We start from the raw sequence: 144,179 nt of genomic DNA, 5'->3' as shown, positions 1-144,179 counted from the left end.
CGACTTTGGTGGTTTGGGATTGGTGAGCTGGTGTGGCGGCCCGCTCCCACACCACTAAAGTCGTAATCAGGTCCTAAGTTATAAAAAACAAGAATCAGTTGTCTTTTGTCTTTTCTTCACTTCTCACGTTGAGACAGCAACAATTGCAAACTATCCTACACAGGACATGGGGACGATATTATCTTCTCACACACAGGCCTTTCAATTAACGATCTGGCTCTCCATGTTCTTTTGTCAAGGTCTTCTTCTCACTAGCACAGTAATGTATCTATTCTTCAACTAACAATGCATGTGAGTACCTGCAAGAAATGTCATGTTAGCAGAAAATCAAAAACAGTATTTATATAGCATGTAGAATTATAGGCCTAAAATGTCATCTTATAGTATTAGCAAGAGTGCGCATTTACTATGCATGTGCACATTTAAACACAAATGAATATGAATGATCACTACATCAGGCTCATTTTACATAGAGCATACAGTAAAATCTTAAATGTATATGTGTCAATATGTCTAAGAACTAGAATTGAATGCAATATACGAAACATTAGTGCACACGTGACATAAATATTGATCGTTTCAAGAGTAATCACATTCTACTTATATAAGGATGGATCTTATCCAGTTATCTAAACAGTAAATGTTATTCAATGTATGAAGGCACACATTATGAAAGTCGAATTTCATTTTATAGTTAGTACATGTCTACTAAGTAAGGATGGTTTATTCATTTTTTGTTTAATATGGCGAAACACATAGGGCCTTATTATGACTTTGGCGGTGTGGGAGCGGGGTCGCCATGCTGCCGCCCCGCTCCTACTCTGCCAAAGCCAAAACAGACCGCCTGCCAAATTATGACATTTAAAGTCACTAGCGGGCAGTTATTTGGTGTTCCCACAGCGGTGCCTTTGAAATAGGCACCGCACTGGGAACATCAAAGCATGTTCCTGCTCGGACCGAAATGCACAATTTTGTGTATTTTGTTTTGTGCAGGAACATGAGGGTGCATGCAGACAGGGGGAGGGCACACCATGTGCCCCCCTGCATTCACCACATGGCGCAGAGGCTTTGGGGCACATGCATCCAACTATTTTGCGATTACAAATAGTGTGAATTGCAAAATGTGGCCATTTGTGATCACAAAATAACCTTTTGAGATGCATGTACCTTTTTTGCAATTCGCAATTAAGGAAATCGCAAATTTTTGCAATTTTCTTAATTGTGAATGCAATTGAGGAATCGCAAATTGCGATACCCTAAATGCGATGCATTATGCAATCGCAAATTGCGTTTTCTCAATTTAGAATCGCAAATTACCATCAACTTCAAGTTGATGGTGATTTGCAATTCCTTTGAAAAATGCAAGTAAATGCATTTTTTAAAGTGCATTGTGGGGCACACACCTGCCTTTGGGCATGTGTGTGCACCACAAGTGCATACCTACCTTTTTTTGGGGGTGCATCAGGGTGGCCTTTTGGTACTCGCAAATTGCGCATGCAATCCCATTCATTCCTATGGGCCCCTAGGCCCATAGGAATGAATGGAAAGCCATTCCTTAATTGCAAATCGTAATTTGCGAGTCGCAACTAAGGAATATGTAGGAATCACAATTTTTTTTTGCCATTCCTACATGCATAAGGAATTGATATTCCTAAATTGCGATTCCTTAAAAATCACAGTTTAGAAATCGCAAATTACTTACTTTGATGCATGTAGCCCTTTGTTTCCTCCATTTGACCGCCGAACTCGTAATAAGACCCGTAGTTTGAGGAAATTCACTAATCATACAGTAAATGCACTTTTGTTATAATGTCAGGTGCAGCACTTAATTTAATATCGTTAGACCATAGCAGGATCAAGTCTAATACTGCACCAGGATACCCGTTAGGTGGCAGTGCACTTTACAAGTAGTTAAATAAATAAATAAATAAGTGCATGTCATGTATCTGTTATGGAGTTGTGACGTATTTGTGGCATGTAAACGGTGGGCAAAGTTGCGCCACACCACAGCCCTGACTAAATTGCCCTAAAATTCTTCAAAAGTACCAGCCTAAACAGTGAAAAATGTCATTGAATTATTTGCTTAGGTAAAAACTAGCAGTACTTTCTTATCTATTTTTACTGTATAGTAAGAAGAGGACCTCTGTACAGAGGGCTAATGCAAAAAAAAATCATGCAGTATCTCTAATCCCAGAAAGGGAGAAAATCATAATTTGGACAGACAATTTTTTTTATTTTTTTTTAACAACTTAGTTCCAGTATCTTTGTAAAAATGTGATTACCTATTATACAAACATTTAATAATGAAGTAAAAGGATGGTTAATATACCGGGTTCAGCACGATTCAGTGGTCCCAACATCAAGACCTACATATTCCATATCATATCAGTACATTTATCTTATTTATGTGAATTACAGAAACCAATGCCACATATCAATGGTCCCTTCCCAGATCTCATCTGGATATCTCTTCGAAATGACAATGACAGGATGAAAAGCATTCAGTAACTTAAAAACGTAGGTCAACAAAATGAACAGCATGTGCTCTGTTGTTAGAGAACTTTGGCCATACGTACAAAGCATTTTTGCGGCGGGAAATGGTTCAACAACAAAAATGCTCTTTTATATTTTCAAAGCATAAATTGCAATTTGGTAACATGTTACCAAATGGCAGTTTGTGTTAAGCAATTTGGTATTTGGAAGGGGCATGTTTAGGGCGGCCCTTCTGAATACAAAATCACAGTGGTATGTATGAATAATTTGTGACAGAATTACGAGTGCAAAACATTATTTTTTTACCAAAACCTCAAAAGAAGGGGTAACAATTCACAAATGGTAAGGAGTCTCCAAAGGACCAGTTCCCCTTTGTGAATGTTGAAATTAATATTTTTTCATAGCAGGCAGGAATTCCATGGACCACTGCCTACTCTTAAAAATTGAAACTTAAAAGTTTTAATTTAATTTTTTTAAACACATTCTGTTTTTCTTTAAGGAAAACAGGCTGGTTTAAAGAAAAAAATGATTGCTTTATTAAAAAGCAATCACGTACATGGTGGTCTGCTGACCCCAGCAGGCCACCATCCCTGTGAATGCTTCAATTCCTAATGGGTCGCAAACTGCTACCTACCTCATTAATATTCAGAAGGTAGGTCGAATGCAACCCACTAGGACTTGCTATTTAAAACTTTTACTTTTTGTACATTAGGAATTGCAATTTCCTAATTGCGATTTGGTAAGAATCACAATTAGGAAATCGCAATTCCTACATATTGGGCCAGATGTACAAACATTAGGAATACCAGTTGCATATAATTGAGATTCTCTTTGATCGCAATTAGAAGTTATTTCTAATGTATGAAACTCATTGAGCTTCATCTAGCGATTCCCTGTGGGTCGCAAATCGACCTACCTCATTAATAATAATTAGGTAGGTCTCAGTTTCCGACCAATTGGGAAACACAGCCATCACAGGGATAGTGGCCTGCTGTGGTCAGCAGACCATCATGCAGACCATCATGTCTGTGATCGCGTTTTAATAAAACAGTCATATTTTTTTTTATACGCTTAAAAAGAAGAAAATGAAACCTTGTAGTTTTATTTTTTAAGAGTAGGCAGTGATCCAGGGGACTACTGTTTGCTCATAAAAATATTTTTTGATACATACCATAATGATTTGGTATTTGGAAGGGATGCCCTAAACACGTCCTCCCAAATACCAGTTCTGAAATGCAATTCTGAAATGCAAAATGCGATTCGGTAACAAGTTACCGAATCACATTTTGCATTTTGTACATTTGAAAAAACATTTTTCAGGTCCATATGGTCCCTCATATACAAAGAATCCATTTAAGGAATTGTAAATTGTGGCAAATAATGATTTAAAATGTGCAATTCCTTAAATGGAATATACAAAATGGATTGGTTAGAAGTGGTTGCAATTTGAACACTGTCTTCTGATTAATACATAGGTATTCTGAGAACCAACATATATTAATAGGTTGGTTCTCGATATACCAATTCGTAGGCAGTTGTAATTCGACCTACCTCATTAATATGCATGAGTTAGGTCGTAGGGTGTTAGCCGACCACCATGTCTGTGATTACTTTCCAATAAAGTAATCTGGGTCGTGGCCAGGATGGTTGTGGGGTAGGGCGCAACTCCTTTCTCTCCGCCCCCATATCCTGTTGAATCTGCGCCCTGAGGGGCTTCAGGCTGGCATCGCCAACGCATCTAAGGTGCCAATGCCGCGCTGATAGCGCACCTATATTCTGAGAGAGGCACGGCTCCTGGCGGCGATCCCCAATCCAGCTGGGCCCCTCCAGGCTTAAAATGGCAGCTGTATAGTCCTCTGTATCCAGCCTTGCTTCCCTGGCTTTGTGGATCCCAGCCCGGGGTTGAGGCCTTGCGGCAGGGGGCACCCATCTTCACTGCCCGGTGGTCATGATTGAGAGGCGGTTGGGGCCCAGTTGGTGCCGAGGCTGGCTTGACCGCTATGGGCCTAGTACACGGGGCCTGCGGCCGAGCATCTGCTGGTGCAGCCTGAGGGGCTCCTTTGTCAGTCGCCTCCGCATTCTGGCTGGGAACTGCTGCGCGCATGGCCCTGAGCGACACCGGCTTGGCCCCCTCCTGTAGTGGCCCGGAGTTGGCTCATCCTTGCAGCGGCTCTACCCGCCGCACTGCTGACCATGGTTCTGGTCCTAAGGCTGGTAGCCGCGCAACGCAGGTGGTGGCCGGAGGTCACATTGGGGGTCCCTGAGGGCTATGGGCCCTGCCTCCGACAGCTGCCGCTTGGTGGACTTGTGTTGCTGGTTTGAGAGTGGAGGCAGAGGCCTGCTGCCGCCCACCTGAGATGACGTGGAATTTCTGTATTGACCAATCATGAGAAAGACTAACTCCTCCTGACTTTGCAGCGCAGCTCCACTCTGACCCAGCCTGATAGGCTACCTCCACCATTGATGCTCCTCACAAGCAATTTGCCCTTGATTGTCCCTTCTTGCTCTGCACTGTCTCCAGTAGCCCACTGTGAGGTTCTTTTGGGCTCCCCCTTGGCGTGGGTGACATCTGCATTGAGCTCCAACTGAGCTCTTCCCTGCATGGTGACCGCAAGCTTGTTGCAGCGCTGGCCCTTGGAGCAGCCCATGTAGGTGAGAGCAGTGGGGCGGGGTAAGGGGAAGTCGCAGATGACGATGAGGGAAAATTAAATAAATAACTAATTTTCTCTCGCCGTCTGTCGACTCCCCCATCCGCCCCACTGCTCTTACCTGCACAGGCTGCTCCTGGCTGGCCTGCGTTTGGATTCTGTCGATAGGGGGGTCCTGGTTCACCCCCCTTGGTGCTATCTTCACCCCATCTCAGTACTGTACCCTTCTGCCAACGTCATTCCAAGCAGCTAGTGATTCTATCAACTCGGAGAACACCTCCTTGGCCCCACTGTTGGGCCTCACCCTAAGAGGGCCTACTTTCCTGGCCATCTACAGGCGCCGATAGCTTCAACATTTCTCCATTATACTCGCCCTTCCATCGAAATGGCATCTTCTAAGAACAAGAAGGACCAGTCAGTTAGAGACATGCTCACTCGCTCTATCCCGGCTCAGGGCAGGGACAGGGCACCAGGCTACCAACCTCTCACCCGCAATGGATCAGAGAAGGGGCGGATGACGAGCAAGCCCCAGTAACTAGCGGATTTCTAGCATCACTCTTTGACTCTCTGAAGGTGGATCTCTAAACCCCAAAGAAGGACCTCTCAGTAGACCTTCAAGACATATGCCAGGATTTGTCTTCCCTTGGAGATTAAGTCTCCACACTTGACGATGCTGCTACCTCACGGGAGGAAGAAGTGGAAATGCTCCGACAGGATATTATACGTCTCAGGGAGCAGTGAAATGACCGAAAGGCAAAAGCAGAGGACCTTGAAAACAGATCCTGCTGCAACAACATCCACGTCAGGGGGTCCCATCGGGTGTAGAGGGCTCTAACATTAGACAACAAACAGAGGGACTTTTTAGACTAGGATACTGATGCTGAACTTGGACAGAGTCCATAGGGTTGTCCGACACCGAAGCCCAGCAGTCAAGCCAGTGACCATCATAGCCTGTGTCCATCTCTTCCAAATAAAAGAAGAAATTTTGAGAGCGGCTAGATCCAAGCAACCCATCAGCTTTAGAGGCCACGATAGGTCTATTAAAAGATGTATCCCTTACCACCATACAGCGCTGCAGCGATTTCAAGCCAGTGACTGATTTTCTGCGCTCTAAGGACGTGTCCTATGGCTGGGGACATCCCTTTCGGTTGAACTTGTGTGGGATGTTCAACTCCATCAACCTCGATACTTGAAGGAAGCTCACTGAATACTGGATTTGCCTGCAGTCTCCCACGTCGAATACCTTTGGCTCCCCTGCCGGATCCCTGACATGGACATCGAAGTGGCGGAGGAGAGGGCGAAGCTCCGGCGGCAGCCCCGCCCTGGCCCGGCGGAACAGGCATCAGAATGCTAGGCTGTCCTGGATAGACTGGCATTGGGCATGGGCAGCATGAACACATGACAACGCCTCTAGGGATGGTTGACTACTTACCTGCCTTTGCTAATCAGGCCCAAATTTCAACCTATGGGTGGCTTTTGGCAGTAGAGATTTATTTAATTTATAAAGCACTGGAATTACCCCCAGAGGGGTATATCTGCGCTGAGAAGTGGTATGTGCAGAGCTAGGTGGGTTGATTACTAAACAATTCTGTCTTTAGGAGTTTCCTGAAGTGGAGAAGATTGGTGTACTTCTGTAATTGGATGGACAATTGGTTCCAGTACACAGGGGCAAGATATGTGAAAGCTTTGCCCCCTGCCCTAAGTTTTCTGTAACAGGGGAGATCTAGCAGAGCTCGTATCACCAAAGAAGTGCCTCTCCCACCTCTCCACCCTTGGCCTAGTCAACTATGCAGACTCCCATTGTTTATAGACTCTTGCTAATAATAATATTGTTGGTTCTATTATTGTTGATTGTGATCAGTTGGGGGTTATGATTCCTTCACTTCACACGGTCTGACCGGAGGACCTTTACTCTTGCTATGCCAAGAGACTATCCTGTCTAGTCTGGTTACAACATCTACCCTTCTTGCATCTTCTGCTTATTCTGGCTTATCACTCTCTTAATTGACTGCCTTGGAATTTAAAATAACAAGCCTCAATATCAGAGGCCTTAATAATCCTACAAAGCAGACGGCAATACTGTCCCTATTGGAGCGCTAAGGCAGTAACATTTTCCTCCTAAAGGAAACTTACTCATTTTTTAAGGACATTCATTGTATGCAATCCTGCTTGTTTCCTCACCAGTTATGGTCTTATAGCTCCTCTAAACATCAATTCTTTTTTCCAGGCATTTAAAAAAAAAAAGACATAGTGACTAAAGTGACAGAATGTAAAGGTTGATTGCTCGCCTACAGAATAAGACTTGGGACCTTCCATTTTACCCTGGCAAACATCTACGCACCATATGAATGCCAGGAACCCTTCCTCACTGATGCACTCTCCCCTGTCCTTCAGAACCCAGATATTGCCTTATTGGTTGGGGTGACCTAAATATGGTAGTGGACAATAACGTCAACAGCTCCGGCCAGTGCTCGGACCAAATGGGGGCAGTTTCGGCGCAGGGTATAGACTGGCTGATGGATTGTGTGTTGGGTGACATCTTACATAGCTCCCAGATCAATAACAGACCATGCTCCCTTGACCCTCACTGTGCGTATTGACAAAAGGTAGTCAAATCCCTCACTCTGGCGCTTCAGAAATACACTAATTTAGTATTCTGTGACAGTTACAGCTATTTTGAAGGTGATCCTAGATTACCTCCAGCCTAATTATAACAACCAGGTTCCTTTGGCTTCCTTTTGGGAATCTCTAAGTTGGTACTCTGTGGGGAAGTTATTGCCATCTCAGCATCCGAGAATTGCTTCCGCAAGGAGAAACAAAAGACCCATGAGCAAATATTTCTCGAACTCGAAGCCATCCACAAAGACATCAGAGCCCCTTGGGTCTGGAGAGAGTTGGAAAAAACATGACTTTCTTTATTTATTATCAAGCCTCCCAACTGAGGTTCTTAATAGAATAGAGCAGGCCACTCTCTCAGAACAATTGGTGCTTCATGGACCAAGCGGTGACAGGTCCCTATATCTGGAAGGAATTTGGCTTCCTCATAACACATAGGGCTTGAGGACTTTATTCTTCTCCAGTCACGGGCTCTGTGTCTCTGTGTCTCGTGTCCGGGATGCAGTGGCGACCAACCCAGGTTTAACGTCTTTCCCCTCCCCAATGACACCAATTTGGCCAATCCGAATTTCACCCCAGTAATGCGGCCAGAAAGGTTCTGAAGATTGCAAGAGGGTGTATGTAAGCTGATCGGTTCTCTATGTGATCCTCATGGGATTATCCATTTGAACAATTAAAAACTGACTATGACCTGGAAGTGACAGATTGCATTCACTACCTCCAGGTTCGTCACTGGGTGCTGCAGCCCTCGATTCTGCCATATGCAGAAAGACCCCTGACATCTTTTAAAAAATGATTACTTATCAAGAGAAATGACAAGCACCTCATAACCGAACTATGTGCTCTCTTAAGTCACAGGGATAACTCTACCCACTCTCTTGGACAGAAAAGGTGGCAAGGCAAACTTGGCAGGGTGCTTACTGACGACGAATGGTGTGACAACTTTCATAGAGCTCGCCATACCTGACACATCATGTTCAGTACTGAAACAGTGTATAAAATCTTATTGGTATTTGACCCCTATAAGACTCGACTCCTGAAACTCAGAGAGTTCTAAGGAATGTTGGAGGGGCTGTGGGGGGACAGGGACACTGATTCACCTTCTATGGCGCTGTCCAAAGTTACTTGCTTTTGGACTCAAGTCCTTGACAACATTGATCATGCATTTGATACCTCAATTCCTTCCATCCTGGCTTACACATTACTTGGTCTTATCAACCCGCAGACATTCCCACTCCGTTCCAGATGAGGGAAAACATGTCACTCACACTGAGTGAGGCACACCAAGTGATCCTCACTCTCTGGGGGACTGACAAGAGCCCTTATTATATTAATTGGTTACATAAACTCTGGTTCATATTGGGGATGGAGAAGTTATCCTTGTTAGTTAACCAGAGGACTGATGCTTATGTCACAGACTGGGCCCCCTTCCTGTGTCTTCTTTTATCGAAGTTCAAAGAACTGACGCCTCCGACCTATCTGAAAATACTTCAGTTATTACCTACTACCGCACCACATGCGGCGACCTCCCCTACTGCATTATCCCAGGTTGTCAGCTCCATTTAATATGGACTTTAGACTTGACTGAATCTTCAGACTGACTACTTAGCTGAGTTATATGAAGGAATGGGGTGGAGGGGTTTATTGAGGGTTTTGTTCTGTATTTCTATAGTTAATATGCCCAAGTACTGCTGCCGGCGCTCAGTGGTTGTTGGCGGTCTGCTGTCATTTATGCTTTACCGGGGCTTCAATAAAAAACAATTGATCGCTAAATACAGCAATCTTTTTTTTTTTTTTAATGCATCCTGTTTTCCTTAAAGGAAGCGTTTACAACAAATTGCGCAACCGTTTTTGATGAGCAGGCAGTGGCCTCATGGACCACTCCCTGCTCATAAAAAAACGTTGCTGTGAGCATTCTGAAAGGGAAAGGAGTCCTTTGAGGGCCCCTTCCCATCTGGGAATGGCTTACCACCTCCTTGAGGAGATGGTAACATATTAATCTTTTGGGAACAGGTTTCAGTCCCAATGAACAGTAATACACCCTAAAGGAATTGGTGTTTGGAAGCAGCCAGTGCAGTTAAGAACGGTGGGGCTGGGCAGGGGGAAGTTGACAGATGACAGCGAGGGAAAATAAAATAAAACCACTTTCCTTGCGCTGGACACATAGGTAAGTGGTTTTCTTTTTTTTAAATGTTATTTTCCCTCATCGTTGTCTATCAAAGTCCACCCCGCCCCCGCCCGCCTCACCGCTCTTACCTGCACCTACCAAGACTGTTGGAAGGGACACCCTTAACTCTACCCTCCCAAATACTGGTTCTGTTTCTATCTCCAAACCCAGTTAGTGATTCTCTATTATTTGGTAACATATTACTGAATTGCTACTTGGGTTTGGTGAATTTAATAATGCCGCTTCGCGGTCGGAAACGCTCTGATTTTACTACTTGGAGCCATATGACCATAATATGGCATTATGCATGAAGGCCATGGAATTGGTTTTGTGATGAAGCAGCCTCACAATGTGTCTGCTGCCTGTGAATTTTTAGTGATCATCGCCAGATTTAGTGGGGTACTATGGCAACTTGAGTAGGACTTTTGCATGTCAATGCAGGGAAACGTAACGCCAGTGCAAAGCACTCTTGATTCTTGTCAGATTTTTGTAATTATGACTGCCATATTATTATTTCACAATTTCATGTTTTTCTCTGATTTTATTGGGCATTCCCATTCTCGGTTTTTGCATTCATATTTTCCGTAGTATTTACAACTGTGACGTTTTTGCTGTATTGTGTGATATTATGGTTTCTTCATTTTTTGTAACCAGAAACTTATAACTGCATGTGACTCATTGGGTATAGTATTTGCTAAAGGTAAATGCTACAATTAAATAAAACCTCAATGACAGCAGGCCTGTATTGCTCCAGTTAAGAGATAAGCCTAAAAAACTTCTGCATTAGGAACAAATAAAACCCGGTAAGCTAGCGAGGCAGGACTCATTTTGATCAACAGGTGCTATCGGAGGCAAAATTCCTACAGTATTAAGGCCTATCAGTAAACATAAATAAAAATGAAAGAGACTTGATGTAAACAGAGTAGATACACAGGAGAATACATTAATTAGCGATAATTTGGCTCTGCCGTCATTGAAAAAGATGTAACCGGCTACAAAATGCTGCTTCACCAGATGCACTCATGCAGATGGCAAAGGAACACTTAAAGGTTAAATAACGTGTACATGTACAAAGCATTTTTGTGGTCACAAACGGCGAATGCAAAAAGATATTTACAAAGCACTAATTGCGATTCGGTAATCTATTACTGAATCTCAATTTGGGTTTGTGAGTCGGTATTTGGAAGGGGTGTGTTTGGAGCGCATCTTCTAATAACTGATTCGCATTGATATGTACGAATGTTTTGGGACTGAAATGCAGTCGCAAAACATTTGCACTTTACCACTAACTCAAGTGTGTAGGAAGCCATTTGCAAATGGGAAGGGACCCCCCAAAGACCCCTTCTCCTTTGAGAATGAAACAATGTATATTTTTTAAGAGCAGGCAGTAAATGAAACATAAACATTTCATCTTTTTCTTTTTAAACGCATCCCGTTTTACTCTAAGGAAAACGGGCTGTGTTTTAAAAAAATGATTGCTTTATTTTAAAGCAAGCACAGACACCAGCAGGCCACCATCCCTGTGATTTTTGCGATTCCCAATGGGTCACTAACTAAAACCTCATTAACCTCTTCAGTGCCCATGACGAGATAGTCTCGTCATGGAGCACAGTTGCGCTGTGCCCATGACGAGACTATCTCGTCATGAACCCCACCCACTAGTGCAACGCCCGGCACAGGAGGGGGAAAGGGCGTGGCACTGAAGGGGTTAATATTCATTAGATAGGTCTATTTGCAACCCACTTGGAATCGCTTGAAGTGTAAAATTCACTTTCGTACATTAGTGCTTTTCATTGCCAAATAGCGAATCACAAAAATTTGCTATTTGGTAATCGCATACACCTAGGGCCAGATGTATCAAGCGTTTTTTTGGTTCGCAAACGGGCTGATTCGCAGAATCGGCCCGTTTGCGAATGGGAAAAAGCCTTTGGAGATATAACATCCCAAAAGGCAATGGTAAAATAGGTAATCACAATTTTGCGATTACCTATTTTGCGAATGCATTTAGGGAATCGCAATTTGTGATTCCTTAAATGCAATGCTGGTAAACAAAAAAATTGTGACCCTTGAAATTGCATGTACAATTTGCGAGTACCTATTTGGTACTTGCAAATTGCGAATCCTATTCATTCCTAAGGGCCTCTAGGCCCATAGGAATGAATGGGAAGGTATTCCTTAATAGCAAATCACAATTTGTGATTCGCTATTAAGGAATATGTAGGATTCACTATATTTTTACCAAATCCTACATACGTTGCATTTTGCGATTATTAAACAGCGAATCGATATTTAAGAATCGCAAAAGCAATTCTTGATACATCTGCCCCTCTGCCTCGTACATGTAGCCCAATATTATAATTGTCTCTCGAGTAAATAGGATCTATTTATGCAATAAAAACTCTTCTTGCTAAATTTGATTCAACTAATGCAGCTGTGTCTGAGTGCAATGTGTTTTTGCCACACTGCTGCTTCAGTACATGTCTCATTAACAAGACCAACTGGTTATTAAGTAAGTCTCTATCATTGAAATGTTGTCTTCCTTTTGCTTTTAAAATCAGTGTGTGTGTGTCTGTGTAGGTGTGTGTGTGTGTGCACCCGCATGATCCAATTATCTAATAGTTACATTTTCAAGCAATGCGTTTCCAATCTGTCGCTTGCAGCTCATTTTTAGACCCTTCAGATGAAGCTTGGCTTTTGAAGCCCAGATGTGTCAGCGTCCTATTGTGAGCGCTCTCTAGGGGGAGATTAGAATCTCGTTTCGAGAATAAGGAGATAATTATACATTCAAATGTCCTAATATAGCTCCAAGCCTCTATGAGATTAAATGAAAAATTTGTAAGACATCATTAATAATGTTTTTTTAACGAAATAATCAGGAATGCTTCATGAAATGAATAATTTAAGGAAAAACTATCTCGTATACTCCCCAATTTACATAGAAATGAGAAACTAATTAGTTGCTATCAATCAACAATAGAGTTAAATATAGAATGCAAAACATAATATTGATGAGCCTCGTCAATTCAAAACATGATGCATAATTTTCATCAAAAGGAAAAATCTGTACATTGGTGTAAGTATCGTTTTGATGCTCGCCAAGACTTTTTTGTGAATAGAACCCGGGCTGTCCAACACTTTCTTTCTCTTGAAAAAATGGCACCAATGATCAACATATGATAAGAGGCAGCAAGCGCACGCCATGACAGCCAAGAGAAATGCTTAGTACAGAGCACTGTTGACAGGAAGTAGCAAAAGCATCTATTTCGACACTTTGAAGCAATCACTGGCAAAACCAATAGTTCTAACTTGTATTTTCAGTTAATAGTCCAAACCTATTGGCTTAGCTAAAGCCACTTGGCATGATGAATTTGTATTTCAATCAGAAACCCTGCAGCAGGAGCAGGGGAGCTGCCTGGCATACTAAATCTAAGCCGCATTCTAGTGGTTGAATGTGGCTTGTAGGAAAAACAAAAGATTGCTCCTCTAACAGTAACCACTACAGGAACATTCCTTTGGGAAGGCGTAGGGAGGCGCAATGAGGAGAAATGTTTTCATTTCTTGTTTTTTCTTCTTTTAATGCGTGCTGCATTTTACAGCACACATTCAAGGAGGAAAACGCCTGTAGTGAATGTTTTTGTGCAGGAAGGTATTCCACCCTGCACAAAAACACTCTCCCCACAATGCAGGCATCCTTGCACCATGGTGCAAGGGTACCTGCGCCGGCGCATAACTGCCGTTTGTGCGCCAGCGCAGGGGGAAGCACAGAGATGCGATATATCATTGTAAATATCTCGCATCCCTGTGCTTTGAAAGTGACTCAGTGCGGCGCAGTCAAATGGCTTGCGGAATGCACTGAGTCACTTTCATTGTAAATCTGCCCCTTGGTTTCTAGGGCTCCTTCAGTAAGAGTGCTACAGTGTGAATCGTACTGGGAGTACTATTTGATCTGAATTTATCATGTATTTATAGATCGCAACAGATGACTCAACAAGGTTCTTGGGGGGGAGGCTGACTTATTAGTGCTAAGGTACACAAGCCAACCAAAGAGCCAGGGCCTGTATGGAGCACTAGCAAAAGAGAGATGTCTCCAGAACGTTCCTGAAAAAAAGGCATGAGGCAATCTTTGTGGTATAAATATGGGCACATTCATTCTAGATCCAAAACCATAGATCACTATAGAGCCCTCAAGAGTTTTTTAATAACCACCAACCAGGGGAATACTATCTAAACTTGGACAGAGCTGTGGGGAAGGAGGTGGCGCCACTCTTCATGTAGATTATTTCTCTGGTGCTAGATTAAAAGTATGTGACAAAGAAGAAAAACCCTCAAATTGTATCTGTTATTTTGGGAAAGCTACGCATGTGTCACATGGAAGAAATATCTGCACCTTATTTGCATGCAAAGCTGAAGTGATACAGGATAAGAGTTTTCTGTGTTTGCTATATGTCCAAACTTCAAATGGTAGAGTCAAAATGTTTGTCGTTCTAACACTGATCATGTAGCAGTATGTACATGGAACGGGTGCAGCAGTTCCCTCAACATGTGAAATGGTAAAGCATAGCATGGAATTCATCGTAAGTTGTCAATCAAGGTCATGTGTCTTAAGAACCTCTAGAGCCATCCGTCCAAGGTGATTAATGAGCGAAAGAACAGCAATAGGGAGAAAGATTTTGCGGTGGGGCTGGGAATGGGGTAAGGGGGATTCTCTGAGTTGCCAAGCTTCAAAAATAAAACCCCTTTCTTATTAACTGCAGCCTATGGAGGATTCCATGGGCAACATCATAACTATGGGTTTGTAAGACGAATGTCACTATATGCAAAGTTTTCAGCAGTAGGAATCACATTGTGGTGCTGAATCATCCAGCAAACCTGATCTAATCGAGCGGAACACAAGCACCTACACATGTGATAAATCTGACACATTCTAAAACTTTTTAGGACTCTGAAAAATAGCTTATTCTGCATTGGTAAAACCAGCAGATACACTGGCCCAAAAGTCAAACAAAATCCACTGATGTATATCACATCACCAGAAAGAGCACTGATGACTCTTTCTTCTGTATATTTACAGAAGCTGCTGGCAAATCTCTGTGTAGGGAGGAGAGGGAGAGTACATATGTATTATTTAGTCTGCAAGCATGTATGGCTTAGTCGCCATCCTGGAAAGAATTTTTTTTTTTTTTTTTTTATAGGCACCTCAAGATCAAGCTATGCCAGAAGCATTTGGAAAGGTTACGCATGCTTGAAGAGTTACATATGTTGCCAACACACAGGCCCATATAGTTGCAGTCAGCACTGGTGCTCGTAGCCAGGGGTAAAATGTTTGGTGGGACGACGCTCCGAAGAACAACTGCGACATAAACGTGGGCTTCGGAGTTGGTTGGGTTGTGCTTTCCTCCTACAACAATTTTTTTTTACATTGCAAAACATGGTGAAGTTTTAAAGAATGCAACATATTTTCTGCATTTTTAAAATTATTAGTATTATTCTACTCTTGTGATAATTAGTTGGAGATTGTGTTTTTTATAGCATGAGCGCCAGGAACATCAGGAAGTTTCAGGAAATGTGTGCCAAATTGAATTTTAAATGTACTTCTGCCAGTAAAATTGATAAACCTGATTATGATATAAATGCTCTTTTACATAGGCCAGTATTTGAACAAAATATTGAGTTTTTAATATTGAGGGACAGAAATATCAGTTAAAAAAATAAATGATACAAAAATATCGTTCTCAAGAATATCGTTATTTTAGGTAAGTAATATTGTTGTTAAGAATATCATTGTTTTAAACATCGTTTTCAATACTATAGCTGTTGAAAATACCGTTTTATGATTATTTTCATGTGCTTTAGTGCATATATTAATTTTATATGTTATTGTTGTTTGTATAATTGTATATATATATATATTGTATTTCTAAATATAGTATGTCATTTTAAGTGATTTAGATGTTTTAATGTAATTGCTAATAGTAATTTATAGTGTAGTTGTTAGGTTTGTAGAGGGATAGGGTGGGAAGTTAATTGAGTAATTATTAATAATTTCTAAGTAAGTATGTCATTGATATTAATTTTGTATATTATGTCATATTGATTTATTTTAGTTTTATTTTAGGCATCGGTTCCTAGGCTTGTTGGGGTATAGTGTGGGAAGTTAGCTAAGTGATAATTAAATATAATTTATTAATTTTATTATTAATAATTTAATTGATTAATAATTATGGATGTTGTGTAATAATTATATATTTTAGTTATATTTTAGGTGTGGGCTACTGGGTTTGTAGGGGTAAAGGGTGGGAGGTTTGTTAAGTAATAATTAATAATGAATTATTAATTGGTAGTTAATTATTGGAATTGACTATTAATTATGTAAATTGTGTTATACTTATTTGTTTTAGTTATATTTTAGGTATAGGCTACTAGGTTTGTAGGGGTATAAGGTAGTAAGTTAATTAAGTAAAAAGAAATAATTCTTTTTTAATTAATTATTAACTTGTTTATTAATTATGTAAATGTTTTAATTGTTTTTAATTTTAATATATTTATGTAAATGAATATTGTTTCTAATAAGCATTTTATATTTATTTTTTTATAAATTATTAGGGCAATTCAAATATGAAATGTGGTTGAAGTGAAGTGCTTTCCATACTGCTGTTGCACAGACAGGAGTGGGAATGGTAAATTCAACCCTTCCATAGTCCAAAACGTTCCCTACTGTTGCACAGACTGAAGTGGGAATAGTAAATTCTACCCCTCTGGTGTACAAGGATTTCCCTAATGTTGTACAGACTGAAGTAGGAATAATAAATGTAACCCCTCTGAAGTCCAACACTTTCCCATCTGTTGCATAGACTGAAGTGGTAATAGCAAATCTTCCCCCCACTGAAGTCCAACGCTTTCCCTATTGTTGCACAGACTGTAGTGGGAATAGTAAATCTTACCTCTCCAAAGTCCAAAGCCTTTCTTACTTTGCATAGACTGGAGTGGGAATAGCAACTTTAATCCTTCCAAAGTCCAACACCTTCCCGGTGTCGCACAGACTGGAGTGGGAATAATAAATCTTGCCTCTCCGAAGTCCAACTCTTCCCCTACTGTTGTACAGGCTAGAGGGGGGATAGCAAATGTAACCCCTCTAAAGTCCAGCTCTTTCCATACTGTTGTATAGAATGGAGTGCGAATAGTAAATCTTCCCAGCTCCGAAGTCTAACACTTCCCTACTGTAGCACAGACTGGAATGGGAATAGTAATTCTAACGCCTCTGAAATCCAACGCTTTCCCTACTGTGCCACAGACTGGAGTAGAAATAGTAAATCTTACCCGTCTGAAGTCCAACACTTTCCCTAATGTTATATAGACTGGGGTGGGAAAAGAAAATTTACCCCCCCTGAAGTTCAACGCTTGTCCTACTGTTGTACAAACTGGAGTTGAAATAGTAAATTTAAACCACTCTGAAGTCCAACTCTTTCGCTACTGTTGTATAGAATGGAGTGGGAATAGTAAATCTCCCCCTTCCTAAGTCTAACACTTTCCCTAATGTAGCACAGACTGGAATTGGAATAGTAAATCTTACCCCTCTGCAATCCGAAGCTTTCCCTACTGTTCCACAGGCAGGAGTGGAAATAGTAAATACTACACCTCTGAAGTCCAACGCTTTCCCTAATGTTATATAAACTGGAGTGGCAATAGTAAATTTAAACCCCCTGAAGTCCAACGCTTTCCCTGCACGTTATAGTATTTTTAGTAAAAGTGTTTTTTTAGCTATTAACTTTGTAACATTTAATTTATTGTCAAAATTAATGAGTATATTTTTGTTATTGAATTGTTAATATTTTTATGCTTTTTTGTATATATATATGTATGTGTTTTATTTTCATAGTAATACATTTTAAATATTAAAATATTTGTATTTATTATGTTACACTATATATATTTATATACAGACAAACACCTATATATATATATATATATATATATATGTATGTTTGTGTGTTGGAGTGTGTGTGTATTAATTAATTAACTAATTCAATGCTTTATTCGAATTTGTAATAAAATCATAAAAGTACAATAAATGAAAGTGCTAATCGAGGACAGTATAACATTTTATTTCTAACATAAAAAATGGCCCACAAAAACTTGACATACCACCACAAATCTCCATGGTAGGCTATAATTGTCAGTAAAATTAAGCTATCTTATAAGAAGGTAAGATGTAGCATTTTCTCAAATTACATGCAATTTACAGAAAAGGACCACATGCACAGTGCTCTGTGACATTAAGCAGTTGCAAGGACAGTTTATTAGATTTGTAGACCAATCACTCATTTCAGGAAAACTAATCAGGCGGTGGAAAGTATCCAGTCTTAGGAGGTCAAAATAAATCTATGCCTGGAATCTAATACAGCTTTGAGGTAAGGTTGCATTTCATGCGTGGTTAAAGTGAGTTGAGTTTTTAAAACACTAGGCTTTGAAATTTAAGTGATCAATCTAAGGTTCTCAAGGTACATTATACATTTTTTTCAATACGTTTCTACTAATAGATTCTAAAGATTCAGCTTCTCAAAATAGTCAGGGTGCCCTAGTATGCAGAAAAAACAATCGATGCATGTCAGTCATGGTATACGCGTAGACAAACTCGACTTGAGGCAATCCCCAATGATGGCAAGGTTTAAGCCAGTGTAACTTTATGCCATAATAATTTAGGCTGCAACATTATTAAGTCTGTGAGAAACGGGACCCCTAATTCAGCATGACAGACATATACAGAAGCACTTTTAGGGGTGGCAAGCAGGTACCTTAAAAAATAATTCTCTACCATCTGCAATACTGTGCATTTATGATGCCCCCAGACTCCCGCCCCGTATAGGCCTATACTGAGACATTTAACTTTATAAATCTTTATCATCTCATCAGCGGGCATTCATGCCAAACTGTCTGGCAAAATTTCATAGGGTCATACATACTTTTTAAAGTTGTAACTTCCTAGTGGGAACAGCATTCTTCCATGAACCTACTTTATCAAATACTTAAATATGAAAAACTATTTGTGAAGGCAATATTAGTGTCCTTGACTTTTATATCTCAACAAATAGCTGTTCTCCTCCCACATTTCATAATATTTTTTTTCGATTGGTTGACTAACAGTCCTAGATCTTGCATATACTCAACAACATTTGTGAGTAAGGTCTGTAGGCCAAGGGGAGTAAGAGCCGTAAGAACGGCATCAGCAGCGTAGAGGAGACAGGTCAATGCCCCACCTGTGGAAGATCTTTAGAATGTGTAGCTAACACAGCACCAGCACTGTGTATATTTAGTGAGAAAAGAAAGTATGCCAGGACACAGCCCTGTCTTCCACCACTCTCCACGCTGAAAGAATGAGTACATTCTCCCCGGGTTCCGAATCTAGCCCTGGGTCTACATCCCGAGTGCAGGTCTCTTAAAAATCGGATAATTGATGCCTCCACCCCCAGAACTCTCATGGTTGTCCATAACTTGGCATGGATAACACAATGAAAAGCAGAAGATAAATGGACACATGCCAAATAAATATTCCTTTCCTTAATCTTAATGTACTTTCAATTAGCATGCTTAGCTTAAGGCCCTGCTCCATTGTCCCAATCCCGGGGGAGGAACCCGTATTGCAGGTCTGACAGGATATTGTACATTTCCACCCTGTCTTGTAACCTATTCAAAATAATGTGACCCACTATCTTTGCTAGAGAATAAAGGAGGGAGATCGGTCTATAACAAGCAGGGTTGTTTCTATCTCCCTTCTTATAGATCAGGACAATAGTTGATTCTGCCCATGAGGGTAGAAAACTTATCTTACAGCATGCCCTCAATACCAGGGTCAGGAGAGGCCCCCATAGAGCAATGTTGGCCTTATACAAGCCCACTGGGATAGTGTCGGGCTGGGAGCTCAGCCACCTTTACTTGCATTTATGGCCCATTTGCTTCCTCCAAACTAAAAGGAGTAATTGTTGAGGTTTGGGGGGTGGCTTCAATTTCGATATGGTTATTTTGCTGCTCTTGTTCTAATATGGCAGTGGTAAAGGACTATATGCCAGAAACATACTTTATCCAATCTTCTTCCAGGATTGCTACCTCAATATTGGGGCCTTCATCTGCTCTCAAAGGTGTGTAATTAATTGCCCACCAGAATGCATTATTTTCGTTAATAGTACTTGCCACATGTTAGGCTTCCCATACTTTCTCCCTCATCCATAATTTCCTTTGCTTCACCACCCATTTGTAATCTATTCTGCATGCCTGTGCCTCAAATTTGCATCTGGGAGTTTTATGTAATGCCTCCTTTATCCCCTTATGGGCCCTGTTACATAATGAGTCAAACCACCCTTTTCTCTGTTGTCTATGTTTTTCTCTGGCAACAAAGATGCTCTCTCTTACCCCCTGTGTAATCGACAAGAAACCCTTAATAATTGCACTTGGGTTACTTGTTTCATCAAGGCAAATCTCGAAGGCTTCCCTTTTGCTTTTGAATAATTGTTTAGGGAACCCCTCAGACCTGACCTATGACCAACGCAGAGTGTATCCATTAAGAGTTACCAGCTCATTTTCTTCAGTCTGGGTGGTGATCTGACTATGCTGCTGTTTAAAAATCAAACAGGAGAAAGTTGGATACTCAGGGGGGAATGATCACTTAGTAAAATAGAATGTTTTAAAGTTAAATATGCGGACAGCACATTTTTTAGACAATAAAACATAATCAATAATACTGTGGGCATTTCTCCCATTAAAAGTACTCTTGAATGGTGCATGTGGGGAGAAGATTTCATTAGAAAACACCAGGTCAAATTTGAATATTAATTTTTTCATCTTATCCCCATATTGGTTATGGTTAAATTGTGATTGGCCGACGTTTTCTAGATTAGTCAGTCCGCATATTTGTTCAGAGGCCGTATTACACAGTTGTGTATTAAAATCACCCTCCTATAAAATTGTCAAATTCTTAATACTACTTGGGTCCAGGTCATCATCCAGTTTTTGCAGAATATCTGTTATTTCTCGTGTGGTAGCATTGTTGTAAAAATTAATTACTGTTAGCCCAAGGCTTCACATACGATGATTTGATAATAAGAATTGAATTACGCCATAGCTATTCTGGTAAATTGTAAGCTATCAGAGACATTAGTATATAACCCACCATTTGGTCTAGTGTGATTTGTAGGGGTAGCTGGAACGTGATATGATCTGTACCAATTTATATGTTTGGGTTCCATGAGCCAAGTCTCTTGTGAGCCGATAAAGTGAAAACCCGCTACGAACTCTAACCATTATGCCTTGTTTATTTTATTCTGGAGGCCTGTTACATTTCAAAACATAAATCATATAAGTTCAGGGGGGGCTTCAGAAAGACTATCTATGTGGTTATTGACTGGGACAGCGGGAATAGTGTTGTTAGTTTATTGCAATGTGATTTCGAGTAGCGATGTACTTGCCTCAATCAGTAACTGTGTGAATTTCCCATCATTTCCCATCATTTGTCTCTCTGGAAAAAGGTACAATTGTTACCTGTCCCTCAGTATCTGCGCAATTCTCCCCGTTGAGTCAGTCTGGCCCATCCAAGTTTTATAGGCTCTGAAAGCGGTTATAAATTGGTATAGTATGATTTAAGGTAGTCAGCTGTCTCAAAATAAAGGTTTTCTGAGGTCTGGTAATATCAGATGTGTTAGTAGGTTGATAAAAATAACAGAAGGGAGGAATGATCACTTAGTAAAATAGAATGTTTTAAAGTTAAATATGTGGACAGCACATTTTTTAGACAATAAAACATAATCAATAATACTGTGGGCATTTCTCCCATTAAAAGTACTCTTGAATGGTGCATGTGGGGAGAAGATTTCATTAGAAAACACCAGGTCAAATTTGAATATTAATTTTTTCATCTTATCCCCATATTGGTTATGGTTAAATTGTGATTGGCCGACGTTTTCTAGATTAGTCAGTCCGCATATTTGTTCAGAGGCCGTATTACACAGTTGTGTATTAAAATCACCCTCCTATAAAATTGTCAAATTCTTAATACTACTTGGGTCCAGGTCATCATCCAGTTTTTGCAGAATATCTGTTATTTCTCGTGTGGTAGCATTGTTGTAAAAATTAATTACTGTTAGCCCAAGGCTTCACATACGATGATTTGATAATAAGAATTGAATTACGCCATAGCTATTCTGGTAAATTGTAAGCTATCAGAGACATTAGTATATAACCCACCATTTGGTCTAGTGTGATTTGTAGGGGTAGCTGGAACGTGATATGATCTGTACCAATTTATATGTTTGGGTTCCATGAGCCAAGTCTCTTGTGAGCCGATAAAGTGAAAACCCGCTACGAACTCTAACCATTATGCCTTGTTTATTTTATTCTGGAGGCCTGTTACATTTCAAAACATAAATCATATAAGTTCAGGGGGGGCTTCAGAAAGACTATCTATGTGGTTATTGACTGGGACAGCGGGAATAGTGTTGTTAGTTTATTGCAATGTGATTTCGAGTAGCGATGTACTTGCCTCAATCAGTAACTGTGTGAATTTCCCATCATTTCCCATCATTTGTCTCTCTGGAAAAAGGTACAATTGTTACCTGTCCCTCAGTATCTGCGCAATTCTCCCCGTTGAGTCAGTCTGGCCCATCCAAGTTTTATAGGCTCTGAAAGCGGTTATAAATTGGTATAGTATGATTTAAGGTAGTCAGCTGTCTCAAAATAAAGGTTTTCTGAGGTCTGGTAATATCAGATGTGTTAGTAGGTTGATAAAAATAACAGAAGGGAGGAAATGGTGCTTATGGACACATATGTGGTCCTAGTTCTGCTCAAGAGAGCCTTCACCAGCCATGGAGTTTTGGATGATTAAACAACACAATCACCTGGCAAAGTCTTCCGAGCATCGCCCACCCATTTAACTCTCCTTACCATTTTTATTTCTTCAAAGAGATGTTCAGTTAGGCCTGATCTAACTGCTAGCCAGTTTAAGGACTTATTTCTTAGCAAAACCCATGTTTCTTTACAATGTGAGGGTAAGGTACCAGAGCAATTACATATGGACTGGCGGTCAGGGGAAGATTCAGGAAGTCAGTTATCTGGGCCGAGGTCTCTCCAAAATGGTTGTCAATGAGCGGGGTAGCCATGGCGTGGCAGGATTTTTTTTCTCCATTAGTTCATCATATCATGGGAAGTTGTCTCTCTAAGATTTTGGGTATGCATGCAGTTAGGTGGGCCCTGTGTACTTCATGTGTGTATGTTATTGTTAGGTGCAACCTTGGTCGAAGGCTCATGTGAGGGTGGGAAAGTCAATGTATGTGGTGTATTTAAAGTTCATCCCATTGCTAAAGTGTTCAGCAAATCCAAGCAAGTGGTGGATTTAGTTTCTACTTGCTTTAAGTGGGTATATATAGACTCCAATGTGTTTTTTACAAAATTGTTCTGAAGCTTTAACTGCCTCACATAGTGAGTTGAGTTTTTGGTTGTTTCTATAGCAGGGATCCTGGTTAATTTCAGTGTTGACTAGTGCTAGTCTATTAGAACACAATGAGATTAGAAGATTTATCCGCTTATTTCGAGTGACCTCCTTATTTAGATCAGTAATTATAGGGTGCTGTCGGGGCTTTCCAATGTGTTTGAGTGGAAGTGAGAAATTGGTTTTAGATGAAGAAATAGTTTCAGATATATGTTTAATACACCCGTTATCCCCCTTATCATTCGTAAGGGCTACAGCATCACTGCTACTTATAAGGTTTTCTGGGTCTTTAGAAGAGAGATAATGTGGTGGCATAGGAGCTGCTATACTGTCTCCACAACTTAGCAAAGTTTATTCAACAGAGGAGATGTGTTTGTCAATAGCCCCATAGCTGTACTTTAATAAGGATGACTGAGTTTTGGCTGGGGACTGGGGCTTGCCAGCAACAGCAGGATGGTTCTTCTTGCCCATACTCAAAGATATAAAAAGCTAAGAGCTGAAGACCAAAAAATCGGGGCAATCAAAAGCAAGGTGACACAACAAAGCAAAATGCTTACCCCGCCTCCATTTAAAACCACATCTCAATATCTCAATCCTCTGGTAAATCAGTATCAGCAGATCTTTCAACCCCTAAATCTTCGAAGGGTTTCCTCACCCACCTCTTATGTCACAGAAGTTCATAAAAATGGTGATACTTCTGGGTGAATAATCAAATATCTTACTTTCACAGTCCTTCTGTTGATCAAGTTAATGTTAGCAGCTCAGTGATTTTAAATCCAGCTAAGTCTGCTGCTTTTAACTATTAGTCGATCAGTCCCAGGCAAATGGTCCCAAGAGCAGTGGGGGGAAAGTCGCATATAATATGAGGAAGGTAGAGTACCTTTCTCTTGAGACAGGATAGACATCAGGGGGGTGTCCCTGCCTAGCCTCTTCCAGGTTCTGATGGGCACAGCTGGGACTACTCCGACGCCTTTGTGTGCACTGGGCCTCTCCTGGCCCTCCTTCCTACCCTCTGGAACGCTGGGGGTCCGAGTCCCATCCCAGCTACAGGGCACAACAACTGCAGAGACGGTAGGAATGAAAGGGCAAGCCCCCGCTGCTGGGCTGCTCCAAAGCCTTTGTATCCGCTGGTCCTCTCCAGGCCCCTCCTTCCTGCCCTCTGGAATGCTGGGGTCCTGAGTCCCAACCCAGCTACAGGGCACAACAGTTGCAGAGATGGTAGGAGATGGTAGGAATGAAAGGGCAGCCCACGCTGAGGGACTGCTCAGACGCCTTTCTGAGTGCTGGGCCTCATCTGCCCCCTCCTTCCTGCTCTCTGGAATGATGGGGGGCCGGGTCCCACCCCAGCTACAGGGCCCAACAGTTGCAGGGATAGTAGGAGATGGTAGGAATTAAAGGGCAGCAAGCACAATGTATATTTACATATATGTGTTTGTGTGTTTATTTAAATATATATTTATATACATTATTAAATATAAGTGGAATTTATTTAATTTACATATTAAGTATATGTACAATACAATATTTAGCATCTATGACTTTAAATTCTATTTATGTTAAAAAAATCTATATTTTTGGACCATTTTAGACAATATTAGTGGCAATGATATTTTGGAAAACCATATTTTTGACATGATATTTGTGTCAAACAATATTGTTTACCTCGTTATTGTGTCAATGATCCAAATGGGCCTTTGTGCTCTCCTCTAGGCACCTTTGGGGAAAATTTCTTATAGAGACCTTAGCTGGTCCCTATGTCTACCACTTGGAGACTAAGAAAATCCTGCACCGAACAACCCATTCATCAACCACATAAGAAATTGGAAACGCTACATCGACGATGTGCGGGTCATATGGGAAGGAGACATTGAGTCAACTGAAGCTTTTATGGACTGGCTGAATCAACAAAACACCTACGTAAAATTTACCAGCACAGTCTCACGAACCAACTTGGTTTTCCTTGACCTCAATATCTACCCTGAGGACGGTACACTGAAGACCACCACTCACTTTAAAGTTACAGCAAAGAACTGCCTGCTGTTATACAACAGCTTCCATCCTCAGCACCTCCGGGACAATCTCCCTTACGGACAGTTCGTCCGCTTGCGGAGGAATTGTACCGAGGTCAGGGACTTCAAGAGACAGGCAACGGATCTTCAAGAGAAGTTAAAAAAACGAAAATACCTGCACAAATCATAGATAAAGCTATGAAGAGGGCACGCAATAACAATAGGGAAGCCCTACTGGAACCAAGAATCCCGAAAGAACAGGAGCAGAGACCCTTATGTGTCACCACCTATAAAACAAACTCGAATCGGGTGACAAAAATCGTGAACAAGCATTGGAGGTTATTGAACTGTGGCAACCTTGACCTCCCAAAACCAATGTTTGCACACAAAAGAGGAAGGAGTCTGAGAGACATGTTGGTCCACGGCATATCTCACCCAGGAAAACAGACAACGTGCTTCTGCCCCCAGTGAAGGGCCAATACCCATGTGGAAATTGCAGCACTTGTCACTTAACAAAAAGGACCAAACACATTAAATTCAACAATGGTACTGAATGGGAGCAACGACGATTCATGAACTGCAACAGCAAAAATGTGGTATACATCATTACCTGCCCATGTGGTATGGAATATGTTGGAATGACAACAAGACCAGTCAAAACCCGGATAGGAGAACACAGGAGCAACGTACTTTGCAAGAAAAGTACTACAAAAATGGCCACATACTACTTAAAGACCCAACGCACTATGGAAGACCTACAGTGGACTGTCATTGAACAATTGAATAATGAAAATGGACTGTTTGAGAAAGAACAGCGGTGGGTGTTCTGCCTGGGTACTCACCACACGGGACTGAATGATGACATACCCTGGGGGCAATTTGGCTAAGGGTTATTAACTATATGACAATACATGCCAGCAGCAACAACCTCTCTTGGTAGGAAACACACACCCTTTGCTTGCTCACACCATGGTGTTGATCACCCACTATGGGTGATACATAAATCCAGGACTACCAATTAGAATATACAAGGTGCCATTTATTTTAGCACGCATGGCGGAGACTAGACCTTGCAATAAGGATAGGATTTATATCCATAGCAGACTTGCTATGGAGACAACCATGTGCCTAGTCTCCTTAAGGTTAGAAATTCCACTATGCTTTCATCCTAGACATCTGGGGATTTTTATCTTATTCTTTTCAGGGGTTGTAACCGATTGCATCGAACCTGCATCACCCGAAAAAGAAAGCAACCACGCAGAGGGCCCCCTTTTTTTACAGCTCCACACTTACAACATTGCCTATATGAGGAATGCTTTTCTTTTTTTAAAAAACCTTATTTTGATAACAATGCTAAAATAAGAGGCCTCTCTCAAGCCTCACACGTACAACAATGCACACGTGAGAAACAGGAGGGCATGGTTTATGACATCTTTTCTCCACTTATATGAAGGTAGGAAGGCGAACAGCACTCGGTACTAGGCCCGACATAGAAGCGATACACTGTCTGCTCTGTGCAAGCCCTACGGACTCGCACAGAACAGACAGCGATTGGACAGCAGGGAACGGCTGCCATTTCGCCGGTCTGGGTTTTTCATACATTGGATGCCTTACCGTGGTCTTTTAAGCTGGATAAACTTTTGTAGGATTTTTAATAATGTTCATACCGATATACAACACCCTTCCTCCAATATGACTCCCATGGTGTTAGACCTGGCGCCATTAGCGTGGGTCTCCCTTCCATTTTTCGCTGTTGACTCCTCTGTTTTTGCTGGTATTAGATGCTCTGGGCGCTGTGCCACTATCATTCAGTGCCACAGCCCGAATGCTCCCTGTGTGAATATGACATGTGAATTGATATATCCATGATTGGCTTATTTGGTTTACCTGTTAGTCCCTAGTAGCGTGGCCCGTGTGTGCCCAGGGTTGGTAAACCAAATTCTGCTGGTGGGCCTGCAGCGCTGGTTTGCACCACCCACAGAAGCAGCTTGTAAAGTGTGTCTCAGACCTGCCACCGCAAAGTCTGTGTGCAGTCCAGAACTGCCATCTTGGCTGTGAGGTGCACCCACCTCCCAGCCCCTGAACCTTCCCTTGGCATCATGTGAGTCACCCCTATGGTAGGGTGCATTGTATGTGTAAGCCAGAACATGCCCTGATGTGTGTAGCATGTCCTGGTAGTGAATTACACCCAATTTCGTTTTTCACTACTGTAAGGCTACCTGTTCTCCATAGGCCAGAATGGGTGGTTTGACTATTACATTCTATAGTCCTAACTGACCCAAAGAACATGGTAGAAAAACAAATTTAGTATGCCTGAGCTCAGAATATCAAAATACATCTTTTAGTGAAGTTTATTTTTATATTCTGTGTTTGAAAATACCACTTTTAGAAAGTAGGTATTTTCTTGCCTAAGCCTTCCAGTGTGCTCTGCTGTTATGTGTATTGGCTGTCTGGTTTTGGAGGGACAGGGCAGGCTGAGTCAGACCTGGGTTGAATAGAGAGATCTGCATTGGAGTATGGGGAGGGGTAGCTCCTTGACCTGAATAGGGCTGTGCCTGGCAAGGTGAATGCTGACTCCACCTCCTACTGTGCCTCTGATGGCAGACCCCCTCTTTCTGAAAGGAAGGATTCAGCCTGGTAAACAAAGTGCTCCAGGACTGGGCAGAACTGGTTCTGACTGGGTTCAGTGAATTGTAGCTTCTGAGAACAAAGACTTTTGGGGTATAAATATCTGTGCTGAAACCCCTACAATTTGTATTGCTCCTGGACAACAAGACAAACCTCTGTCCATGTAACTGAAGGAATCTGCAGGAGGTGACTATCCTTGTGCTTGTGTGCTGTTTCTTGGATTGGCCTGCAGTGGTTACCATTAGACTTGGAAGAAGAGGGAAAAGGACTTTGAAGGAACTTTTATTTATCTTGCTACAGCAATCACCCAAGGGCTAGAAGAGAGCTAGCCTCCTGTTAAAGTCTCAGGCACATCAGACTTCACCACCAGCCTCCTGTTTCCTCCCAGCGAGGATTTCTATCTGCAGGTGGGCCTCTAGTTCTACTACAGAGAAGAGAGTGCTGAAATCATCGCTAACGCCCGTTTGTGAGCCGCCGCAGCTGAAAGCGCACGGAAAATCATCACGCTGCTGCTGCTGAGGTCTTGCTACCGGAGATCATCGCATCGCACGTTTGTGTGCTGCCAAATGCTCGCTAACCCAAAGATTATCGCATCGCACATTTGCGGGCTGACAAATGCTCGCTAACCAAAGATTATCGCATCGAGTTCATCGCTTCACGACATCGCAGCGTGGACGCCTGGCGTCTGCCATTTTCATCGCATCGCATCAGGATTGTCGCTCCCTCGCGGAGCGCCATTTTCTCTCATCACAACCTGATCGCACAGTTGACTTCCTGAGGCGGAAGCCGGGAGAGACGCATCGCTGTTTTTTAAAATATTACTTTGATTGTATTGCTGTGTGTTTTAATCTTACCTGCACTCTCCCCTGGGCATTACCGCGCTGCAGCTGAGAAAGCTGCCGCGGGCTACCTGATTGTGTTGCCGCCACCCCCGGGACACAGAGGCCACGCCCACCAACATCAGGCCACGCCCCTTCCGATTCAGGGTTTTTAAGCGCGTTGATTTGTCAGCGCGGCCCAGAACAGTTGACCTCCTGAGGCGGAAGCCGGGAGAGACGCATCGCTGTTTTTAAAATATTACTTTGATTGTATTGCTGTGTGTTTTAATCTTACCTGCACTCTACCCTGGGCATTACCGCGCTGCAGCTGAGAAAGCTGCCGCGGGCTACCTGATTGTGTTGCCGCCACCCCCGGGACACAGAGGCCACGCCCACCAACATCAGGCCACGCCCCCTCCTATCACTCACTTCCTATTTCACATGTGCATCTTCCGGTCGCGCAGCGGACGAGCGCAGCGGGCGCGCCGTCTGCGCGCCGAAGGCGCGCCTAGGGCAAGCCCGTCTGCGCCCGTCCGCGACCAGACCGCGGCCGGGGCCGGACATGCTGGTGGTGAGGCTGTACATCAGGGTAGAATCGTACGGTCGCGGGAAAACCTATGGTCTCTAAATTTCATGGCTGATACCTGTGCTTACAGGATCGACCTTGGGACTACTACACTCCCTCAGGTTTGTGGGACTTGTGGGATACCTTTTGGCAGGCCGGATGGTTGGAAGGTGGAGGGGCCGAGAAAACCCAAGCCACCATTCAACAGAGACCTCAGCGCAGGCCTTCTGAATTGCAGATCCCTGGCTAAGCACGCAGACGACATCTGGCTGCTATTGGAAGGGTATCAGTGGGATGCGCTGTTTTTAACAGAAACTTGGCTTAACGAGGACAATATGACTGCCATTGCACTGGCTGTACCCTCTGGGTATAAGATATGCCTCTCCAATCGGCTAGGCGAAAAAAGGGGTGGGGGTGTGGCAGTCATATATAAAGAGCGATTTGGGAAAAAGGGGGTGGTGATGGACAGAGTTTCTGAATGATGCAGAATACTCTTACCAAGTCAAGAGATCATGGTTTTAATCCATCACCGTTTTTTAGCTCACTGCACCATCCCAGCTCAGAACCTGGCTACATGCAAATTAGTCTGTACCTGTCCCAGTGCATGATGGGAACAGGGCAAACCAAACTACCAAGCCAATTCTTATACTGGGAAGGAAACAAGCTTCCGGGGACCGGTTTCTGGCATCACAGCCTTCGTCGGCCCGGCTTGCCTGAATCCTGATGGTGCAATGAGCAAGGGACTCACGTCTGAGCATACCCTCCCACACTGAGTGTGGATAAAATCCATTTGGGAAAAAGGGGGTGGTGATGGACAGAGTTTCTGAATGATGCAGAATACTCTTACCAAGTCAAGAGATCATGGTTTTAATCCATCACCGTTTTTTAGCTCACTGCACCATCCCAGCTCAGAACCTGGCTACATGCAAATTAGTCTGTACCTGTCCCAGTGCATGATGGGAACAGGGCAAACCAAACTACCAAGCCAATTCTTATACTGGGAAGGAAACAAGCTTCCGGGGACCGGTTTCTGGCATCACAGCCCCCTTTTGTATCGCTTTGTTTGCCATAAGTTGGCAGGGTATGCTCAGACTTGAGTCCCTTGCTCACTTTGCCACTGGATTCAAGCAAGCCTGGCTGAAGACGGCTGAAATGCCAGAAACCGGTCCTAGGAAGCTTGTTTCCGGTCCAGGGAAGGCATGGCTTGGCAGTTCGGGATGGACTGTTCCCATGAGGCACAGGGTCAGGCTGATTTGCATATGGCCATGTCTGAACTGGGGTGGCAGAGTGGGCTAAAGAACGGTGATGGATCAAACCCAGATCTGTTGACTGGGTGTGAGTGTTTGATTGGTTCTGATGCTCTGTCCATCACCACCCCCTTTTGTATCGCTTTGTTCGCCATAAGTTGGCAGGGTATGCTCAGACGTGAGTCCCTTGCTCACTTTGCCACTGGATTCAAGCAAGCCTGGCTGAAGACGGCTGAAATGCCAGAAACCGGTCCTAGGAAGCTTGTTTCCGGTCCAGGGAAGGCATGGCTTGGCAGTTCGGGCTGGACTGTTCCCATGAGGCACAGGGTCAGGCTGATTTGCATATGGCCATGTCTGAACTGGGGTGGCAGAGTGGGCTAAAGAACGGTGATGGATCAAACCCAGATCTGTTGACTGGGTGTGAGTGTTTGATTGGTTCTGATGCTCTGTCCATCACCACCCCATTTTGTATCGCTTTGTTCGCCATAAGTTGGCAGGGTATGCTCAGACGTGAGTCCCTTGCTCACTTTGCCACTGGATTCAAGCAAGCCTGGCTGAAGACGGCTGAAATGCCAGAAACCGGTCCTAGGAAGCTTGTTTCCGGTCCAGGGAAGGCATGGCTTGGCAGTTCGGGCTGGACTGTTCCCATGAGGCACAGGGTCAGGCTGATTTGCATATGGTCATGTCTGAACTGGGGTGGCAGAGTGGGCTAAAGAACGGTGATGGATCAAACCCAGATCTGTTGACTGGGTGTGAGTGTTTGATTGGTTCTGATGCTCTGTCCATCACCACCCCCTTTTGTATCGCTTTGTTCGCCATAAGTTGGCAGGGTATGCTCAGACGTGAGTCCCTTGCTCACTTTGCCACTGGATTCAAGCAAGCCTGGCTGAAGACGGCTGAAATGCCAGAAACCGGTCCTAGGAAGCTTGTTTCCGGTCCAGGGAAGGCATGGCTTGGCAGTTCGGGCTGGACTGTTCCCATGAGGCACAGGGTCAGGCTGATTTGCATATGGCCATGTCTGAACTGGGGTGGCAGAGTGGGCTAAAGAACGGTGATGGATCAAACCCAGATCTGTTGACTGGGTGTGAGTGTTTGATTGGTTCTGATGCTCTGTCCATCACCACCCCCTTTTGTATCGCTTTGTTCGCCATAGTTGGCAGGGTATGCTCAGACGTGAGTCCCTTGCTCACTTTGCCACTGGATTCAAGCAAGCCTGGCTGAAGACGGCTGAAATGCCAGAAACCGGTCCTAGGAAGCTTGTTTCCGGTCCAGGGAAGGCATGGCTTGGCAGTTCGGGCTGGACTGTTCCCATGAGGCACAGGGTCAGGCTGATTTGCATATGGCCATGTCTGAACTGGGGTGGCAGAGTGGGCTAAAGAACGGTGATGGATCAAACCCAGATCTGTTGACTGGGTGTGAGTGTTTGATTGGTTCTGATGCTCTGTCCATCACCACCCCCTTTTGTATCGCTTTGTTCGCCATAAGTTGGCAGGGTATGCTCAGACGTGAGTCCCTTGCTCACTTTGCCACTGGATTCAAGCAAGCCTGGCTGAAGACGGCTGAAATGCCAGAAACCGGTCCTAGGAAGCTTGTTTCCGGTCCAGGGAAGGCATGGCTTGGCAGTTCGGGCTGGACTGTTCCCATGAGGCACAGGGTCAGGCTGATTTGCATATGGCCATGTCTGAACTGGGGTGGCAGAGTGGGCTAAAGAACGGTGATGGATCACACCCAGATCTGTTGACTGGGTGTGAGTGTTTGATTGGTTCTGATGCTCTGTCCATCACCACCCCCTTTTGTATCGCTTTGTTCGCCATAAGTTGGCAGGGTATGCTCAGACGTGAGTCCCTTGCTCACTTTGCCACTGGATTCAAGCAAGCCTGGCTGAAGACGGCTGAAATGCCAGAAACCGGTCCTAGGAAGCTTGTTTCCGGTCCAGGGAAGGCATGGCTTGGCAGTTCGGGCTGGACTGTTCCCATGAGGCACAGGGTCAGGCTGATTTGCATATGGCCATGTCTGAACTGGGGTGGCAGAGTGGGCTAAAGAACAGTGATGGATCAAACCCAGATCTGTTGACTGGGTGTGAGTGTTTGATTGGTTCTGATGCTCTGTCCATCACCACCCCCTTTTGTATCGCTTTGTTCGCCATAAGTTGGCAGGGTATGCTCAGACGTGAGTCCCTTGCTCACTTTGCCACTGGATTCAAGCAAGCCTGGCTGAAGACGGCTGAAATGCCAGAAACCGGTCCTAGGAAGCTTGTTTCCGGTCCAGGGAAGGCATGGCTTGGCAGTTCGGGCTGGACTGTTCCCATGAGGCACAGGGTCAGGCTGATTTGCATATGGCCATGTCTGAACTGGGGTGGCAGAGTGGGCTAAAGAACGGTGATGGATCAAACCCAGATCTGTTGACTGGGTGTGAGTGTTTGATTGGTTCTGATGCTCTGTCCATCACCACCCCCTTTTGTATCGCTATATATAAAGAGCAGCTCACACTCACATCCTCAACCCCTACTCTTATTCAGGTTTACATTTCTGCTTTCAGGTGGGACCTCAACTATCCTTAGCGGGACTAGTTATCTATCGCCCCCCTGGAGGGGAGGAGCCCCTTTTGATCACTCTGATGGATATTATCATCCAGAGCTCCCTCCTTCACCCTTAATTTCTCGTAGTTGGCGACTTTAATATTCATATGGATAGGGAAGAATGTGTCCCTGCAGCATTATTGAGGTCCACACTAGACACAGCCAACCTACGACTTATCAATAAGGGCCCCACGCATAGAGCGGGCCACACGCTGGACTTAATATTCCCCAATATTGACAACGTGATGGCGGAGACACCGCTGCCGCTGGTATGGTCAGACCACTCGCTGGTTCCATTTAAACTAAAGTTAGCAGTGGACAAACCTGTGACAAGCAAGTGCTCTTTTAGGAAGAGACAATGGAAGAAGTTAGTGCCTGCTGCAATGGGGCCAGTCCTTGCCCAGAACTTACCTACCCTCACCTCAAATGTCGAGATTGACGCACTGCTACTTAATGACTGGGTTGGAAATATGGTGTCATCTATTGCACCAGCATCACACGCGATATCCAAGCGAGATTCCCCGTCTGCCCCCTGGTTCTCTCAGGACCTTAGATTACTAAAGTCGGACTGTAAACGGCTGGAGAGGCTTTGGAGGCTAAATTACGGTCTCCCAGATAAAATCAGATATAAGGAAGCATCCAAAAAATTGCATAAAGCCATTAGAAAGGCAAAGAAACAGTTCTACACGAACTCTATTCAACAAGCTGAACATTCGAGCAGAGAAACTTTTAAAATAGTACAGTCCTTCTTCAAACCTAGGTGTGTTGAGCGGGAGGTTCCCCCGTCGGCCAAGCTGTGCAACAGCATCTCTGACTTCTTTGACTCAAAAATTAAACGAGTCTATGAATCTTTCGGGCCAGAGAAGTTTACGGTAAAAACGGACCTGGTTGAAAAAATGCCGGATTGCACTACCCTGACACAATTTGAGCCAATAGCTCTAAACTTGGTTATGCAAGAACTTAGCCGATGTAAGTCAGGATCTCCTGACGACCCCTGCCCTCCAAAACTCTGGAACACCATAGCTGATTTTGTAGCCCCCACTATGCAGCAAATTTGGAATGTGTCCATCTCCTCTGGGGTGTTCCCGAATATCTGGAAACACGCCACTCTCCTCCCGTTAAAAAAAAAACTTAACGGGGACCCCAAGGATCTTAGCAATCTCCGCCGGATCTCTAGGCTGGCGGCACCGGGCAAAATGCTTGAGAAACTAATTCAGCGCCAACTGAATAAATTTATTGAAGAGAATAATATTTTACACGAGACGCAATCAGGCTTTAGACCCGGCTTCAGCACTGAGACAGCACTAATTGAGGTGGCAGAGGCAGTGAGGTGGTCGATGGATTCAGGGGCCTCTGCGATGCTGGTGCTCCTGGATCTGTCGGCCGCTTTTGACACGGTTGACCACGCTAAACTACTGTCACGATTAGCGGAGGCAGGCATTAGGGACCAGGCACTTGGGTGGATACAGTCTTACCTGACCCATAGAACACAGAAGGTGGCGCTAGGGTCTGTCTCTTCAACACCAAAGGCCCTCAGCTGTGGCGTCCCTCAGGGATCGGCTCTTAGCCCACTTTTATTCAATATTTACCTAGCTCCACTCTTCACGCTGATTGCCAACTGGGGGGTCAAGGCTGTTTCTTATGCCGACGACACCCAGCTGGTGTTTCCGTACTCAGAAGTGTCAGAGGCGTCCTTTGCAAGCTTCAAGGGCTGTCTCCAGGATGTGGCTTGCTGGATGAACACAAATAAACTAAAACTCAACGCTAACAAGACGGAAGTGATCTTTTTCGGTAAACGCCCCCCTCCTCCATCTGATCTCTGGTGGCCGGCAGAGATGGGACAACCCCCCTCGCCCAGCCACTCGGCAAAAAATCTGGGAGTGCGGTGGGATGACAGTCTGTCTTTTATATCGCACATCCAGCAAAAAGTTGGCTGCTGTCTGTGCAAGTTGAGGAATCTCCGCAAGATCCTGCGACTCTTGCCAGTAAGCTGCCGAAAAACAGTAATCCATGCCACGGTGACAGCTAGACTGGATTACGCTAACAGCCTGTATTTAGGCCTACCAAAATACCTTATACATCGACTGCAACTGGTCCAAAATGCGGCTGCGAGACTGCTAATGCGGATTCCTTTCAAGCACTCGGTCTCTCCACATCTTCTCTCACTCCACTGGCTACCAGTAGCTAATAGAATAAAATTGAAGGCACTTACATTAGCTTTCAGATCATTGTATGGCACCTGCCCAAACTATTTGAAAGCCCGATTGCCAAGATACGCTCAAGCCCGCTCTCTCCGATCCAACATCCGTGTTCAGATTGCAGTCCCTAGAGCAAAAAAAGCACGGCTGGGAGGACGGACATTTTCGGCCAACGTAGCGACACTCTGGAACAGCTTGCCCCCCGCTCTTCAACAGGCCCCTTCTGAAGCATGCTTTAAGCGCTTGCTGAAAACCTGGCTTTTCGCTCAACCGCGCTAGGCGTTACCACCTCTTAGCTTTTTTTTCTGTTATGGTCAACAACACATCCTGTTCTGGTAGCGCCGGGACACCTCCCTGTGAGGTAGCTGTACGCGCTTTATAAAATTCTATATTATTATTATTATTATTATCGCACACACAACAGGATCGTTGCTTCGTCTCCACCCTCACGGCAAGGAGTCATCGCATTAACGGCCTAGCGTGCAGAAGTTTGTCGCCTTGTCCCCGCACGCTTCCGCAGATCGGCGCATCATCCTCCCTCGCGGCAAGGATTCAATGCATCGCTGGCCTCGTGTGTGGAAAATCATCGCTACAGCTCCTTTGCGACATTTTGGTTGTTTTGCTACGAAATCCAGGTACTTTGTAAGTAAAAGGGTTGCAGAGACCACTGCTTTGAACTGAACTCCTCTTTGCACACTTTGAACTATTTTTGCAGCATTTCAAGAATAATCCTATTTGATAGTATTGTGGCTTTTTACCGTTATTGGTCTTGTGTTAAGTCTATATATAAAGATACTTATTTTTTATAACTCGGTGTGTGGTGTCCCATTGTAGTGTTCTTCACTGTGTTACTGTGTATGGTCATAAATGCTTCACACACTGCCTCTGAGATAAGCCTAGCTGCTCGTGCTACATTACCACAAGGTTGAGCAGAGGTTATCAAAGGGCGTAGCCCTCTTACTCTGACTTAGGAAGAAGGGTCCCTACTTGGACAGTGGCCAGCCATTGCCAACTAGAGACCACCATTTCTAACACTTGGATATCAGTGAACTCACATATATCACAGGAGACGAGGAAGTAGACCCTTCCCCCACCGGGGACGATCCATTTCAAGTGGCCATTGGGTAATACGCTCACCAGACTTTACACAATAGATGGGTCATAACAGGAAGTGAGGATAGAGATCTTCCTCACTACGGTTCCGTTTCAGGGAACCATTTTTGAATTAGTAGCGGACTAGTGTTGTCAACCAATTAGTGTGTGTTACACGCGAAAACCGCCAATTGAACTGAGCATAAAACGGGACTCCTCACACAGGCTCAGTGTTCCACTGAGCCGCGGTGAGGTAGTAACCAGGCGAGGTAGCAACCTTGATGACGTGAGTACGGCATAGCCGCATACGAGCAGTGAAGTGCTGCTGATATAGGATCGTACAGTTCAAAACCAATGGCGTTTTTTGTCATTCCATTATTTTTCAGTGTCTGACTACAGGTGTTCCTTCCCTCCTGTTTTTGCAGGCTCATGGAGCAGTAGATGGGCTAATTATAAGTACCTAGATAGCCTTCTGAACAGATGTCTTTCCCTGGCATATGGCACCTATTTTTGATGCATGGATACATACAAAATGGACTTACAAATTATGAAGTCCTCTATTATAGAGTGTGTGGTTTATGGTCATTGTTTGTCCTTGTCTTGTACTGTTCTATTTTGCCAACATAACACAGCACCGGTTACAACACATAATGTATGGGAATAAGAAAAATATATCACACAAAAATATATCACTTCTCCTTACAGGTCACCACCACAAATGGTGCATGTTGTATGTGTTGTGTAATTTTTAATCATGTTCTTGTTCTTCCAGACCCATACCAGCATAATACCTATTCGGGTACAGTATACAGTGCATGTAGATTGTAATATGCACCACATAGTGTTTATTTTAATTAGAAATCACGTTTTATCTTTAATAATTTGAGTGTAGAAAGGATCTTTCTAGGTCCTGATGAGAAGCCAGGGGAGGGCTTTGAAACATGTTGACACAGGAAGTACTGCCCATTGAAGTATAGTACTTCCGTCTCATTCCCCATTTTAACAATACCAGCCCAAAGGAACATTAAAATTTATTTTTCCACTGAGCCAGGTATTTTTTAATTATACACCACTTTCAATCACTTCTGACCCATTCACTCACACTTCTACACCACACATAGCATTGTTTCATAACCAGTGCTCCCGCGCAGGCTGTATCACGCCCCGTCCCGCAGCGGGCGGGAAGACCCCAATGATGAAGCATGCCACCAAGAGTTCTTTTGGTGGGTAAGGGGTATTTTAACAAAGCTGTGTGCTTTCTATCAGTGTAGGAGACACACGAAGTCTGGAGGAACACTTCTTTTCATTTCTATAAGGGTGGATCCCTTTGTTTGATACATATCTATCCACTGTTCCAGAACCTTGAAAAGAACACTTTATTTGGAGCGTGTGGAGGCCAAGGACCCTCAATTCCTGGAACCTGGAATTATTTTTCATCATCAGACTTTAAAATGAGGAAAGGGTAGAAAAAGGTGAATGCAGGAGAAGGAGGATGATAGGGAAACATTGAAAAGGGGGAAAGCAGGTCTGAAATGAACCAGCAAGAGTTAGAAAAATAGACAGGATCTGTAGGGTGGTTGAAGAAAGAGGGATGAGGTGGAGTCAAAGTTTGACAGTCTTGGTATTCCAGAACCCCAGCATTCAGTATTGGCAGCAGTGGGTCAAAAGAAAAACTTTGAGACCTTGAACTTATTATTTTTTATATCTGAAGCACCACTGGGATCCTAAGCCACTGACTATGAGTGGCAGTGATACATTGTTTTGACCAGACTCTTACTTTGTTCTGATCTTTTTTTCTCTCTTTGCCTGTCTGCACAGTGTTTGAAAATTGACTGGGAAGACCCCCCCTCTTCTCCACATGCAGCCCTATTGAAGCCTCTGTTTTCTGCACTGTGACAGCTGAGAGTATGTGTGCCTTCTCCCAGTGCAGGCAGCCAAAAAGGTGTATTCTGGGAACTCACTTTGGCTGAGGCAGGAGTTGGTATTATTTTAGGCAGGGAAGACTGCCTTTTAATCCCAAGAATAAAGGTTAGGAAGTATTGCTTATTATAAGCTTTTTCCAATGGTATACCCTCTTGGTGTTGAGGGCTGTTTAAGCACATTTACACCATAGACTTGATGTTCTTAGGTCAATAGTCCAAGAACATGTTGACCTGATATTGCTATTAAGAGGTAATAAGAGATATATTGGCCGCTGTATTTGTCTTGATCGGGTCTATCGGCTATTTGCATATTTGTAGACGTCCGGGCTGCATTTAATACAGTAGATTGTCCCTGTTTATGGAGACAATTGAGGTCTAAGTTATTTCTAAATGATTTGATGGTCACTCAGGCATTGCGCACAGAAGGTTGGACTAAGAATCAAATAATCGAAAGAGGGCAATTTACTGACACGATCAATATCTCTAATGGATTGATGCAAGCCTATGTCCTGGCCCCGCAGTTGTTCGCCCTGTATACATCATGTCTCCTCAAGACCGTTGTTATAACTGAGTGATTTCCACCGAATGTAAGAGACCAGCACATGAATGTATTTTTAATGCTGACAACTGAGTTATCTTAGATGGCGCTCCAGTTGGCAGGCACCAGCTTGATGCCGTGGGTCTATATTGCGAAAAAAAAAAATTCATTATTATTACTTTGGGTGACCTTTGGCACACACAAACTGAATTATAGTTGAGGGCTGAAGGAAATTAAATTAATCAGGGAAAAGTATATAAATATTTAGGGGCTACGTTTATGGACAGAATGTCCTGAAAATCCTACTTAGGAAATGCATATGCCCTTGCTGCAATGGCTAGCCTTGTCCGATTCAAGAACTTGTATAGGGACATGTCTTTTAGACCTTTGCTGAAAGCCTTGCAAGATTGAACCTTGATTACTGCACGGATGGCCAGCCGCTGTCATGGAAAAGCCAATAGATTTTAAAATGATAGAAGGTAAGTGCTGAAAAGGGTCTTCCAATGCCCCAGCCTGTAGGTATCAATTAATTTAAGAGCTGATGTCTTAAAAGTTAAATTTTAACAGGTTTGACCAGGGAAGGAGTGGATTCTATTTCAGGTTTGTGGTTAAAAGAATGAATGTATTTGAACTATGGCAAAGATGACTTAAGAAATAAGGTTAAAGAGTTGTTCCTGTGATATGGTCTGGATTTGCTATTATAGGCTGAAAGGCAAGAGGAGAAGGGGGTACACATGCAAAAAACGCACATTACAAATCATTGTCAACCTTTATAATAGAAGTGATTTAGAGAACATTTGTAGAAAACACTCATCAGTACTAATTTAAAATCTTAAATTATGGCTAGGCATTGCTGACTATATGCTAACATTTCATCACTGACCACGAGACGCTTTCTGTTGCAGATGAGGGTGGGGCGGATTCCATTCTGTTATAATGCCAGGGCAAAACATCGGATGCCTAGGTTGGGCCAATGTAAGTGACTTAGAAGTTTTCCGAATGACCTTTCACACCTTTTGGTAACCTGACCTAAATCTACAGTACCTCGGAAATTATTTCTAAAGCCTGTTTTAAAACAAAACATTGAGGTCAGTTAGCAAAGCATTCCAGAATATTTTCATAATGAAATCCGATCGAGTATATGTGGCTTTTCGGTGCTTTTAAAATGTTCAAATGGAGTGACTGGATTTTAAATGTTATGTAATTTTATGGTGTTTATTGGACTTTTAATGTTATTACATTGGATCTGTGATTAACTTTGTTTTTAATGTCTGTGCTTGAGGGCGAAATCAACAGTGTTTCATCTTTTTATAATAATTAGATTGTCCTTTTTTGTGCAATGATTTTAAATACTTACATCATAAATGACTGAATTGGATTCGTTCCTGTATCCTGTTGTTACAGTGTCAGTGACCTTGTGTAAGTTTCAGTGCCTATGTTTGTTACCCTCAGCCCCAATGCCTCAGTATCAGTGTTGCCACATCAGTCTCCCAAAGTCAGTGTCAGTAGCAATGTCCATCTGTGAACGTCCCAATATCAATTTCCAAATGTCAATTCCCCCACATGTGTTGGAGTCTCCTTTGTCCACATATGTACCTTTGTCAGTTTCAGTGTCCATGTGCCAGTGTCCAAGTTCTAATATATCCGTACATATCTCGGTGCCTCTGCCCTTGTCCCAGTGCCACCCTTCCAATATCAGCATCCCCGTGTCCCCATCCCAGTGTCACAGTCTCTTTATATCGGTAGCTCTGTCCCTGTGGCATTGATGGTCTTTCCAATGCCCATGCATGTGTTCCAATGACAGTATCAATATCCCTGAGTTCCTGTGTCAATGTATTTAAATCAGTGCTCTTGTGTCAGTGTCCCAGTGTCAGGATTCCAGTGTCCTCCTACCAGTATTCACTTGCAAGTGCTGGTGACCCGGTGTCTGTGTGCCCACGGGCAGGGTTCCTGTGTCAGTCAGTATTGGTGTTCTAGTGCCAGTGACCTAGTGTCAATACCTCCATTGCTGGTGCCCCTGTACTGTGTCATTTCCTAGTATTACGTAAATATCCATGTGTTGTAGCATCCCTGTGTCACTGTCCCTATATTGGTGCTTTTCTGTACCACATGCCAAATTTGTTTTATGATTTCTGGTCTTCTGTGCCAGTGTCCAAGTGTCTGTATTGGTGCCCCTGTGTTAATTCCCTAGAGTCAATGCTTGTGACCCATGTCAACTTTCCAGTGACACTGTCCTCATGTCAACATTCCAATGTAAGCGTTGGTGCCCAGTGTTAGTATTCTAATATGTGTCAGGGTGGCAGTGCCAGTGTCAGTGCCCCCACTTTCAGCATTCCACCTGTACGTACACTAGTGTTGCGTCTTCGCAGACATTGTCCCTTTGTTATAGTCCCAATGTCATGTCACTGGACTGGTATTGTGTCCTAATGTCACTATGTTCGTGTGATTATCCTTGAGTAATAGAATCACAGTGTTATTGTCCAAACGAAACTGCCCTGTGCCAGTGTTCCCACACTAGTGCTTGTGCCCAGTGTCAGTGTTCCAGTGTAACTCTTGACATATCACAATTGTTACACTTGTTTCAGTTTCCTCTGTCCCAGTATCCTAATGTCAATGTTATGTTTCCCTTGTCAGTTTCCTAGTGACCATGTTCATTTGTTGGTTCCCTGTGTCAGTTTCTGCTTGTTAGTGTCCTAGTGTCTTTCTCCATTTTGTCACTGAATTAATTCAATTAAATCAAGCTTTATTCAGTGTGCACAAACAACCATAAAACAATTACAATAATAAAAATACATTACAGTAAAAAAACAAGAATCATATTAAAAGGAATTTGCTGTTGAAATACAGAATACCAAATCCTTATCAGTTGTGGCATGCATGTTACCCTTTAAAAGTTAATGCCTTTCCATATATTTGTTGACATGAAAATGAATATGGCGACATTAAACTAGACCCCAATATCATTAACATCAGCCAAAGGTTCATAGCTGCTTTATGCGTTCTCACATTGTTTTAAAAACAGTGGTTTTAAATAATGATGCCTAAAATTAGAGTACAAATCACAAAAGTGCATAACATGGATTGTGCTTTGTTTGGACTGTCCATCACAGGGTATAACACAGGGTATAATACCGGCAGCACGATCTTGATTTTTTTTTAATTATGCTCCCCCTGAAAAACTTTCTGCGGACGCCTATACTTGCAGACTGTTGCAAACAATCTTAAACGATTATATTGTATAACATAACCTAATTTTCTTGAACTATTGTACTGCAGGATATATTGCTAATGTTTATGAGACGGGATATACAATATTCTGCAATAGTGCAGCTAAAACACAGAATTAATTTTAGCGAAATATATGTAATACCCGATATACAGGAATTCGAAATTAATAGAGGGATGTACTGCTTTAACTTTTAGTAATTGGTGGTGGTTGAGGCCTTTTAGCCCAGATATCCCAGGCCCAGCCTGCTAAGCCAAGTATCCCTTCAGCACTTGACTCTGAGTGGAAGCGCAGGTTGTAAAGTTTAAGGGGGCATATCAGCAAAAGACGACGATAAATATCGCAAACGCGTTTAGCGCTATAATAGTTCTCGCTGCCTATCGCTGGAATTTATCGCCTGGATAACGGGTTATCAACAACGCGTTTCTCGAGAGCGATAAATAATCCATCAAAAGCGGAGTTATGCGGGAATATCGCTGGAAATCCAGCGATATTCCCGCGGCGTTAGGGAGATTCTTGTCGATAGGGAGATGTGGATTCAGCCACTGAATCCACCTCCCATGTCAAAGATAGGGTAGTCATAAAAAAAGCAGACGTACAAAACCGGCGATAACAGCGGTTAGCGCTGTTTTCAATATCGCTATGGGTGTCCTGGGCCGTATTGTAAATACAGAGAAGGAGAGTTAGCAACCATTTCCCATTAGTTTTTGCAGGGAACGCCTACTTTGCATCTCATTAGAGATGCAAAGCGAGGAGTGAACAAAACGGGAGCTGAATCAAGGAAACACGCGTTAGCGTGTCCTTGTAAATAATGCGATATAATTATCGCCGCTTTTCGCCCAAGAATGGGCGCTAAAGCGGCGATAATTATATCGCCAACCCTTGTTGATATGCCCCCAGGTTTCTCGGGGAGGAGGTAGGTGTAAGTCAGGCAAAGGCTCACAATTCAAACTATATGCAGTAACCCCAATAAATGATTGTCCAGTAAAAAACCTGCTTTTATATAATGAGTACGTATCTACTAATACAAGAAACATTATAACACAAGACAAATAATGTACATAGCTTTCTTGAGGCAAGCCAACTACCATTCCCGGGCCAGCTTTAGGTTCCTACTTCTCTGCTTATCACTGATGGTTATCTGGGAATGCAGCCTTTTGTGACTTAGGGATCACAGACCAGCTCACCCAGGCAACCAGCCAGCCCTGTTTCCACTCAAGGCACAAGCCCTACCGAAAAGGCCCTTCTGTGTGTGCAGAGAAAGCTACACACACACACAAATGCCCGTTGTGAATAGGCCACATGTATTTTGCACTCCTTTTTGGTCATTTCTCCTTAAAATACTCGTACTTTTGTGGATCAGTCCCTCCCTCACATTATTTGTTGGAAATGAACTTTACAGACAAACAGCTAGAGGCTGGCTAGGGTTAGTTTAATGCTTTAATAACTTGTTTTTTTGTATGATATTTTGGGGTTAGTTTAATTGACTCCCCTTGTTTCCTTTCTCCCGTATGACTGATGTCCCACGTACTCTGCCCCTCTCTTGCACATACAGAGGGAATCGACCTTCACCAGGGATGCTTTCAGGCAAATGTCTGGTGCGAAACAGCAATGCATTTTTAGTCTACCATTTTTTTTTCTTGATTCTCTTTTTTCATCACGCAATCAGATGCACTAATACATGTACCCCCGACTCACAAAAAACGGAAAAGAAATTGTTTATTAATCACCCCTAAAAGATAGATTGTTTCTTCCAATGAAACATATAAATGCCCGGCTTGTAATTTCCCGTTCCTCCTTCATTGGATCATGATGCACTGGTCGACATTTGTTCAATAACAGGATTGATTAAGTGAATTTGCTTTGTCTTCAGTTACTCGGTTATCAAAACAGCAATTTAAAGCTGGCCAAGTGGTTACCATGTAGGCTGGTAAAAAGCTTGGAATGTTTCTGCCTATCGTCACCAATCACACCAACATCAAAACTCAAATTATTGCCCATAAGCATATGCTTTCAATGGCATCTAGCTATTTAGGCAGTGCTTACATTTCTGTTTCTGGGTCTCGGCACCGGCACTTAATCGTCAACACCGACACTTACACTGTAAACTCGACCCAAAGGTCTTGGAGTGCTTTTCATGAGCACCAGTTAAGGACACATTTTTTATAGACATGAAAGATTAAGTGATTTGCCTAGAATCAGAGGATGTTGAGCCTAGCCGAGACTCGAAACCTGGTTTCCCAGGCTAAAGTCAGCAGCTCTGGCCTTTATGCGACATCCTCTCCCCGCTTGTAGGGTTTCATGGTTCGTAGTTAGTGTAATGGGCTGGTGCCCTAGGCCCCCATGCAGCAGGAATAACAACAGAGACACAAGAATATAGTTAGTAGAACTGGCCCAGGGCACTTTCGCCTGGCCCCTTTTATTACCAGGGTCACATGTCCTGTGATGCCTGTATTGGATGGGTGTGGGGGTGGAGTGTAAGCCAGCCCTCGGGGAGTAGCTGGCACCACAAACACTAGCATAGTGACCAGCTGGTCACTACATCCCTTCCAAACTTTATTAAAACTGGAACAAGTCCAACCTGTGGGAGAGAATAAAACAACAATAGAAAACTTCCACTGAGTCTAGTCAGCTGAAGTCAGAGTAGGACGATGGTACAACTGCAGCTAGGATCACCAGTTCTAGTTGGCACAGTTCAGTGGTGCACTGCGGATCTGGTCCTCCCTGGACTCAAGGCATGGAAGCTTACAACCAAAGTTGATATCCACAGTTTATGGGGACAATGCATGTGGAGCGATAGTGATTATGGAGGATGTTACGTTTTCACAAATATGTCCTGTTTTCATGAACCTAAAGCCACTGATGATGGATGACATCCTGGTTGTTGTTGAGTCTTTCGCAGAAGCAGCAGCATTCCAGCTGCAGGGTGGTGTAGTAATTACAAACATCCTTCTCTCACCATGATGCCTCTGTCATGGGTATTCCCCTCTCACGGGATGTCCCTGAGGTCCTCTTCACTAGGCTTCCACTGGACTGGGTGGACTTCGCCATGTCACTCCAATGCAATACTCTAGATCTGTGGAGGAAGCACTACGAGTCCCACCTTCAAGTCCCTCGATCCACCTGGAGGGTAGTTGTTTCCGGATTGGACTACTCCTGCCATCCGCACTCTGGTGCACCGGCATTTAAAGGATGGTCTTTGGAGGAACCAGCTTACTACATGAGATCTTCGTCTTCATGGGACCTGTGTGGGAGTTGCTGTAGACTCATCTCATGTTTTGGGACCCCGCACTCACCGGACGTCCTTGAGGCCCTTGCCCCTGGATCACCATGGTCGGGTGTGGAGTAGTGGGATCCTCTTCTAGACCCCATGTCCGAGGTCACTCAGGACGTCTGAGCATGACCACAGTTCAGTCGCCCCTGCGACCCCAAAGGTGGATGTCACAAATGGTCCAGCTTGCTCACATCTGCAGACTCTACGTTTGTTTGGTGTAACCGAACACTTCTGGACAGCCAGCCTTTCATAGTGCCACAGATATTACCTAGGTACCTTGCTTCACTCCCGGTGTCCAACACTCCTATGATGTTCTTGCACTCAGTCGTCTTCTGTACCTTGCGGTGTACCTGATGTCTAATCACCCACTCCTCTCTTTCTTTCTTTTCTCTTTTTCCTTCTTGTCTCTTCTTCTTTCTTTGGACTCCATATGCGGTGGCCTCATGCCACAGGATTTCCATTTCCTTGTTCTTTCACTTCGCAATGCGGTCTGGTCCCATCTTGTCTTACTCTTCTTCTCTGACTGGGCCTCTCCATGTGACATGCACTTCACACAAGTCTCCCTGGCCATGTCCTACCCCTAGGACAATGCTTTCTCCTCATCCAGTGACCAGACCACTCGTTGTGACCTTCTCCCTTTCATAACCGCTCCTAGGTCTTCATCCTTCGACTTCAGGTCAATCTTCTCTGACCTCTCACAGGCCATCTCATTTTACCTGGTCTTTGGCGCGCTTTTTTCCTGGACACGGTGACTGTGTACGACTGCAGGGGTCCTATTGTCCCGACACTGCCGGGGACCATCTCTCCTCTGCCCATGACAATCCTCACCTTATGCTACCCTTCACAGATACACATCTTGTATGATTTATTGCCTCAGTCACCTTGTCAGGTCATGGCCCCCCTTAGTTCTGATGCAACTGCTGTTCAGGGCCACGTCCCCTTCCTGGCTGGGTGCCTTTACTTTGCAATTGGGTCATATTGAACAGGTACAGTACCTACCCATGGCCACTAGGTGGCACAGCAGCACTGTTGATTGGCCCAGCAGCTCTCCTGATGCTGCAGGCCTCATCTCAACGGCAATTCATGCTCAGAGGTGGCTGGACCTCCATAGCTGGACTCCCTCCAAGCAGGATGCTTTATTCTGGACCTCATGCGTCCCTCCCAATGAATCCACTGGCCTGTGCCTCTTTTCCCCAACTAAGGTGAGCCCATTTATGGACGCTTCAGACAGGCAGTGCTCTGCTCCTCACCTATGGTGTCACTCCCTCCCGGCACTTGGATGGCAGCTGGGAAGGGAAGGCCAGCCTCCATGTTCAGTTGGCTGCAGCAGCAGGGACGTTTCCCAGTTGGTGCTTACTTCCAGCTGCAGCACCAATGCTTCAAACGTCCCTTTAAAAAATATATTTTATTTCACAGCAGGCTGCGGTGACTCCGGCGACCTCTAGGTGGCACTGCCACTGTTTCTTCTTCTGGCCTCCAGGCCACAGCCTCTGCCTGGCTGGGCTGCCATCTGAATCCCTTTGTCTCCTGGCGGCAGTAGCTTTACTTTCACGGTGGCCATTGGAGCGTCTCCTCATGCTGGCACAGCGCCGCCTGAAACACGGCTTCTTTTCCCTGCGGGAAGAACAAACAGTGGCAGCAGGCTCACCACTCGTAACGTCCACCTTCAGCCCTCCCCTCTGCTCGCTCCAGTGACTCTATGGGCGGTAGAAGCAGAACTCACGGGAATATCTTCCGCCCTCCGGTAAGTGCAGGGCTATTTCCTACACAGGCTTTTTGGGTGTGGGAGGGGCCTCACCTCGTGTCACTAAGCTTCTGGCTGTGCCGTTGCCTATTACATCACACAATGCCGAACGCTCTTTCTCCTCCGTTGCATTTGTCACCATCAGTGCCTTATTGACTCCGGTAAAAGGCAGACCAGTCTCATTTACTTTTTGATGGGGGTAGCAGGAATGCCTCCTGGGTGTACTTTTCTTCTGAGGCACCGTCACTTCTCCTGGATGCACGACGTGCAGCACCCCTAATGCCCGGAGCATGGGCCTGTTGAGTCGCGCCCTATCTGGATTGCGCTATCCTTCTTCCTCACTGAAACTGCTGATGAAGCAGCTTGCTGCCCACTCTGCAAGCGGGAACCGGAACATGCACCGACCCTCCCCACATAGAGGGGACCCGGTGTGTATTTTCTTCTCTGCACCATCTCTCATATGGGTTGGGTGGGGTCCGCTTCACTGTGGGCATCTGCGGCAGTCTCCTTACCCCACGCTGGCTCTTCACACAGCTTGGCCCACTTCTATTCACCCCCTTGGGCTCAACTCGTGCCCGACGACTCCGCAGGCACTTCAGATGTGGGGTGGGCTCCCGCTCAGCTCTATCTTCAGGGTCCGTTTTCCGGACTTTCCACTTCACCCCTCTGTAGCACCTTCTTCTCCACATGGGCTCACCACATGACTGACGGGCTAACCAGGCACTTCCTAGGGCCACATTCAGAGGGTGCCCTTAGTACGGGCTACACTCTCCCCCTTTTCCACCCGCTCGTCGCCAATGTAATGGGCTGGGGCCCAAGGCCCCCATGCAGCAAGAATAACTCCACAGACACAAGAATATAGTTAGTAGAACTGGCCCAGGGCACATGCGCTCGGCCCCTTTATTACCATGGGCACATGTCCTGTGACACCTGTGTTGGATGGGTGTGGGTGTGGAGTACAAGCCAGCCCTCGGGGAGTAGCTGGTTCCACAAACACGAGAACAGTGTCCAGCCGGTCACTACAGTTAGTTTTGTTATAGGTGGCGCTAATAGGAGTAATGGGCTGGTGCAACCTGCCTCCTGACGAGAGACCCGGCACATATTGTTTTTACAAATTAACCAATGTATTTAGGTACCATATCGCTCTAGTGTTTCAGAAATAACTCTTCTGTCAGAGAACATTCACGTCTCAAACATTCGATGAGCAGGGATTGATTTTACTGGTGGGTAGTGGTTCTCTGTTTGAACTCATCTGGAACTCTTTTTGATTTGGCATGGAAATCGGAAGTATGTCATATCTAGTGCAGAATCCCCATGAAGTCCAACCTATTCCCAAACAGCAACAATTGGAATCAGCTATCCGTTAAACTACTCCTCGATTATTATCTTAGTGACCGGAAACAATTGTAAACTTTGGTATCAGTGCATAGATGCCGACATCTTTAATGGAACTGGGCCAGCACTATTTATTTCTGTAAGATAAAGAAAGCACAAACATAAAGATATAATTGATATGCCCTGTTATGATTTGAATTATGCTAGCAAATGTTTGCAGTACTTGTCTTTTTTAAGTCTCAATAATACATTTTACAAAAAATATTTAGCAACCCCTGTTTAGTTCAGGAATAGGAGAAGATCATTTTTCTTTCTGGTGGAATTTTCGATATAAATCTGCAACACATTTAGATTTTCCTATTATATGTATCCAAGGATATTATTTTATGACTATAAAAATACAAGTATAAACCATTTCTAATGCAAAATGCACAAAATGATGGAAATGGTTTTTGCATCTAATTTAAAGTCTGAGTTGACAGTGCAGCTGTCTTCAAGACCTGTTGCTTGCAATATGCAAAGAGTCTGATTTAGGCCAATTATATTCAACCAGTGGCCTATTTGGATCAGCCTTTTTCATCCATTGGCCTGAGAGATTGTCAATCACATCTTAGATCTGCCCAGAGGAATAGTGCTCTCGCACTGTCCTGCTATTGGTCGTTTGGTGTATCATTTAGCCTCCAAGAGAGAGTTTGCTTTGCAAAGCTTGAGGGTATATTTCACAGCTAAATATAAACTCAGCCATAGCACTTTTTGTCACATTCAATTATTTATCTCACGTATATAGAAAGCAATGTTCCAATACTTTATTTTTATATTGCAGGATTCATTTTTTGAATGCTTTTGTCATGGTTCACGTATAAACCTGAAATAACATGGTTTGCTTTTTGTTATCACCAACAACACACCAACACCACTGCCACCACCAACAGCACTATAGATATCCCCATCACCAATACCATGAGCAGTACCCCCATCAACAATACCACCACCAGCAATACCATCAACATCACCAGAAATATCACAACTTGAACATCAACTAATACAACCACCAATACCATCACCACCATCAATATGACCCAACCACCACCGATCCTACCAATAATACCACTGCCACAACACTATCACCATTGTCAATAACATAGCACCATCAATACCACACACCACAAGTACCACACAAACATTATACTGTCATCTAATGCCACCACCTCAATACCATCAATACCAATACCACCACTATCAATACCACCAAAATCACTACTACTAATACCACCACAACTTCCACCTCCAATACCACCACCAATGGCAGCAACAGAGCACCAGTAACACCACCAACAATACTACTGGCACCAGTATCATCATCTACCAGTACTATAAAAAATTCAATACTGCTAATGCCAATACAGAAAAACAAATGCCACCACCAAACCCATCAACAATGGCAACATCAGTACTACCACCTCTAGCAGTCCTACCAGCAAAAAGATAAATACCACCATCAATGCCAATTCCACCACAAGTACCATAACCAGCAGTATCACCACGAATACCATTAATAACAACCATAAATGCCACCAATACCACCACCACCAAAATCAACATCACCAATGCCACCATATCCAGTACAATCACCAATAACCCCAGACAGCTACCAGAAATGTCACCACTAATAACACCACCACCAATACTGTCCCTACATCTACCACCACCGCCTTTACCAATATCACCACAAATACTATCACCGCCATCACCACCAACAATTACACAACGAATGCCCCCCCGACCAATAATACAACCAATAGCAGAACCACCACCAATACCACACCACTATTACTGCCACCACCACTGCCAAGAATTGGCAAAACCAATAGGTTAGGTCTGACTGTGTGGGGTTTCTGTATGGAAACATTTCTTCATGCCTATTTCGACATGCTCTTATCACATTAAATCTGGATCTTTTGGATTTTCCAGTGTTTGTTGCACTTGTCGCCTGTGGTGTGTAGGGGTGGGTGTAATGCACATAACTTAGTTTAGTGTAATCATGCAGAATTACCTAAAAATTCAATGAGAAAAAGCTTGAATTACGAGAGAGGAGTAATTCTACATTTAGCTTCCAAAATAGACAAGAGGATGCATTTTTTGCTAAGAAATAGCACCAAGTGCAACAGACCACACATAGCGAGCGTGAGCTGCCACTCTCGCTATTAAGTATGCAAGCAGGAGTAATAGTTTAATTATTGGTAATTCCACATCAAAGAGTAACATGAAATTACCAAAATTACTCTGCCGTAATTGAAATTCCACTCAGGCCTAGTTTTGAGCTGACTGGAGTTCGCCTGCAGGGTTCTAACTGTTTACTGCACCACCAGATATCCACTTGCGATAAAACAGTGAATAGGTATCGTTTTTTTTTTTTTCAAATTATTTATAATTCTGAAAATTCCCATTTTTAGTACAAAATGCTAAATCTGGAGTTGAATCTCCTGGCTTAATTGAAATGAGCATCCGGGGGTTTACCCTTCTGATTTGTTATGGAAGCTAAATAGGGCCTTAATATTCAGACATAAGAATTGCAGCTTTCTGTTTTTAAAGATTTTTCCAAAGTATTCACAGATAGAAAACGTGTTTTCCTGCGATTGTTTTGTTATATTTAAAAAGGGAATGTAGGTTTTATTTTGATTGGCTCTGCATGCTGCCAGTCATGAGTAATGACATGGGGAGTTTTACAAACTAGCATTATGTGTGCACAGGCCTTCACTCAACAAAAGCATGTTTGTAGAAGAGCGCACTGCATTATGAGTGGAACGGCAAGGCCCCACCAGCATCCAAGTGTGTCTTTTTTTTAGTTAAATAAATATTGAAATTTATTAGCTACAGCTTCATTTTGTCACAGGACACAAAATACATTTTAAAAAACCCAGAAAAGATTAGCAAAAACAAATATAGATAAATAAATGCAGGGAGAAATGTTAAAACGAGTACCATAAAGCTGTCATTCATGAATTACTAGAGCCTCCCAAACAATTGTTTTGTTTGCGGGGAGGCAGTTTTCAATTGATCTTATTCCCTGCATATTATGTACCCCAGAACATCCCACTTCTGCGAGGTTGCCATCAGATGAAGAACCTATTTGTTCTCCCTGGATTTACTCTTCCCCTGCGGTCTCGCATATTTTCACAGCATCCCTGTTGCCCTTATAAAGAGTAAGAAGACAACGCAGCTGATATGTGTGTGGTCAGGATCGATGGCCGCATACCGACGGCTTTTTTAATTGGGTGAATTATCTGTGAACTGTAACGTGTTTTACATAATTCCAGCTTGTTTTCATGGGCGTTCAAATATAAAATTATGTGAGCATGTATTTGTACAGCACGGAAGGATTATCTGTAACGCTGGAGCGTCAGCTCTGACAAGCTTTTAATGGTTATATAACAATTAACGCGGCTAAGAACTCAGAATCGCACCAGCTGGAAACCCTCTCCGGCAGCAGAGGAGAGAATGTGCCGTGCACGGCCTTGATTTATTCACAAACAAGCGTCAGTCTTTGCTTCTTGAAATAAAGTGCTTTGTTTTTAGAATGTGCGATTTTAAAATGTACTTCATCCACAGCACAACAGCACTGTCTGTTGTGCTGCCTCGGAGCTTGAATATCCGCCAAGAAAGTGTGCGGTGTGCTTGCCGAGAATGCTAATGAGGAACGAAATGCCGCCGAGAGTGAATTCATTTTTTTCTGGCAGGATATGCCATTAGGTCGCAGTGCATTCATTCTTCAAGAACCGAGAGCGATTCCACAGATGTAGGCAGCCTTTCACGCCTGTGCTGGGGGGTTCGTGTGTGGCCACTTTAATCACTGCCTAATATCAACCAAAGGCCTAGCTATGATTAGTGCAGCAGGTGCAGTAGCACAGGGGTGTGAGAGGCCATCTGAACCCTAACTATAGCTATACTTCACGATCTAACTGGGGACAAAGGAGCCACTCCTGGCTTGCACTTTGCTACTCCTGGTGCTACCCACGCGACCTGTGGGCGCAGTGGGAATGAAGGCCCAGACATGAGTGAAAAGTGCAGAGGGGCCTAAGAACTCTGCATACTTTCGGTAGTTTCCACTCCTTACTGTTTCCTTAATCTCTCATAGGAGGCAGCTGAGGGACTCAGGATGGGACAAGTGGCCAATCCTGTTATGTCACTCTTGAGGGAGAAGGCTCTGTGATGTTACTTCTCCAACCTAGCTGGGGAATCGGGTTCAAGTCGTGACAGGGTCGCACAACATCCTGTGATTCTGTTCAAATCACTTAATCTCCCCATGCCTAACAAAAAAAAGAATCTCCATCTGTAACACAACTGTTGCTCATGTAAAGCGCTCGGATATCTTCGGATCTAGTTCACGCTATATAAAGCTCCTCCCCCCAAAAAGCCTGATATCTTAGTGAAATAATATCCGTGGTGGGATGATCAGTATGTGAGTAACTCTTACAACAATTAATGAAAGAGGATGGCTGACCCTCTGTCCCTGTCATTATGGACAGTTTTATGTTGTGCGAGATGCCTACAGCTGCCTCTGCCAGGACTAAGGAGGGGATTCCTACAGCTGCCTCTGCCAGGTCTAAGGAGGGGATGTCTACAGCTGTCTCTGTCAGGTCAAAGGAGGGGATGCCTACAGCTGTCTCTGCCAGGTCTGAGGAGGGGATTCCTACAGCTGCCTCTGCCAGGTCTAAGGAGGGGATTCCTACAGCTGTCTCTGCCAGGTCTGAGGAGGGGATTCCTACAGCTGCCTCTGCCAGGTCTAAGGAGGGGATTCCTACAGCTGCCTCTGCCAGGTCTGAGGAGGGGATGCCTACAGCTGCCTCTGCCAGGTCTGAGGAGGGGATGCCTACAGCTGCCTCTGCCAGGTCTAAGGAGGGGATTCCTACAGCTGCCTCTGCCAGGTCTGAGGAGGGGATGCCTACAGCTGCCTCTGCCAGGTCTGAGGAGGGGATGCCTACAGCTGCCTCTGCCAGGTCTGAGGAGGGGATGCCTACAGCTGTCTCTGCCAGGTCTAAGGAGGGGATTCCTACAGCTGCCTCTGCCAGGTCTGAGGAGGGGATTCCTACAGCTGCCTCTGCCAGGTCTGAGGAGGGGATTCCTACAGCTGCCTCTGCCAGGTCTGAGGAGGGGATGCCTACAGCTGCCTCTGCCAGGTCTGAGGAGGGGATGCCTACAGCTGCCTCTGCCAGGTCTAAGGAGGGGATTCCTACAGCTGCCTCTGCCAGGTCTGAGGAGGGGATGCCTACAGCTGCCTCTGCCAGGTCTGAGGAGGGGATGCCTACAGCTGCCTCTGCCAGGTCTGAGGAGGGGATGCCTACAGCTGTCTCTGCCAGGTCTAAGGAGGGGATTCCTACAGCTGCCTCTGCCAGGTCTGAGGAGGGGATGCCTACAGCTGCCTCTGCCAGGTCTGAGGAGGGGATGCCTACAGCTGCCTCTGCCAGGTCTGAGGAGGGGATGCCTACAGCTGCCTCTGCCAGGTCTAAGGAGGGGATTCCTACAGCTGCCTCTGCCAGGTCTGAGGAGGGGATGCCTACAGCTGCCTCTGCCAGGTCTGAGGAGGGGATGCCTACAGCTGCCTCTGCCAGGTCTGAGGAGGGGATGCCTACAGCTATCTCTGCCAGGTCTAAGGAGGGGATTCCTACAGCTGCCTCTGCCAGGTCTGAGGAGGGGATGCCTACAGCTGCCTCTGCCAGGTCTGAGGAGGGGATGCCTACAGCTGCCTCTGCCAGGTCTGAGGAGGGGATGCCTACAGCTGTCTCTGCCAGGTCTAAGGAGGGGATTCCTACAGCTGCCTCTGCCAGGTCTGAGGAGGGGATTCCTACAGCTGCCTCTGCCAGGTCTAAGGAGGGGATTCCTACAGCTGCCTCTGCCAGGTCTAAGGAGGGGATGCCTACAGCTGTCTCTGCCAGGTCTAAGGAGGGGATGGTGATAGTGATTTAAGATCACTATCTCTAACAATGAGACCTGGAGAGGGGTTCTGATTTATCGCCCATCGGGGCCCAAGAAATAATTTTCTTAGTCCCTAATTGACCTCCTAGCCACCTTTATCATAGCTACTGGCAAATTTTTACTTTTGAGCGACTTCAATTACCATGGTGAAGATAACAGCAAACAAGAGGTAGCGCAACTACTAGCTGAGATGGAGACTGTTGGGCTAACTCAAATAGTGACAGGCCCTACACATACATCTGGACATACCCTCGACCTTAATTTTACAAAGATGGCAGCTATACTTTTGAACCTCCCTTGCCGACCACCAAGTCAGATCACTATCTGATCAAGTTTTCTATTTCTAGTATGACTGCCTCGGGTAAACCCAAGATGGTGGCCTTCAAACCTCCTCACCCTTGGAGGTCGATCTCCCCTGCCACCTTTTTTCAGAGGCATTTAAGACCCCTTCTCTGTCTCCTAACATGGATGTCCATTCTGCTCTTGCTGCCTACGAGTCAATAATTAACACTTTTCATCTTATAGCACCCCATAAGAATATAAATCAGTCCCCTCCAGGTGTTAGACCCCATGGTTTTCAGACGTGTTACGCCAAGAAAAATCCAAGTGTAAACAGCTAGAGCAAAGTTGGAGCTCATCTAAATCCCCCATGGATAAGTACATATACTGGGCAGCATTAAAGATCTACCACAATAAGGTCAAAGCAGCATTGAAAACGCACATATCCATGACCATTTCTCATGCAAGTAACTCCTCCAGAGAGTTATATAAAGCATTAAATAACTTTCTGAAACCCCAGGCCTGCGCAACCTCTGTCTCAGCCACTCAAAGTCTCTGTGACTCTCTTGCAGACTTCTTTGAAGAGAAAGTCAATTCCATCTATAGCCAGCGCAGAGATAGAATTTGACTTCTCTGTTGGAAGCCTGGGGGAGTTTGATCTCAGGTCCTGAGATGGTTAACTTGTTTCAAATCGGGCTCCCCTTGCGATTCCTGTCCAGTTTAGTACATCATCTAGCCCCTTTCATCTCGATGCTGTTCAATCTTTCTATCAGCTCTGCGAAGGTACTGCAGGAGTAGAAACACGCAATAGTGACCCCTCACTTGAAAAAAATCACAAAGTTCTTGCAAACTATAGCCCAATCTTGTTATTACCCTTGCTAGCAGAAATCCTTAAAAGTTTCATTTACAGACAACTCGTAGCTTTTTAAAGACCCACAAAATTCAGAACTCCTCTCAGTTGGGTTTCCACGCACATCATAGCATGGAGACGGCGCTGCTGACAGTAACAGATAACATCCGCATCTCTCTGGATGCCGGATCTCCTGTAAAGTTGGCGCTGTTGGACTTATCTGCTGCATTTGACATGGTCTCCCATTCCACTCTCATCCGCAGACTGCAGCAGCTGAAATTCATGGAAGTGCATTACTTTGGCCGAGGGACTTCTAAGGATAACCAAACCCAGAATGTGCGTTTGGGCCTTTCGAATCAGGAACAATGAACATCAACAAAGGATTCCCTCAGCACTTATGTCTGAGCCAGATGCTTTTTAACATCTATGTAGCACCCCTGGCTCAAATTGTAAAATTATGTGGTGTGGCGATCGTGTCACATTCAGATGACACACAACTTCTTTTCTTTCAGCCAAAGTAAAACTGCAATTTTCTAATTGTGTGATAGAAATTTCCAACTGGATGGCATCGAACTGCTTGCAACTTAACAGTGCAAAATCTGAAATTATGCTTTTTGGCAGGGACCAAGAGCTTTGGTCAGCAGATTGGTGGCTTCCAGACCTTGGGCTGCCCCTCTGCCCAAACAGTGGTGAGTAACCATGAGTAAAAATTGATCACAGTCTATCAATGATTGATCAAGTTAACTGCATCTGTGCTATGTGTCTCTCGACCATGAGGTTCCTAAAGAAAGTCTTCCGCCTGGCTGGCTTCCACCTCTTGGAAAAGCCTGGTTCAAGAGCTCGTAGTCCGCTGGCTGGATTATTGGGAAGCTTTACTTGTAGCTGTACTGCCTCTCTCTTGGCTAAACTACAAGTGGGACAGAACACCACCGCCCACCTCATCTGTAATATCCCTCTGCGGTCTCCCACAGAGTCTACATTGGAAAAATTACAGTGGCTGCCCATCAGGAAACGTACTGTTTTTAAACTCTGGTGCTTGACACATAAGGCCTTTTATACAGCTCAGATGGCCCTTGTGCATTCCAAGCTTAGATACTCCTAGCGTCCCAGGCAGCTAAGGTCATATAATAAGGCTCTTCTTCAATCCCCGTGTATCCAGACTGTCAGATACAGTGGCAGGTCTTTTTCCTACCTCGTCCCTTTCCATTGGAGTAAACTCCCTCTCCAAATTTGCTCCTGTTCTGACTTCCAGGTCTTTAAGAAGAGGCTGAAAACGTGCCTTGCACTACAAGCGCACTTGGGGAGTGAGTCGTGTGATATACTAAGTACCAAATAAATAAATATATGACTGCATGTGATACAAGCCCAGCCAGCTTGTTGCTTTCGTCTCTAAAAGGGTCCTTTAAAAACTGAGCGTGTTACCTTCCCTTTCAAGTATTACTTGTCCATCGCTATAGATTTATACACACAATGGAACCGATGAACATACCCCATTGACGTCCATGAAACTATTTTCAGTGCCATTGATTGAGTCTAACAGTGTGAACTTTCACTCTCTGAGCAGGGGGCGAACTGGAGGCTAAATACAAGAGTGTTTAGAGGGATTCATAATGTAAAAGACAACAACGCGTGTTCACCTTAATGGCTTGCCAAAATGGCAAATGATTGGACAATTGTGGAGTAATAATGAACTTTTACTGCAGGTTGTGACATGCACACAATTGTATGTGCAGGGCGCACATCAATTTAGATAAAGGTTTTGTCAACCATACACCCTCCGGCAGGTTTAAGTTTATTTTTCAAATTCAGATGTACACCTCGTAAAGTAACAGAGGTTGTGGGAGAGTGAAATCATGCAGCAATGTCTTGGTGTAATAATATTAAGAAAGTGGAAATACTAACACATGTGGTGATGGAATGTTCGCAAGTATGAAGTAACTTTTGACATTTCTTTCACTTTGCTAGACATTTTTTACCGCTTACCTGCTGAAGAAGATTCAAAATGGATCCATTGAGGCTGGTCGAGCAATGATTGTTTTAAAATTAATCTGTTTCTGTGGCATGTAATGAAATGACAAGTCCTGAGGCTTGGGCTGGCACCGAGAAGCATGGCAACGATTTCCTGGAGCTCACGGGTGTTCACAGACCCACTGCCCAGTCGCAGCTGAATGAAGCTGTTCGTTTCACCTTAAAGGGAGTTGGATTGTAGAAGTGGCCCCCCTGAGCGAGTCAGACAGGTCAGCAGCAACACTGGAGACACCTTCGAGCCCCTGTGATCAGCTGCCCACTCGTAGAGAACAGGCATGTGCAAAGTAATCGGTCTCGCCTTTAGTTCCTTGTCAGTATTTAGATACGCAACATGGCAGCCGCCCGCCGTTGTTTCATATGTACTTTTGTAGCATTTGCAGCATGCTGCGCTTCAACTTCATATGTTTAAAGTTAAAGGGCGGTGTGCCACGAATGCAACAAAAGCATTGGTGCCCGAATGGATCTGGGATGGCGGGGCGGGGGGGGGGTGTAAAAAAAGAACAAGCATTGACATAGCCAATAGGTCTTGCCTTTGGGACCTTATAAGTGTTTAGCCATGCAACACTTGCATAACTAAATACTTATAAGGTCCCACAAGCAAGACCTATTCGCTATGCCAAGCGGCCGCGAAAGTGAAAGTAATCGCGGTAAAGCGCAGCGCGCGCGCCCGCGCACATGCACTGTAGCTCTAGGCTGGCCTGGTAGCACTTTTTGGAGCCCTCTCAATAAGTCTCGCCAGACCAGCGCATGCGCTGGGTCAGGCGAGACCTAAAAAGGCACTTACCTCCTTGCCGCTCTCTCCCAGTTGTCCTTCCTCTGCGCCAGCCAAACAGAAAGCAACCAGACTCCCCTGAACCAATCACAACGCTGCAGTGCAACGTTGTGATTGGCTCCTCTAAGCCAATCACAATGCTGCAATGCAGCATTGTGATTACGGCGCTCAGACGGGGACTGCAGCCTGTGCATGTTCTCCACCGAGGCTGCAATACTTAACTTCAACGGTAACATGACCAAAGTGATGTTGTGGGAAACAACGCAAGCAGAAGGATAGAAGTAAATTGACCAAAATGTCTGGGCGCTCAAAACCGGAGGTGAAGTGTCTGGGATTTTGGCGTGATGATAAGCTCTCCTTGACTACCCAAGCATAAAAAGTAGCAGCAGCGTGCTTTGGCCTACTCAGAACATTGTGAAAGCTCCTGAAATGGCTACTCGAATCACTGTGTAGAATTGTGGTTCAAGGGCTATTTATATTGCACCTGGACTATGGAAATTTCCTTTATTTGGGAAGCTTCAAGACGGTCATCAAAAGATTAGAGGTAGTCCAAAATGCTGCTGCACACATGCTATTCAAAATTCATAAAATTTCACTCTGCCACAGCAGCTCTGGCTAGACTTTATTGGTTGCCAGTGACCAAAAGAATTCAGTTTAAGGCCCTATGCATAGCACATTGCGCTATGTATAAAAAGGGCCCTATGCTACTTCAAAAACGTCTCACTCCTTACAACACCGCAAGAACACTACGCTTCAACAATCAGCAGCTATTCGCTGTGCCCAGAGTGAAAAAAAGACAGAAGTAGAGGAAGTTCCTTTGCTTTTTTAGCTCCCAAAATTTGGAACGCGTTCCCCCAACACACCAGGAAAACAGAGTCTGAACTCAAATTTAGTATACTGCTAAAAAGCCACCTCTTCAACTAACTCTATTCATTCAGGCTTATCTGTTGCTAACCTAGCGCTGGGAAGCCCTTATTGGGTAGAAACGCTCTTCATAAAACTTTATGAATAGAATAGAATAGAATATGGAAGGCCAGCAATATAACAGGAATAGAAATAGCTGGAGAGAAATATAAACCCTTTCTGCACAACAATGGCATCTTACTGACCTTTACCCATCCACAAGCATCACTACCAGAAGGAAAGTCACTGATGCAAGACGTTTCCCACTTCTTAGGCACAGAATGAATCAATTGGGGTAAATGTGAAGCCCTTCCCGTAGCCAGATCAACCATGCCTGATGGGATTGGATATCTGGGTATCATTCTAAATTGGGGGCAGGAAAATATAATTAGTAATACGGTAGTATCACTAATACAATGCACACTTTGCAAATGGCCACAAATTAGCCTATCTTTATGGGGGAGGACCCAAGTGACTAAAATTATGGTTGATATGATAGCATTATTATATTAGGCTTGCTACCCCATCTCCTACCAAGACAGCCCTGAACAGAATTGACTGGGACAGCTAATCATTGATTTGGGTGGGTTGTAAGCTCTGAATTGAAGCCAGCTAGATTACATTTCCAGAGAGATCTGGGGGAACTATGATTCCTCCACATGAGTTATTATTTAGCAAATCAACTCTCACAGTGAATGAAGTTTTTGCTGACAACGGTGGATCAGTGGGAGAGGACTGGAGTAGTAAGTAATAAGTGACTGTTTTTTATGCAAAGATTCAACAGAATCCCACTGCACCTTTCAAGCTACTGTTTGAAGTGTAATCATGACAGGGGAACAGCTTGCCAGCCATCTTTTCAGGAACACCCTCATAGCTCCATACCCAAGACCTTTGTCCAATGTGTGGGAGTAATAGATGTCACACCACGGGAGAGTCATTAACAGTCAGATGACCCTGGACAGTAGCAGAAGAGCACCTTTGGGTTAGACAGGAAAATGCCAACTTTCTAAAAGTTGCATTTTCAAAGTAGTAATTTAAAATCCAACTTCACTATTAGCTTGGGTTTTAATTTCCTTTTTTAATGAGTCCATGAATCATTCTTCTAGATGGTCCCAAACTGAAATTTTGCGTTATACAGAGTTATAATGTAACCCAGTGCTCTTCTATAGGAGAGCTAGCCTTGACAGTGAAAAATGACCATAGAGATTTTTCACTGCCAGAGCATGTGAAACATTAAATATATATCTGCTACTATTTAAATATTATGCACCCTCTCCTATTGGCATTTATGGCCTGCTTAAGAGTTGGTCTACAGGTAATGAAAAGGAAGGTTTCGGCCTGGCAAACGGCTTATTTTGCCAGGTCAAAGTAGCAGTTTTGACTGCACCACAGGCTGCAATGGCAGGTCTGACATGTTCTTCAGTTGAACCTACGTGGGTGGCACAATGAGTGCTGCACTCTACTAGTAGAATGTAATTTGCTGGCCCTAAGTACATATAGTACCATATACTAGGGGTGTATAGGAAATTAAAAGTGCCAATTAGGTGGATGCCAATTTTAGCATGTTTAAAAGAGAGAGCATAAGCACGTTACCACTGATTAGCAAAATTAAAGTTCACCGACTCCTATGGCCAACAAAAATGGATCAGCAAAAATAAGGAAGTGAAGGAAAACAATCTGGGGAAATACCACTCAAAAGATGGTCATTTACAATAGTACAAAAGCCTGGATTCTATATATCTCCCATGAATGGGTATATCCCAGTAATTCTGATGGAGGAATGGATGCAAGACAGAAGAATTACGCTGTCCTAAACAGCTTTAACTGTGCTCCAATTATGCTGTCAGACATCAGGGGTCTCAGGTAGGATGCTACCCAGCAGGAGGAGTCTGGAAGCGTTGAGTGATTTATGTCATAAAAGATCACCAGCCTTATAAGCATAATTACATAGTAATCTGTCTTAGACAGACCACTTGGTCTAGTCCGATTATATTTTCTAATAGTAATGCGCACGGATGCACCCTTTTCTAGGTGGAATTTCACCCTTTAATTTATTCTCTGGACAAGCAATTTAATACTGTTGAGTTCAACGAATATGAATATGTACTCTATGATTTCTTTGTTTATTATAGTGTAATACCACATATGATGTACACATTGCTGTGTACTTTACTGAAAATGTTGCTTGCAGTGATTCAAAAGAAAAAGAAATGACTAGTTCTGCGAGACTGATTTACATGAATAACAAGTAAATGTTTTTGAATGCCTATCTAGCTTGAAATGTCTTGGTTTGTGTAAAATATATAGAATTACAGATAAGTAACTGTAAATAACGGGAATGAAAGTTGCTGAGTGGCAGCAAATTGACAGCTTGAGAGCTCGAGTTGCCTATGATGTCAGTCAGAACCCGCAGGTATATGTATGTGCATGCCCCCTAAATCATATGCTCCTGCTTCCAATTTGTAGCAGTGGGAGAGTAGAAACCGCGATGCCATATGCAGCAGGTATTCGAAAAAAGGTTCAAATACCTGTCCTCCTACCACCCACAATGTCCACCATCGCCGTTAAATTAACAAATGAGTAACTTGCCTTTTGCTACTCATCCCCCGCAACGCTCTGCCCAACTCACCCTCCATTCCACCCACAATGAACACACATATCTGGCCTCCTGTCACCCACTACCACCACCCCCTGCACCCAGTGGCAGCTCCTCTGCTAAGGTGGAGGAGCATTGCCCCACTGCGCAAAAAGGAAAAATAAAATGATACTAACGTGGTTGTTATTGACCTTTTATTTTTCCTATTGCATGCAGCCTGTGTGCAGTGTGGGGCGGGGCTGGACAGAGCAGGTCAGGAGTGGTTTGCACTCCCAAAGTGCGCATGAACTGTTTGGCCGACCCTCTTGGGCCGACCAAACAGTTCATGCACACTTTGCATGTTCCTACCAGGCTGCATTACACAGCCTGGTGAGGAACATGCACAGGCTCCCTGTTCTAGTCTGAGCGCTGATCCACGGCACTCAGTCGAATCACAATGCATTGCAGTGTTGTGATTGGCTCAGGGGAGCCTGTGTGCCGGGTGCTTCCTGCTGCCGGCCGAACTGCAGGAAGGAAGAGGATGCAGGAGAGGTGGCAACTGGCCGTTTTAAGGCAAGGTTTTTTAATGTTAATTAACCCTGCAACACCTGTCTGGTAGCAGCTGCTACTGTCTGCACCCGAAGCAGTGGCTGGACCCCACTGTCACATTTGTTAGTGTAGCTTCATTTCTTCTCTCAGTGCTGGTCAGCAAATACCTGCACTGGCAGTGGAGAATACAATTGGCGCTTGCACGACACCACCCACGTTCTCTGGTCTCCCTCTCATCTGTGGAGACCCAGGAGAGATAGGAGATGCCAGTGGAGACCACCCTAGGTGACATCACAACAGTAGTTTACCACTTTGGAAGCCTTCTACTACAGCACTTGCTACTCATGACTTTCACTGAGAGCCCCTACCATGCCAGATTCAAAATCTGGTGATGCACTGCTACGATGTAGCAACAGCAGGAAACCAAGGTTGCTCAGGTTCCACTGTTTCTATACTTTTTTATTATACACTGTGTACTCGTTTTTTGTCACCTAAATCCATTCCCTCTAATTTCATGAGCACCTCCCACCTTGCTTCTTCCACTTCATTTCATCTTCCAATTCACTTTTTCTGATTCCACTATCATATCTGTCACATACACACCCCACCCTATTTCCGGGGCATTAGTTGGGTTTAAGGGCAGAAGCTGAATGAGGTGAAATATGTGTCCAGTGGCAGGTGGAAACAGTAAGATGAGCCCCAAAGTCAATCTATGATGATCTTTTGCTGGGTATGAAACGTGGCACCACTCAATACTTGTTTCAACAAGCCAGAAGCAGCCACATTAAAATGGGTGCATCTTGTCTGGAGAGCACCTCAAACCATGCCTTTGCACCAGATTTTTGCTAGAAAGCTATTCATTTCCAAAATAGAGCATGCCCAGATGTGGGTCCCGTGCACACTGTCACACTGGAACTAAGCTATACCTGGCTGATGAGCCCATAACTGGGGCAAAACCGGTCCTGGGTTCTTGTGTTCCAGTTTAGGGAGGACCTGGCTTGGTAGTTTGGGCTGGACTGTTCATATTGGAGCAAGGTCAAGACTGATTTGTATATAGGTGCATTGAAAATGAGGTGACATGGTGTGCAAAATTCTAACGGATTAGGATGCAGCCCAAGTAATTACCAGTGGCTGAGATTAATTCAAGCCTTCCATCCATCACTTTTTTGTTTACTTTAGTGTGCCAACCTAAGTGGTACGGGTATGCCCAGACGTGGGTCCTGTGCACATTGTGTCACTTGAGCCAGGCTGTATCCAGCTATTGAACCTATAACTAGGGCAAAAGCAGTCGTGGGATGATTGTGTTCCGGTCCAGGCTTGGCTTGGCCCTTCGGGCTGGACTGTTCCTATTGGAGCAGGGTCAAGACTGATTTGTATATAGCCAGGTCTGAACTGAGGTGACATGGTGTGCAAAATAACGATGGATTGGAATGGGGCCCCCGAATAGTTACAGTGGCTGGTATTAATTCAAGCATTCTATCCATCACTAATTTGTTTACTTTCTTTTAGTAAGTCGGCATCAACCTGATAGACCATTGGCGGCAATCAAACACTGATGTGGGACGCCTCTGGTTCCAACTTGGCACCACGGTTATAATGAATGCATCTACATGGCTACATGCTACATATACTGCAGAGCGCCCTGGTGCGGCCAGGGTCACACTCGTAACATTTCTGAAGTTTATAAAAATACAAATACAATCTACAAAAAAAAATTTCATTTTTCCCTGAGTTCAAAAAAAGTGATTTGAATATTTACTTGTTAAGTGATTTAAATAGGGCCCCTGGTTGCTATAATACTGGATCCTAGAATAATTCTTCTAAAAGCTGCGAATATTAGTTTTCAAAACTGCATCTACATTGACAACATCATCGGAATTTCTCAATGGTTTTCAATTAAGGACACGGCGTGGTGGTTAATTCAAGATCACAGAATTCTTTTACTTTGTGAAGTAAGCTTGATTTGTTTTAGGTCTGCTTCGATTACATTTCTGGGTCATGGTGTTTGTTTCAAACCAAGATGGAATCTTAGAATTCAAGAACACATGGAATATCACCTCGCATTTCACTTGAACACTTTCACGTCCCTGTGTGCCAGGTGCGATTTCTAAAAGGCACATACACAGCCTGGAGCTGTATTTGTTGCTTTTAACGGCACTGTTTTTCCACACCATGAATTTTCTGCAGAGTGCTTCCAGTGCTTGAACATGTCCACAGTGTTTTCGCTTTCACAGACCCAGCTGTCTTTGACCTCATTATTCTCTCGCAGAAGACTCTGGAAGAGATGTTTAATTTATAGTTTCTTTTCCTCTTGACTGCATTGTCTCACTTACAGCCTAAAACCTGTCTGCATTTCTTCGACTCTGTCAGAGAGGTATGACCCTTTCTATCGCTCATCTCCAACGCCAGTGTATTCAGTTTAATGTCAGACTGCTGCAGCACGCTCTCTCAGAGCTTTGAGAGAAGGCACCTTGTTGACATATCGGAACGAATATACATTTTATACTTTATGATATTTCTGTGCGAGAGGTGCGTGGCATTTGGAAATAATCTATTATACCACCAGAACATACCATTTCTCCCAGAGTTTAGTTTTGTGATGTTAATCATGTTTGTTTCCTTACAGAGGCCATGTTGGGCAGAATAAGGATCTCAAATATACAGATACTTATTATCTAACATATCAGTGCCTGACCTAAACGTGGTTGCCAAGAGTGATGGGTGCTGCCAACATCATCCAAGAGCCATCCACCGCCTAACTTCGTGAACAGACACTTAGCTCGCTGACCATTGGAGGAGTAAGCCTCATTCCTGGTCTATTGCTATTTTTACAAAGCTGACAGTCTCCTGGGCATTTTTCAGGAAGTACGAACCTTGTGAGCAAAGAATAAGGATATCAACTATATATACAAGCACTAGGACTCCACCATATGGCGTGATTACCTCAAACTTCATTGCTATGGACTCTCTTGTGGAAGATAAGTTATAGTTTCTACTAGTTTCCTGTAAAACTGCTGTCATACCTAGGGCCACATACCTGAATTCCCAGGACTTCTGTGGAAGCGAAGATCTTCTACCACTTCCCTGAGCTCATACCTTAGTGTCAGAAGAAGCGACGGACCCTAGGTGGAAGTGGGGAGTTGGGGAGACATAGAGGGAGAGAAATGGTTTTGCTGTACCTGGAGCTCCTGTGGAAAGATTGACAGGTGTGTGTTGATCCTTTGCCCAGGACCCTTCACGTTCTTGTAGTAAGGTGCACTGCATCTGCCAAAAGAGGTACTCTGTGACAATAGAACACAATAACTTAAAGGAACCATACATACATGTTTTACAACCAGTGTGGGCATGCTTTTCTTGCCCTCCTTCAGTTATTCGAGGCTTAGCTCCATAATCTTTAAACCCGCTTGCAGTGACCACCAATAAGTTGATCGTTCTCTCCATAACGTAAAATTAGACTTCTGCAAAAAAATTGCTCTTTTTCAAAAAAGGTTAATTTAGAGAATTTATCTGGGTGTGAGTTGTTGAGTAAATATCAAACAAGAATTACTGACAGAAATCCAAGTCCACTAAACATAGATCCCCAATTCCCAGGCTAAATCCTAATTGCATATTTTACGTTTTTTGTGTTGTATTTCTTCACATAACTCACACAGTTTGTCCTTTTTTTTATTTTTCTTCTGTTAAAACTTTGACTTTTAAATTCAAACTATAAGGTTGTCCTTTAAAAAAGGAGAAACCAAAAACAAGAAGCACAAGGCTAGTGCACTAACCTGAGGACCGTGTAATGAGCTTCGAGCAGCAGTGAGACAATGATAGTAATAGATAGACAAGGAGAGGGATGTGCGGTGGCACCGACTAAATGACCAGGTGCCTCTGTTTAAGGTTGTAGAAAGTCATCTCGAATGGGGGAATCCAAGACAGGTTGCAAACAGGTTGCAAAACCCCTCTTCCAGGCGACAGTGTCCAGGTTGTTCTTGTCAAAGGCATCGGGTCTTCGAACCCAAGGGCGGTGCTTGCGGGAGACACAGCTCTCTCTTTAGATGGATTGACAAAGTCAAGTGGGGTGCCACACCTTGAATGTGGTATTTATAGCCCATCATGCATGTGGGGGTTTCTGTCTGCCAATCAGAAGGCAGTCTCTGGCAGGAAACGTAGGCCCATAAATAGTCAGCGGTAGTTGTACAAACAAAAACAAAGTACCAGACACAAGTTAATGAAAATCAGTGCATGTTATTTTAACAAAAGTACCATGCACTTGTACTTCATTAAACAGGCTTGTTTACAGTGAACACACACTAAAGTGCACATTATACCTTTTAAATTATACACTCAGAAGAGCATGCAAAATAAAGTACATAGCAGTGTGCGTGGCACCTGCCTGATTGGAAAAGAGTCATGACAATGGGGAGCAGGCCAGGCAGACTGGGGTATGACAACTGAAAGATAACCAAACATGTTATTATTCTGCTATTCCCTAAGCCTGATCATTCATATGTGCATACTAGAACTTTAATACCTTGTTCATGACATTCATATAGATTATTATTATTGTTGTTATTGGCAATTTGCATGGCTACCAGTAAGGTTTCCCAGCGCTGTTCCCCTCACCAAACCGAGTTCGGTCAGCAGTTATCTTGTAAATGATAAAGAAGGAAACAGCCAAGTTTTAGCTGCTTCTGCATGACTATGTAAGATTTACAAGCTGTAAGTGAATGTAGCAAATCATTCCACTGTTTAGGGCCAAAGTATGTAAATGACTGGTCACCTTGGTGAGACTTTCTATTCCTAGGAACCCCAGCCAAGTTTTGATGACTGGATCGAAGTGTGTGATTTGGGAGATAACCAGACACCAAAGATCTTAGCTACATTGGCCCTGTGTTAGTGAGACATTTGTGCATATAGCACAAAGTCTTGTACTGAACTTGCTGCTTAATCGGTAGCCTGTACAGAGTAGGTAGCAACCTGGCTGAATAAGTAAGCCTAGATAAACAAAGGAGCAGACGAGTAGCCGCATTCTGAACAACATGGAGACAATGTAGCAGGTGCTTAGCAACACCCAGGTACAGCACATTACTGTAGTCCAGTCTGGAAAACACCAGAGCCTGGACTACAGTTCATTGAGATGGAAGAGGATGGCATGCTAAGATTTTTTTTAGCCATTTAAGAACACCAAAACAAGTGGCGTCTACTTTGTTTATCTGATAACCAATAGTCAGCTTATTATCTATCCAAACTCCCAAGCTTTTTACCACCTGAGAAAGCGAGGGGGTTGTACTCAAATCAGACGACCAAAGAAGGGGGCCCCAGAGAAGGGGATGATTGGCCACTAACAGGACCTCCGCCTTGGACCCATTAAGTTTCAGCGAGTTGGTGTTCATCCATGCCAAAACATGGGCAAGACAAACGTTAAGGGCCTCTGCAGTGCGGTCAGCCTTTGCGGATAAGTATACCACAATTTGGGTGTCATCAGCATATGAGAAAAGTGTGAACCCATAAGCTTCCACAATCTCAGCCAGAGGCCTTATATAAAGGTTGAAAAGAAGTGCCTAAGGGTAGAACCTTGCAGTACGGCTGAGGCTAAAAAATGTGGTTTAGACCTGTATTGATGGGAGTGCACCTGAAAGGTATGGTTATATAAGAAGAATCTCAACCACATCAGGGCTGTGTCTTGAATCCCTATTCCTTCCAGTCTACGCAGCAAGGTGGCATGGTTTACCGTATCAAATGAGGCACTAACATCCAAAAGGATTAGTGCCGCTGTAGAGCCTGCGTCTGATTGACCTTTAAGATATTCCAAGACACCAAGGAAGACAGATTCAGTGCTGTAACCAGCCCTGAAGCCTTATTGGGAGTGGTGTAATTACCCATTAGGCTCAATCTACGAAGTCAGTTGCCAATTGAAGTGTTTTTTCAACACCTTGGCTAGGACATGTAGAAGTGAAATGGACCTATACATGTATGAAATGTACAATCTAAGCCTTGCTGTTCCATCACAGAATAACCCTTAATTTCATGTAACAACCCCAGTCTTAGAAGATTTCAGATAAATGTGCAAGAAAACAGTTCAAAGTTCACTTTCATCAATAAAACAACTTTTCAGACTATGCCTTTGTAGTCTCATTGTCCACAATGCAACTAATTAGGATATAATAGGTCTTGGCAGGGGACCCTGAGAGCCAAGAAGAGAAGTCCTGCCTGTAGCAACATTGTAACACGATTACTTAGCAAAGGATGCTCTGAACCATGAGGGAAGTTATCCCACTGTCCCTCTAGAATACAAAAGTGTCCATGGCCTGCTGTGAATAGTAGTTAATTGTCAACATGCTGCAACAATGCACACGGTCTGCGTGCACAGCCTCAGTGTTTCGCCGAAAGCTTAGTGTGTGTGGATTTAAAGTATTGCTCTTCCTCTATTGAACCATACTAAGAAGTAAGCAGTATCTCCAGCACCGCATCCTGACATTTACAGGCAAATGAATTGGAAGTGAGAGGAGCATGGTGGACTTTGTGTGGACCACGAGGAGGGGCCAGGGCTTCAGTTTCTAAAATTTCTCCCAGTAAACCATTGACGTTTATTTTCTCACCTCCTTCTTTTTGGACCACTGTTTGCAAATTAGTTGTATTGACATACTCGGAGGCATGGCATGGTTGGTGCAGCATCACCCCTTGTTTCTCAGCCCATGAATGATTTTGCCTTTGTCCATTACTTGCACAGATCAACAGGAAAAGAGAGAGGAAGTAACTGGGCATATGAGGCCACTTCATGAAATTTGTGTGAATACCTGGAAATTCTGATGACAATGCCACAATGCTCTGTGTGTATTGTTACCACACATCCATTGATCCATTTGCACAACCATTTGTCAATCTATTAATCTGTGTATACACACACACACGCACATAAATGCACACACACGCACACACTTAGCTTTAGGTTTTGGAATAACCCCCTATTTAGATTTCCTGGTTGAAGAGTCACCAGTATTTGTTTGAGAAAAAAATACTTTTAAGACTTGTGGGTCCATCCACATATCCATCCGTCTATCTCAACATTGTTTGTGACTGCATGTGTGCCTGTATGTTTACATTTATTTTGTGTATGTGTTTGCTTATGAGTTCCTTTATAGTCATTCAATGCAGTTGTGCATATGGGTGCTGCTGCGTGTTTTGTCCACGCGTTCTTGGGTCCCTCCATTTATCGTACTTATATATGTTGATCAGTATGATTGGACCCCTCTATGTCCATTGTCTCCATGTTCACTGGTTTCTTCATATGTTCCTCCATGCACTATGTGTGTGTGTGTGTGTGTGAGTGTCTCTTTCTGTTGTCTTTCTGTGGAGAGGAGTTAGAGGATGTCTGTATATATGTGCCCATGTGTTTCTACAAGCATGACTCTTTTTGCTAGTCACTGTAAATGAACGCCTGTTTGTGTTCGGACAGTGTGTGCATGGATGACTGTGGACGTGTTGCATTGTGATGGCAAGATTTCACAGCGTGTATGCTGTGTGTGTCTCTGTGTGAATACTCCTGCTATGTTTGTGAATGGTGGAATTTCTCTCGACAAGTATGATCATTCTTTACTTGGCTGTGAATGTACTGTCACAGTTGAAAAACAAATACAGTTTTCTTAATCTGCTGAAAATACTCTGACTTCTCTGTTATATAGAAGGTCGTTTGATAGATACAGCGCATGTAATATGAGTACTTGGGAAGAAGCACTGGCTTTCGAAGATTGATAGGTTTTAGATCTCTTACTCCTGGATATTAAAACCTAATTCTCAGTTTCTGCGAGAATATTGTGTGGCAGAGAAAATTACCAAAGCAACACTTTTCATCAACTCTTTTCAATTATCGAGACCCCATCTTCTAGCACTCACAATTAAAATGTAGATCACGATAAAAAAAGAGAAAGAGACTTGTGTAGTAGACATTCAGATATAAAGTGAATCTGTGCACATTGGTATGGGAGCATACACGCCAGACATGAACTGTATATTGTGCGGATGGGAACTGACTCGCCTGTGTACAAGTGCTTGACACAAAAGAGATTACATGCTGTATCACAAGACAGACAATGAAAAACATCAAGACTGGATGGCGATTTGCCAGCAATACACAGAAACAGTGTTAGGACAAATTCTGTGCGTTTGAAACGTTAATATCCAAAGACAACTACAATATTCGAGCATATTTGCAACAGTGCAAGCAAATGGACACGGTTGAATATTGAATATGGCAGAGGGACACCATTTGCAGTTTTTCCAACAATCATCCTGGCACATCGTGTTAGAGGAGTGCGGAGTGGTAGGGGTATTTAAACTCATCATTTTATAAAATAACCAACATGTTTTAAAGACCTTCAACAGAGATGAGAGTGGGTGTGTGTGTGTACTATTGTCTGTGTGTGTGTAAATATCCCAGGTGAAATCCGACAGATTTCTCACCATACCCGACCCGGGATGGGGGGTAGGGGTGTTCCCTACACAGAAGCTAATCCCCTGACTATCTGGACACCACTGTCATTTTGCAATTGTATAGTAAATCTCATAGTCTGGCACACCTACACAACCATCAGATGTAGGCATATGAAGTTTACATAAATCCAGCCTAGATCTACTGGAACTTCTGGCCAGTGTGAGGAGAATAGTAGCTATCTTTCTAAATGTTCAGTAAATCATAGCAGCACTGGCATTTTAGTTAAATTATACAGCAACTGTGCAGAGCTACCAGTTTTAAAAGTCCAGGCTGTCCACCACTGTCAGAGGAAGCATTCTTTAAAAGCTTGACTAATGTGTAGCGCCACAATGGCTCAAACTAAGATGTAATTTGCGATAATACAGATTGAGCCATAGTGGCGCTACACATTTGTCAAGCTTTTAAAGAATGCCTCCGCTGACACTGGTGGGCTGACTGGACTTTCAAAACAGGAAGCTCTGCAAAGTTTCTGTATAATTTAACTAAAATGCCAGTTGTTTGAGGGTACAAAGGTATGATACCTTTGTACCCTCAAACAACAGAATTTAGAGCATTCCCATTTAAGGTCTCATTGCATCAATTGTGGCGCTATTGGAAACTCAAGAATTGGGCCAGTATATTCTCAAACATGGCACTTCCTAAAAACGTTCAAATTCCAGTATTAACAGGACTAAGTCATTTACAGCACTTCTTGAGCTACAATAGAACGTCATCTGCTTAAAGCAAAAAAGTATCTTATTCTGAGGAAACAAAAAGAGACAATATACATTAGACATTATACAACATCTCTGTGACATAGACAAGAAATCTTCCCCAGTTCCTTCGGCCACGGGCTCCCTGTGACTTTATCTTAAGTGTTATTGTGGCTCATCTTGTGTAATGTCTCACATGATTTATCTTGCTGACGAGCCTGCTACATAACTTTCAGGGATGTGCGCCCACACTACGTGCACCTGGGCTCCTCTCCAACAGCCTAGTACTAGAGTGAATGTAGAGCACTGGATCACCATGCTCTCTGAAGCTTTGCGTGCCCTCCTCCGGGCACCTCTTGGGCCTTGAAGGATCATAAACATTCAGCTGGTTCCGGCTGACTGCGGGGGTCTGGAACCTGTAGAGGACATTGCTGATACACTGTCTTACCTGCTCTGCAGCAGAATGTTCTCCCTGCTGTCCAATGGTTGCACACCACCGACGGACATTCCCCCTCAATTCACACCTTTGGAGAGTGACGTCTCTGTTGTGTCTGGTGTCGCGCTTGCTGGCCATGACAGGACTCGAATGGAGTTGTTAGGCCCTGGTGGCCTCACAATGTTCATGGTTTTATTGAAACTTTTCTTTGTTTCAGGTCGACTACCTTGCTGGGGAAACTTCCCTCATTGTCCCCGAGCATGTCCAGCATATACCTAGTCACCAGTAAAACTTACGCCGCCATATAGGCTCTTACACTTACCCAAGCTGTTGATATGGCTCCACCCCTGACTTTGCCCTGGTCTACCGCCCACACTCTGGAGGGTGGTCTCGCTCCACTGGGCCGTTTCTGCACCCCTTTTAGGTACATTCTTGCATACGTACCCGATAATACCATCACTACTCCTCATCCTCCACACAATGACAATCACACGACATACCAAACTACTCTCACTTAATGTAAGAAGATTGAATTCCCCTAATAAGAGATGGCAAATATGGCAATATCTCCTTTTGCAGAACCCCAACGTTATCTTCCTCAGGGGACTCACCACCTGAGGAAGGATGCTTCTTGCATGTTTCATCCAAAATATCCTCAGTGCGCATGCTCCCACCAAGTCAGCAGGAGTGATCATCATGTGTAAAGCGGGTTTCTGCACTAAGATATTGAAGGCAGTGCATGATGTCAATGGTCTCCATGTATAACTTACCATGCAATGGGGTCCCCGCCTAATCACGCTTTTAATGTCTATTCCCCAAATCAGGCACAAGACCCTTACCGTAGGACACTAATGCGGTAACAGCTAATGAACGAGAGTGGTGACATAGTTATGGGTGGGGACTTTTATTTAGTATGAGACTCTCAGCTAGACTGTACTGTTACCTCCTTCCAGGGCACGGGGGCGATGTCTGCAGCACTCAAAAGTGATATTACAGACCTGGGCTTGGTGGATGCATGGAGGTATAGATACCCTGACACTATTGACTATTCGTTCTACTGGCATGTACATATATCCTACTCCAGAATAGATCAACTCTCCCTCACTCTCTACCTGCTGCAAGAGCTGGAAACTGTCTCCATCTCAGACATTTACATATCTGACCATGCTCATGTTGAATTTGTGTGGAACTGGGGTGGAAAATCGCCACAGGTCCAGTTGCACTGGCGATTGACTCACCACCTTCTCAGGGACCCGGTGGATGTTGCTGATATCCCCCCTAACAAAAGAGAGATCTAAAAAGGGATTACAGATTACTTTGATCTCAATGATCTTCGGAAAGACCTTGGGCCGAACCTGCTGGGATGGCTTTACAGTCACTATCAGGGGAGTAATTTCCTCCATTGCTATTGCCAGTGCGAGAGAGTCCAGATTGGTTTAGACAGTTTAACTTTGAGGAGTAAAGCTCTTGATCAGTCTACCCCCTACAGATGCAATACGAGGCAACTGGCATTGTTACAAGGCCAGTTACTCACCCATAGAAAGAATAAAGCAGAGAGGTCCTGGCTTGCTTCAAAACAACATTACTTCCAAGGGGGGATTAAGTGGGAGCACTTATAGCCTGTAAATTAAGCATGTTTTTACACATATAGCTGAGATTAAGAATGACAATGGCTGCTGGGGCACTGCTGAACAGGCAAAACAGCAGGCATATATCAGCTTTTATCAAGCCCTCTACTCTGAGGAAAACACCCTATTACTCTTGCTGAACTGCAACAAGCTAAGGGTAATATGCCTGGCCCCAATGAGCTACCTGTTGCCTTCTCCTGAACCTTTGTTCCCCTCATCCAGGACCACATGTTAGGGGTCTTTAATTTATTCTCCTCCAAAACAGGCCTCACCCCGACGATGGCGGCAGTGGAGATTGCCCTCATTCCCAAACACGGCAAAGATCCTTCACTTTGCATTTCCTATTGCCCCATTGCCACTTTTAAACACGGATGCCAAGATCTACTCCAAGATTTTGGCGAATCGCCTGTAACCATATCTCCCTGTGTTTAATTGAATCTGACCAGGTTGGTTTCATCTGTAACCAGCAAGGGGTGGATAATATCTGCACATCTGGTGGTGAAGTCCCATCGCCATAATATCCCCGCCTGCCTTCTCTTGCTTGATGCGGAAAAGGCATTTGACAGAGTTAGCTGGCCCTTTCTCAGAGCGGTGCTTGTGAAGATTGGTCTTGGGTCAGTCAAGATATCCCAAATCACGGCCTCTTATGCGGCTCCTACTGCCACCATTAGGCTCAATGGCCAGCACACACAGCCGATTCAGCTAGCGAGAGGCAATCGACAGGGGTGCACCTTCTCTCCCCTGCTTTCTGTCCTATTGGTGGAACCTCTGGCCATCACTATCTGGAGACGGAGTCCATTGTTGGCATTCAATTTGGCGGGAGAACTAAAAAAATAAGTATGTTCGCAGTGGACCTACTGCTCACACTCACCCAACCTGCGATGTCGCTCCCTGAGGTAGTTTATTCTCTAACTGACTTTGAATGGGTCTCCGGGTTTAAGGTTCACATGTCAAAGTCTCACACCTTAAATCTTACGATATCCAAACTTTCCCACCATACAGTTTCTTACCCCCTTCCAAGGGGCCCCACATGCCATCCAATATCTAGGTCTCAACCTGACATCCACTTTATCGATTTGGATGAGAGCTAATTGGGCATCCTATTGAAAATCTATCTTAGATGATTTCCATCGATAGCGGCCCCTGCATGTGTCCTCGCTGGGATGGCTCAATGCAGTCAAAATGTCCATCCAGCATGAAGCACTGGTTCCACATGGATCGGGCAGTCGCCTGCAGGCACCTTTGTGACCTTGCTTGGCTCCCTAGGCATGCACGACCGCAGAGTGCCTATATTGCGACCCTTACCAGGAATGTCTTTGAGATTTGGGATAAGATTGCGATTAAGAGTGGTCTTATCACATTTTCCTCCTCAAACACACCCCTGGCCCATAATACGGATTTCACCCCGAACTTGGAAACTCACTCCCTCCCCAGTAGGGTAGAAGGAGATTGTAGCACCCTGTGCAATCTGTTCGTGGGAACTTCTATTAAGACATTTGGTGAATGCAAACAGGAATTCTAAATCTGAAATGGCTTGGCTGCAATGTTATCAGCTCTAACACTGGGTGCTCCACCCCCCAAAATGTTTTAGGGGCAACAAGGCAATTTACGCCTTTTGAGACATTCATCAGGGCTTATGATGGCACAAGAGGGTTGACATCCCACAAATACCAGGTCCACCAACACTCAGGCCAAACATGTTTGCATCCATATCAACTACAATGGCACGTGGACACCGCTGAGGGTATCTCCCAGAAGTAGTGGGAAACACTCTGGTAAGATATCCCCAAGATGTATTGCAGTATACAACAGTGTGAGCCATCATTCAAAATGATGACACAGCTATATTTGACATCGACACGCCTTCGCACCATTTACTGCCCCACATCTGATCTTTGCTGGTGCTGCAACTCGGCCCCAGGCGATTTTCATCACATATGGTGGTCATGCTCTGTAGTTTCCACTTATTGGAAAGAATTCTAGGGCACATTAAAGGTGTACTGGGCTTCCCGCCCCCTACACCACAGTTTTTTGGGGGCATTTGCCTTCTAGAACTAGAAACCATGAGGCACACAGATTCATGTCTTGCAAGCCATATGCTAGGTGCTGCCAAGCAACGTATAGCCCTCCATTGGAAGCAACTCTCTGCTCCCCCTATGGCTTTATGGTCACACACCTGTGGCATGCTATGGCCATAGTGCTTTTGTGACATAGAATTGCACATTCCAACACTTCTGGCAGCCTTAGATGTATTATTTCTCATGCCTGAAATATACCTGCTTCACTCCTCTCAACTTAAAGTGATCCAGCTCTTTGATTGAGCTGCACCCAGGAGAGAATTGTGCAGCCCTAGCACCACTGACATGCCCTTTGTTACCCGTACCTGCCCGCCTCCCCACCAGCCCATCCCACCTTACAAATCCATACCTATGAGGATATGAGGCCCCCCAATAGCAGGTCCCCCAATATAGCCTGCCTTTTCAACCTTTTGTGTTTCGTTGTTTGAGTTCTATAGTTTTGCAATAATCGCAGGTACAGGCACAGACTACAAGTCTGCTTGGCTCTCCTGCTGTCAACTTTTTTCCATGCAAATGTTATCATTGCACACCTTTTCTGCATATTACACTGACTACATTTCTGCTGTTCTTTGTCTGCAATGAGATTGACGTTGTTATACATGAACAGTCTTATTCGTTGACTGCTATGTTGATCTGTGAAAAATATTTTCCAATAAAAAGATTTCAAGTAAAAAAAATACTACATTATTTGCATATGAAAAGTGGGTTGTGATGGTAAGTCACATCTTCTGCAGCTGAAGAAAGTAAGTGTGCACAAATCCTTAGGGCATCATTAGGATGGCGGAAGGACTTTGTCCGCCTGCCATCCCGACGTAAAAAGCGACCGCCCGCCATAAGCGCGGCGGTCCCGTTAGGAAGATTAGCCCCCAATGGCAAAGACTGCATGCCCTTCCATGGTGGCAACGCCGCCACGGAAAGGCAAATCCCCGCATGTATCCTAATATGGATGGCGGTGTCCAACAGCCATCATGTTAAAATCTTTTCCGCCCGGTCGCCTCATCAACCGGGCGGAAAACCGGCGGACAGTCTTTCCGTCTGCCGGGTCCCCCCGCCATAGTAATATGGTGGGGGGGGAAATGGCATGCCCGACATTCTAATTGACCCCTTAGTGTCTAAAGCTCCAGTGTTTACTGAACCAACCTAGAATAAACATTTGTTGAGAAATCTTCTTTTGAAAAATCTATAAATGAAGCTTTTAACTTTGTCTCATCTATTGTGTTCTCAGGCATTGTAGATGCAGGTGTAGATCTAAGTGTTTATATCTCTGATATTAAACTAATTCCAACTAAAAGGACTATAAATGCTAGCACAACAACTATTAGTGTGACAATAATCACTATTCTACACGTAGCCTTAGTAAGGACGCATGTTTATCTTCACTCAGACCTTTAGTAGAATATAGCAGCAGGCAGGCTCAACTTTCTGCGTTGACTTCTACTTCTGCAAACAAACATAACTTTTGATTATTAACTTGCAATTTTTTAATTCAGCTTACATAGAAAAATCTTTGTGACTTATCAGTAGCCCTATTCCACCTTCTTCTAAGGTGCCGATTCCGATCTGGTAAAACCCGGGTACGAATGGTCGTACGGAGCGTTTTTTCCGTCCGACTCGTACCCGGGAAAAACACCTTACAAAATCGCAAGTACGATTCGCACAGAAATACCAGTTCCGTACGAGTCGTAAAAAACACCGACCGGCTAAAAAATACATACAAATCTAATTCTGGACGGCGCATACGCGACGTCCGGACGGAGTCAGGCAGCGTTTTACGGACCAGCAAGTACAATTCGTACCCACAGCACTTCGCACGGCAATTTTTTTACGGGACCCAAAAAGTGCCGGAAAAGCTAAGTACGCCACGATGCACGGCGAAAAGGGGGCCCGGTACGCACCGTACCCCCATCCCTACACGTCTGCACCGTACCCCCAGCCCCCCCATGTCCGCACCGTACCCCCAGCCCCCCCATGTCCGCGCCGTACCCCCACCCCCATAAGTATGGTGCGTACCCCCACCACCCCCTATTTACGGTGCGTACCCCCGTATGTACGTGCGTACCCCCACCACCCCGTATGTACGGTGCGTACCCCCGTATGTACGGTGCATACCCCCACCATCCCGTATGTACGGTGCGTACCCCCGGTATGTACGGTGCGTACCCCCACCACCCCGCATGTACGGTGCGTAACCCAGCGCTACGCGCTGGGGGTACGCACCGTACATACGGGGGTGGGGGTAGGCACCGTACATACGGGGATGGGGGCATGCACCGTACATACGGGGTGGTGGGGGTATGCACCGTACATACGGGGGGTACGCACCGTACATACGGGGTGGTGGGGGTACGCACCGTACATACGGGGGTGGGGGTACGCTCTGTACATACGGGGGTGTGGGTACGGCACAGACATGGGGGGGTGCTGGGGTACGATGCGGATGTACGCGGGAGGAGTGGGAGGCTGGGGGGGGCGTACGACTCGTACCCCTCGCCCAGGTGTGCCCGGGGTAGGGGTGGTACACAGTTTGCTCCGTACGGGACGTTTTACATGCGGTTGTATATTCGGACGGAGCGTATTACCTGCGTTTGTATATTCGGACGGACGGTACGGATCGTACTTGTGCGCTCGGACTTCAGTTTTACGAATCGTACGTAAAACTGTCCGGGGACGTGTCGTAGATTCTTCCCGATGTCATTCGTATGTATTTTCCATGTACGAATCGTACTTGCCCGTTTGTACGGGACTTGTACGATTCGTACGTAAAAAAATACAGATACGAATCGTACTGGAATTTTTTTTACCGGATCGGAATCAGCACCTAAATGTGTTATCTCTACTCTTCTACTATAACCTTTGCCGTAGGGAATTTCTTTTTAATTGTTTTTATTTGACTTTGTCAATTGTTTGTTGTCAAATTCATTTTTTTCTGTCTTGCATTTTTCTGCTTTAAACACAGTTCATGATTTGTTGTATACATTCTTTCAGGCTTGAACCAAATAGTGGGTGTCAAGTTCTTGGTTGTAATAGGTGTTTCCGAAATCTTATTTAGTCAATGCTGTTTTAGTGTGGCATATCATGGAGGTTCAAATGAGTCTGATCTCAGTTCATTAAGACTTTGATCTGATGCATTAGGCATTAGGGTGACGAATACCTGCGACAAGGTACTCTCACTCTCTTTGATCTCTTGAGGTCTGTAGAATTCTTCTGTTTCTCTTATACAACTAAATTCTGTTTCTTCGAAGATGGTTTTTGGTATGCGTTCTGCTGACACACTAGATCTCAATTGCCTCCTACCACTTGGCTATTTCAATCTCTATAGGGGTATTTCTCTTCTCACACTTGTCCCCTCATCTAGATCATTTGGTTGCTCTTGTAATGATTCAACAGTTCTTTTATTTTCATCTCTCAGTTCTTCATTTTCAATGGCTATTACCAAACTGCAAGATTTCAGGTATTTGTACCGATGAGAGAGTTTGCTGTACCTCACCCCCTCTTGTCCTTTAGGACATGCGAGTACAGGAGACCTCAGTCCTGGCTTAAAGAACAGTACTTCATCATATGGGCACCTCACTCTCTGGGTATGCGAGGCATGCACCCAATTAGGTATTCCAGCACATTTGACAGCAATGTTGTTAATCAGGAATTTCTGTTTCTCTAGGGTATGCCCGTAAGCCAGCCAGAACCCACCCCTCTAGGTAGGGCAAGTAAATTACACACCAAAGATAACCTGTGCTCACGCTCTGGAAGCTTGGCGCAGAGCAGGCAGGCTTATTATCACAGGGTTTGTCCAACACACTCACACAGCAACACAAGGAATACACCACAAAAGAGATTTCACACAGGTTTATATGAAAAAATATATATTTTACATAAAACCAGACCAAAACGACATAAATCATAAATACTGTGCATCCAATGTCATGACTCAGATAGTACTCGTTGTGCTGGACAATGCTTGACAAAGCGACATACATTAGTAAGTACTTAGCAAGTAATGCCAACTACTTAGGGTAAATAATCTACAAACGCAGGGAAAAAGTGAACTTGCGTTCTTATTACACGTTATGCGGTATTTGTGGTAAAATGATGAGCCCCTTTGGGATAAATGCAGATATAAACGGTAGGCTGCAGGGCTACCTATGCGCCTACCACACGAGATGCAGTAATTTGGTATGAAATCTTCAAGCAGTCCTGCCTCTATATACGACCTTGTGCGGTTCTCAGGATTGTCTCCTAAGGTTTTCCCCACTGAATAGAGCCACAACAATGCCCCTGCGACCTGTCCCAACAGGAGAGGGGAGAGGCACCAAATTAAGGACTACGCAGAGAGACCTTGTTGCGTCCATCGCTATCAATATACCCATACCCACACCAGTAATTTGGACTTTTATGGGAGTACCAGCAGATAACTTGTGTCTCAGGCTAAGGATGGCTTTCCGGCTGGAGTGATTTTTCTGGGCAGCCTGGCAGGCACCATCCTTGTACCATGCAGGTGCCGGATCCCTCACTCACTGTGATGTTGCAGCCCTCGGGGTCAAGGTGCCGACAGAGCCCTTAAATAGTGCCACTATACCGTGGGCGATGTGGCCTGCGATTACCTCGCAGGGCCTGTTTGAGTGACACAGTACCTCTGTTTCCAGAGATTGCGGGTATCAGGACCTGTGTTACTCGAAGTTTCCCCCAGCTGGGAGAAGGAGCTGCGATGGGTACGCTGCCCTGTACATGCCAGGACGGGATCTCCTCACTGTAGTGCGGTGGCCTCACGCGGCAACACTGCGGGTGGGGCTAGCCATTACCACGGAAACCGTGTTCTCAGCGAAACAACAGCCAGACGACAAAGCCTTTTACTGTTGCAGTGTAAAGCACTGCTTGATCACCCAAGACGCTCTTTCCCACAATGGGCATCTGAACAGAAAGACGCTGATCAGGCAGGGCAAGTGCTGGATCCTGGGAATGCACTTGATAATGCAATGCCATCAGCAATTGGTCTGGAGCAGCACGTAGGGTTGAATTGGTCCTTGTCACAAGGTGATCAGCCACACATTGGTTTTTGTCACAAAAGCCCCATGCCTGACTCCTCCATTTCAGAGTCCCAAGGTAGGGCAGACAGGGGGAATCATTAATGGCCCTGAGATTCCTTGATCAGGGGGGCTAAGCCAGCAAGACACTGAAGAGCACTGTGGGCACAATGAGCAGGCAGGCAGTAGGGCAGCACATAAGACAAGATGCAAAGTGGCAGTCCCTCCTGCAGCCCATCAGTCAGCAGGCCAACACAACAAAGAAGGTAGTCCAAATGGCGGTTCCTCCTAGCAGCACAGTAGTCCTCTGGCAATGTGCAGATTTTAGAGCCAGCAGTTTCTGGTTACACGTCCATGCAGTGTCTAAAAACATGGCGTTGGAGCCCCAGTACTTATACTAAAAATGTCTTTGATTAAGGGGTGACTTCAAAAGAACCCTTAGAAGTTTGCAACAATCCCTTTCAACCCAGCCCTGGCTCTAGACGATCAGTGGGGGCTGATCTACCCTTTGTGTGAGGGCAGGATAAATGGAAAGTGTGAACCACCTCTCCCTCTCCCAGCCCAGGAAGACTATCAGTATGCAGATGAATGGTGATGTATCCCCTGTCACACCCAGCCCTTCCTGTGTTGTGGCTGTCTGGAAAGTATGTACCAATTGTAGCTGTCACCCTAGCTCAGATGTGTTGTGGAGTCAGGCTGCATAGCACATAGAGTCATAAGCACAGAGAAATGGCCATTTTCTAAAAGTGTAATTTCAAAAATAGTAATGGAAATTCCAACTACACCATTAAGCAGAATTTATCACCACTATTCTAAACATACCAAACATGGCACCGCTACTACTTTCTGATCAGGAATTACCAATTTAAAGTATGTAAGGGAATTCCCAATGTTAGCCTATGAGAGGAGTCGGCGTCACAGCAGTGGAAAATGAAATAGCCTGTTTGTCATTACCAGGACATGCCACACATAAAGACACATGTCCTACCTTTTACGTACATAGCACCCTGCCCCTTGGCCTACCTATGGACTACCCTAGGCGTGACCTATGTGTAATAAAAGGGGAGTTTAAGGATTGGCAAGTAGTCTTGAGTGCCAAGTCAACGTGACAGTTAACTCTGTACACAGGCCCTGCAGTGGCAGGCCTGAGGAAAGTTTGAAAGGCCACTTTTATGGGTGGCACAAGCAGTGCTGCAGGCCCACTGGTAGCGTTTAATTTACAGGCCCTGGGTATATGGGATACCACTTTACAGGGGACTTATAAGTAAATCAATTATGCCAAACAGGTGTAAAGCAATTATACCGTGTTTAAAGGAAAGTGCACATGCGCTTTAGCACTGTTTAGTGGTAAAGTGCCCAGAGTCCTAAAGCCAGCAAAAAGAATGTCAGAAAAATAGGTGGAGGAAGGCAAATATTTTGGGGATAACCCTGCAGAAAGGGCCAAGTCAAACAGTACGGGTGAGAAGAATTTCCACAGAATGAGGGACCATCACTGTAACAGGTTGTCCCATCACTATACTCTCACATCTCTCAATACTAACACCAACTGCAGCAGTCCTGAGGCAACAGGGTCATGAGTGGTTGAAAAATATGCCACAAGTTTTCCAACGTCTTCATGCAACTGAGTAATCACTGAGAGAGCACAGCCTTCCCTCTAACTGCAAAACAAAGTGAACATTTTAGCGTAATCTAGCATTCCCAGCGCCGGGGCTTGACAGAGACTTTCTCTCAGTTCTAGGAACGCTTTCACACAATTGTTGTCCCACGGAAGCGAATCAAACACATCTTTGTGCATCAGGCACAGTAGAGGCTTAGCCACTAGGGAAACATTTGGTAGCTACTGTCTACAGTAGCCAACCATTCACAGGAACATTCCGACTTTTCACTGAGTAATGGGAGAGCTCATTTTCAGCATTGTCTCGATTCTCTTCTGTGACACCTTTTTCATACCTTTCTCAATGAGTTGTCTCAAATACAAGACATTTTTTAACAGCATTGTAATTTGATTTAAAAGAGCAATTGTGTCCTGTATACACGTTTCTTGTGTGATTGATGCCACAAGCAGGTCATCAATGTACTGCACAAGTACTGAATTGCAGGACATCTGCAGAGTCTCAAGATTCTTTTTAAACTTTGATGCAAGACTCTCTGTATACTCTTGTGGAACTCAGCACCATGCCAAAACTCTATCTCGAAATACAAAGGAGAACAAGAATTAACTGTCCTCATGCAACGGGATAGAGAGAAAGGCCTGGCAGAGATCCACAACAATAAACCACTCTGCTGTGCATGGAATCTGAAATAGTATTGTTGCTGGATTCGGTACCACAGGACAGTATCGGACAACTATATTGTTAATTTTTCAAACATCCTGTATGATTCAATACTTTCCATTGGCTTCTGTAAACCTATGATAGGCGAATTGCAAGGACTTCCGACAATTTCTTTCAAGATCACTTGTTTTAGCATGTTTTCAATTACTTGAGTTATGCCAACCACTGTCTCAGGGGTCAGATTATATAGCGGTGTTCTTGGTAAAATTACATTAGGGCTTTATTGTGGTTTGGACTTCCTTTACATCTTTGATTAGTCTGATGTCTGTCCCTGAAAAATCCCATACTTCTGATTTTACAGTATCTCGTAAATCAGGAGGTAAGTCCTCTACCGTTCTTACATGATACAATCCTACAGCTGTTTCTTGTTAGACCATTTTAAATTCAATATCTTCATCATGCATTTGAAATTAAACACAATCCGGTGTGCAGTAAATAGTGAAATTTAACTTGCACAAAAGATCACTTCCTAGCAAATTTACAGGACTTAAAACACATACCACAATTTAGTGATCTTCCTGAAATGATCCGTTTTTACAGCCACTATCTTTGAAACAGTATTAGTTATTTGTTTATTTGTGACACCTACAACTTGGATCTTCTTTCCCACGAGGAATAGGTCTAGGGCTGACGCTGTTCTGACAATGGAACTTGTAGCACCTGTGTCGTTGAGAAATGGGCATTAACCTCTCCATCTACAAATAGTCCACTTTTGTCTGCCTCTAAGACTGCACCAAGTACACAATCTTCCTCCTTCCTCAGGCACCATCATTGGGAATTGTCAGAATCAATGATCTTGTTCTCCAACATGGGGAACTGTTGAAATGGGTTCTAATTTTGGAATGGATTTGAATGTGCTCTTGATACTTGATTCATATTGAATCTGGGATTACCATATTCTGTGAGGCCATGGGAGCTTGTGGGACCTGTATCATGGGAACTTGTGATGACATTGGCATCTGCGATTGTGGTACCAGAATTGAAACATTTTGCATTTGCACTTGATTTTTATCACTTGCATTTGCCCATCACCTGTCACTCTATTCATATCCTGTCCACACTCTCTCTTCGAATGTCCAAGCTTGTTACAATAGTGACAGGGAGTTGATTTCCTTAATGTTGCAATGTCTACTCCAGAATTTGGGTCAACCAGAGCACCTCGACCTCTACCCTGTGGAACACCAATTGCACCCTGTGCAATTTGACCTTCAACCTGAAAACACCTTGCATTCCATCAGCATACCCTCCATGCAATTGATTCTGGAATCTCTTTTGAGCCAACTTAGTCTGAGCCCACATATATTTCTCTCTTAGTGTCTTCTGCTTCATTGTGTGCTTATCACTGCAGTATTTTGCATACTTCAGAATTTCATCTGAAGGTTTTGTCTGCTAACAATTCACATTCTGTTGTATGTGAATGCTGATTTCTGGTCGCAACCCCAGAATGAACAGTGACACAAAACTCCCCATAGCTCCCTTTTTGGAATATTCTTATTTGCTATGCTGATTAAACACCTGCAACAATCATTCATAATAAGCATCCACTGATTATTTAGTTTCTTGAGTAGTTCTATTAATCTTTACCCAATCAATGCCCCTCTCTGGAACTTTTCCTTTCAAAAAGGTAATCACCTCGTCATACTTGGTCATCACCACGGGTGAATATGCACAAGTACACACATCCTTTGGGGCCTCAGTGAATGGCCATTGCACAGCTATCTTACAATCAGCCCACAGATCACTCGTTACCACTATATCAAAGACAGTATTCAAGTCTGTTCACAAAACCTTTGAAATGTTTACAAATCTGTCAACCTGTGTATACCACTGAGCTGGATTCTCTCTTAGCTTAGGAAAATTGTTCATGAAGTTCGCAAGATCACCTCTACTCTATGGTACACAAACACAACCATCACCTGGTGTCTCCCTCACATGAAATGTTAAAAGCCTCATCTTCATCTGGGGGCACTGGTGGTGGCTTACCATTTGCTTCTGTAGCGTCTGATTTTTTCTTCTTCTTTCCCTGTTTCTTTGGCAACCTGCTGTCTAATTTATCAAATTGGCTCCATTTGCGATGCACTTTACCAATTCTGCAATGTTTTATCTAATTCCTGAAGACCACATTGCCACAATAGCTTCATCAACTGTTCCCTGAAGCTTTTCTGTACAGGAACACTCTTAGAGAAATCCACCTCGTATTTTCCTGCCAATTCAGTTAATCTGTCATGTGTGGCAGCTGCACGTCCTGTAATTTCTTTACTCAAATGTATCAATTCATTTTCCTGATATTGATTCAAATTTGAAATATCTAGGCATCCTCTAAAAATGTATTCAAATTCCACCTTTAATTTTGGCTCATCTAGTGTTCTCACTCTTTCTTGGCTAGTAGTTGGTCTCTCTGTGTCTCCCACGCTTTTATTTTCAATGGTTTCCTCAAACCAGTGAGTAAAACCCCATCACAAAATAGTCCTGTCTCTCTCTTTCAATGATTGAACATTTTGTGGTGGGGTCCAGGTAACAATCTGTGAGTGGCTCCTCCTCCTACTGCACATAAAACAGTAGGATTTGGTATAACATTTTTTGGTGCAGTTGCTGCAGGAATCCCTAAAGGTTTAGCTGATATGACCTATGTCACGGATGCAGGAATAGTCACAATAGAAGCCTGGAGCTGTTACCCTAGGGGCTGCTTCAACAGGTGCAGTTGCAATTGGAAGTACTGGAAGTGGTCTCTCGCTCTGAGAAACATTTTGGTCAACAGGGACTACAGCCACGATAACATTAGTGGTTGCAACACCCTTGGTACTTGTTGTGGGGCCCAAATGTGGTAGTGGATGCGAGGATAACAAGGCATTTAAAGTGTCACCCCCTGAATCTCAGTGTCTGTTTTACTTGCGGCTTCCTCATCATCATTTCCTTGTTTTTCGGGTTTTCTTTGTGTTTTCTGTTGCTATTGCTGGGTACAGTCTAGATCCTTCAGCTCAGCATTTTCTCCATCTCTGCTGTCATTCACTCCATTGAGCATGTGCGTAATTTTGCACTGCTCACTCTGCTCTATTCTGGTACTTTTCTTTCTTTTTGGCATGAGCTTCTTGCTACCAAACATTTAATGCTTCATACTGTGTAGGTCTAAGAGGTTTGTTCACTTCATATAATGTTTCTCTTAAATGTTCAATAATCTTTGAACCAAAAGTTCCATATTGTGGAAATCTGAATGGTCCTTTGTTTTCAGTGATCTTGTACCATAGACGAAGCAACAAACATGTATGAAACCCTATATTTATCCCCATCTAATGACCTGTGGTACCTTCTGGTGGAGCTTCTTCACCCTCCCGAACTGGGATCCGCACATCACCTTTCATCAAATCTCTAAGAGCTTTAAAACATTTTATGATTTCAAAGATTCATCAATAATTTAACAGTGACCAGATTCAAAAAATGTTAGTGTTTTTTGCTCAGTTTAGTATTATATGTACGTCAAAACTTTCCTCTAATCCTGACACAATTTTCTTTTTCATAAGCGTAACTCAGTTATATACTTGATGACTCATCACACCAACTGACCTATCCCAGCATTGCACACTGTGATGTAGTTTTTCACTCCTTGCAGAAGTTCACCCTCCTTTACAATTTTCTTGTACATTAAATTCTACAACTCTAGGAAAGCACAATAAACAAAAAATTACTTTTGTCTGCTCCGCTAAACAATTCAAAATAGTTCATTCATACAAGAAACAATTGAAAATAAAGTTTTAACACACTCTAACTTCCCTACACACACACACATACCCATGAATTAAATCTCTACCAGTGTGAAATCACCCTGACTGATGTAGTTTCCCATGTGCGCAATAGATTTCACTAACACCAGCCAATATTAGTACTCTCACAACAATTTGTTACCGTCCTTATCTCAATTGTGCAGTCTATGGTAGCTTACGAATCTGCACCACAAAACCTTAGCAGACAAATAACACCACAACTTTTTATTTCTTAACCACTTAGACTACTTCAAGTCCGATAACAACTTCAACTGCTCAACGTCAAAAGCATGACTAAGCTATCAAGACACCAAACTCCTAATTAGACAATTACGACACATAACCCTATTGATATTCAAACCCCTACCACTGCAACCATATTCAAAACTGAGAACTCCTTTAGTCTTCAATTTTGAGCTTAGGGGACATGGCCAATTCTAAACTTAGGCAAAATATTTCAACTTCTTTTTTTTATGTGACATAAACCATCCTCTGGTCCCACCTGACGGAGCAGGTTTTTTTATATCTTAAACTGCCGGTGTAATCATTAAACAACCCCCACCACAGGTTGTAAGGTCTTTTGTTCGTCGACAAGGAGAAGTGTAAATGAGCGATCATCTACATCAATCCAACAATGTATGAAATTGGTAATGACTTTAGAACAGTGAATAAAGAGAGTTTTGTATGAGTTAAAGAGTTTTATTTTTTATTAAGTTTGCATCAATTTTATTCAATCTGAATTAGTCTTTTATTATGCATCAGCATTTGAAATGAACATAATCCAATAAATAATATTTCCACGTAAGGTAAAATAGAATATAAGTCAACATAACAGTTAATATTGTAATAATGCAGCAAGCATGTTCCATAGAGTAAATTCTCTAATCTAAATATGTTGGACTAAGGTAAAAACAAGGTGTCACTTCAGATACCCAATAAAAAGTTCTGATGAGAGAATCAATGCATAAGCATTAAGCTTTTGCATGTCAAGCTAGAAAGTGTTTTCAGCTTTAAATAAACAGACAATCAACAGAAATAGGCTAAGTAATCTCTCATGTAGAAAAGTATGAGTCTCAAAGATGAGTGTCCTGTCAGAATCAGGTAAGGAATCTGGCTGCTACTCTAGTGACACCCACTAATATAAACACACAATATTCAAAATAGCAACAAGTGTCTTTTTGTTTCCTATATTAGTAAACTCCTGGGAATAGTTAAACTCCCCATCTTCTCACACGTACAATAGTCTTTAGTGTTAGTCCTCGAAAAGTTACATCGTTCATATACTGTTCTTCTCATAAATCACCATTCCTGTTGCATCCTCTCCTCCCGGTGAGAACCAAATTATTGGTTGTCTAATACAAAACCAATGACTATTCACTGACTAACAGAAGGCTTCTGAAAAGTTATAACATCTGCGGCAAAAAGAAAAAGATTATTTTCAATTAACATGACATCGACAGTTAGGCTAACTTAAATCAACACTTATTTACTTCATTTGTGGACCTATAATTCTTAAATATAATTACCCTACTACAAAATTTCCGCGTTGATATATGTGCTATTTAAATGTATTGTTTTTGTTTGCAAATAAGATTTGCTCTTACATGTGTCAAGGTCTAAAACCTAATTCTGATGGGTCTAGCAATGTCCGGAATCAGTATTTTCGGATAGTTGTCTGTAATTTTATTTGTTCAATATTTTAGAGGGCGGAGGTAGGGTGTAAAAGTTCTGAAAGCTCTGGAGTCAGCTTCACCTTTTTCAAAAGGGAAATCAAGTATGCGTGTTTCCAGCTTATAGATATCTCATCTATAGATAGTGACATAATACAAATCTGGGAGAGCACATTAGCCATATCTGTCGACATCAGATGTAATATGTAAGGTGGACATTGACCTGATGAAGATCTAGACTAGATTTTAAGTATAATTTGTTCAACTCTATCTATGGATGCCAAAAGAAACTGGGTCAGGAGACCACATTAATTTTCTCTATGCAATTGGGTAAAGGTTTAAAAACAGGTTAGATGTTTTAGAGAAATTCGATATATGTTTTTCTATTTTATCTTCAAAGGAGATTGATAAATCGTTTCATAGGGGCGATGAGGGCATAATAGTTGTAAACAAGTGTGAAGGATTGCATAGATACTTACAATTGAAAACAACTTCCTTGGAATAGTGTTTCTTGGCATTAATCCTGTAGGAGTAGTATTCTCTCTGCCCTTGTACGCTGTATTGTAGGCCAATTTAGCTTTTGCATTGTAATCTAGTCACCAAACTCTTTCTAATTGTTGGTAGTGGAAAGGCTGGTTTTACCAGATCCATACACTGGTCTTGGCTGGACCTGCCTGAGCCCTGCTGCCCTCTGCTGGAGTGAGACACTGATCCTCAAGAGGTGCCTCCCCAGATCAAGCACCCTTGATAATCATCAAGAGGTGCCTCCCCAGATCAAGCACCCTTGATAGTCATCAGAGAGAACTCCTCCTTACCTAACTGAAGGTTCTGTCAAATCTGGCCTGAAGCAATGCAAAGACGTGCTGCACATCTGAGAGCATCATCGGAACCAACGAAGAAAGGCTCAAAATCCTGCAAAGCCTCGCCGCACAGATGAGTGCTCCACCGGAACTGAAACCAAGCAACGCAAAGGACTACGATGCCTGAAAACTTCATCTGAACTGATGTCGAGTGATGCATAGCACCACAAAGCACCATGAAGCAATGCCGCAGAGTTGTAAGTTTTATCGGAACCTACACTGATTGACGCAAAGCCTCAAAAGGCAACTCTGCACAGGACCTAGCATCACAGCACCTCGCAGTTCCTGATTAGCAGCCTCATTGGAGACGATGCAATGCAGTTCGACGCAGCACGATGCAGGACTTCATCTCTCCATACAAGTACAACCAAGTACGGTTTCCAGCAGACCAAAAGTAGTCCTGTATCTGGCCCATGCTCCTTCGCGGTCGACCTAAACTTGTGACTTTGTCCCGGTCCGGCACCACCAGATAACCGATGTTGTCTCTTTGTGTTTTTTGGCACTATTTTTAGTTAAGAGTCTGAAAATAAATATCTCAAGTTCTACTGGAAGTACTTTTGCCATACTTCTATCATTTTATTTATTACAATTCACTCTAGATTGGTGTGGATTTTTTGTGTGTTGTGTTTTCACTTTATGACTGTTTATGTGCTGCATAAATACTTTACAGATTGCCTCTACGTTAAGACTGACTGCTTTTGTCCCAAGTAACCGGTGGGTTAACCACATGTTAATTTAGTGACTTTGTGGTTCACCCTGACAAGGATTCTGGTTGTTGCCTGAGTGGGACTTCCACCTCCGTCAACTAATAATCCAATTTCCTACAGTAGAGAACTCTATCTCCTTACGAAAGCAACTCTATGGAGACAGAATATGGTCATTTTGAGAAAAAAGTAAAAGCAATATAAGAAAAATAAAATAAATAATTGGGTAGCGTTCAACCCAATTACCCAAACTCTTGAGCCATTATATAATGGACAATATGATCATTAAAACCACAACTCACTTCCCAAATGCCTAACAACACAGCATCATTAAATAACTACACATATCTTAACAAAGAAACTTATTAAGCATCGGTAGTGATGTAATGTCAAGTGTAAGGTGAAATGTAATATCACAAGTGATTTGCAATGGCAAATGTCACATCATATGTGAGGTCAACTCATGAGCAGGCCATCTTTGCTGCAAGTTATGGTTTTCATGACAGGGCCTCGAGTCTTGGTTTATTTGGAGTTTTTAGGTTTTAATGTCGAAGCCCCATGTAATTTTAGATGTGTTTTTGGTGAATTTCTGTGTTTAATTTTATTAAAGGAAAATTCACATTTGGAGATATGCTCATGTGTTCAGACCCTGTTACGGAATCTCAACCACCTGCACATCCAGTTAATGGGCTCAGGGGTTTGGCTGTGGGCAGAAGGTGTTCTATCCCCAGCGCCTCCTACCAGGCCTTGCACCTAACCACAGGGCTGATGGCTTATTTCTTTATTTTTTAATTTAAAAAAATGTATACAAGTCTCAAACTGCAAACGCTGCAGCTGCACTGAAACTTGATAATTCAGGAAAATGATGTCAATTTAAACATAGAAAATGGCAGTCATCTACTAACACATTTCATAAAGTGTGTGAATTTACTGTACTGTACAAGCATTTTGTACTATTTTTCATGAGGTTTTTCCACTTCTCTGTGATTAGATGTATCCCTCTCGAGCACTTAGGACCAGTCACCACGACCACGGTTCTCTCTGTCAATTTTTTCAATGGAGCAAAATTCAACAATATTGCAAAATTTGCAATTTTCAAGATGGTTATTGAAGTTATTGAAGCCATTGATCAGCCAATCACATTTCTTGAAAAATTCAAATGCGATTGACTGACCTCATGACGTTCAAGCTTGAAGGTTTAATGACCAACATGTATCTAAATCTTAAATCTTAAAGTCCCGCCTGACATATTATTCATATGTTAAAATCTCCAAAACTACTAAAGGATTTACACCAAATAAAAAAAAACAGGCTTTCTTGGTGAAGTTCTGCTTTCATGTCAGGTTTGATGCAAAACCGTCAAGTGTTTTTTACTGTTGTGGAGAGCAAATATTCCAATGGGCGCTAATAGTTAAAATGCGGATTTATTGACCCCACTGCCCCCCCCCGGACCACACATAGTTTTGCTAGGGGTGTGTAAACATTTATACACTTCATGAAACAGCACTAATAGTGTTATAAATCAAAAAATGTACATGTAGGTCTATCTTAATATAGTAAGGCTAACACTTATTTAATTTCCACCTTGGTGATTTTGATATTATGTTGTAGACAATCCGTAGAATGTTTATTAAACATCATCTTCCAATTGATCACAAAAACATGATAATTGTAACATAATATAATACTGGATGTATCAGAATCACCTTTCTAACATTGTGCAGTTTATGTATTTATGTATTCTCAGAGGGTAGCTAGTGCACAATCAACCCACGTACTCCTTTATTAAACGTAAAAACATTTTTTTACAATGACCCTACTTTTATAATGTAATGTAATGCACATGTAATGTAAGTAATGGGGGTGACTAGTATTGACTACTACACTTTAATAAACTTGCTCTCTAAAGAACCCAAGACTGTCTGCTTTCTTTTCCATCATCCAGGCAAAGGCAGTCAACAACATTTTGTCGATATGGTATCTGCATATGTTAGTAATCAGTAGTCAGTTTGCATAAAGTATAATGTGAGCCAGCACTCCTTTATCAAGTACGCATTTGTTATTGATACTATCACACTTAGGGCCCAGTTAAAAAAGTTAAACCAAATTTGGTAAAGGCACACATTCGTCGAAGTATGTTTAAAATAGGGCACACTTTTCTGAACAAATCGTATCCAAAACAAAGATAAAAATGTATCTTTGAAGATGTACATCGACATACCATCTTGCAACTACTTAAATCGGGACAGTGTACAGCTATGCATAGCCTTACAAAAGTAATGTTGCAATCTAGTAAACAATCTATGCATACCAGATATTATACCTTCACTGTGTACCATTCTAAATTCTCTCAGCATAGTAAATGCCACTTGTTTAGGTGTGACTTGCTTACTCACAATATGGATGATATGGTGAATGGCAAGAATATATTTAAAAAAATATAGAGTTGCTAGAATATCACTGTAATATGACCGCCATATCCAAAATCTCAAAATGGGGGCCTGGAGCAGGCCAGATTGGGCCCTTGTGGTACCCAGGTAGAATGACTGTATAACAATGATGTCCCTAGTACCTTGTTCCTACTAATATGGAGGAAGCCTACCTGCGTTTGTTGTAATCTGTGAACATCGAGTGATAGAAGGAGACATTTTTAGAAAATGTATCTGACCTTCCGGAGCCCTTTCCGGGCTTTAAGGGTCAAACGAGACCTCCAGGACAGCCAGGTCAACTGGGTGCACCATTCATTCCCATGTCATGAGCCACCAGATGTCTGGGCTAAGAGCGACCAATTATCCCTCATCTTTGGAGGTACAGGAGCTCCCTGGGCTGGGGTTTCAGAGCCTCTGGTGGGCCTCAGGCATGGGGCAATGGGGAGATCTCAGGGAGCTCTGACATATGGCCCAATCAGAGATTGTTCTCCCAGCCAGGCAGGTGAGTCCTGCCAGGGCCTGCAGTACTCCATCTTCCAACTAAGGGTCCACGAGGGCTCTGACCTGCGGGCCCGGTCAGAGTGTTGTAAATTGAAAAAGCAATATGATTAAGCATTTACTAAAGACATTAATCCTTTTGCTTTAGATCATGTTTTCTCCGTTATGTTGACCGAAGTTTGGACTCCATTTTGTATTATCATGCTGCCATGTGTTCACCACGAGGAGAGTCCGACCTCTGTGTTAGTTGCTCTTGTAATCTGCCTAGTAACAGTTTATAAATAGCTCTCTCCTGTCCATCTGGCGCATGCCCAGACTTGACCACATCTGTTATAATTAGCCTTGCTTGACCATGTGTTTTCGCGGGCTCAAGGAGTGTGTTGGCTCCGCCCATGTATTGATTCAGTATTGAGAATGACCATAAATGGTAATGTTCTTCGGCCTCATGTTGTATCCACCCACTTATGAGCCCCTCTGTTGTGTATAAAAGGGGACTGTGTACGAATGTTCTTTGTGCTACTCCATGCAATACTGAAGAGTCTTGTGTGGATTGTAGGACCACCCTTAAGGGTTAATAAATGCTGTTTTTGTACTTTGCAGTTTCCGTGCCAACTTCCTTATAGATTCCGTTACAGGAGAGCGAACCCTTGTGCTTTGCGGGCCTAGCTGGGGCCTGTATTCATCAATTGGCGCCCGTCACGTGGGGCTCATCGGCGACTCGGATGCTCGAAGGACTGGTCGCGACGAAGGTGAGGAGTTTGGCCGGGGACGTGATCACTGCCAGCGGCGTCTTAGCCCTGGCATCCCGAGGTTTTCTTCCTTCCCTTCCGAGCTGACCGTCTGGGTGGCGCCGGTCATCGACTGAGACCTCTTCTGTCGGTCCTGCCGTGAGAGCCGTTTGGGCGATTGTGGAGCTTGGCAGTTGGAACCTGGACTCTTGATTGGTAAGAACCGTTGTACGGTACTTGCTCCGAGTTTTTGAAGCCTGGGTTGGCTATTTGAGTTTGATTGATGATGACTAGTCATAATTTGAATTTGTCTTTGTGAAAATATATGCGTTGCAACACATATAGGCAGGTAATGTGGAGAGATTTCTCCAGAGCTGTGTAAACTTTGAACGGCGCAACGATTAAGTGCCATTTTTCTTATAATATTGCATATTTTGCATTATTTCTGAGCATGCCTGCTTTCAGCGCACTCCGTAAGTGGTGTTGCTGTTTTGGTAACCAGTTGAACCTCGAGGAATCTGCTCCAGCTCCCCCAGAGGGGACTCCTAATAGGGATATGTATGTGAAGCATGGTCTTTCTTCCATAATGTACAGCACACTATGGAGGAAATACACGAAGAAGGATCCTGAGTTGCGATGGCCTTTGTATGGATCGTTTGATATACGTAAGATTGAGTATGTGGAACAGTGTATGTGTAAGCGACGTGCTCGTCAGGATATGTTTGAGTGTGTGCGATTATGGGTGAAGGAAGTGCGTGAGCGAGAGAAACGTGAGAAAGCGCTGTTTGATAAAGAGCAACGGAAGAATGATCATGTGCGAGCGCAGGAAGCGAAGCGTCGGGAGGACAAAGAGCAAACGGACAGACAAGAGAAAGAGCGTAGGCTACAGGTCTCGGGTCAATATGTTGTTCGTCAGCCACTTTATCCTGTCCTTAATAATCCTGATGATGATTTTTATTTACTAGATCGCTCTCCGCCCCCTTATGTTGGCGCATCCGCTCCGCGGCCGCAAGATTCTGGCCCGGCTTCGGGTAAGGTAGACACACGGTCCATGTTATCGGCCGAGCATATGGCTGAGCTTCGGAAACTTTCCCTCCGTGCACTTAAGGGCAAGATGTCTAAGGAGGAGTTGTTCCATACTTGGGGGTCGTGGCAAGATAGAGAGAGGGTGTATTTTCTGGGTCATTTCGCGGATGAAGTGATCACTGCTTTCCGAAAATATTCTAGTGTCTTTGAGCCTGACGAAGTGTCTTCGGACGCCACAGCATTACGTAATGGTGTTTTTTCTCCCCCTAAGGCTCCTGAGGCGGCTCGGCGGCTGTTCGCTTTACGGGACGAGGTGCTGGCCCTTAGAGAGAAAGCACGCCAACAAACGGAGGAGGAGAAGCAGTCGGATTCGTCTGCAGCAGGGGGCCACCCATCCACCTCCCAGTCAGATAAGGATGACGTAGTGCATGCTAAACCAATGCGAGAGGCGGCGCCTTTGTATGTTCCTCCTAAGGGAGCAGGGACTAGCTCGGATATTAACTCCGCCGATGCAAGGGGATATTTTGTATATAATTGGGTTTACACTCCATGGCATAGGGCCGATGTTATGGCATTAAAGAATGCGCTGCCTGACCCCCGCAAGAATCCAGCGGCCTTCTATGAAGAAGTCGAGGGGGCCTTGAATTCTTGCATTATGACCTTAGCGGATATAGACCTGTTCTTTGGCCTTATCCTACCGCCGGATACGTGGCGCTCTGTCCGAAAGGTAGATGATGCGGTTGCCTTCAAGGCCCGGTGGTCTGACCTTGAGGATGAGGATAGGGAACGGAAGCCCGCACAGAAACCACCCCAGAATATTTTAGATCTCCCTGCGGCTATTGTGGCTAAGTTGAAGACGATTATCCCCCCTAAAAAGATTGACTGGAATATGTTAGCTGCATGTAAACAGAAAGTTGACGAGTCAGTTGCGGACTTCTTTACGCGCTTTGAGGAGACGTTTCATGATTTTAGTGGCCAGTCGCTTACTGACGACACGGGCCGCCACCTTTTCGTGGACAAATATGTGGCTAATCTGCTACCGGCAGTTGCGGCCCGGTTAAAAGCGAGCGAGAGTTCCTGGTCCTCCGCGACGCCGACGGCCCTTCTGACTATCGCTCAGTATTATGAGCGTCAGGAGCACGAGGCGAAGGGCCAGGAAGAGAAGAAATCGAAAGACCTCAAGACTAAGGTGATGTTGGCACAAGTATATGGCCCGCCCCGACGGGGTAATAATAGAGGAAGGGGAGGATCTTATGGTCCCCCTTCGGGCCGATCTGATTTGAATAGGAACCAGTGTGCGTATTGTAAGCAATTGGGCCATTGGGCCAGGGATTGCCCAGTGTTGCGTGCTTCGCGTCAGGGGCATACTCCGGGTGGCCCGAGAGGTAGAGGGGGTTCCTCGAACTTTAGAGGGAATTCTAACGATCATGTTCGTTTCGATACTGCTGGGCAGCACCGAGATAGCTCAAATGTTTTCGATCGCCAGCATCAGTATCATGTATCGGAGATTGATCGATCAGGATATCATGATTCTCAGCATGCATAGGAATGCGTTGGATGGGGGTCTGAATCAGTTGAGGTGCCGGTCGATCAGACGGGTCCTTATGTATCGGCTGAGGTTTTAGGTTCTACTGATCAGTTCCTAGTAGATACAGGAGCGACACGTAGTGCATTGTCTAGGTACTTGGTTCCGGGGGCTCCCCCATCCGGCTCAGTGGTTACATCGGTAGGGTTTGACGGTACACTTTCCCGAAGCCCTCTTTCACAGCCCCTTACATTTAAGGTTGATTCTTTTTCTGCGCCCTGTCCGTTTCTGCTTGCTCCGTACACACCGGATAACATTATGGGCCTTGATATGTTAAAGTACTTTAGGGCTACAATCCGCTGCTCCCCTGAGGGTGTGAGGGTGATCTTAAATGACAACTACCCCCGGTCTGGGCGGATGTGTTCGATATCAGAGGATGCGTTGTTGGCTACCCTCCCCCGAGCTTTATGGGCGACTTCGGACACAGATGTGGGACAAATGGTGATTCCTCCGGTCCACATTAGTGTCCAGGAGGGGGCGGTGTTACCACGCCTCCCGCAGTATCGTATTTCCCAGGAGGGCGAGGAGGCTCTCATACAGATTGTGCGAGACTTGATCGCAGTAGGAGTAGTGGAAGAAGTTCCCTATAATATCTGTAACAGTCCGATTCTCCCTATTCTGAAAAAGGACACGGATGCAAAGGTCTATCGGTTCATAATTGATTTGAGGGAGGTGAACAAGATCGTGATACCTCAGTACCCGGTGGTTTCCGATATCACGACGTTGCTTACTTTGGTCCCGCCTACGGCGACCATGTTTTCAGTGATTGATTTGAAGAATGCCTTCTTTTCCATTCCCATTCATCCTGATAGCCGATTTCTTTTTGGGTTCACATTAAACAATAGATCTTATCGTTTTTGTAGAATTCCCCAAGGCTATACAGAAAGCCCTAGTATTTATAGTCAGGCTTTGAAGCGACAGTTGGATTCCTTTGTTTTACTCGAGGGGGTCGCCCTCATTCAATATGTCGATGACATCTTGTTGGCGGCTGACACCCTGGAGTTGTGTGAGAAAAGCACGTTATCCTTACTTTCCTTTTTAGCATCCCACAATCATAAGGTATCTAGGAAGAAATTGCAATTCTGTAGACCAAAGGTGACTTATTTGGGTCACCTTTTGTCTAAGGAGGGACGTGCACTCACACCAGATCGTATCCAAGTAATTTTGGACACACCGAGGCCATCCACGCAGAAGGCTGTGCGTGCATTTTTGGGCCTTGTTTCTTTTTGTAGACAGTGGATATTGGGGTTTTCACACATAGCTAAGCCATTACTAGCTCTTTTGACAAAAGACACGCCTATCCCAATCCCTTGGTCAGATGAGTGTGATGCTGCTTTTCAGCAATTGCGACAGGCCCTTTGTTCAGCACCAGTGTTAGGGACCCCTGATTATGCAAAACCCTTTTCGTTGTATGTGCATGAGAAAGATGGATGTGCATTGTCAGTTTTAGTGCAGATGCACGGCGACAAGCAGCGCCCTTGTGCATACTTTTCGGCTGTGCTTGATCCTGTCGCCCGAGCATTACCAGGGTGTTTTCGCTCGGTAGCGGCGACAGCTGTGTCAATACGCCAAAGTGAAGGAATTGTGTTGTCCCATAAATTGTTGGTGTTAGTTCCCCATGCTGTGGATGCCCTGCTCAATCAAACAAAGACGCAGCATTTGACCAGTGCCCGCTTAACGGGATATGAGTTGACGCTTTTGGCTCCTCATATTACGTTGAAAAGGTGCGTAACGTTAAACCCGGCCACATTGTTGCCATACCCCGAGACCCAGCCTGAGGCGCAGAAAGCGCATGATTGTATTCTTGTGACTGAGGAACAAACAAAGGGTCGTATTGATCTCCAGGATACGCCCTTTTCAGATGTAGAGGGAGAGTTGTGGGTAGACGGATCATGCCTGAAGCTACCAGATGGTACGACTTCAGCAGCGTATGCAATTACCACATTACACACGATAGTGGAGACAGCACGCATACCACAGAAATCAGCTCAAGCAGCGGAACTGATAGCATTAACACGAGCATGTGAGCTTAGTACAGGATTGTGTGTGAATGTTTACACAGATAGCCGCTATGCCTTCGGAGTAGCGCATGACTTCGGCCTACTCTGGAAGGAGAGAGGGTTTTTAACGTCACATGGAGTACAGATAATGCATGGAGAGTTAGTTCATAATCTTTTAACTGCATTGACATACCCAAAGAAAATTGCTATCGTTAAGTGTAGCGCCCATAGGAAAGTGGTTGATAAAGTTGGAGAAGGGAATGCGTTAGCGGATCGAGTAGCACGGGAGACTGCGATGCAGCCCGGTACTACTGCCATGTATGTAGTGAAGTCACAGGTGGAGAGATGGCGTGATGCGAAGGAGGAAGTGCGAGAAATGCAAAGGACCGCTTCTGATAAAGAGCGGGAGAAATGGGCTAGCGAGGGAGAGTTGGATGATGAGGGTTGTTGGAGAAATAAACAGATGGATAGATGGAAGTTACCCACGGCTTTCGTACAACCTATGGTTCAGATGGCACATGGGCTAGCACATGTTGGAGCTTCTGCAATTGTGAAATTGCTTACCCAAGTCTGGGAGCATCCAGAGATTGCTAGCACGGCAAAGAGGGTGGTGCAGACCTGTATGATTTGTCTGAAGTATAACCCAGGGAAAGGCACTCGAACTCCAGCAGGAGGATTTGCGACACCTACTGCACCCTTTGAGGTTCTGCAGATGGATTACATCCAGCTTGAGCGCTGTAACAATTTGAAGTATGTTCTAGTAGTGGTTTGCGCTTTCAGCAAATGGGTTGAGGCGTACCCTACGAAAGACAATACTGCAATGACCACGGCGAAGCTACTGCTAAAGGAGTTTTTCCCTCGATACGGCGTCTGTAGACTTCTGTGGAGTGATAATGGCCCTCACTTTGTAGCGGATGTTATAAAGTATGTCTTGAAGGGCCTAGGCATCACTCAGAAGTTTCATGCCGTGTTTCACCCCCAGTCTGCCGGACTAGTCGAGAAGTATAATGGTACACTGAAGCTTAAGATAGCCAAAATCCAAGCTTCAACGTCTTTGACTTGGCCTGACGCCCTGCCACTGGCGTTATTGTCAATCAGGTCAGTGCCACACTCTCGAACCGGCCTTACGCCGTACGAAATAGTATTCGGACGCCCAATGAACATTTGGGGTCCACCAAGGCCTAAGGCTGTGTATGATGTACCTTGTGTAATGATGAGCGATTATCTGGCACAGTTAACGGATAACTTGGTTTCTATTCATCAACAGGTCCGAGAGGCGCTCCCTGATCGGTCTACCGGCGAAGGACATGGTCTCCGGCCTGGAGATCATGTTATGGTGAAAGTCTTCGACAGAACGAACAGTTTGGAGCCGAGATGGGTAGGACCTGAACAAGTCCTCCTTGCAACGAGGACGGCTGTGCGAGTCTCGAACCGAAAGAATTGGATCCATTCCTTGCACTGTCGAAAGGTACCGCCCGGATTGGTGGAGTCTGCCGTGCTGACCGATCAACGAGAAATCCTGGCAGCAGAGACAGGCCGTGCTGCTGAGCCACGAGACACTGAGGAGCTCTTTCCGGACCACACGACTTCTGGAGGAAGGCGATATCATCTTCGACCCAGGAAGTGAGGTTTCCAGTACCGGGACATACTGTCAGAACGGCCCTTGGGTTAGTGAAATGGAGAGCCGATGAGGCAAGGGGGGGGGATCAGCCCTGCATTAGTGTAGTGACACCCGTCTTGGCCCGCTGGTGAAGAAATCAACCGCTGCCCAAGGGGAAGAGTTCTGACAGACTTTTAGTTTCAGGAAGATATCAGGGTATTGTTTCTTTTGACATGGAGAAGAAGAAAATCCTTTGTGCGTTGGGGTTCATGTTAACAGTAGCTATTGTTGGGATAACCACATGGTTTGTGGAGGAGGTAACTCCTGCTCGGAAAACACTTGTGTTGACAACTCCGGTGCCTGAGGAGCACTACTTTTATACATTACCGTATCAAGAGTTGAAGCATCGACAATCTTACTTGAACAACACTTTCATCCAGATGCTGCATCATACCCACGTTGCTACGAACGCTACGAACTGTTGGATATGTGGGATGATGCCGGCCCATCAGAAGAAAGGAGGTACGCCATTTATACCACTTCCTTTCTCTCATAATGGCTCTTGTAGAGCATGGTACACTTTGCTTTTTGCCACTCGGAAACCGACAGTGGGACGATTGCTTTTCAGACTTAATAAAGAATGCCATCAGGACAAGAATGGGTATCCACAAGCGAATGGGACAATTTGGGAATGGGAAGAGTACCGACCGGACAATGAATCCATTCCCTATATCTTCACGAACACCAGAGACACTGTGGGGAAGGACAAATTCGTAATCCAAGTAGCACAAGCTCAAGCGGACTTGTGTGTCCAGAGTGTGGGTTTTATCCCTGTTGGTGTCAGTGATTGCATAACTGTACTGAATATTGACGGGTTGAACAACAGTACCTTCCTAGCGTCCCATAATACCTATTTTGTGTGCGGAAATAAAGGTTATTACCGTTTGCCGGCTGGGTGGTCTGGGGTATGCTATGTATCATTCCTATTACCCCCTGTATTCCTAGCACCAGCATCTTACCATAAGGATTTGAAATTGTTGAATAATGTGACTGTAAATAGGTATAAACGTACTTTATCGATTGATGATGTGGATCAGATTGATACCAGCTTGCAGCAGTATATTGATTTTAACTTAGGACTGTTTTTCTTTGTTGGAGCCGCTTTGAATAGTAGGAAGATCCGAAGATTAACAAGAGTGGTAGAAGCTGTGACAAATCAGACTGCTGCTGCTCTTGGGAATCTTACGGAAGAGTTACAAATAACTAGGATTGTTGCATTGCAGAATCGTATGGTATTAGATGTAATGCTAGCTGATCGAGGTGGAGCCTGTAAAATTATTGGAAGTAGTTGCTGTGTGTTCATCCCTGATCATACGCCATCCGTTTATAACGCCATTAACAAGCTGCATAAAATAGCAGCTGAAATCCACACAGAAAACGGCACTTGGTCCTTTTCTGGATGGTTTTGGGCATTGGTTACTGCCTGGGGATGGAAGGTCTTAACTGGTCTCTGTATTATTATAGCAATTCTGTTCTTTTTCTGTATGTGTGTTCAATGTGGACCATTGTTCTGCTCCGTATGCATTTCATTCTGCATCCCGGATAAGAAAGCTATTGCCGATGTTGCTCATCAGAAGCGTCTAGCTAAAGAGGTTAAAGGAATGATGATAATTGACATATATGATGATTTTTGGAAACCGGATGTCTTCAGTAAATGCTGAAAGGGTCGTCTGTTGTAAATTGAAACAGCAATATGATTAAGCATTTACTAAAGACATTAATCCTTTTGCTTTAGATCATGTTTTCTCCGTTATGTTGACCGAAGTTTGGACTCCATTTTGTATTATCATGCTGCCATGTGTTCACCATGAGGAGAGTCCGACCTCTGTGTTAGTTGCTCTTGTAATCTGCCTAGTAACAGTTTATAAATAGCTCTCTCCTGTCCATCTGGCGCATGCCCAGACTTGACCACATCTGTTATAATTAGCCTTGCTTGACCATGTGTTTTCGCGGGCTCAAGGAGTGTGTTGGCTCCGCCCATGTATTGATTCAGTATTGAGAATGACCATAAATGGTAATGTTCTTCGGCCTCATGTTGTATCCACCCACTTATGAGCCCCTCTGTTGTGTATAAAAGGGGACTGTGTACGAATGTTCTTTGTGCTACTCCATGCAATACTGAAGAGTCTTGTGTGGATTGTAGGACCACCCTTAAGGGTTAATAAATGCTGTTTTTGTACTTTGCAGTTTCCGTGCCAACTTCCTTATAGATTCCGTTACAGGAGAGCGAACCCTTGTGCTTTGCGGGCCTAGCTGGGGCCTGTATTCATCAAGAGCCTCTTAACCCAGGGCAGCAGGAACACATCCTGTGCACTATGAGACATGGTGGCTTCCAACCCTGGGCCAGCTGACGGTCTGACCTGGGGCCTGCTCAGAGCTTCTCAACCCAGGCTGGCAGGGTATGTCTTGTCAGGCCTGCATGACCCATCCCAGACTCCAAGTGACACGGTGAGCTGGAGAAGGGAGCCAAGAGCTGGGGTCTTTCACACTAGGGCTCACTAGAGGTCTGATCGAGGACCTAGTCACATCTTCTTCAGCCGGCCAAGCAGGGGAGCACTGCATGGGCCTGTGGGACCCTGTCCCGGACTCCAAATGACACAGCGAGTTGAAAAATATAGTTTAGTGCAGGGGGCTTCCACCCCCAGACAAACTGTAGCTCTGGACCGGGGCACAGTCAAAAAAAATTCACTGTGTCAAGCACAGAAGTCCTCCCCAGACCTTCAGAAGTCCGTCCCAGACACTTTGTGATATGGCAGGCTGGGTCACGGACCCCAGGTCCCGGGCTCCTTGTCCTTTGCCCTTCAGAGCATTACAATGTCTTATAATCCGTGCACATCGAGTGACAGAGGGAGACATTCAAGAGAATGTATAACGTCTCCTAGAGTCGTGACTGGGCTTAAAGCTTCAAATGAGCCCTCAATTGAACTTCCAAGGCAGCTTGGAATTCTGAACACTGAGTCCTGTAAAGGAAATGACATGTTGTTTTATTTATTTTATGTGCAAGATGTCACCAGGACGTTGTCATGGCACATTTTGCACCACCCATGTAGGCGTGGTAAATGACCCCTAATACACAGCCTTAATCAGGGTGTGGCTTTCCTTCTCAACCAGGAATCCCTAATTCGTCTTAAAACCAAGTTTATGGCTTAATCAAGATTACCAGAGTCCATGTAATGAAGGTTTGAGTAAGAATCGCCATGTCCTGCGGATAAGATTGGCAGCAGTAACTGGTAGGCACTGTCTAACAATCACATGCTTGTCATGTAGGGGTATACATAGATTGATCTATTTAGCCTCTTCCAATACCTTGTTGTAGAAAATTGAATAGGAAAGTTTTTCTTCCAATATCTACCTTTCATGCACACTGTGAAGTACATCATGCTCTTATAAATCTTGTCACAGAGCTCTGTAAGGCTGTTAACCCTGAAAATGTAAGCAATGTGTAACAGTCAATGGGATTCCTGTGTGGCACATACGGCATTATATCTCATTCTCTGAATTTGTTTTACACAAACTCATAAACTGAAGTTGAAAAAGTGCAACTACCACCGTTAAAAGTACTTGGATTGACTTGTTGATGATAGACTGGCAAGCTGACTCATCTTATCGTCAGAGGTTTTTCAGTGGCAATAGTAATCGGATAGATTCTTTGTTGTAGAATGAAATGTCTGTGTGGGTCTTCGGAAAATGAGACCAAGAAATACACTGAGGTTGTTTGACGTTAATGCCGTTCTTGCCAATGAGATAGTGTCAGGTATGCTTTGTCTCGACAGCAAATAATAGATATATTACAATTGGTTTGTCACAGAGACTGATAAACATGGATTAAAAAGAACAGCGGAACAATCTTTATGCACCACCTGTGCACGGGGCACCGATACTGTGGGAGCTGATCTGCAACTTCATTCTATAGTATTGATAAGTGCTGTTGGCCAATTTTCTGAAGCAATCCTCCTATATCATTGGAGACAGTATGTGTGTTCATAGTTTTTTACCAGTCTGATGGAAAGGGGGGGGGGGGGAGAATAAGTGTAATTGCAGTGATGTTTGTTTCTCAATATCACCCAGAGCTATTTTTGAACACTAGGGGCCGTGTTACAGAACGTGCCTCAGGGGCGCAACGGGCATGTGCCCCCTCTTTGCATGCCCCAGGGCACGTTGGTAATACAGAAGGAGCTGCAGATGCTTGTGCGGCATCTTTTGTAATACTGAAAGTGCTGGCGCCCATGTAGTGCCAGCATTTGCTCAAGAGGGCATTGCCTCATTTGCAAGGGGGCGTGACCTCATGCTAATGAGGGAATCCCTTTGCCTCTGCGATTGCGCCCCATTATGGACACAAGCGCAGAGGCAAAAAAAACGTCAGTGCGCCCCCTGATGGCAGCCCTCTGGATGGGGGAAAAGGGTCCTATGGACCCCCCAGACATCCCCTTGCAGGTGGGTGCAGTCGCTCACTGCACCCACCTGTAAGGGAATCTCAAATCCCTCATTAAAGTGCAGGTGGGTTGCTGCGTGCAGAGAAACACAGAACAGCTGCTCCATATTTCTCTTGAATGCGCTGACCAGTGGGCAGCGCAAGCTCGCGGCTGCTCTGAAGGCAGTGCATTCTACATGATAGGGTGCAGCTTTCCTGTTTGCATCCTGCGCACCTGCTTAAAGGTGCGCCGTGGCACAAACAGGAAAATTGGGCCCTATCTATAATATGGCCTTAGAAAGATTCGTCCACATCAGACTTCAATATATGTATATAAAACATTATCTTACATTACAAAACACAAACATTACTGCACTTTAAAGTCATGGAAAATGTGCGAGCCTAGACGTGTGCATCTTCCCTTTCACTTGTTACAGCAGAGAGACAATGAAAAGCAGAGCCCAGACAGGGAATGCCCAGCTTCTTTACACGGTGCGCGTGCAAAACTGTGAGGTTAAGCCAAATTCTTATCTTCTGTCACTGTTTTTTCCTATTTTCTCTCTTCCACTCACTAACTAAGGCATGGGATGCAAGCTTCCTTCTTCATGTTGTGCTGTTTGCTAAGTGTTATATCTGTTGCCCTCTCACCCCAATATGTTCGGCAGATATCATTGTGGGAAGTGCTTAGGGGCTATGCGAGTTAGGAGGGCTGAAATATGCAAGAGCATTTAAAAATGATATACTCTGCTAATAATGAATGGGGGCTCCGAAGGGATGCAGCATTGTCAGTACAGGCATGGAGAGTGGAGAATTGTCAAGAAAATTGCACCTTGCTAATATTTGAGGGTGGTGGGGTTACAATTGTTCCCACTAAGGTCTCGCCCCAGATCAGTGAACTTTTTTGGGCAGGTGTACTAACTTTTGGTACAAAGCACCACAGCGACCAAAGTTGCTGCACTGCATTGGGCAGGGGGTGGAAGCAGCTCAGAAGGATATTTACTAAACGTGGCCTGCTGCTGCTCTCCTTCCTTGCACTGGCGCACAAACAGGCACCATTGTGCAAAGGTGTGCGTGTGCCATGTCCTGGATAGGATTTGTACCGGAAACATACTTTTTCAGAACCAAACCCTAAACCCAGACAATTTTTAAAACATTTCACATATTGGATGTGTGCTGTACAGTGCAGTACACATGCAACGTTTTAAGTGTTTGGAGAGAAATAAATATATTTTTCCAACTTTGCACCTGCCTTAAGGTGGCTTTGTTTTTAGACTTGTCAGACAATTTTAGTAGGTAGGGCTTTGCAAAAAACACATCAGTGTTTGCTCAGAAATGATAATGTTCCTCCTATTTAACACCCTTTTCATGCAAAGTGGTGCAAAGCAGCAAAAAGCACTATTTGTGCTAGGGAAGGGCACTTTTCCAGAAAAAATGTTTTAGTGCCGAAAAGTAAAAACCCTTTCACGACTTTGCACTTCGTTGCATAACTTTGCGTGGTTTTCTTGATAAATCGGACCCTTTTTATGTACAAACAAAATGAAAAAAAATGCCAAATTTCCTACGTATCTAGTAGTGTGCCCTATGCATTCCAAACAATCTTCTGAGTTTGTAATGCAATCTTTTTAGATAGAAGTCATTTCATGTATTATTAAGGCACGAATACCTTGCTTTGGCTGAAATGCATTTATATGGCTCTTTTTCTCTAATATATTCAGGAGCAGTCTTACCTTGGAGCTCATAACATGGTCTGCTTTCCCTTCTATTGAAAAGAAATGTGCCCGAGGCAAAGCACTTGTCTGTGTTAGTGTTCTTGAATTTTCAGATGACTGTTGACTGACCCTTCAGTGCCCGATGCTGTTGCATTTAGATCCACGGCGCATAATGGAAAATTCAGATGGATTAGGAAAGGCGAGTCACTGCATTTAGAGATCTACGTTCACATCTACAAGGCTAGAAATGGATTCGTGTAAGAGATTTCATGATACTGTGGTACATCCGTCTCAAGAACCCAAGGATTGCTTTGCATTTCTAGATCATGATTTGCCTTTCGCCGGAATTGTACGTGGTTTGGACAAATGACTACCTCTAAACTCTGGCAGCTTTTACTCCATAAAAGTAAAATAGTTGCTAACATAGATCCTGCCACATGCAGTAAAGGCGAATAGATCTAAAAGAAAATAGAAAGGACCCTTTTGTCTAAAACATGTGGAAATCTACACCTGCAGGTTTGAGTCCGTGCTGAGGTCAAGGTGCAGATTTGTGAATTTTGGGAATTTACATGAGGAAATATTGTTCCATAAGTTCAATTGCACTTTATTCTGTTTTTCCTTCACAGTGAAAACATTTCTTAATGTGGAAATATACTTTTCTTATGCCTCATCGAGTTTGGGGGCGTTTCCTTACCATTTTTACCCTGAAAGGTGATTTATCCCTGCCCTTTGCTGGAGAAAACCATAAATCCTTGGCAGGCTGGGAATAGGTCATTAATGGAAGCAGATTTACGGCAATGGAAATCTATGTGTACTCTAGGTAACTTTTCCTCTGAGTGCAAAAAAAACCTTTCGTGAATTTCTACATTGGCACTTCATTTCTAAAAATTCTATGAGCATATGCAAGGTCAATCAATCAATCAATCAATCAATCAATCAATCAATCAATCAATCAATCAATCAGGAGTTTGTATAGCGCGGCTACTCACCCGTGAGGTTCTCAAGGCACTGAGGGGATCGGGGGGCTGCAGATCGTCTGAGCGTGGATGTTCAGTTGAAGAGCCAGGTCTTGAGATTGTTTCCTAATTGGGTCAGCAACGGGGATTGCCTGATGTGGAGGGGAAGGGTGTTCCAGGTCTTCACGGCGAGGTAGGAGAAGGGTCTTCCTCCAGTTCTGGTCTTGTGAATCAGTGGGACGGTGGCCAGAGCAAGTAGGGCAGAGCGAAGTTGTCTGGCGGGTCCGTGGAATGAGAGGCGGTGGTTCAGATATGCTGGTCCTTCATCATGGAGGCTTTGTAGGCATGTGTGAGGAGCTTGGAGGTGATTCTCTTGTTGACTGGGAGACAGTGAAGTTGTTTGATGGGTTGTGTGATGTGGCTGTGGCGGGGGATGTCAAGGACCAGTCTGGCTGCAGTGTTTTGAATGTTCTGTAATTTCCTGAGTTGTTTCTGGGTGACGCCGGCATAGAGTGCGTTGTCCCGGTCGAGCCTGCTGGTGATGAGTGCGTGGGTGACCGTCTTTCTGGATTCTGTGGGGATCTACCTGAATGTCTTTCAAAGCAGGTGGAGCGTGTGGAAGCAGGATGAGGATACGGGGTTGATCTGACAGTTCATTGTGAGCGAGGTGTCCAGTATGATGCTAAGGTTATGTGCATTGTCCGTGGGGGTGGGAGGGATTCCCAGTGTGGCGGGCCACCAGGAATCATCCCAGGCTGAGGGGGCGGGTCCCAGGGTGAGGTCTTGTCTGAGTTGAGCTTGAGGCAGCTATCTTTTATCCAGGTGACCACGACCTTCATCCTGCTGTGAAAGTTGGTTCTGACAGCTGTGGGTTCTTTGGTGAGGGAGAGGATCAGTTGGGTGTCGTCGGCATAGGAGACGATGTTGAGTCCGTGGTTTCTGATGATGGCAGCGAGGGGAGCCATGTAGCCCATCATCACGCTGAAAAGGGTGGGGCTCAGACAGGAGCCCTGGGGCACTCCGCAGCTGATCTCTGTAGGTTCTGAGAGGAATGGAGCTAGTCTGACTCGCTTTGTTTGCCCGGTAAGGAAGGAGTGGATCCAGTCCAGGGCCATGTTGTGGATGCCGGCATCATAGAGTCTCGTGATTTGGGTGGCAGGTAGACAGTATCGAAGGCGCTAAGAAGTCCAGTAGGATGAGGGCTGCGGTTTCGCCATGGCCGAGGAGGGATTGGATGTCATCGGTGGCGAGGAGGAATGTGGTCTCGGTGCTGTGGTTACTTCGGAAGCCAGATTGAGAGATGTCCAGGATGTGGTTCTCTTTGAGGAGCTCGGAGAGTTGGGCGTTGATGGCCTTCTCGATGACCTTGGCTGGGAAGGGGAGGAGGAAGATGGGTCTGAAGTTGTTGAGGTCTGTCGGTTCGGTGGATGGCGTAGTAAACTTACATGCCTAAAAATCTTGTACAGCAGCCCCACCAGGTCTCTGTCCTGCTTTCCATAAATACAGAAATTAGTATGTATTAAATATACTCAGAGTTTTTTTGTTTCAATACAATGACAAGCTGTCATGGTTTATGTAGTGGTGTATCATGCAGGTGAAGGCACCTAAAAGGATAGCAGACTGATCACCCTAAAATCATCTACCAGTTCACCATAATTTTTTAGTAGGGCTACCCCAATTACATGGAAAACCCAATGGTAGAGTCGAATATACCTTCACTATGAGGTTTATTGCATTCCTACACGCTGTAAGTAACAGGAGGAAAATAGACGAGATAGATTGGACATATTTCATTTTTAGATCTCACCTACACACATATTTAGCTATCAGACTAGAGCTTATGTAATCTTACACATACACAAACATAAATATAGAAAGGGGATTTTGTACAGCCCTTGGTTACTGCGGTTCAGTGTTTTTAAGCATCGGCTGATAGGGTTGTCCATCAGGATTGGTTTTAGCACTTTGCATTTATGGCTGTTGACTACCTAAACAAAATACACACATACATTGTCATTAATGTTTTGGCATTTTATTCGTTTATTTTTTATTTATTGGAAGGACCCTTGCCCCCCTCTATGTTGTTTAATTCCTAAGCACCATCCCCAGCACCCACCCCGCCACACATTTGCTTATTCCTGGTGCTGCCCAAACCCATCTTGTGAATATGAAACTGCTTCCTCTGAGCCCAAGCCTGAGACATTTCATATGCCCTGTTGTGCATATGCCCCTGCAGATGAAACCATTGCAGGGTGGTGGCTTAGTGGACTAAAGCATCCACTACAAGGGCCTGTGTTTGACCTCCTGGTCACAGGTTCAAATCCTGGTGGGTTCTCGCAGCCTTTCATCCATCTGAGGTGAGTGAACGTGTACTTTACAAATACACATGTTAAGTTAGGGTGGTAGCAGATGGCACCCCTGCATATGTCATTAGCTGCCTTGGTTCCTTTAATCTATTATTCATTATCCCAGCATTACTTTCACATCTCTCAATTTCAACTGATTTAGGGTCAGGGGGTCTTGGGACATTAAATAGCTGATGATCTGAAGGTCATGGAAATGATTATGAGGTGCAGATGTTGAGGAGAGCGGATGCTGGACTCAAAGCTGAGACAATGAAGAGTCTCCCTTCTTACAGAGAGATGAATATGGCTTGTGCATGCATGTGTATGTATGAGTGTATATAAGTGTGCAAGCATACACTTTTATGTGTGTGTGTGTGTGTGCGTGCATGTGCATGTATGTGTGCATGTTTGTGTGTGTGTTTGTGCATGTGTGCTTGGCACTTCCTGATAGTGTTACTTCCTGCAAGCTGTGCATGGTATCCAGTGTCAACTGGATGTATATGTGTCTCTGCAAGCTGTGCATGGTATCCAGTGTCAACTGGATGTATATGTTTCTCCTCATCATAGGGGATTAATCTCTGGCATAATTGTGGCCATTCCTGGTATAATAATGTTACTTTTTGACATATTTTGGGCATACGTGGTCTAGCTGTGGCATGCTATTAGCAATCAGTGACATACTGTGAGCAAGAATTAATTAATTTTGACCATCCACCCCATAATGGTGGCTGGCCTGGCATTATAATGGCCATGAATAACATATTGTGGGCATCCCGGCCTTTATTGAATCTGGCCTTGGCACAATACTGCTAGGATAATGGTGGACACTGCTGACATATCATAGGCATCTTTGGGGTTATGGTGATCATCCATGGCATGTAATTTTATGGTTTAAATCTCTTTATTGATTTCAAGCAAACATTGAACAACAACCACCCTCGATTCTAGAGGCACAATACCAATGAGGCAACTGGGTTGCCAAGCTTAGCAAAACTACGGGTGGTAAACATAAACCGAGGACAAAAAATTATAAAAATAGTAAAATCATACAAAACCCCAATGCTACCTCCCCTCTCCCTTTCCCTCGTCCGCTATAACTGGTCAAGTGAGGGCAGCCTCTAAAGGATCAACGCCGCCGCTTGCGGCGATTCTGGGAAGTGGCTTTCGGGATCTGCGTATCTGCTAGGCGCAGTAACCGCAGATAGCGGGGACAGGTCAGCTCACGGAATTCAGACACCAGTAGGGTGAGGAAGGGCCTCCATAACTCTGGGAATTCGGATCCTCTGCCAGCTAAAGTGAGTGTGAGTTTCTCCATACCCAACACCCCCCAGAGTCTCTGGAGCCATCCAGAGTGTGTCGGGAGCTGGGCTGAGCGCCAGTGTATCAATATGTTTTGTGTCGCTGCGCCTAAGGCGATGGCCATCAGCCTGCCCCTCCGGGATTTGAGTGGGTACGTCAACGGTTTGGGCAAGCCCAAAAGAATGTACGCGGGGAAGCGCGGTAGCTCTGTCTCGAAGTGCAGGTCAATTTCATCCAGAACCTGGGACCAGTATGGTTGTATACAGGTACAGCTCCATAGAACGTGTTCTAGGGTGCCCACTTCTCCACAGTTCCTCCAACACAGCGCGCTCCGGCGAGGGTCAAAGCGATGCAAGCGCTCTGGCGTATAATACCAGTAAGTGGCAATTTTGGTCAGAGTCTCCGTGAGACCCATGTGGTATGCAGAGTGCCGCGCTCTGTGGTAGATACCGTCCCATTCCTTGTGGCTTAAGGATCTGCCCAGGTCCCTTTCCCACCGAGCCCGGCCTGCGTTATATGTGTGTGCGGTGGAGTCCAGAAGCATTTTGTAGAGGTCAGAGATTATTTTCTTATAGGACGTGCGCGTCATCAGCCATTTTTCATAAGGGGTCAGGAGACGCTGCGCCTAGGGCCTAACCTGTTGGTGGAGTGCCCAGTGTCGGACTTGTAAATATGGCATGCGCTCTGATTCCGGGAGGCCATAATGCTCCTTGAGTTGCTGAAATGTGATTATGCCGTCAAAATCGAAAAGATAACCCAGGGACCTACAAGAGGAGGAGCGCCAGGCGCGAAAGGCCTGGGCGTCCGCGCCAGGGCGAAACTCTGGATTGTCGAAGATTGGGGTGAGCGGTGACGGAAAGGAGGTCAGACGGTGGGCAAGGTTAGTGCGATCCCAGGATTCCAGCACCGTGCTCGTGATATAGGAGGCGTAGAGATTGGGTGGTCTATGCTGCTTACGAAGGAAGGGGATGCCCTGCAGCGGTCTGGCCGCCACCGCTTGGTCTTGAAACAGCCAGTGTTTCTCTGATTCCAATTGGTGCCATTCCACTAAGTATCTAAGCTGAGCAGCATGGTAGTATAGTTGAAGGTCGGGCACCCCCACCCCCCCCCGCTCCGGCGGGAGAGTCGCTACTGCATGTCGAAATCGGGGCTTACGGCCATGCTAGATAAAGCGCGCCAGGTCCGTCTGAGTCTGTTGGATCCAGCCGGACGGTGGGCGGAGGGGAAGAGTTTGGAAGAGGTACAAGACCTGCGGGAGGACCGTCATCTTGATGGCCGCAATCCTGCCTAGCCAAGAGAGCGTATAAGTTTTCCATCTGCGCAGTTCTGATCGGATGCGGGAGCGGAGATTAGAGTAATTAAGGTCCGCGGTGGCCTGAAGGGTCGGGGCTAGGTGAATGCCTAAATAGGGAATCGAGGCAGCTGCCCAGCTCAGGGTGTGCTCTGCCTGGATATGGGCCAGGGTGTGGGAGGAGAGCGAGACGTTAAGTGCTATGGATTTCTCCAAATTGATTTTGAACCCTGATCCCCGCGCAAAGCCGTACAGTTCGATGAAAAGAGCGCGCAGAGCTGATATTGGATTGGATAGGGAAAGCAGTATATCATCCGCGTGGAGACTAATGGTATGGGTGTCGCCTCCAAATTTAATCCCCGTGATGAGGGGATGCCTCCGCACCCTTAAAGCCAGAGGTTCCATATAGAGCGCGAACAGGAGGGGTGACAAGGGGCACCCCTGCCTAGTACCCCTCCCAATGGGGAAGCGGGAGGAAGTATAGCCATTCACCCGGACCGTCGCCATGGGGGAGCGGTAGCAGTTTAAGATCCTGGTACGTAGCTTCTCCCCAAGCCCAGCGCTCTCCAGAACCATCTCGAGGTATGGCCAGTGCACCCTGTCGAAGGCCTTCTCTGCGTCAATGGCCAAGAGCATGTATTCTCCTTGCGTACGAGACGCCTTTTCGATCAGATGCAAGATGCGCTTAGTGTTGTCGCTTGTCTGCCGCTGTGGAATAAAGCCCGCCTGATCCGGTTCAACCAGGTAGGCCATATGCGGCGCCAGTCGGGCCGCGAGAATGCTAGTGTACAATTTAATGTCTATGTTCAACAGGGAGATGGGTCTGTACGCGCTGCAAGCTGTCCGATCCTTCCCAGATTTGGGGATAACGACTATCGCGGCCTCTAGCATTTCACTCGGGATAGCTCCCGCTTGGTCGAAGGTGTTGAATAAACCCGTCAGGAGAGGGGCTACGTGGTTGTAAAAGGTCTTATAAAAGGCAGCTGTGTAGCCGTCTGGGCCCGGCGATTTACCCAACTTAAGGCGTGAGATCTCCGAGACAACCTCCTCTATCCGGATATCCCTCTCCAAGAGATCCGCCTGCACAGAGGGCAGGGAAGGCATGTGGGCCCCCGCTATGTAATCAGCGCAGGCCTGAGTCTCCAGGGGCTCCCCGGAATAGAGGCCCGCATAGAAGTCGCGGAATGCCTCTGCTATATCGGCGTCGTCAGTTACAGGTTCCCCCCCTAATGTCCGGATCTCGCGGACTCCCTGCTTTTGTCTGGTCTCCCGCAGTATGTTTGCCAGCAGGCGGCCGCACCTATCCCCTCCCGTGTAGTATGCGTGTCGAAGCCTGATCGCGGCGGCGAACTCGGCCCTGTCCTGATCCAAGGCAGCAAGCTGCTTTCTTTCTATGCAGAGCTGCCGCCAGGCCCGGGAAGCGCCGGTCCTCTGATGCATTTGTTCAAGCTCTGAGACGCGCTGGGAAAGTTCCGCCCGTTTGCGGCTGCGTTCGCGGTTCTGGGCAGAGGAGATGGCTATAAATTCCCCCCTCAGGACAGCCTTCAATGCCAACCACTGTGTCGCTAGAGTCGTATCCGGATTAGCATTGAGAGTGAGGAAGTTCGAGATGGCTTTCTGGAGCTGTTCAATAGTCGAGGGGTGGTGTAGCAGTGTATCGCGCAGGCGCCAATGTCGGAGAGGCTGCAGGGATGGCGGGAGCTGGAAGGTGGCCAGAACTGGGGAGTGATCGGAGAGGGAGGCCGGTAGGATGTCAGTGCTCAATGCGTGGGCCTGAAGTGATGAGGAACTAAGGAAGTAGTCTAAGCGTGCATACGTTTTGTGTGCCCCGGAGTAGAAGGAGTAGCCTCGACTAGACGGGTGAAAGTGGCGCCACAGGTCCGACAGCCCCAGATCACGGAGACGAGCTCGCCCGGCAGCTGAGAGGACACCCGCCTGACCAGTTCTCTGACCGGACCGGTCCAGTGCGTTGTCAAAGACAATATTAAGATCACCGCCCAGCAGCAGACAGCAGCCCGAAGCGGCGGCCGCATCGTCAAGAGCATTGAGGAGGAATGCAATCTGCCCTTCATTAGGTGCATAGATGGAACCAACATCCAGAGTCACCCCCCCCCCCAGTAAGAATTGATAGGTGAGGAGTCGACCCCTGATCTCCGCCCCTTTGTGTAAGACCCTGCCTGTGAAGGAGCGGGAAACCAAAATGGCCACCCCAGCTGTCTTGGAGTTGGCCGAGGAAAACATCTGTGTTGGGAAGGCTCGGGATTTCAATCTGTGGTGGTCCTTAGCCAGTAGATGAGTTTCCTGTAGAAGGAATATGTCTGCTTTCGAATGTTCCAGGTAACTAAGGACTGCCTTTCGTTTAACGGGATTATTCAGCCCCCGCACATTTAGCGTAAGAACCTTAAGGGGGGTGTGCGGCATCTACGGTCCAGTGAGCAAGGCGGAATCGCTGAAGGACGCTAACTATCCTAAGCAAGTGTGGGTGGCCACTGAAACCCTCTAAGACCTTGTGCAGCATCTGGCGGGGGTGCAACAGGGGAGAGCGGACGAGGGAACCCATACCGAAAGAAAAAACCCAAAACCCCTTGCAAAACAAATATATCAATAATAACAACATTAGCAAGACCCAACAACAAAGTCATGATCTGGTAAGATTGTTCGTCACCTCGGCAAAGCCAGGAGGGCGTCAATGTGGGGACCATAGTGTGACCAAGAGGGGGAGTATCGGTGCCCTCCGCCGCCCGCCTCCCACCGGAGACCCCTGGGTCAAGTGCGTGGAGCTACAAGTGGCCAGTGCTCACTCAGCCCCCGAAGGCAGCCCGGCCAGCGCGTCCGTCGCCGAGGCCAGAGCGTCCCGCTGACTCTTAGCTATGTCTGTTTTGTTAGGCTTCCAGCCCCGTCTGCGCCCTCCCTGTCGCCGCCATCCTGACGGCGAGGGCCCCGGCTCCAAGTCCGCAGCTCGACTGTCCTCCTCCCCGTCCGGTGGCACCAAGTCCAGCACTCCGCAGGCCTCGGAGAGCGAACGTAGCTGGTGAAGTTTGCCATCAAGGCGGAAGATGATGCGGAATGGGTGCCCCCACGAGTATGGAATGCCCCGCTGCCGGAGATGATTCGTGACAGGGCGGAACTGTCATCGGCGTTGCAAAGTGATCAGGGCTAGATCCTGGTAGAGCACCGGAGAGTGCCCCTTATAAGAGACGGGGTGGAGGGTCCTTGCTTTCGCGAGGATAGCTTCTTTGGTTTTAAAGTCTTGGACACACACCAGTATGTCCGCTGGGGGGCTGTTGGACGCCCGGGGTGGACCGACCCTATGTGCTCTGTCCAGGACGATCTCTGCGTCATCCGGCGCTGCCAGGATGTGGCGGAAGAGGCCCACGACGAAGGCATGGAGGTCCGCGTTGTCGTCCGCGGGTTTCACTCCACGAATCCGGATGTTATGCCTGCGGGACCTATTCTCCAGGTCCTCGAGGTGGGTCTGAACATCTAGCTGCTGGTCTCGCAGGCGGAGGATTTCTTGTTGGATCGTGTTCATGTCTGACACAGTGGCGTCGCTCCTCTCCTCCAACGCCGCCACTCGCTCCCCCACCTCCTCCACATCCCTGCGGATGTCTTTTATCTCTGCGGTGAGGTCAGCTTTCACTGTCTGTAGGTCAGCCCGCAGAGTCTGGAAGAGAGATTCCATGAACGCCTTGGTGACCGGCTCCTCCCCAGCGCCGGGAGAACGCTGCAGGGTCGCCATCTGGGAATCCGCGCCTGGATTGCTGGGGACAGGCTGAGGGCGCCCAAATATGTCCTTTAGAGGCTTTGATTTCCTCGCCTTGGATACTGGCATAGCGTAGTGTCCCACAAACTGACCAGCGCCGAGGGGCACGTCGATTTCGCCGCCGGGGATCAGGAAGCGCAGGGAGATGGAGACTAGTAACGGCAGGTAAGTTCCCAAGCCAGTCGCAGGCTATCTCCCGCTGTCGCCCCACGGGTCTGGTGGCAAGGTCTCGGAGGGGGTGTCAATCGGGTAGACACGTCGCCCAGCAAAGGCCACGGGGGGAGGGGAGCCACGTGCGCCCGCAGGCCAATGCCCGAACGTGGCCCACCGTCTATGTCACTGGCTGGTTGATCACCGGTGGTACCCTCAGCCCCCGGGGCTCACCTCCGTCGTCACCTCCCAATGTTCCAGGTCCGGGCACCCACCGGGCCTCCCTGCCTCTCACCTTGCTCCTGCCTCGGCGCTCTTTCGACTCACCGCCTTCCGGGCAGCCTCCGCGAGCCCACGCGCACAGGGCGAACAGGCAGGCCTCCACACTCCCCGGGCGTCGCAGCCTGTCTCGCCGTTCAGTTCCAGGAAGGGGTCGAGGGCCCCGCCGTCGTCGCCCCAGGAGCCCCCGTCACCCCGGCAGCAAGCGGAGCCCCGCACGGGAGCAGATCACTGGGTCCGGATCCTGCCAGCAGAGTGCCCCAGCCGGTCCCGGTCCGCGTCCAGCCGCCGGCGCTCCAGTCACAGCTCTCTCCGGTGCCGGGCAGCCCTCAGCACCGGTCCACCCGTCGACCACTCGGGACAGAGAGGGGTCCCGCTCCAGCGCCAGCAAGACTCCGGGCACAGGCCCCGGCGAGCCCCAGAAGCCACGCCGCCGTCCAGGGCCGCCCCTCCTCGCCGCCCGGGCCTCCGCAGTCTCCAACGCCCGGCGGGGGCGGTCCGCGATCAGGTCCCCAGGCAGAGGCCGGTATCGGGGTAGCTGGCCTCGGCAGGCCTCTCTCGGGGCCTCCGCGTTGGTGAAGCCTCCGCCGGGGACCGGCCACCACAGGCCGGGTCGCTTCTCAGAGCTCCGTCTCCAGCCGTAGCCAACTGCGGCCGCCTCCCGCTCCAGTCGGAGCCAGCGGGTCCCCGGGGCAGCCCCTCGCCGTGATCTGCAGACGGCCACGGGTCTCCCTGAAGCTCTCAGAAGCTGTTTTCGGCGGGCGGCGGGCAGGAGCTCCGAATCCTGCGTCCTACCTCGCCGCCATCTTGGCCACGCCCCCCATGGCATGTAATTTTAATGGCTAGAAATTTGAAGCTGAATTTGTCCATGTGCGGCATTTGTTAATCCTATTAATTGATGAAAATGAGAAGCTGGTGTTTGGTGCCTGTTCATTTACTAAATATGGAAACATATTTTGAAAGTAAAAACTATGGTGCCGATTCGGATCCTGGAGAAACCGGGTACGAACCGTCGGTCGGAGCGTTTTCTCCGTCTGACTCGTACCCGGGAAATAAACATTACAAACATGCAAGTACGATTCCCACGGAAACACCATTTCCGTACGATTCGTAAAAAACACCGACCGATGAAAAAATACATACCAATGTGATCCCAGACAGCGCCGACGTGACGTCGGGATGCATTCAGCCTGCGGTTCACGAACCAGGAAGTACGATCCGCACCGACGTCACCCCGCACGGGTAAAATTCTCCGCCTGCCAAAAACTGCCGGGAAACCAGGACGACGCGCACAAGGAGCACCTGTACGCGACGGACAGCCATGGACCCGAACCTACGTGTCATCCCAGCCCTCATAGCAGTCCACCTGCTCTACAGGCACCGACGCAGACGCCGCAGAAGGTCAGAATAACACCCAGGGGTAAAGGGGGGGGCAGGGGCAGGACACATAACCCCCACCCAAGTCACAAATTACACATGCCCTGGACAAACCTGACCTGCAGGACCTGGTCACCTGGAGGGGGTGGGGGCGTGTCCAGCAATGCAAGCGTCTGCCACAACAGAAGTGGATGTTTACGCGAACCGGCAACACAACAATACCGGTACATACCGTACCCATGCCTTAAGAGCGTGGATACGGGTCGTACTACGCCCACCACTACGTCACCCCAACAATGGCGGTACGGCCCGTACCCACGTTCTAAAGGCCTGGGTACGGTATGTACCAGCATTGTTGGGGTGATGTAGGGGTACGCGTGGTACGACCTGTACCCACGCTCTGAAGGCCTGGGTACGGTGCAGACCCCCAATGGGGTGCCGTAGGGGTACGCACCGTACCCAGCCCTTCAGAGCGTGGGTACGGGTCGAACCACGCGTACCCCTACATCACCCCAACAATGCTGGTACGGCCCATACCCAGGTCTTTAGAACGTGGGTACGGGCTGTACCGCCATTGTTGGGGTGACGTAGGGGTGGGCGTGGTACGACCCGTACCAATGCTCTGAAGGCCTGGGTACGGTGCAGACCCCCAATGGGGTGCCGTAGGGGTACGCACCGTACCCAGCCCTTCAGAGCGTGGGTACGGGTCGAACCACGCGTACCCCTACATCACCCCAACAATGCTGGTACGGCCCATACCCAGGTCTTTAGAACGTGGGTACGGGCTGTACCGCCATTGTTGGGGTGACGTAGGGGTGGGCGTGGTACGACCCGTACCAATGCTCTGAAGGCCTGGGTACGGTGCAGACCCCCAATGGGGTGCCGTAGGGGTACGCACCGTACCCAGCCCTTCAGAGCGTGGGTACGGGTCGTACCACGCGTACCCCTACATCACCCCAACAATGCTGGTACGGCCCGTACCCAGGCCTTTAGAACATGGGTACGGGCCGTACCGCCATTGTTGGGGTGACGTAGTGGTGGGCATGGTACGACACGTACCCACGCTCTGAAGGCCTGGGTACGGTACGTACCCAGGCCTGCAAATCGTGGGTACGTGAATGTACGGAGCGTACCCCCACCCGTGTATGAATGGAGCGTACCCCCACCCGTGTATGAATGTAGCGTACCCACACCCCACTAGTGTATGTACGGAGCGTACCCACACCCGTGTATGTCCTGACCGTACATGCCCAGACATAGGAGGGGTGTGTGCAGAGTCCTCCCAGCAGTGCCCAGACGCAGGAGGGGTGGGTGCAGAGTCCTCCCAGCAGTGCCCAGACACAGGAGGGGTGGGTGCCTATCACTCCCAGCAGTGCCCAGACACAGGAGGGGTGGGTGCCTATCACTCCCAGCAGTGCCCAGACACAGGAGGGGTGTGTGCAGAGTCCTCCCAGCAGTGCCCAGACACAGGAGGGGTGTGTGCAGAGTCCACCCAGCAGTGCCCAGACGCAGGAGGGGTGGGTGCCTATCACTCCCAGCAGTGCCCAGACACAGGAGGGGTGTGTGCAGAGTCCTCCCAGCAGTGCCCAGACGCAGGAGGGGTGGGTGCAGAGTCCTCCCAGCCTTGCCCAGACACAGGAGGGGTGTGTGCAGAGTCCTCACAGCAGTGCCCAGACGCAGGAGGGGTGGGTGCCTATCACTCCCAGCAGTGCCCAGACACAGGAGGGGTGTGTGCATAGTCCTCCCAGCAGTGCTCAGACACAGGAGGGGTGTGTGCAGAGTCCTCCCAGCAGTGCCCAGACACAGGAGGGGTGGGTGCCTATCACTCCCAGCAGTGCCCAGACACAGGAGGGGTGTGTGCAGAGTCCTCCCAGCAGTGCCCAGACGCAGGAGGGGTGGGTGCAGAGTCCTCCCAGCAGTGCCCAGACACAGGAGGGGTGTGTGCAGAGTCCTCACAGCAGTGCCCAGACGCAGGAGGGGTGGGTGCCTATCACTCCCAGCAGTGCCCAGACACAGGAGGGGTGTGTGCAGAGTCCTCCCAGCAGTGCCCATGGGAAAAAAAGGGTGCAGTACCCACAGAAACAATGCCCACAATAGTCAGTCAGGTGCTCAAAGACCCTGCAGAACACGTAACATGTGTGCGAGGCTGGGAGTACACACATGCATAGTGTGTAAAAGGGAACATGTCCACATGAAGTAACTTCAATATACTCCACACACAAGTACAGTGACCACCAAGGATGCCACAAATGATGCAGGTGGAGACATTGCCCAGCATGCATGGCCAAAGTAGAACGGATCCGTCATACACCAAGGATATGTAGACACAGCTCAGCACAACATTTAGGAAACACCCTGCAGGGAAGATGTCAGGGTCCACAGAGGAAGGGACACACCTTGGGACAATGTCACCATGCAGTAAGAGCATACATGAACAAAGTTATTCCGCAAATACCTTGTGATGGCACACAGATACCAGGGTCCATCCTATGAGCAGCACACCACTACATTTGCCAGACACCTAACACATTATCCCCACCCCAAACATGGAGCAGCACCACCAACAGCAATACCAGAAAAGCAGTAGTGTGCAAAAGAAAAACAAAATACTTTATTCAGCAGTCAAAATAAATTGGTATAAATGTCCACTATTTACATGGCCCATGGGCCAGGCCATCAGCAAAGTCCTGGGGGGGTACACATCAGGACGTGTGTCCCCTAACTTGCCTGCACAGTTCACATGTCCATTTCATCCACAGAAGGGGGGGCATCATGTGGGGGGGGGAAGGACCAGGCACCGCAGGGACTGGAGGGGCAAGGGTAGGTGTTGGGGGTGCAGGGACGGAGGACTCCACCACAGGGGGTGGGGCAGTGCCAAAGGTGGAGGTCAGAATGGCGCTGCACACGGTTGCAAGGTCCCCCAGCGTCTCCCCTGCACCCGAAGGAACCACAGGCCCCAAGGAGGGGGGGGGTGTCGGAGGGATGGGTCGCAGCGCCACTGGGGGAGGGTGTGGACAGGGGTGGGACACAACCACCCTGACCGGGGACTCCTTTGACCGCTTGCGGGGTGGTGTCACTTTGGGGCTCAGGGACAGAGCGGCCATGAAGGAGTCTTTGGTGGAATCCTGGCCAGGAGAGCTGAGGGGAGTGGATTTGGAGTCAGTGGGTTGGGATGAATGTGGACTCCCACTATGGCTGCGTGTCTTACGTTTGCCCCCCGACCCAGTGGGTGTGCCTACTTCCCCCTGTGTGTGCGTGAGAGGAGGTGTGCGCTTGGCCTTCCCTGGTGGTGTGGTGCCTGTGTCTGGTGGGGTGCGTGCATGGCTACGTCTGGGTGTGCTTTGGACAGCCATGGGAGTGGGAAGTGTGGATGCTGCAGGGGTGGGGGGGGACATAGCGCTGCAGGAGACCCACTGCTGCAGTCAGTGTCGAGTCAATGGACCTCAGCAACTGGCGTTGGTCAGACTGCATAGCTGAGATGCCCTCCATGTATGCCTCCATCTGGGTGAGCACTCGTGTGTGGCCATGGAGGACATTAAGCATCGCAGTCTGACCAACCTGCAACTGGCGCAGGATGTCCACAGACTCGGCATTGGCGGCAGCAGTGGAGACAGGGGCAGGGGGTGCGGTGCCTGGCAAGAAGGAGACACGCGGTGACCTAGCACGGCAGGAAGGGACCAGAGCAAGTGGGAGGCCGGTGATGGGAATCGAGGGGGTGGGTAGAGATCGAGTGCTGCTGTCAGCTGTGGGAGCAGCTTCCCCCCACTCTGTGAGCTCAGCCTCGGACCCGTCAGCGTCATAGTCGGTGGTGTAACTGGACAGGTCCTCCGCCTCACTCCCCTGGGCCTCCGTGCCACTCGATGTGCCAGACAAGACAGCACTGCTGCCACTGGTGCCTGCTCCCTCCTCACGGTCCATGCCAGTGTCTCCCTCGGAGTCCCCCGACGATGCTGTGGGCAAGGTGAAGAGACAGGAAATGATCAGACACCTGTATACCTATGTCACATGAGTCAAATCGACATAGGTCACAGTGCATAGCCTGAAAAGCAACATGAGTGACATCTACAACACAAGGTACATATGTAGGCCCTGCAACACCCAGCTGGTTGACCCACCATGCCACTGAGAAACAATGGAGAGCATGACCCAACAGCAAATTACTTGTCATCAAATAGGACAGAGGAGCCAGGCTCTGGGGACAATCGTGCACAGCATCTGTACCACACAGCGTTGACAAAAAAGGGATGAGCAGGAACCATGTCTATTAACTTTTTGCACATGCTGCAAAGCCAATACATAAAAACATGCACAACATGACTGGGTCACTGCACCTTGAGTGTATGTCCAGACAAACATCACACACAGGCCAGACCTAGCAGGGGGACTTCAGATTTGGACATGTAGGCCTTGCCCGCACAAAGCACCCCCTACCTGAGACAATGTGATTGTGACAGAGGAAGTACTTACACCTCTTACTCTGGGATAAAAACACATGGCCTGCACTAAATCCTGATTGTACACAAACTACCCCTGGTGCGCCTGTCCACATATATCATTGACAATCAACCATCATCAGATTGTCGTTCCAAGACACACAGGCACTGCCCACTGTGAGTATGCACAAGCAAAATTGGGTCACACTGTACAGTGGACACATGTAGCACAGTTTACGTCAATACAGATGAGGCCAGGGTTCAATGCCACAGAGCCCAACCTATGCCGAAGACACAGAAATGTCCACATATTTGGATGACACACATGATACCTAGGAAAAGGTGCCCCAGGGCACGGTAGTGGCCACACACCTCCATGGTCCTGGATGGATATGACTGCAACTGAAGCAACCGTCCCTGCACTATGCATTAATCCCACTCATGGACATCATGTCAGAGGGCACAACATTGGACATGCATGCTGGAAGGCAGTACACTTTAAAGACACACTCCTATGTTGGGACTCAGCATGAGTGCCAACTGACATGGACCCCACAATGACTGAACTGGCCAGGGCACAGCCAAGGTACCAAAACCTGTCACACTCCACCCCCACACATGATGCTGCAACATTGGGCACTTGGATTTACTGCCAGCCTAGATTACCTTGTACAAGAGTGACTACACACAGACCAGGGAACACATGGCAAGGAGGGGAAGGGAGGAAGAACAGCACCGGTTTACTTTGGGGAACTGGTTATGCACTGCACATGTAAACCCTGGCAGTGTATCCATGCAACTGCGCACTTCCAAAAGCTGGTGACACACAACAAACACACATGTACCTACCCCCTTCCTGCTGCTGCTTCTCCAGTAAGCGCCTATCCAAGTCGGGGAAGACCACCGCCAGCACACGCTTCTGGATGTGGGTCAGACGCCGGCGCCCACGGTTCTTCCGGCTCTCAGGTGAGTCCCCCAGCAGGACCCATGCAATCCTCCTCGTCCATCACCGGATATCCTGCCAGCGTTTCCTCACCTGGGCTAGGCGCCGCTTCCGACCCTCCGTATTCCTCACGGCACTGACGGCTTGCTTCCATATCTCCCCATTGGCATGGACGCCTACCTGTGAGGATGCAAAAGTGAGAATACTTTAATTCCCTTGAGCAATGACACAGAGACACACATATTAACAAATTGTCTTCTTTGAACAGGCCATGGTATGCAGGCAACTCATTGCACATTTGTCATAGGGACATAATCCACTGTGGAAGGCAAAATGCACTAAGTGGCATTGAAGGTACACAGGTGGCATGAGGGGTGCCACACAATCAATGATCCTGGATCACACTGTGCATCACAAGCTACACAAGGATTATGTACACCTCAAAGCAGTCACATGTCCCAGCCCACTGACGCTACCTCAGCAGAGTACACAGACACACACAGGCACAGGACAATCACCTGCCATTGCCAACTGCGGGTACAAACCTCACTCTGCCCATGTGCCACTAGACTGGGGGGTGTCACAGGTGTGGGGCTGGCTCAACACCACAGTCACACAGCACTGCTCCCTGCTCACATCACATGGGCAGGGTATATCCATCCCTCATGCAGCTGGTGTGCAACACTCCCCATATGCACTCACCCACATGACAGGGGACTTACACACACACCAATGTCCAGGGGACACTCACAGCACAGGTACACTAAACAAACACACATCTATGGGTACTGTCACCTGTCACACTGGGGGGACCACAGAATCACATCAGGACTGTAGCAACAACATTCCCAGGAGGAGTAGCCAGGCAGAATGTGGCATGCACCATGCATTGATTGTCACAGTAAGCACAATGCAAGTGAGGAGTGCACACAGGAACCACAGCATGCTCTGCATGGGAGACATGAGGCCTTCCCCACCCTGTGACCCACTCCAAACAACATTGCATGTCTGTCACACAGGGACACAATGCCAGAAGTCACAGTCACAAAACAGGGGCACAGTCTAAGCTAGTGGAGTCTGCACTCACCTGCTCCCCTGGTCGACCATTCAGCATGGTGTACTGTGGGAGGATGACATCCACCAACGCAATGTTCTCCTCCATGGTGAATGGCTGGGCCCTCTCCACAGACCTGGACATGGTGCCAGAGGAATCACAAGCAGCAGCAGTGTTGTGGAATGAAAGGATGTGCAGGCAAGTGCTCTCTCATGGGACCTGGCTGCCTTATATCTGCCTTGCTGGCCTGTTTCATTCACAGGAGTACAGAGTGATTGGTCAGTCACATTAGCATCCTACGTTTCCTCCAATCCCTGTAAACCTACCCCAGTGAGTGGCTTTGCATGGTTTAAAAATTGAGCATGATGTCAAGTCAACAACCACTTTGCAACAAAGTATATTGTTTCCAACCGACTTCTGCTGGCCACCTGATGCAATAATTCAAACTTTAAACTCGGTCTCATGACAACCAGCATGCATTTAGGCCCTTATACTTGTCCCTCATGTGTCCCCTATGTTTTTTCAAGATTTACACACAGGTACGGTCCGTTCCATGGCCCTAGGGCACCCCAAATACAGTGATACGGACCGTACACGCGTGTGTAGGGTCCCTATCACTATGGGAGTGCTGGCGAATGCGTACGCCATAGTGATACGGACCGTACACGCGTGTGTAGGGTCTCTATCACTATGGGAGTGCTGGCGAATGCGTACGCCATAGTAATACGGACCGTACACGCATACGCCAGCACTCCCATAGTGATAGGGGAATATTTAGAGACCGGGTGCCTACGGGCTTGATAAAGGGAATTCCCATTTGTCTCTTCTTTTTTGCGCTATGGCACGGTTTTTTCTATATATGTGTAAGCGTGGCGGATGCTTTGCCTCACTTACTTTTGTGTAGTAGCATTACACGAGGGTCAAATACACTTTGTCCTGAATTAACATCGCCGAATTAATGTCAGTTTCATTGGCAATTCCATCTGCATGTTTTTTATGGAACCTTGGTTTACAATTTCCCTCTAGTACTTACAAGCAGTATGTTTTCGGACTGCTATTGTATTTTCCATATAGGCATTTTGGAGTGGAATTTATCACTTTGGACTAACATTGCGTCCTGTTTAATCTCATGCCCCTGTGGTATTTCCCTTTCGCTTCGCCCTAAAGCTAGATTAGGTCTGTTATTTTCTTTATATATATATGTATATATCTTTTGAATTGATTCGTTATTTTCTGTCTCCTTTGCCACTGTTTTTTTGACAGAATTGTGTACAGTGCTCTTATCAAGGTGGCACTGGGAGCACAATTAGGATTATTTACTTGGAAAATACGACGATTTTATCACTGCTCCTCTCGAGACGGATATTTGTTTACATAGACGGTGGTCATACTTTTGGAATATATTCGCAATCTCACATATGGTACGTGTCTCCTCAGGGGGACTTTTACTCATAATTTTTTCCTGCCCTTCTGTCCTAATTAGTTGGTTTATACATGTCTTGATGGGGTATTTAGATATAACATTACAATTTGCTTATTCTATGTATAGGAATTATTTTCCAGTTTGGGGTGCTCTTCACCCAATCACACTCTCATGCAAAAGAGCCTTCAGGATATACAACTTTGGACCCACATAGGCATACGTATGCCCCTTCTTTTCTGATGAAATATTATAATATTATACATGTCTTGATGGGGTATTTAGATATAACATTACAATTTACTTATTCCATGTATAGAAATTATTTTCCAGTTTGGGGTGCTCTTCACCCAATCACACTCTCATGCAAAAGGGCCTTCAGAATATACAATTTTGGATCCATATAGGCATACGTATGCCCCCTTTTTACTGATGAAATATTATAATATATATATATGGCATTTTCATTTTTCATTGTTATGTATTGTATATAATTTTGCAAAAAATTGTTTTGTATGGTTATGTTTATGTATTGAGTGTTTACAGTATATTCCTTCTTGTCCTGTGCTTATTCTCTTAGTATGTGGTGCTTTTAAATGTGTCTTTTAATGTAATTTTAAATGTTTTTTGTTGTGCGTATATTTATGTTATGTTTCTCTATACTCTTCCAGCCCTGACAAAGTTCAATTTGAACGAAACGCGTTGGCTGAGACTATGGTTGGACAATTAAATTAAAATAAAGATTTTTTCGAGTACAAACAACTGACCACTTGGTGTGATGTATTAACAAGTAAATTGGTGGTGCACCGCTCCAAACCCCTTCTGAAAACTTCTTTGATCTGCTTGGCAGTTTGCATCCATTAGCGGCGGATGCAGGGGCGTTCGCATGCACGCCATCATTAACTATACCTTTTGATTACATACTATGGGAACAAAGTAAGGAGGTGCAGCCGTTGGAGTCCGCCGTTAACCCTCTTTTCTCTAATACATGCACACAGTCCACCTGCTGACGAGCGGACATGGCCACACCACCCAAGGGTTATTTGGTCTCCCTCTGTCTCCCTTTCTCCCTCCCTCTGTCAGCCTCCTCCCACTGTCCATCTCCCTCTGTCTCCCTTTCTCCCTCCCTCTGTCAGCCTCCTCCCTCTGTCCATCTCCCTCTGTCTCCCTTTCTCACTCCCTCTGTCAGCCTCCTCCCACTGTCCCTCTCCCTCTGTCTCCCTTTCTCCCTCCCTCTGTCAGCCTCCTCCCACTGTCCATCTCCCTCTGTCTCCCTTTCTCCCTCCCTCTGTCAGCCTCCTCCCACTGTCCATCTCCCTTTCTCCCTCCCTCATGTCAGCCTCCTCCCACTGTCCATCTCCCTTTCTCCCTCCCTCTGTCAGCCTCCTCCCACTGTCCATCTCCCTTTCTCCCTCCCTCTGTCAGACTCCTCCCACTGTCCATCTCCCTTTCTCCCTCCCTCTGTCAGCCTCCTCCCACTGTCCATCTCCCTCTGTCTCCCTTTCTCCCTCCCTCTGTCAGCCTCCTCCCACTGTCCATCTCCCTCTGTCTCCCTTTCTCCCTCCCTCTGTCAGCCTCCTCCCTCTGTCCATCTCCCTTTCTCCCTCCCTCTGTCAGCCTCCTCCCACTGTCCATCTCCCTTTCTCCCTCCCTCTGTCAGCCTCCTCCCACTGTCCATCTCCCTTTCTCCCTCCCTCTGTCAGCCTCCTCCCACTGTCCATCTCCCTTTCTCCCTCCCTCTGTCAGCCTCCTCCCACTGTCCATCTCCCTCTGTCTCCCTTTCTCCCTCCCTCTGTCAGCCTCCTCCCTCTGTCCGTATCCCTCTGTCTCCCTTTCTCCCTCCCTCTGTCAGCCTCCTCCCACTGTCCATCTCCCTCTGTCACCCTTTCTCCCTCCCTCTGTCAGCCTCCTCCCTCCCTCTGTCTGTCTCCCTGTGTCCACCTCTGTCTCCGTCCCTCTCTCTCCCCCTCTCCCTCCCTCTGTGTGTCACCCTCAGTCACCTCAGCCCAGCTTCCTGGGCACACACAGTTTGCAGGTCTTTTAAAGGCCATTGGCTTGTTCATGTGGGTTTGTTTCTTCTCTGCGGGCACCCATTGGGCGGAGTGTCTGAGTCTGCGCTGCTGCTGTGGCGGTGTGTGCTGACACTCTTTCAGTGTGATGCGTCTTCATTAGCTGCTGTTATGTGCAAATTGTGCCTTCATACCCATGTCGTCCTGCAACGCGGCCACCATTAGCAGGCAAAACAGTACTGCGTGGGGACACACTGTTTGTATGGCTGTGCCCTAAGCCATATGGGCTGAGGGCATTGTTGTGTGCTTCAGAGTTGCTCTGTGTTAGTTTTGAGGCCCACCCTCCCGGCATCGGGGACATCCTGTCTTGTGTGGGTGTTTTGTGTGGCCTGTGACTTGGCATGGCCTTGCTTGGGGCATGGGGCATGGAGGCGCTAGTAGTATGTGTGTGTTTTTGGAGTGTGGTTGTGTACGGTGCAGGCTTTGGGGGGGTTGCGTGCATGATTGGTATTTGGGTTGTATATGGCGTTCCCCCCATGTGAGGTGAGTTGTTTGTGTACTCACCAGGCTCTCGGACTCCTTCTAGTCCGTCTACTCCCACCGGCGGAAGCGTGGCCCTCACCTTCTCCTCCCAGGGATGGTAGTGTACCGGTCTGCGGGCCGGACCTCCTCCAGTGATGTTGGCCTGGTTGTGGTCGTCCGTCATTTTGCGGCGGACCGTCCTCCGCAGATCGTACCACCTGGCTTGGCACTCATGCCTGGTCCTTCTGGTGGCCCCAACAGCATTCACGGAATTGACTATCCTCTCCCACATGGCAGATTTTTCGGCTATGCTGGTCCGTCTGACCAATGTTCCAAAGAGCTGTGGCTCGACTCTGACGATTTCATCGACAAGGACCTCCAGCTCCTCCTTTGTGAACTTTGGATTCTTGTTAGTGGGCATGGTGTGGGGTGTGGGGTGTGGGTGTGGATGGTTGTGGGGTTGTGGGTGTGGATGGTTGTGGGTGTGTGAGTGTGGTTGTGCAGGTGTGTGTGTGTGAATGTGATGAGGGTGTGTTTGTGATGGTGGTTGTGTCAAGGAGTGCAAGTGTAAGGTGTATTGATGTATGTAGTATGGTGCAGTGCGTTGTCTCTGTGGTCTGGCAGTAGGGGATCTGTTGCAAAGGATCATGGTTTGTGTGTGCTGGGCCTTTTTATTGGTCCATTTGTGGGTGTGGCTGTGTTTGAACTTTGGGTGGGTGTGTTATAAGGAGTGGTAGTGGTTCGGGCCTCTGTTTAGCTGTTTGTCAGTTGCAGGTCAGTGTATAGGATGTATTTGGCCTTGTTGGATATGTTTTGTGGTGTTGTGTGCAACGAATTGACTCTCCTTGTGTTTTTTTGGTTTGTCCTGGTTCAGTACGAGTGTTTTTTGCGTCTGTACGGTGCGTACATGAGCTATGTTGTTGTACAGTGCTGTCCTTTGCTATGGCTTAGTACGACTTGTACATGCGCGATGTTGGGTGAGGGTGCTGGGTGAGGACACGGGCAGGGTGTTGATCCGCACCGTCCATCGGTGGTGGTGTTTCGCACCGTACATACAGGGGGGCTGGGTGTAGGGTCCGTACATACACTGGTGGGGTGTGGGTACGGTCTGTACATACACGGGTGGGGGTACGCTCCATACATACACTGGTGGGGTGTGGGTAAGGTCCGTACATACACGGGTGGGAAGTTGGTACGCTCCATGCATACACGGGTGGGGGTACGGTCCGTACATACACGGGTGGGGGTACGGTCCGTACATACACTGGTGGGGTGTGGGTACGGTCCGTACATACACGGGTGGGGGTATGCTCCATTCATACATGGGTGGGGAGTTGGTACGCTCCATGCATACACGGGTGGGGGTACGGTCCGTACATACACGGGTGGGGGTACGGTCCGTACATACACTGGTGGGGGTGGGGGTACGGTCCGCACATACACTGGTGGGGTGGGGGTACGGTCCGTACATACACGGGTGGGGGGACGGTCCGTACATACACGGGTGGGGTGTGGGTGCGGTACGTACATACACGTTCGGGGGTACGCTCCATTCATACACGGGTGGGGCTTGGTACACTCCATACATACACGGGTGGGGGTACGGTCCGTACATACATGGGTGGGGGTACGGTCCATACATACACGGGTGGGGGTACGCTCCATACATACACTGGTGGGGTGTGGGTACGGTCCGTACATACACGGGTGGGGGTACGGTCCGTACATACACTGGTGGGGTGGGGGTACGGTCCTTACATACACGGGTGGGGGTACGGTCCGTACATACACTGGTGGGGTGGGGGTACGGTCCGTACATACACGGGTGGGGTGTGGGTATGCTCCGTACATACACGGGTGGGGAGTTGGTACGCTCCATGCATACATGGGTGGGGGTACGCTCCATGCATACACTGGTGGGGGTTCGGCGTGTACATCCGCGGCTGGGGCGCGTTTTGCGCGTACATGCAGGGTCTGTGGTGGGGTGTTCGGCGCGTATGCGGGCACATGTCTCCATGGTTGCTATGGGAGTGCGGTCCGTACGGTGTTTTTTCCATACAGTTGTGAAATCGAAAGGACGGGAGTGATCGTACTTGCGCGGTCTGACTTCATTTTTCCGATTCGTACGGTAAATCGTCCGGGGATGTGTCGGACACATTTTCCGACCCGAGGACGTGTGGGGAAATTTTCCCGATGTGATTTGTATGGAGTTTTTCCCATGCGAATCGTACTTGGCAGTTTGTACGCTACTTGTTCGATTCGTACGGAAAAAAATCCGGATACAATTCGGACGGGAGAAATTTTTCCAGGATCGGATTCGGCCCCTATGTTTCTTTCATAAACAAATTTCCTTTAGGAAATTGAGTTTGTTACTGATAATATAACATGGGATGGTCACTTGTGTAATGTTAACGTATTTCTTTTCACTACTGTGCTGTGCTTTTTAGTAACTGAATGATGTTCTTTGTGCAGAAATTCTTCTCAGCATAGAAAAAGTTGGAAATCCTAGTGCCTCTGGAGAAGGTGTCTTTATAAGATTCCATATTGTTGCCTCCGTATAATCCTGACATATCACCTGCATTTCTCCTATGTATTCCTCTGAATCTTGACAAGGCACTTTTCCATTTGAACTCTGCACCTGTTAAATTAGAAGTGGCTTTGGAAGAGGCTGCGAGCCTCACCCCTCTTCTCTTGTATATGAAGAGTAGAGATGAAGGGAAACCAAAAGTCTGCCGATTAGCCAGTTGGTCTCACATAGGGACATAGTTTCCACTGGTGCAAGAGGTGGAATGGCACCGGGGCCTTGCGGCCTGAGGGGCCCACTGAACCCAGATTATTGATGTACTTTGCAATTCAGACAGCAGCCATGGGACCAATCTCCTTCCTTGCACTAGGGCCCTGGACACAGTGACTTCACATCTGCTCCCACGCACAGTATTTGTGTCGGGCTTTCATGAACAATTCTTGAATGAATGATACAACTTATAAAGTGCATGGATACCCGGAGGCATCTTGGCGCTATACTGATTGAAAAAGAGCAGATGTGAGCTTGAGATATCAGTGATGATCACTGATTAAATAACCAGGTTTTAAGGTTCTTCCTAAAGACCGAGAGTGAAGGCACTGTTTTCAGTTCAAGTTGCAGACGGTTCCAATGAAGAGCCGTAATCCTGAAAAAACGTCTTACCCCCAGGTGGCGCGTCTGAAGGAAGCAACCCTCAGGAGATTGGCTGAACATGAATGCAACGTTCTGCCAGGAATGTACCGCATACAATTTTTCTTAAGGTAGGCTGGAGCTTTTCCATGGAGTGTTTGATATGCTAGGCAGAGAGCCTGGAAGGTGATGCAGTAGCAAACCGGGAGCCAATGCAATTGTCCAATGGAGGCCCTAACTGACTGAAATTTAGGAATTCCTAGAAGAAAGCATGCAGCCGCATTTTTAGTGGTCTGCAATTTCTTAAGTGACCCGTTTGGAAGGGCTGATGGATGTAAAGAATGTTACAGTAATCCAGTCGCGATAAAACTATGGTGATGACCACCATTTTCAAAAGATCAACCGGAAGAAGTTTTTTGATTTATTTTTATGGTTCTAAGCCAGTAGAAGGAGGAGGAGGGGATCAAGTTGACTTGTTCCTTGAATTTTAGTTCCCTATCCAGCAGAAATCCTAGGTTTTTTACTTTGGAAGTTGGCGTAGGTGCTGTACACAAATCAGAGGGCCACCAGCTAGAAGACCAAATGGCTGGATCATTGCCAAACTGAATAACCTCTGTTTTTGAGGAGTTAAGCTTCAGGCAGTTATTGGCCATCAATCTGCTCACTGCACTCATACAGTTGTTAACTGTATTACCAGAATAACTTTCCTTTTTTGCCAATGAGACTAATATTTGTGTGTCATCGGCATAAGACGCCAAGGACAGGCCGAAGGATTTTATCAGAGTGGCAAAGGGTGTGACATAAAGGTTAAACAAAGTAGGGGGAAATGATGACACCTGAGGAACCACACAAGGTAGACAATAAGGCTCTGAGTTGAAAGTTCCTAGTGATACCACTTGTTGGCGCCCTGAAAGAAAGAATTTAATTAGCCCCAGTGCACAGCCATCAATCCTTAAATCCTAGAGCTGGTCAACCAGTATCTCATGATTGACTGTATCGAAGGCCGCAGAGAGATCCAGCAGGATCAAAACTGCATTGCCCCCACTATCAAGAGATAATCTAATTTCCTCCGTAGCCATGAGTTGAGCAGTTTTGGTACTGTGATTTTCTCTGAAGCTGATCTGCGTATTATCAAAGAGATGATTGGCCTTGATAAAGGAGCAGAGTTGGAAATTCATATTTTTTTTCTACTAATTTGGTCAGATAGGGAAGTCTTGCTATGGGTCTGTAATTGTTGTGTGTGGGTTTCTTTATGTTTAAATTTCTTTATTGACTTTTCATGATAACCATAAACAAACCACAATACAATAAACTCTGTGAGTATTGCTATGAGCCCCCTCAATTGGGCTGGCTTAGACACAAGAAAAGAAAAATAGACAAACATCCACCCCCACCCCTCCCTCCCCCTCCTTCCTCCTCCCTCCTCCTCCCTCTGAAGAATGAAACCCTATGTTGTGTGCCCTTGGACTCACTCCCCGGCTGGTGGCCTCTAACCCGTAGTAGTCTATAACCGCTGGTGTGTCTCTTCTTCTTGTGGTGTTGTGTGTGGTGGGTCTGCTAGGCGCAGTAGTCTCAGGTACCTTGGGCAGGTAAGTTCTTTAAACTCCGAGGTCAGGAGTGACAGAAAGGGTTTCCAGAGATCCTGGAACGAGGACTCTGGGTTGGAGAGCGATAGTGAGATTCTTTCCATGCCAAGGATACGCCAGAGCCTGTGAAGCCACCCCAGGTAAGCGGGTGAGGTGGTTGTCCCCCAGTGAGATAGAATATTTTGGAGGGCCGCCCCTAGCGCTAATGCAATGTGTCGACCCCTCCGTGATCTAAGTGGAAAGGTGAGAGAGTTGGGGAGTCCCAATAGAGTGTAGGCAGGAAAATGGGGAACCTGGGTGTCACAGTGGGCGTCAATGTCATCTAATACTTGCGACCAGTAACCCAATATTTGAGGGCATTCCCACAGCAGGTGGATTAGGGTGCCCAGCGAGCCACATGCTCTCCAACACTGGGGGTTTCCGGTTGGGTTGCTTCTATAATTCCTTGGTGGGGTAAGGTACCAGTAGGTTGCTATTTTCGTTGCGGTCTCTTTGCTCGCCACACTAAATGCCGTGTGGCGAGCTCTTTAATAAATGTCTGACCACTCTTTCTGCGAGAGCGTCCTACCCTGCTCCCCTCCCATCTTAACTGTCCGGGGGATTTATCTGTTCCAGGGGTTCGCCGAAGAAGTCTATAGAGTTCTCATTTCTCGAATGGCATAAGGGCCCTCTGTGCCCCCTCCCGGACCTCTGTCTGCATAACCCAATGCCGGATTTGATGATAATGGAAGAGTTCCTTCTCTGGAAGATTCTGTTGTGTACAGAAATCAGTAAATGATAAGGGTCCCTCCACATCAAAGAAATGTCTTATGGACCGGCAGCCCTCTTTAATCCATTGAGCAAATGCTTTTGTGTTGAGACCAGGGGTTGAAGCAGAGTTGTGAACAATAGGTGTGATTGGGGACGGAAATGTCGTAAGTCCACGAGATATGGCCATTCTGCCCCAGGCTGAAAGAGTTGAGTGCGTGACCCTTGATAGTTATAAGTTGCACAGTCTTACAGCCTTTGTAAGAAAGGAGACTCCCCATATGGGCTGTCTAGCTTAAACTCTGTCCATGAACAGCCAGTGCTTCACATATTCCGGCCTTGACCATTCTACTAGGTGTCTCAGCTGTACTGTCCAATAGAGGGTGGGTTTCTTTAGGAGAGGCAGCACTGATGCTGCTTTCCAGGTGGTGAGGAAGATGCCTGTATTGGTCATGGTGGAAAAGATAACGGAAAGATGACGTGCTATGACTTCTGGGACCAGGTGAACAATCTTAGGCGGGCACGGGTTGTCGGGGGATCCTGCTTTGATCTTTGGAATAAGTTCAGCAATCTCTGCCACTGAGGGCATAGTAAAGTGTCCAAAGCTAGCTAGCTTAGGGCTTGAGTCTGTGGATCTGTTTAATGGGCGATTGCTAGTAAAATTATTTAAACTGTTCAAAACTTTCTCCTGGAAGGTACAGGCTAGGGAGTTGCAAATGGCTTGATTATTGATTGCTATGTTCTATACCACTGGGGTAGTCAGTTTTTTATAGTCTGAAAAAGAGTTTTAGTGACATTATTGGCTACATTTGTTTGTGATGTGTAATATTTAGTTTTAGCCACCTGGATTGACTTTTTGTAACTGCCTAGTCAGGATTTATACTTATCTCTCTCCATTCTATCATATTCAGACCGCCATTTGCGCTCTTGTCTACTGCATTCCTGTTTGATTATTCCAAGAGAGTCATCCAACCATGGCTGTGATATCTTTCTATTATTCATTGTCGAACCCTTCAGTCTGATCCCCAGCATTCTGTAAGTATAGTATTTCCACAATAAAATCAGGGTCATGCTATATTTTCTTTCAAACGAGTCATCGTTTCAGTTTCAGGGCTGGTCGCAAATAGCCTACAAACCGTACAATTAAAGGGGTCCGCGAAGCTAAACATTATAGAAATAATGCATTATATTATGCTAACATACCCTTAAAGTGTACTTTGTTGCGAATAGTAAATGTTTGATTACAAGCAATAACATTGACCCATCGAGCACTTTAGCTGGGAGAGAGACCATCGCTACTAAAAATAAAGGCAAAACAGTCTACATTAGAAAGTAAATGAAAATGTTGGTTTATTTTGATATTCTTCAAGCTGACCAGCAGGCTGTTTACCAATATATACACAGATAAGTAGTGGCACTTATGAAATGTCTTCCAAAAGCCACCATAACTATACTTCATGTCACATACTTGCATTCGAGCAGGCCGTGCTAAGAGACATTGAAGACATCAACTTCCAGAACACTCGTGGATTTGACAACCTCACTGGGAAAGAACGAACGGCCCTTAAAAATTTAAGTAGTAACAAAGGTCTTCGGTGAACGTAACAGCAATCCCTTTTACTACGTCACCCCTACGTTTCCTAGACGATCCAGGACGCTCTTTTTCACACGTGACTCCAACCTTGGGCGGGTCCGTTGACTCAACCTCCTTATTTGGGCACAAGTCGCTGCCGGGACGACATCATTGGCAGTTTTTAGCGGCCATTTCTGAACCAGGCACCGCGCTGCATGCATCTCCCTCACGTCCGCTCGGGACTCCGGAAATAACACACCTGGAACCTCTTCACAGCCGTAACTACACAACGCTGACTCCAATTTAATTCCCAAGCATACTATTTAAACCCGATCCCGCGGCCTCACTCCCACATTCGGGAGGACCAGGAGCAACCCCATAGGCTGACCGCGGGACACTTTGCCTGAGACAGTAAGAGTATGAATGCACTATTTACCGTAACTGAACCCCTATGGTCGGTTACTGTGTGAATGATCGAGTTCCTTTCTTGCATGTGGAATTTCATGGTCCCACAAACTGGATGATGATATTCTGATGTATACTATATTTACCTTCTCTCCCTCCAGATTGAACAGGAGTGTCCCCTCCCTTCCCCCCATGTGGCAAGTAGTTGTCTCAACTAGGGTAAGACCGACGAGAGCACTTTGACTCTCGATCTGTTTGTGTACACACATAGAGTGGCACAAGTCACGTGATTAGTCACTCACCATAAGGAACTTACGCATGCGCTGTTTCTTGTTATTGTTGTTTTTGTATGTTTTTGTGTCTTGACCCATTTCTACAGGTTTTACACCATTGTCTGTTCACTCCCCCCTATAGGCTTGACGGTTGGAAGCCAATTAGGAAGCGGAGCGTGGCCCTCGCCACACCCGCGCAGTGGTAATTTCTTGCTTCCTGTTGGTAAGAACGGAGCCCTTATTTGAACTTAGGTCCTGATGAATGCCCTGGACCCGCTCGGGCCAACAAGGCAGAAACATGTCGACCTTCCACAAGACGGTTAGGGGGCACTAACTACCCCACCCACCGTCCTTTTGTTTTTAGCATCATATAGTTATTGGTCAATTAAAAATTTCCTTCTGGTAACTATAATGGTTTTTAACTTCACGTTCCACCCCATGGGCCCCCACTCTTTAGTTTAGAAGTGCATCCCTGTCTCCAGGTGTATGCCCGCCCTCCATCAAACGAAGGTTTTGGAGGGCGAGGACTGGCCGATGATGAAGCATGACACCAGGTGGTGTGTGAGACCAGTCCGTCACTTTTTGTGAGATGTCCCAACTCACAACAGTTCTAGAACTGTAGTAGGGTCACACGTCAATAGGAGCAGCTTTCTGTGGTTAATATCTAGCAATGGAGGCCGCTAGCTCCTAGAACCCCACGCCTCCCGTTCCCCCCTCCACACACTGTGGAGTTTCTTTTGTGATTACGATTTATGTACAGCTGCTGGCTGTGGGAACGTAATTAGGGGTACCATTCCCTAAGGATAGGGTGTTGTTCTGAGTAAGATATCTCCCTGACCAGAACAAGAGGACAGACCCTTCGGTATCTGCCCCCTGAACTAATATAGCTAATTCAAAGTGTGATAAAATATCACACTCTTCTTACCCAACTTGCACCATGGACACCGAACTCTCGTTCGGGGATGAGATTCTAGCAGAGATCCTTAACACACCATCTCTACTAGCAGAAACCATAGTCACCAATATGGTAAAAAATTCGGATGAATGGGAAGCTCTCTCCTCTAAGAAAAAGGAACAAATACGCACAGCACTTCATGGGGCATTTATGACGGAGTACCTCCGGAAAAACACGGCCCCGAGAGGCCTTATTGTCACCAACGAACCAAGATTGTTCCTTAACAATAAAGAGTTCAGAATTAACTGGTCAAGCATTGCCTGGAAGTGCACAAAAGACTGGCTCATTCTTATTATTAACACCGCCAGACAACTGGCAGATGCCCTCCTTATCGAGATACAACAGAGTGAGGGCAGACTAAAGACAACGGTCCAGCTTTCAGCCTTTAAGACCACTCTGATTACAAGGAGTATCTTACACAGTCAAAACTTACGAAACTCCGGAAGGATGTACAAAAATTCAGTAAAGAAACGGTTTACCCATATGTCACGGACAAACATTACGACAAACCAGCTCCCCAACAGCCAGGGAGAAGACAACGGTTCAGACCCACCCCCCAGAACTGGACATTCAGCTCTGGAGAGGAAAGAAGTGACAGTAGCAGTGATGAGGGTTCAGGACCACAATTTCGTAAACCTATGGGTTACCACCATCCGATGATGCAAGTTCCACAACCTCAACCCCCTCCTTTCGGTTTCTGGCCACAACCATATTACCAACCAGGGTTTGGGTTTCCACAAGGTCAACCGCCTTTTTTATTCCAGGGCCGTGGCAGAGGGAGAGGCCTGCAAAAACGAAGAAACACGAGGGTCCAATGGGAAGATCAACCACAACCACCCCACGTAGTAGTGACCAGGAGCAGAGGGAGAGTGGAAATGCCCTCGACGAGCAGGGAGCAACCAACATAGTGAATATCAGCAAACACATACTCTCGCACGATGAAACGACCGTCCTCTCCAAGGGTCTGGGTTTTGTTCCCACACCTAAAAATGACCCCTTTGTCCTGCGTACTGAATTAGCCCAATTTATCCGTAAAATCAAACTTCGCGACTTCTTCGGAGATACGGAAGAGGATGCGGAAGAAAGGAAGTCAACGGGACTAAGAACAAAGTCCACTTTCCAACCACCTAACCAAAATATTTCATGTCACATACTTGCATTCGAGCAGGCCGTGCTAATAGACATTGAAGACATCAACTTCCAGAACACTCGTGGATTTGACAACCTCACTGGGAAAGAACGAACGGCCCTTAAAAATGTAAGTAGTAACAAAGACTTAATCATAAAACCAGCAGACAAAGGGGGTGCCATAGTCATTATGGACAGTGATATGTACCGAGAGGAATGCTTGAGACTTCTCTCTGACTCTAACAGCTACACCGTACATAGAACTGACCCTACAGGCCCATTGATGTCCAGAATCAGAAGCATGGTTACAGAAGCACTCGGCAACGACTGGATCACTAAACATGAGGCCAACTTCCTCATAAATGAGGAACCCAGAATGCCCAAATTTTACACACTGCCGAAGATTCACAAAAACCGGATGCCTCCGCCAGGTAGACCAATTGTGTCTGGTATAGGATCAGCGTTAGAGCCACTGTCACAGTTCTGTGACTGGTTTCTTCGCCCCATTGTTAAAGAATCTCCATCTTACCTTAGGGACACGAAGGATGTCCTCTGCCTCCTCAGAGACCTCTCGGTGGATACAACCAATGATTGGCTAATAACTATGGACATAGAAGCTCTGTATACGAGCATACCACAGAAACGCACATTGGAAGTGGTGGAGAATATCATCCTCAACAGAGAGTGGGATTTTTTAACCCCACAACACTTCGTGATGGAATGTGCCGAACTTGCGCTCACTGAGAACTTTTTTGAATTCGAGAAAGTCATCTACCATCAGGTCACTGGTACTTCAATGGGGAGCACCTTTGCCCCCAGTATGGCCTGCCTGTATGTTCAACAATTTAAGGACGACTTCATCCTCAATCCACACAATCCATTCCTAAAAAATCTCAGGATTTGGAAGCGTTACATAGATGATGTGCTTATAATATGGAATGGGACCGAAGAAGAAGCAATAAGATTTGTCCAGTGGGTTAACTCCAAAGATGCACACCTCAGATTCACCCACACAATCAATAAGAACCATGCTATCTTCCTCGATCTAGACATCACTATGACAACCGAAGGGATTACCACCAAGGTGCATAACAAGCCCACCAACAGGAACAGCCTTCTATTATATGAGAGCTATCATCCCAAGGCCCTGAGACAGAACCTCCCAGTTGGACAATTCCTACGGGTGAGGAGGAACTGCTCTGACATCGATACATACGAAGAACAAGCATCCCACCTTGAAACAAAACTTGTTGATCGCCACTACCCCATAAAGATGGTACGTAAAGCTAAGAAACGAGCGAGAAACAACCCAAGGGAAGCACTTTTGGAGGATGTGGTGAAAACGAATACCGATAGAACAGTATGCGTTACAACATTCACCCCCGTCTCAAACACAGTGCAGAAGATAATTAGGAAAAGATGGAACATTTTGAACAGCGCAGGAAAACAGTGGGATCCCCCACTATTTGCATTCAAACGGAACAAAAACCTGCGAGACCAACTTGTTCACGCCAGCATGCCAACTACCGATGGCACTGAACAACAGAGACTTTGGGACCAACCAAGAGTGATGGGGCATTTTACATGCGGTGGATGCACTTCCTGTAAGCTTACTACCAACACCAAAGAAGTCAACATAGGCACAGGTAAACCATGGCAACTCCGCAAATTTAGCAATTGCAACACCGAGAACGTTGTTTACCTCCTGACATGCCCATGTGATCTCCAATATATTGGCATGACAACCAGAAAAATCAGGATACGCATCAACGAACACTGCAGCACCATAAGTTGCAAAAAAACGAATACCAAACTCACACGTCACTTTTTGGAAAAACATCACAAGGACACCGACCTACGATGGACTATCATTGAAGTCATGAACAAAAGTAGATTTGACCTCTCTAAAGCCCTTCACGTAAGGGAACAACGTTGGGTCTTCCGTCTGCGATCCCATGAGAGGGGCCTTAACGACGACATCCCATGGCTCCAACTGAGTAGATAATCCCTCTCCCTATGTTTATTTACCGTTATGGCCTGAACCTGGTCATTCATGCCTCCCGTGCCGGTGTCTACTGTTCTACACCATTGCTGACACTCTCAAGGGCTATTTGTACTTACAAATCCCCCCCTTTGACTTGGCATTCTTTTGCGCCCCCTTGATTCTGTTTAACCTTTTTTTCCCCCCTAGAAAAGCTATCCCCCCTCATCCTACACACAAAACTGTGGGTCAGGATCCTTCCAAACATACTGACACCAAGGGCCTTCTCTTGGCTATTGGTTCCACAGGCTCGCCTTATCATGCCCAACCACGGTTCAGGCGACTGCAGCTTGGATAAATGACGGGTGACCGCTTCGAATCGTTTCCGTTGCTCCACACCACCCTTGCATCACCTTGGCAACCCAAGACGCTGTTTCCATTTCCGTCCGAACACACAAGCACTATTGGCTTTGCATGGTTGCCCCACACACAAAACTGTGAGACAGGACCCTCCCAAACATACTAACATCACGGGCGCTCTCCTGGCCATTTGTTCCTTATGCTCGCCTTATCATACCCCACCACAGTTTAGGCGACTGCAGCTTGAATAACTGACGGGTGACTGCTCCGGATCTTTGCCGTTGCTCCACGCCACCCTCGCATCACCATGGCAACCCACGACGCTGTTTACATTTCCGTCTTTACACATAAGCACTACTGGCTCTGCATGGTTGCCCACGCCCAATCGCACTCCCGGTATTGGTCTTCGGTGAACGTAACAGCAATCCCTTTTACTACGTCACCCCTACGTTTCCTAGACGATCCAGGACGCTCTTTTTCACACGTGACTCCAACCTTGGGCGGGTCCGTTGACTCGACCTCCTTATTTGGGCACAAGTCGCTGCCGGGACGACATCATTGGCAGTTTTTAGCGGCCATTTCTGAACCAGGCACCGCGCTGCATGCATCTCCCTCACGTCCGCTCGGGACTCCGGAAATAACACACCTGGAACCTCTTCACAGCCGTAACTACACAACGCTGACTCCAATTTAATTCCCAAGCATACTATTTAAACCCGATCCCGCGGCCTCACTCCCACATTCGGGAGGACCAGGAGCAACCCCATAGGCTGACCGCGGGACACTTTGCCTGAGACAGTAAGAGTATGAATGCACTATTTACCGTAACTGAACCCCTATGGTCGGTTACTGTGTGAATGATCGAGTTCCTTTCTTGCATGTGGAATTTCATGGTCCCACAAACTGGATGATGATATTCTGATGTATACTATATTTACCTTCTCTCCCTCCAGATTGAACAGGAGTGTCCCCTCCCTTCCCCCCATGTGGCAAGTAGTTGTCTCAACTAGGGTAAGACCGACGAGAGCACTTTGACTCTCGATCTGTTTGTGTACACACATAGAATGGCACAAGTCACGTGATTAGTCACTCACCATAAGGAACTTACGCATGCGCTGTTTCTTTTTATTGTTGTTTTTGTATGTTTTTGTGTCTTGACCCATTTCTACAGGTTTTACACCATTGTCTGTTCACTCCCCCCTATAGGCTTGACGGTTGGAAGCCAATTAGGAAGCGGAGCGTGGCCCTCGCCACACCCGCGCAGTGGTAATTTCTTGCTTCCTGTTGGTAAGAACGGAGCCCTTATTTGAACTTAGGTCCTGATGAATGCCCTGGACCCGCTCGGGCCAACAAGGCAGAAACATGTCGACCTTCCACAAGACGGTTAGGGGGCACTAACTACCCCACCCACCGTCCTTTTGTTTTTAGCATCATATAGTTATTGGTCAATTAAAAATTTCCTTCTGGTAACTATAATGGTTTTTAACTTCACGTTCCCCCCCATGGGCCCCCACTCTTTAGTTTAGAAGTGCATCCCTGTCTCCAGGTGTATGCCCGACCTCCATCAAACGAAGGTTTTGGAGGGCGAGGACTGGCCGATGATGAAGCATGACACCAGGTGGTGTGTGAGACCAGTCCGTCACTTTTTGTGAGATGTCCCAACTCACAACAGTTCTAGAACTGTAGTAGGGTCACACGTCAATAGGAGCAGCTTTCTGTGGTTAATATCTAGCAATGGAGGCCGCTAGCTCCTAGAACCCCACGCCTCCCGTTCCCCCCTCCACACACTGTGGAGTTTCTTTTGTGATTACGATTTATGTACAGCTGCTGGCTGTGGGAACGTAATTAGGGGTACCATTCCCTAAGGATAGGGTGTTGTTCTGAGTAAGATATCTCCCTGACCAGAACAAGAGGACAGACCCTTCGGTATCTGCCCCCTGAACTAATATAGCTAATTCAAAGTGTGATAAAATATCACACTCTTCTTACCCAACTTGCACCATGGACACCGAACTCTCGTTCGGGGATGAGATTCTAGCAGAGATCCTTAACACACCATCTCTACTAGCAGAAACCATAGTCACCAATATGGTAAAAAATTCGGATGAATGGGAAGCTCTCTCCTCTAAGAAAAAGGAACAAATACGCACAGCACTTCATGGGGCATTTATGACGGAGTACCTCCGGAAAAACACGGCCCCGAGAGGCCTTATTGTCACCAACGAACCAAGATTGTTCCTTAACAATAAAGAGTTCAGAATTAACTGGTCAAGCATTGCCTGGAAGTGCACAAAAGACTGGCTCATTCTTATTATTAACACCGCCAGACAACTGGCAGATGCCCTCCTTATCGAGATACAACAGAGTGAGGGCAGACTAAAGACAACGGTCCAGCTTTCAGCCTTTAAGACCACTCTGATTACAAGGAGTATCTTACACAGTCAAAACTTACGAAACTCCGGAAGGATGTACAAAAATTCAGTAAAGAAACGGTTTACCCATATGTCACGGACAAACATTACGACAAACCAGCTCCCCAACAGCCAGGGAGAAGACAACGGTTCAGACCCACCCCCCAGAACTGGACATTCAGCTCTGGAGAGGAAAGAAGTGACAGTAGCAGTGATGAGGGTTCAGGACCACAATTTCGTAAACCTATGGGTTACCACCATCCGATGATGCAAGTTCCACAACCTCAACCCCCTCCTTTCGGTTTCTGGCCACAACCATATTACCAACCAGGGTTTGGGTTTCCACAAGGTCAACCGCCTTTTTTATTCCAGGGCCGTGGCAGAGGGAGAGGCCTGCAAAAACGAAGAAACACGAGGGTCCAATGGGAAGATCAACCACAACCACCCCACGTAGTAGTGACCAGGAGCAGAGGGAGAGTGGAAATGCCCTCGACGAGCAGGGAGCAACCAACATAGTGAATATCAGCAAACACATACTCTCGCACGATGAAACGACCGTCCTCTCCAAGGGTCTGGGTTTTGTTCCCACACCTAAAAATGACCCCTTTGTCCTGCGTACTGAATTAGCCCAATTTATCCGTAAAATCAAACTTCGCGACTTCTTCGGAGATACGGAAGAGGATGCGGAAGAAAGGAAGTCAACGGGACTAAGAACAAAGTCCACTTTCCAACCACCTAACCAAAATATTTCATGTCACATACTTGCATTCGAGCAGGCCGTGCTAATGGACATTGAAGACATCAACTTCCAGAACACTCGTGGATTTGACAACCTCACTGGGAAAGAACGAACGGCCCTTAAAAATGTAAGTAGTAACAAAGACTTAATCATAAAACCAGCAGACAAAGGGGGTGCCATAGTCATTATGGACAGTGATATGTACCGAGAGGAATGCTTGAGACTTCTCTCTGACTCTAACAGCTACACCGTACATAGAACTGACCCTACAGGCCCATTGATGTCCAGAATCAGAAGCATGGTTACAGAAGCACTCGGCAACGACTGGATCACTAAACATGAGGCCAACTTCCTCATAAATGAGGAACCCAGAATGCCCAAATTTTACACACTGCCGAAGATTCACAAAAACCGGATGCCTCCGCCAGGTAGACCAATTGTGTCTGGTATAGGATCAGCGTTAGAGCCACTGTCACAGTTCTGTGACTGGTTTCTTCGCCCCATTGTTAAAGAATCTCCATCTTACCTTAGGGACACGAAGGATGTCCTCTGCCTCCTCAGAGACCTCTCGGTGGATACAACCAATGATTGGCTAATAACTATGGACATAGAAGCTCTGTATACGAGCATACCACAGAAACGCACATTGGAAGTGGTGGAGAATATCATCCTCAACAGAGAGTGGGATTTTTTAACCCCACAACACTTCGTGATGGAATGTGCCGAACTTGCGCTCACTGAGAACTTTTTTGAATTCGAGAAAGTCATCTACCATCAGGTCACTGGTACTTCAATGGGGAGCACCTTTGCCCCCAGTATGGCCTGCCTGT

This window comes from Triturus cristatus, chromosome 2_2, assembly GCF_964204655.1.
Source record: "Triturus cristatus chromosome 2_2, aTriCri1.1, whole genome shotgun sequence".
Lineage (NCBI taxonomy): Eukaryota > Metazoa > Chordata > Amphibia > Caudata > Salamandridae > Triturus > Triturus cristatus.
The sequence above is the reverse complement of the archived record's forward strand: the minus strand, read 5'-3'. Positions refer to the sequence as shown.